At 38.3% G+C, this 144,179-nt stretch overlaps 7 protein-coding genes across 31 annotated transcripts in view; 5 read left to right on the plus strand and 2 right to left on the minus strand.

The window, feature by feature from the left end:
- The first annotated feature begins 596 nt into the window (after positions 1-596).
- On the plus strand, positions 597-11,235 carry si:dkey-13n15.2 (protein transport protein Sec24C). The gene is made up of 21 exons (XM_057326958.1): positions 597-874; positions 1,299-1,587; positions 1,698-1,771; positions 1,979-2,047; positions 2,191-2,302; positions 3,149-3,276; positions 3,370-3,505; positions 3,745-3,848; positions 4,041-4,153; positions 4,545-4,736; positions 4,826-4,919; positions 5,022-5,126; positions 5,475-5,642; positions 6,131-6,227; positions 6,440-6,588; positions 6,779-6,917; positions 7,592-7,713; positions 8,610-8,789; positions 9,069-9,266; positions 9,429-9,518; positions 9,719-11,235. The coding sequence occupies exons 2-21, from the start codon at positions 1,323-1,325 to the stop codon at positions 9,857-9,859; spliced, it is 2,676 nt and encodes an 891-aa protein (XP_057182941.1). The 5' UTR covers positions 597-874; positions 1,299-1,322; the 3' UTR covers positions 9,860-11,235.
- A 186-nt stretch (positions 11,236-11,421) lies between these two features.
- On the plus strand, positions 11,422-68,150 carry camk2b1 (calcium/calmodulin-dependent protein kinase (CaM kinase) II beta 1). Of its 25 annotated transcripts, none has more exons than XM_057327001.1 (23): positions 11,423-11,694; positions 20,447-20,541; positions 26,059-26,118; positions 26,286-26,340; positions 27,518-27,583; positions 30,458-30,530; positions 38,201-38,303; positions 38,480-38,563; positions 40,636-40,730; positions 41,472-41,594; positions 41,699-41,782; positions 41,865-41,907; positions 42,688-42,777; positions 47,841-47,878; positions 50,456-50,488; positions 59,616-59,664; positions 61,576-61,668; positions 62,370-62,510; positions 63,033-63,206; positions 64,064-64,139; positions 64,248-64,342; positions 64,833-65,067; positions 65,143-68,149. In XM_057327001.1, the coding sequence occupies exons 1-22, from the start codon at positions 11,633-11,635 to the stop codon at positions 65,063-65,065; spliced, it is 1,965 nt and encodes a 654-aa protein (XP_057182984.1). In that variant the 5' UTR covers positions 11,423-11,632; the 3' UTR covers positions 65,066-65,067; positions 65,143-68,149. The 25 variants fall into 25 exon arrangements, with proteins under 25 accessions (XP_057183017.1, XP_057182984.1, XP_057182964.1 ...); XM_057326981.1 differs by lacking the exon at positions 50,456-50,488 and adding an exon at positions 53,206-53,274 and having other exon boundaries at positions 65,143-68,148; XM_057326995.1 differs by lacking the exon at positions 30,458-30,530 and adding an exon at positions 34,046-34,118 and having other exon boundaries at positions 11,425-11,694; positions 65,143-68,146.
- A 167-nt stretch (positions 68,151-68,317) lies between these two features.
- On the minus strand, positions 68,318-70,304 carry si:dkey-174n20.1 (uncharacterized protein LOC796174 homolog). Its single transcript, XM_057327223.1, has 4 exons — positions 69,956-70,304; positions 69,403-69,645; positions 68,831-69,133; positions 68,318-68,741 (listed from the first exon to the last, which is right to left on the minus strand). Exons 1-4 carry the CDS (start codon positions 70,074-70,076, stop codon positions 68,482-68,484), a joined length of 927 nt encoding a protein of 308 aa, XP_057183206.1. The 5' UTR covers positions 70,077-70,304; the 3' UTR covers positions 68,318-68,481.
- Positions 70,305-70,424: 120 nt separating this feature from the next.
- On the plus strand, positions 70,425-86,321 carry si:ch211-225b11.4 (thyroid adenoma-associated protein homolog). Its single transcript, XM_057327239.1, has 31 exons — positions 70,425-70,629; positions 71,044-71,224; positions 71,319-71,405; positions 71,475-71,502; positions 71,614-71,762; positions 71,852-71,974; positions 72,096-72,216; positions 72,437-72,579; positions 72,681-72,765; positions 72,871-72,998; positions 73,260-73,457; positions 73,591-74,308; positions 74,536-74,688; positions 74,900-75,009; positions 75,085-75,245; positions 75,594-75,727; positions 76,160-76,318; positions 76,400-76,557; positions 76,640-76,765; positions 76,866-76,970; positions 77,317-77,517; positions 77,608-77,758; positions 77,834-78,071; positions 78,931-79,170; positions 79,385-79,583; positions 79,670-79,858; positions 80,786-81,033; positions 81,464-81,634; positions 82,916-83,182; positions 83,451-83,650; positions 83,836-86,321. Exons 1-31 carry the CDS (start codon positions 70,499-70,501, stop codon positions 84,111-84,113), a joined length of 5,580 nt encoding a protein of 1,859 aa, XP_057183222.1. The 5' UTR covers positions 70,425-70,498; the 3' UTR covers positions 84,114-86,321.
- A 3,223-nt stretch (positions 86,322-89,544) lies between these two features.
- Positions 89,545-96,504, plus strand: pik3ip1 (phosphoinositide-3-kinase interacting protein 1). Its single transcript, XM_057327234.1, has 6 exons — positions 89,545-89,794; positions 90,070-90,183; positions 90,598-90,714; positions 92,453-92,647; positions 92,761-92,839; positions 95,137-96,504. The coding sequence occupies exons 1-6, from the start codon at positions 89,725-89,727 to the stop codon at positions 95,354-95,356; spliced, it is 795 nt and encodes a 264-aa protein (XP_057183217.1). The 5' UTR covers positions 89,545-89,724; the 3' UTR covers positions 95,357-96,504.
- Positions 96,505-96,964: 460 nt separating this feature from the next.
- Positions 96,965-120,424, minus strand: limk2 (LIM domain kinase 2). Its single transcript, XM_057327130.1, has 16 exons — positions 120,193-120,424; positions 119,572-119,668; positions 112,150-112,285; positions 107,372-107,481; positions 106,589-106,780; positions 105,358-105,463; positions 103,974-104,188; positions 103,438-103,624; positions 103,217-103,303; positions 102,397-102,528; positions 101,872-101,928; positions 101,275-101,340; positions 100,261-100,435; positions 99,016-99,071; positions 98,609-98,766; positions 96,965-98,329 (listed from the first exon to the last, which is right to left on the minus strand). The coding sequence occupies exons 1-16, from the start codon at positions 120,206-120,208 to the stop codon at positions 98,164-98,166; spliced, it is 1,956 nt and encodes a 651-aa protein (XP_057183113.1). The 5' UTR covers positions 120,209-120,424; the 3' UTR covers positions 96,965-98,163.
- A 6,094-nt stretch (positions 120,425-126,518) lies between these two features.
- Positions 126,519-144,179, plus strand: part of si:ch211-225b11.1 (uncharacterized protein LOC561694 homolog) — a 20,961-nt gene continuing 3,300 nt past the window's right edge. The window contains exons 1-13 of the mRNA XM_057327141.1: positions 126,519-127,056; positions 128,143-128,277; positions 136,681-136,891; positions 137,059-137,191; positions 137,370-137,504; positions 137,842-137,945; positions 138,089-138,213; positions 140,975-141,087; positions 141,166-141,306; positions 142,174-142,273; positions 142,396-142,496; positions 143,066-143,236; positions 143,320-144,179. The exon at positions 143,320-144,179 is cut by the window's right edge and continues 3,300 nt beyond it. Of these exons, the coding sequence (XP_057183124.1) occupies positions 126,798-127,056; positions 128,143-128,277; positions 136,681-136,891; positions 137,059-137,191; positions 137,370-137,504; positions 137,842-137,945; positions 138,089-138,213; positions 140,975-141,087; positions 141,166-141,306; positions 142,174-142,273; positions 142,396-142,496; positions 143,066-143,236; positions 143,320-143,400 (1,809 nt within the window). The 5' untranslated portion in view covers positions 126,519-126,797 and the 3' untranslated portion in view covers positions 143,401-144,179. The remainder of the gene's footprint in view (positions 127,057-128,142; positions 128,278-136,680; positions 136,892-137,058; positions 137,192-137,369; positions 137,505-137,841; positions 137,946-138,088; positions 138,214-140,974; positions 141,088-141,165; positions 141,307-142,173; positions 142,274-142,395; positions 142,497-143,065; positions 143,237-143,319) is intronic.

A 144,179-nucleotide genomic window follows, 5' to 3' on the forward strand; every position in this document is an offset into this window, starting at 1 on the left:
AGAAGATATTTTGAAAAATGTTGTTAACTGGACACCATTCGCTTGCACTGGTTTTGTGTCTATACGGTAGAAGTGAATGGGGTCCAGTGCTGTTAAGTTACTAACTTTCTTCAGAATATCTTATTTTGTGTTCAGCGGAAGTAAGAAAGCCATAAAGGTTTGAAATGACAAATGATGACAGAATTTTCATTTTTGGGTGAACTATCACTTTAAATGCACTATAAGCAGCAGGTCAAATAAACAAACAAGCTATTTATTATGCACATGTGATGTAAAAAAGCTGTTATTTTGGTAAATAATTGTATAAATAACATGCAGTATGCAAAACAAATTAACTGTTTAATACAATAGACATTATTGTTCCCTTGGCATTTTCAATGAGTAGATGATTAATTCAAAAGTAAACCTATAGCCTACATATTATTATTCAAAAATATATACAATACATTATATAACTCAAAATAAGTTAAATTATGCTTTTCTGCATGCTTTTCCGTTATGTTGTGCATTGAGGGCAAACCCTTTTGACATGTGACGGACGAACGTGTTTTAATATACTGTGCTGCCACCTTGATGTCATTATTCGCCATTGCGCATCTGGTGTGTTTACATACGTAACGTGAGATATCCATTACGTAAACGAATACGGCGTGTTCTCAAAACGAAAGGCAGAAGTCCATTTAAAATATTGACATTTTTACGTTTTTTATGTTTCTCGAGATTTCTAAGCACTGAAGAACTGTAGACGAACTAACGGAGAACACAAGAGACAGGACAGGCTAAGCGCTTCCCGTATCAATAACACCAGCAATCTCTTTATTATTTAACAGGACGACAAATGCAGCTGACATCTCCCGACGTGACGTATCGTACGGTAAATTGCCATAATCTTACTTAAAAATAAATATCAAATTAATTAAAATCAGTAAATAAAGAAGCGCGTGTAGCATACAGTAGGCTATGTGTATAACGTTACCGGTGCGGGTGATCAGCTGATCAGTGTTTGATACTGTAGTTCATGAATAGCTCTTTAATAAAATGTATTATAAAACCTGGTTGTATTACCACATGTATTGGTTTTAATGAACACTATTATGGTCTTTTAGGGTCTGTGTTGGGTTTTATTTGTGGGGATGTTGTGTGGCGGATAGGAACCGACACCATTACTGGAATAGGGCCCACAACATACATAAAGAACTGTTATAGTTTTAATGGGAAGCAGGCAGCTGATTGTTCATAATGCCATTTGTGATGGAAATAATTTTATGTATTCCTCTACATGTTGTCTGTGATTTTAGAGGTAGGTTGAAGAAGCTGGTAAAATGGATGTTCCTGCAGTAAATACAAGCTTTACACATTCACAACCACAGTCATGGGCCGGACAGAACCACATTACCTCAGCCATGTCTCCAACCAGCTGGAAACCCAACGCAAACTGTCCTCCTACATATCACTACCCATATATGAACCCAAAACATCAGAGCAGCACAGAAGTGAGCTTGGCTCCGATGACCCACAAACCTGTGACCCGCTCAGGTGCTCAGCCTCAGTCGCTGTACTGGGACACCTCACAGCAAAGCTACCAGGGTAAGAATAGATTATTGTGTTGTGATGTATGTACAGAATAATGTCATTTAACCATCTTTTGGAGGACATTCAGAACATTTTAATTCTGTATTTTTAATCTCCTGTCACAGATGCGTGTAAGTCTGTTCCTGAGATTTCAAACATGAAGACTCAAGGGATGCCACTGGGAAGCTGCTCATTACCAGTAAGATCATTGCAGTAATCGTAACCTCCCACTTACTGTAAATGACTGTATAAGAGCTTACAGATATCACAGATTTATTATTTTGTCTTATGTGTTTTTATACATATTTTATATTGAATATAAACGTACCATAATTTTTACGTACATTATTAATTTGGACTTACACTGGGAACTATTTTACCTTAAGACTTTTTGTCTCTTTGTTAGACGAGTCCAACATCAAATTCCAAGTCAGAGTCTCGATACGGTCTGGATCCTCAGCTTCTACCCAGTGTGGTAAAGAAACCGTTCCTCTGCATTTTATGTAAACACAATGTTTATTTATGTTTCTAACAAGTCTGATAGTTCAGGCATCTTTCCTCTTTCCTGTAAGACTGTGTTGCTTTGTTTCAATGTCAGTTTCCTTTTTAAACATACAGGTGCAGGTGATCAAAGAGGACAGGGTCCAGTGGGAAGGGAAAGTGTTTGTTTCGAAGTCCAAATCCTCCGTTCCCCCTCTCTCCTCAACACGATGCACCCTGGAGGACAGAGGTGCCGTCACTGCTGCCAAATTTAGCCACATCATTTTTGACTTCGTCCCAAGTTCACATGAAATATTAAAGTGCTGCACCTGGTTTTGTTGTACTGAGAAATTATATTGACTTTAACTGACTCGCAGACAATGATCGAGACAGGCACACAAAGGTAATGAAATATTGACAAGCTGCTCCTGTCTGCCAAAACAGCCGTCATGATAAACACAAAGGTTGTTTTTCAGTCTCATAAATGCTGCAACACTTTAAAGGTGGTATGCTACTGTATAGAAAAATGGGACCAACACGAACTATGCTGTAAATTACACATCCCTGTTCCATTTTATTTTATAAATATTTTTATTTACAATCAATTATTTTATAAATGTAAACATTGCATACTTTTTTAATACTTTTTTTACTATTTTTATAGAATTAAATATGAGCTATAATGTAAAGTTATAGTGGTTGGACAAGATAAATGTGATGTGAGCTTTTTGGTTTATTTCATTTTTATTTTATGTAACATTATGTAGTACCTTTTGAGCTGGTTAGTGCATTTAGTCAGTATATAATTATTATTTGATTAGGATTACAGTTACCAAGAAAATATGATATGTTAATATTATAACTTTTATTATTTAATATTCTCATCTGTACAGTATATTAATATAATATATAGCTCTTGCTGTAAGTCTAAACATTTAATAGAAACAATTAAAAAATAATCTGCAAATTTTTCTCATATATTTGACTGCAAAATAGACATTTTATACTATATGTTTGCAATACGTTTGATATGATATACGTTTGATTTGATATCATACTATATACCCACTATATTGTAGTTTACTGTGCGTTGCAGGTAATGCCACACCTCATTTCATCCGCTGCACGACCTACAGCTTCCCTGTAGATGTTCAGTCAGCGCAGAAGAGCCACCTGCCACTGGGTGCGACAGTGCACCCGCTGGCCGTGCCTGAGAGAGGAGAGGTATTAAGAGAGGAGATGGTTTGACTGTGGCCTGGTTGAATCAGCCAAATGTTTCAAAATGTTTTAAACATGTCATGTGGATGTTTTGTGCAGCGCTCAGTGCCAGTGTGTGAAGCAGGGGATTGTGTTAAGGGCTGTGGGCACTGCGGCGCCTTCATGAGCCCCGCTCTGAGCTGGCAGGACTGTGGGCAAAGATTCTACTGTCCCTTCTGTGACAAACTCTCTGAAGGTCAGTTAGACTTTCTGAAGGTCAGTTAGACTTTCTTCATGTACATGTAGATATAAAAAGAATTGTTTTTTAAATCTGATCGATTTACTGATTATCCAGACTGTTATTTTGAACATCAAATTTATACAAAATCAGTTCAGTTTTGCTACTAAACAGTCACTCTGACTCAACCTTAAACCTTGTTTGGCATGAAGTGTTTTTGCTTAAACTAACTTAAAAATAATGTATCTGTCTCCTAGTGCCGTGGCAGTCCTATCAGCCCACCAATCAGGGCCGCCGTGTAGACTTGGAAAGAAAACCTGAGCTCAGTCTCGGCTCGTATGAAATTCTGGAGAAACGGATGGTAAGGATTGACATGACATTGGTTTAATTTTCATTTATGCTACATTACAATCTGTTACTGCACTTATGACATTGTTTTGTAACTTTTTTTACACTCTAGTGCAAGTTAGAATTGTCATTACATTGCTCTTGTTTATTTTTGAAAATATTAGTGTTTGTCTTAATTTGCAGTAATTTCTCTGTTTTTAACCAGTCTAATGCTGCTGTGTTGGTGCTGGCAATAGATGTTTCTGCCAGCGCGATGAGGACGGGGCATCTAGAACACATATGCCAGCAGATTTGTTCCCGATTACAGATTTTGCAAGGGTAAGGGACATACACCCATGTACATGCATATCTAAATGTATTCATATTAGGGCTGTCAAACGATTAATCACGATTAATAATATATATATGTGTACTGTGCAATATTTATTTTGTGTATGTATATGTTTTTGTGTTTATAAATACAAAATGAATATGCACAGTACACAGACATATATTATGTAAACACAACCTTTAATTCTGGGTGTAATTAATCGCGATTAATCGTTTGGGAGCCCTAATTAATATATTCTAAATATATTGAATACATAGTGTATGCCTACGTTTTATAAACCAGTCAATTTGTGATGGATGAAATTATGTACATGCTATATTACAAAAGAGAAATGGGCTGCAAATTGCTTTTCTTATATTGACTTGAACATTGATTTAGGACTGAAGGAGCCGACCAATCAGATCTTCGAGTTGGTTTGATGACCTATGACAGTCGGATCCACCTGTATAACCTGAGTCCAACTCTGTCCCGGCCCCACATGATGATCATCACTGACTGTGAGGAGATGGAACTTCCTGTGATGGAAGGTCTTCTGGTGCCACTGAAAGACTGCAGACACATAGTTGAAAGGTTTAGATTTTTTTGCTAGTGGTTCATCTTATTCAAAACATATTCATACATAAGTCAAAAGTTCAACAATAATTCTTCTTCTATGGCAGAGTTCTACAGGAAATTGCATTTTTTAAGCCTAAATCAGATGAAAGATGCGGCTCACAAGACCTCCCTGTTTCTGCTGCAGTGAAGATTTTTCAGGCAAGAGAGTCCTAAACCCTTCACACAAGCAATTGAAATGAAATTATTTTGCAGTTCATGTTGTTTATAAATCTCTTACTACAGAACGTTTTATTTCAATAGGCCTCAGAGTCTCCAGGAAAGTTGCTGATCTTTCATTCCTCGCCTTTGACTGAACGCACAGATGAGAAAAGCTCCTCTGTATTTTTCAGTTCTAGTAAATTAAAGGTGAGCTAAATAATATGGAACTAAACTGGATACTTCTCCTTTCCTAAACACTGCAAATAATCATTTTCATAATCATTTTTGTCTTATACTTCCTTAAAACAAGAGACATACATTTCCTTGAGAAGCAAAATTGTTTAAGACTTTTATAACATAATTGATCAATATTTTTACGATTCGCCTCACAACATTTTTACGCTTAAAACAAACAAAACAACTTTTGATATATCAAGTATCATAATCTTAATCTCTTGCTTTTATTAAAAAACAGGACGAATACATTAATTATGAAAATGAGTTTGCAGTGGAGTATCTGTTTAATTCCTCTGCAACCTTTTGTTTCTATACCAGTCCATCTTTCAAGGACCAGACTCTTCCACCTCATTGGCTAAAGAGTGTGTCAATCAAGGCTGCTGCGTCCACACCTTCGTGTTCTCTCACCAAGAAGTGGGCGGAGCATGGCCGGGGCACATCCCCTTTCTGACAGGGGGTGGCCTAATCTGCTATAATAGTCTGCAGGTAATAAATGTAGTGTGTACTTGCTTGACATCAACTGCACCCTCGTGACCTATTATATCAGAATAAACTAATCTCAAAACCTTGGAGCCCAATTAGACTAAAACTGCTACACAGATTTAAACTTTAAGAACAAGCCTATGGCTGCCTCGAGAATTAGCCTGGAATGTTATAATGGGTAGTGATAGCCTTGTTAAAGCGCTCCGCTGCTAATACAGAAGAGGTTGTTAGAGCCGAGTTGGGCCTTTCTATTAACTGCAAGAGTTACAAAGGTCACCTACCTGCTCTGTCACCTTAGTGCCACTTGAGAATGTGTCACCCCAAGAGGACAACAATTACTGCTTTTCATGAACTGTGTCTGCTAAATGATGAGAAACCAAGTAACCTTAGGATTTTTTTGCGTGTAAAATGATATACTGTATGTAAAATCAATGTGCAATAGTTTAAGAATTGTCATTTAATTTAATTATCATTTCATACATCTTTTACAGTCTGAGATGGAGCAGGAACGCTTCCAAGCTGATCTGAGCAGATGTGTGAACATGCAGATGGCCTTCAAAGCTCAGCTCAAGGTCTTTGTCAGTAAAGGTAATCAAAAGAACATCTTCAAGACGATCAAATACAGTGTTTCCATACATGGGTCATACATAAAACACTGTAATCTGCCTTGAATTCAGTCGTTTGTGTAGTTTGAATACATAGTTACAGTGATTCAACGTGAATAACTGTGATTGTATGAATGATGTTATTTATAAATTGCTGGTGGGTACATTAACAGCTCTATCACTGTGTCCCTGCAGAGATGCGCATATCTGGTTGCTATGGCGCCTTCATCGCCGGTCCTGACTCCAGCCGTGTTGCCATGGCAGCGCTTGATTGGCGCACAACTATGGCATTTGAGTTCACGCACAACAAATCTCTAGATGAAGCAAGGGGTGTCGCCATACAGGTTGGTTGGATGTCATTTGTTCGGATACATGGATACAGTATATAATCAAATCATTGTAATACAGTATATGATTCTCAAATATCACTAATAATTATGGGACATACTGTTAGTAATAGACATACAAAATATTTGATGAAAGAACAACTTTGTGTGTTTTTGTTCTGATTGATGAATCTCTGTGTTGTTGTAGTTTGTTCTGTCATACAGTACGTCCTCCGGCGAGAGCAGGAAGCGGATACACACTGTTACTCTGCCTTGTTCCCATCAGCTGCTCGACACCTTTAGAAGCAGCCAGGCTGAGAGTCTCCTCACATTCTACTGCAAGAAAAGTATGCAAAGAATGTTCACTCTGTAACATGCCCATTCTGCCACAGTTTAGATCTACAATGTTCTTAAAGGGACGGTTCACCCGAAACAAAAAAATTCTGTCATTATTTACTCACCCTCTTGTCATTTCAAAGCTGCATGACTTACTTTCTTCCACAGAACACAAAAGAAGATATTTTGAAGAATGTTGTAGACCGAACAATGGCGGTACCCATTGACTTGCAATGTTCCTGTCCATACAATAGAAGTGAATGAGGACCGCCATTGATGATGGGATTTTCATTTTTGAGTGGACTATCCCTTTAAAGTCAACATAAAATCATAACTGACCTTGTTTTTATTTCTAGAGCACATTACTTATTGTGAATTACTCATTCGTTTATGGTATTGCAAGAAATGTTTGTCTTTAAAAACACAATTCTGGTTCATTTTAGTCAATAGCCAAATTCCTATTTATGCACTGATTTAGCAAACTTACATTAGATTACATGTAAGTCTTGTTCCATTCTGGTATGTAACATCTACGATCCAATCAATTTCCAAAAAAATGTAGTCTCGTCCCACATGCTTGTTTCCTATTGACGATCCTGTCACATTAAAGCAAACAAATGTGTTGCTAATGGCAGTTCTCATCATGTTATTTATCTATTTTAACTTATCATCTTTTGCATGTCAGTGTATTCTTTAGCACTGGAGACTCCACTGCAGTCCTTGCGTGAGGAGCTACAAACAGAAGTTACTGAGATGTTAGCTTGCTTTAGGAGACACAACTGCACTACATCTGCGTCCCCAGGACAGGTCAGTTAAAGAAAGGATCTTTTTCTTAAAGGAACAGTACTCACCCTCAAATCTGTTTGCATTTCTTTGTTCTGATGAACACTGTGAAAGATGTTTGGGAAAATCCTTGTAACCAAACAGTTCTTGGCCACCATTGACTACCATAGTAGGAAAATGTCTTTGTGAATTTCCTTGTTCTGTTAAACACAAAAGAAGATATTTTGAAGAATGTTGAACAGTTCTGGGGCACTTTTGACTACCGTTGTCATTTTTCGTACTATGGTAGTCAGTGGTGGCCTGGAACTGTTTGGTAACAAGCATTCTTCCAAAAATCTTTCTCTGTGTCCATCAGAACAAAGACATCTATACAGATTTGCGGGTGAGTAAACGAAGACAGAATTTTTATTTTTGGGTGAACTGTCCATTTAAGTTTTTCTGTTTTCTTTTTAATGAAGGTCTAATTTAAACCAGTTCCAACGAATCTTGACGATTTCCCCCCATTAGTACATAAAATGTTTGGGGAAAAATCATCTGATTCTGTCAGCGCCTTATGACCAGTTATACTAATTTATAAAAGCAAGCTATTTTCAGTCCACTTCATTTTAAATGCCTTAAAATTGTGAACTTTTTCTAATCAAAGTCTTTAGGAAATGACTGACAGTCAAATGTCCTAGAACTCCAATTCGGTTAATTCTACTTGAATGAGTTTCAGCTAATGTTTCCATTAGCTATATTAGAAATGCTTAATGGCCATTCAAGCGCAGTTAACATTACCAACACAGCCGTTCTGTGCGAATCCTATTTCATTTGGATAATGGAGTGAGTGCGTGTTAAATGTGGATCCAAGTAATTTAGTTCTGTGTGAATATTGCTTTATTGTAATTCTCTCTCTCTTTCTCTCTCTTTCCCTCTCTCAGCTGGTGTTGCCTCAGTTTCTTAAAGCTCTACCTGTCTACATCAACAGTCTGCGCAAGAGTGAGGTGCTGCTGCCGGGGCTGCGCGGCTCTGTGCAGCAGCGTCTACAACTGCGTTGCCTCATTGTCTCCATGGACACAATGAACACCGCTTCTCAGTTCTACCCACATATTCAGCCTTTGGTGAGAGACAGACATCTAGAACATTCTGTTCATCCATATTAGTGACTAAAATGAGACATTTTTTGTCCGTAATATTTTGTCTTGTTGGCATTTTTAGTAAAGTACATCAGGAGTCAGAGAATAGGAGCTGAAATATCAGAATGGGCATTCTTATTTTTAAAGCTTAGCTTAAATAGTCTAGTGATAGAGCTTTGCATTGTAAAAGTTTGCATGTGATCTGTTATATGTCCTTTTTTTATTTCGAAGCAAACTTAATGCAACTTAATGTCTTCACCCTAGCCTGTCTCCGGTAGTAATACCAATATGCCATCGGTAGAAGAAACGGTGCGCTGCACCGCGTCCAGCCTAGATCAAGGGGGTCTGTATCTGATCTACTGCCCGCTGGCACTGCTTCTTTGGGTGGGCAGCCGTGTGCCCCCTCAAACCCTCTTGCAGCTTTTCAACACCAACTCCTTCTCCAGCCTCACATCTGGCAAGGTGAGACAGGGACACGTGGAGCTCGGCAGCATTTTTCAAACTGAATCTTAAAGTTCAAACCCCATTTCCCACCACACGATCTTCACATTCTTTTGATGCTCATCCACAGGGTGCGCTTGGATTATATGTCTCTGATCTCACTTTTGTCCTGTGCTTATGTAGATTAAGCTGCCTGTTCTCGAGAACTTCCTCTCCATCAGCACCAGAGATCTCATATGCTCACTGCAATCTCAGGCAGCTGTTACTCTGCAGGTGAATGTCTCACACGACTCACTTCCAGAATGTTTAATTGAAGAGCTGACAGGATGCTTAAATAGAATTTACAGAGTTTTGTCTTGCCTTGAACCATATTTGTATAGAACATGTGAAGCTTTTGAACAGTTGCATGTTTAAACATTATGTTGTGTAACATATTGTCAATTCTGTAATGTTTTTTGTTGCTCTATATACAGCTCAAAATGGTGAAGGAGGGTGACAGCTGTGAAGAGTCTCTCCAGCACCTCCTGGTGGAGGACAAGAGTCCTAACGGTGGAGCCTCATATGCTGACTTTCTTTTTCACCTTCATGTTAATTCATTCCGTCTTATTGTGTAATGGTCTCTTAACATACACACCTGGCTGCCAGATTTGACATTTCTGTGAAGCTCTTCATATTGGATTATTTCCCTTGTTGTCTACCTGTCGGTACACCTGTAGGTATAACATGTAAATCAATGAGAAACAGCAAGATTTCAGTCTCATATGAACTCTGCAAGAACTTCTCATGGAACATTTACTTCTTGAATACTTGAAGACTTTAGTTTTCAAAATGTAGTAGTTACAAATTCAACGTGACCAGGTTATTTTAAGATCTGTACTCATTTCAGATAAAATGAAAAGGAAAGAAACACAGAACACTTAAATCAGTGCTTTAATTTTTAAGGGATCCAAATGCTTGCAAATACCGTTTGTACTCCCATCAAAGACTTGATCAACGATTTCTTGTTTCCAGTGCGTGTGTGGTTTTGAATATGGATTCATATTTATGTTCGGTTCATGAATTGTGTCATTTAAATGAATCTACAAATTGGTCATTATGGGCAGTCGTGAGTTAAAGTGTGTTAATGTTTTAAGCAATAATCGTTTAATTTAATTTTGGTCTCAATATTTAATGTCTTATTTAAAGAGTGCTGATCGTTTTAAATGGGCCATTAGCGCGTAAATACATTTTCCAACTCTGTTATTTATTTAACGTTTCTTTTGTATCATAAAGATATTTACCTACAAATCATGGAAATGCCACAAATAAAATAACAATTAATCAGCAGTCTTGACTCACACCTATGTTTTCCACTGTATATGCGCATGTGCATTTGTGCACCTCCTCCATATAGAGAGCCAAACGCTTACTGTATAAGATCATTTCTAAAGAGTCATACCAAGACTCATTTGCGTAATTGGGGTTAATGATGTTGACATTGGGCTGAGTATAAAATATCAGAGTGGGCGTCTGTATTTGTTATCTAATGTCCGGAAAAGAAACAAGCACCCATTGAGCAGTATGCTATAATAAAAGGTCAACACATTATAACCATTAGCTGAGAATATTTCGTTTTAATGGATTTGAGCATTAAAAAACACTGAATCCAAATAGAAGGATTGCCAAAGATGATTGTTTATTGTTTCTCATGCATTACATTGGAAAATTAACCATGGTTTTATTAGAGTAAAATGAATAATCATGTTTTTTTTGTGGCAGTTTGTTGCTATTGGTATTATTGTATTTAAATTCAAATTACCACCTAAAAATGTTTTGTGTTAAAAATAAATACTTAATTTAACCTAAGAGAAGCATCCGGCACAATATCGTAAGCATATTCCATTCGTGCACGTGAATGTTTTATGAATGACGTGATTTAATCTCTGTGTCAGATATGCTTTGCCTATAAATGTATATTCTGTTGGTGTTTTATTTGTATATTTATATTGCTTCAGGCGAAACTATCACAATTACGTAATAGCTTATCGAAATACAAATAGCCCCCCTCACGGTTTGCCCCTATTTGGAGTTACAATAACACTAACCAGCTCACGCGCGCCAGTACTGCACGCTGGCGATGGGCGGCGCCCGCGAGTCAGCTGTCAGCGCGCTCTCGCAGTCTATTTTGAAGGCAGGCAATTGGAGCACAGCGCGGGGGTGAGGACGCCCGCCGTCAGCATACCCGCTTACCCTACACACCACCAACCTGTCATTTCAAGGCATATCGGGCTTTTTTCGAGCGCACGATCGAGGCAAATATCCCGGACGTTTGCCGCAGTTCGCTAGCTCGCCGAAACTAGCACGATTTTTAAATTCCTAAAGCGCGTCCGAGTCCGAGACGGGAAGACATGGCCACGACTACATGTACGCGCTTCACGGACGAATGTCAGCTGTACGAGGAGCTGGGCAAGTGAGTACATGGGAGGGACGTTACATTATAAATGCACGAAGATCGCATGCTTATTTTGTGAGTAAACTTGAGGTGTTGGTTGCATAGGCGGTGTTGCCCCGATAAACTGCTGTTACAGAGGGAGGAGATAAAGACACGCACACCCCAGTTAGCCACCATTAAAAGCCCCTATTTTGATATTAAAGCAAAACCCACTTTTCCGTAGATGCAACATTGATTAGCCAGTTCAACGCCCATCAGTGCGATGTTTTTTTTTATTTCCAAGTGCACCGTAAATGTGAATTGTGTGCAAATGTTGACGCATGTCATGTATCTGATATTGTTCTGTTTTGTGCATATGCATATATTATATATCCTGCTTTCATGTGCTCAAACAGCAGTGAATTTTCAAACGCTGCATTAAAGATGTAACTTAATGTAAGCTATGAACTGTTCAAATTGTGGCTTACTTAGAAATGGGCGTTTCTTTGCAGACATTGCTGAGTTGATAAATTGTTTGGTTTCCTGGGCTTGTTGACTTTGTTTCTGATTATTGAAAGATAAAAAGCATGCAATACGATCGACTACTTCATAGACAGTGTTGGGTGTAACTAAGTAATGAGTTACTGTAATTTAATTACTTTTCCCTTAAAAAAGTAAAGTAAGGGATTACTCTTATCTGTTCTGTAATTTAATTACAGTTACTTCTGATGTAACTGAATTAAATACTGTGTAATGTATACAATAGTGGAATTGACATTAAAATTCAAAATCTAACTTGCATTAATGTATCTTTCTCACATTTGTAATACAAGTCAGTTAATAATTGTACTTTATGTAGTTTTATATGATTTATTTGAATGAATTAAGGGTCGTTTTTTGTCTATCCTTGACTCACTTAACTAATCAAGGTTGATATAAGATATAGAAAGTAATAAGTATTTAAATACTTTTTGTAGAGAGTAATTTGTACAGTAATCTAATTACACTATTGAATATGTAATTAGTAACTAGTAATTAATTACTCTTTCAGAGTAAAGCTTAAGTTATACTCGTGCGTAGGACCTACGCCGTAACCTACGGCGTAGCCTACGCAGAGCCGCGTACCCTGTGCGTACCCTACGCCGTAGCCTGACGCGCACCTCTCCAAAAATGTAACAACGCGTCAACTAGGCATGTGCCCGTTTAACCGCGGTTACCACTAAATCCTACTGAAACCGAGTTGGCTGCGATAATGCAAAATATCGATTATTTTATTGATGCGTCGCTTGTCCGTGAAGCACGGCTCTGGGATCAGTAGGAAATGCTGCTCGATCTAAAAGCAGTGCGAGTTTAAGTCGCTTATAACGTGCATTTAAAAAAGCAACACCCGTCAAACATGATCATTATAAATATACTTTATTATCATGAAAATACCTGAGGAGGCTTGAGGATCAGTGATAAAAACATGTCCTTACGCATTTCCTAGAACTACTTGTGTTATGGTCTTCTTCTGCAGTGCGTATTTGGAGTTTCTGCAGGAGAGCGCCCTCTGGCTTTCGGATGCAGCAGCATTTTACCGTACTGCACTCACAAATTGTGCATAAATCACGTGATATATATTTTCGGTTAACCAGGCATATGTCTAGCGTCAACTCAACGCGGACCCTTCGCGGACCGCAAGCGCTGTGATTGGTCTGTTTGAACCCCTCCCTCAGGTCAAAAAAACTCCGCGATAGCATCAGGTTTACTCGAACGCATTTCCGAATGAATTATCTAAATAAATTATTTGTGCTTCTGTATTTAACATCTCAAGCTGCAACAAAAGTGACTGTTTACTTGCCACTATCACTGCTAATGCTTCTCAAACGAGCTCATTCTTCTTTGGCTCTTGTCTTCGTTACACAAGTAACACGCGCGTGGACACTGACGCCGAGTGGTCATTGCCTGTCGACGCGGACAACGACTCAGAAGTGTAAATGAAAGCCGACATGTAACCTACAGCATAGAGGCTACGGCGTAGGTCCTACGCACGACTATAACTTAAGCTTAACTTACCCAACACTGTTCATAGAGGAAATCGGTCAGTTGAGCTCTGGGATTTAATATAGAGGATATGTAAATTTCCTCTGGGAATCAGATGTAACAGGAACAGTGGTTGGAAAGCAAGGATGAGGAAATGAAGAGCAAGGATTCGGGTGACAAGACAAGAAGTATATGTAGTGATGCTTTTGGGCGTCTGAAGGCATAACAGGGCAGGAGGGTTTCGTGAGAGGCCTGATCATTCCTCAGGCCTGAAGTTCAGAGCACAAAATCTGCTGTTGAAGTGAAAGCACATCTTGTTAATTGGTGGATACATAGTTTGTAAGCACCTAGATGCTAATGTATGCTACTGAAAATCCTTCTAGAAATATGCAGATGTTGTTGCATGTGGTGTGAAAGCTGTTTGGGTCTCTGCCTTTTACCCAGTAGCTCCTGTCATCCCAGTAATGCAGGGAGAGGTGGATATAGAGGAGCTGGAGTCTTGTCACAAACACACACACATATGCAGTCCTTATAAATCACTTTAATGGGCACTAAGGGCTTTAACAGTCTGACAAAAACAGGCTTCATTGATGAGTACTTTAATGGTGATCATGGTCAGTTAAAGACGGCCTAGAGACAACCTTTAAAATGATTGGCACTGGTTCATGAATATTACTCTGGGCCGAGGCAGTATGTCTCAACTAAGATTCTGGGCTCACTCACTGTTATGTTCTCTTATAATCTTAAAGGTGAAGTGTGTAATTATTGAGGATCCTATCCTAATTATTAACGCTTAAATGTTAACGGTCCAGTGTGCAATTTTTTTGGAAGATCTATTGACAGAAATGCAATATAATATACATAATTCTGAGGTGTATAAAGACCTTACATAATGAAGCGTTATATTTTTATTAACTTAGAATGAGCTATTAGAGCTCGGGTCCCCTTGCATGGAATTCACCATGTTGTTTCTACAGTAGCCCTAAACAGGCAAACTGCTCTACAGAGTGCGTTTGGTAAATACATTGTCTCCTTCAGAAAAGAAGCGAAAACGCGACAACATCCTGCTAGGGTCTGCAACAAGCGATTATTTTGATAATCGGCGATTAGTCGAATAACCGTTCTAATAGTCGTTAGATTAATCGATCATTTAGCTGATTAATCAGTAGGTTTTGATCGATTATTCCATTTTTGCAATTCGTTAAAATATTGAGTTTGACCTATTTTAACTAATGAATGAAACAAGGACATTATTTCAGCTTTTGAAAATAGCTGAGTAGGGTTGGGAATTGAAATTCGATTCCAATTCTGGAATCGGATCCATAAGAAAGGAATCAGATCCTTAAAAAAAAAATTTGATTCCACTTAACGATTCCGGACCGCACGGTCACATAATTTTCACGTCATCTGTCAGGACCTGAGTTACCTGACCTGACATAGCCATCTGCGAGGACCTTCCGCTCGAATACTAAAAGTCAGTCCACACGATGGACTGTGGAAGGCGCTCTGAAGTGTGGCTGCATTTTGCGAAATCACAAAAAGACAAAGCTAAGTGTAATTATTGTGACAAACTATTGTTGCAAGACGGGTGTCACCAGCAATATGGCAAAGCATCTGCGTTTGGTTCATCGTATCGAATTACAAGAACACACCCTGTTTGATGCGTTGCGCATCCCGAGTGCCCACACTGCCGACTCCGAGTGTTCTTCATTAGCCACCGATGACACTGCGGGGACAACGGCGGAGCCATGCGCACACCAATGTTAAGTTTTTTTTTTGCGCTATAAAATCATCCTCCCTCAGGGATGTAATTTTTCCGTAAAAAAACAGATTTCCGTATTTTTTGACCTCGCTGGGATCACCCGCGTAAATTGCATAAATTTGATTTATTTTCAGTCGTTACGGGTTTGGGGATGTGCGCGTAGTCATCATACAGCCGACCAACAGGATCCTTTCTACGCTCTCTACGTCATGTGCACGCTTGTTATAAATGCAGAGCGCCGCTTCATTGACCACGTTTACATGGACAACAATAATCCGATATTAACACAATTAAGACAATACTCTGATTAAGAATGGACCATGTAAACAGAGCTTTTTGATTAGCTTAATCCGTCTAAACTCATAATCGTAGTAAACACAAATCGAATTAAGACGGGTGGAGTACTCCTATTTTAGTCGCATTATCGAAGTGCGGTATAGACATGTACACACCTTAATCGCACTATTACTGACACGTAGGAACTTTCGCGGCACTTTGCGACAGGTTACACACACGCACGGTAGTGGACAGCCGTTTCATTTAATGGCAAACAACATGGCTTCAAGCAAGAAAGCACTTTTTTGGTCCGAACGGGAAACAAGAAAGATACCAACAATTCTAGAAAATAAATGAAACACCAAAAACTGTATGTGGTACCATGGCGAAGACGAACTATGTAGTGTAACATGTAAAACGGGAACATGAAAGGTATAGTCTTAAAGCAACTCATGTAAACACCTTAACCGTAATATTAGTTTACTCAGAATAAGGCAAATAATTCGATTACTGACGTCCATGTAAATGTGGTCATTCAGAAAATAATTTGGGGAGTTATCTTTGTTTCCAGAGAGTCTGTGAAAAATAGATGCCAAACACGGTACTCAAAAAAGCGCGTGGTGTCATTTTTAATTAAGTGGGGACCTGAACAGCGTTTTGTAACATATACAGAAAATCCTGAGTCTGGAAGTTGAGACATATGCATTATAATATTATCTGAATACAGAGACTAAAATAGGCCATTCAAATGGCTGATCTAGTCACTGTCTATATATAAACGCCTTTAAGTCTCTACTGAATGCATACATTTAAATGAACTAAAACCGCAACATGCAGCATTTGCAAATACCTTTATTACATGCGGATTAATGCTGAGAAACACTGATGAATGACGTAGATGCGCCATCTAGTGGCTGTGTATAGAAGTCTCTTGAGGCCACAGTATTCTTTACTTTTTGTGTTCAATTATTGTTTAATGAATTATTGCTGATTACAGTAAAATTAAAAGTAGGCCTAATATAAACCCGTCAGGGGGTGCCATTTGTTAATGCCATCTTATTTGACATTAGCATAAGATATTTGCACAATGCATCAACCTATTTTACTAAATATTGTTTAGGTGACTGTTAAACTAATAAACATTTGATAAGTGAAAAAGATTTGAATCATGTAACATTTAATTAGTAACATTAAAGACTGATTGGTGTTGGGCGAGGGTGCGTGGAGTCTTCCTGTACCTGTTTATTTTATACTGCTATGGGAATCTGATAGTGTATTTCCGTTGTTAAATCATTCTACATATTTATTTAATACTGGTAGTACAATTTGATAGGGTATTGCGCTGTAAATTAATCGTACATGTTTATATTATGCTGGTAGGAAAATCTGACAGGGTATTTACACTGTAAACTTATTTTATGTGTTTATTTTAAGATGGCAGGACTATCTGACAGGGTATTTTGCATTGTATAATCATCCTACCTGTTTATTTTGTCGATGTAGTTTAGATTATATTAAGTTTTGCCCTGCGGTAGGAAAATCTGACAGGGTAGGACAATTCGACAGAACACCGGCACATGATGCTACACGTGAGACCCCCTTCTCCCTCGCTTCGAAAGGAAGGCTCACACAGGACACCTTTTTGTGTGTTCAGCTGTAAGTAATGGCACAAAATAAATATTTTTGATCTTGCTTGACTTTAATTGCATTTTCACCGCTTTGGAATCGCAACTAAGAATCGTTAAGAACCGGAATCGATAAGCAGAATCGAATTTGGAATCGGAATCGATAAATTTGAAACGATGCCCAACCCTATAGCTGAGTGAACTTCGAGCCAGCTGAATGGAGAAATTTCCTTCAGGTTTCTGTCTTCCATCAATAGTCATCAATAGTCAAACTGCTGCTACTGTGTTTTAAATAAGGCAGGGCATTGACATATTTCACAGTTTGATTTCAAATCTTTTTTTCCCAAAATTCAGTTTGATTCAGTATGAATTTATTTGGATATATAAAGTAGGTTCTTAGAGTACGTACATATTGATAAAAAATGTATAGCTTGAATTCACTGTAAGTTGCTTTGGATAGAAGTGTCTGCTAAATACATAAATGTAAATGTAAAAAAAGTTTTTTCTTAAGGAAAAACTCAACTAATGATGTAAAAACTATACAGGGAACCAAGTCAGTACATCACCATACCATTAAACGTTAGAATTATACAACTTATTTGTATACAACTGCATATACTGTAGATTTTAAAATAACGATATTCTAATAATAACTAACGATTCTAAAGACTAATCAATTACATTATTTATTTAAGAGAAATATAGGCTAACCCAGCTGGAAAAAAACAATAGAAACCCAATAGAACCCATCAAAGAAATTCTAATGGTTTCCATTGAAATACTATTATAAACTTTTTTCATTAAAACTTACAAAACTCATTTTTGTAGTTTGTTTTGGGCATTATTACCACCAATATTACCACCAATAACGTGAATTCATCACGTACCAATAGACATTAGACCATTATATTATAGTTTCCATTAAAACCAATTCAATTACCATAATCCATGAAATTTTCGATGGTATTTTGGGCAGGGTTCTATTGTTTATTCAGCCGGGATACTGTTTATTGCTAAAAGCTAAAGCTTATGAATACACGTGCACTGTGAGGGGGACCGACCAATCACAACAGGCTGAGAAGCGGAAGCTCGCTGATATGGTGTGGGTGGGACATTTTCAGACACACGCTCTAAGCGGGGAACCAATCACGACAGACTGGATCAGCTTTACCAAACATAGCGTTTCGGAAGGAGGGACTTTATAGAAACCGGAAAAAGACGATCGTTTTGTGAGAAGAGGAAAAGCGGTGAACTTGAAATATGTGAAATATAAAGCGTTTTTTGAAACTAGAAACATGAGCATCCGTTGTTAAACACCCAAAAAACAAAATCAAAGCTTCGATTGGCCGCTTTAAAATTAAAAATACTAAAATTATGCTAATTTTGGCTTCAGAACAACCCACGTAAAATAAACAAAGTATGGTGGCATACTGTAATTCAACAGCTTCACATGTCCATGTTTCCGTTACTGTGCAAATGTTTCACATTTTTCAGATATTCTTTTAAGCATGAGCACCATATTGGTTTACTTTCTCACCTGCCAGATTTGTCTTCCTTTCTTTTTGCATAAATTGCATTTTGGGAGCCTATTAAAGGGATACTTTTCTAGCAAATCAAACTTTCCTTATGTTTTACTCACCCTCAAGGCATCCTAACTGAATATGGTTTTGTTCTTGAAGAATAATGCAGTCGGCGTTATAATACCACGTATCATCTTACTGCCAAGCGGTATGATGGGAGTGAATGGGTGTTGACTTTTTGAAGCTCCAAAAAGTGCATCCATCGATCAATGAACTGCTCGACACGGCTCCGTGGTCTTGACAAAGGTCTTCTGAAGCGAATCGATACGTTTGTTTAAGAGAAATATACAGATTGACAGCGCTATTAACGCTGATGTCTAGCTTCCGTCATCTCTCGAATGCGCGTGAACCAGAGGCTTGTTTTTCCGGCAAATGACAGTGACGAAAGCTCCCGCCAGAGTAGACAATATCCTATTGGAACAAAATGAAAAATGCAGCGTTCGTCACCGGAACTTACCACATGCCTGCGTCATCAACCGGAAAAACAAGCCTCTGGTTCACGCGCATTCGCGAGATGACGGAAGCCTTTAACAAGACAAACCTACTGCATTATATTTTCAATTATATAATTCACAAACCCAGTCGAGCATATTATTAATAGAGGCTGCCAGAATTAGCTCTTGGTTTAGTGACTGCAGCCTCCACAGTTGAACAACACTCTAGCAGAAGAGTCTGACAGCATGACCTAAGGATGTTTGAGAGGAATAAAAATCTGCTGTGTTTAAAGACCACTTGAAATTAGAGTTTTTTGTTTTGTTTTTGTGGCTTTTAGTCAATGCTTGTTTGTTTTTAGGCCTTCTAGATGCTAGTGTAGGTGCTACTGATTTCACACTGGCAGTTTAGTTCGTGGCTCGGTGCACATAAAAACTGGTCATGCCTTTTAGCCCATGACGACATTATAAACGTTGTTTGCCAGCATGACACAGTTAAGCGCCCCCTTAAAAGTTCAAATTCATTTTTAGCAGATAAATACAGACCAGAAATATTGATGACTCGCAGTGCACTCACTAATTGTGTCCAACAAAATGTGCTGTAGAACGAATATGTCCCGCCCCCCAACACCATAGGAAAAGCACCAGCACTGAGAAAAAAAAGGATCATTCCTACTCACCCTCATGTCATTTCAAACCTGTAAGAGATCTACAGAACAAGAACGTTGGCCCCCATTGGCTTCCATTGTATGGACACAAAACCACTGAGACATTTCTCAAAATATCTTCTTTTGTTTTCCACAGAAGAAAGTCATATATAAGTTTTGTTTTACATGAGGGTGTATGCATGCTTAACAGAATTTTCATGTTTTGGTAAACTATTTCTTCAATGGGGACTTTTATCTGTGGGTCCCATCATGGGCGTTTGGTTCTTTTTTATTCCCTTAGGAAACAAACAGCCATTATCTGAAGCACTTTACTGGATGTTTTGACTTAAATTTAGAATCTTCACTGTCAATGTAGCACAATAAAACTTGTTGATGTTAAGACTGCTGTCAGGACATTTTCCAGACACGTGTTTTGTCTTTTTACCAGGGGGGCGTTTTCAGTGGTGAGACGGTGTGTGAAACTGAGCACGGGTCAAGAATACGCAGCCAAAATAATCAACACCAAAAAGCTTTCCGCGAGAGGTGAGTTTGTTTCTCCGTCCTTTTTGTACTTTTGTGACGACTACTGCTAAGATGCCAACATTGAACATTGTACTGACCCTTACCAAAAAGTCTTGGGGTGCAGGTGGTTTCAGATTATAACGTATTGGATTGCGGTACTGTACATTCAGTGTTGCTGAATCAAGATTGCTTTCATATAGTGTGGCATTTATGTGGTTCTTCAAAAATAAAATTGTAATTTTTATTAGAGAAATATTTTAACAGCTCGAACATATATTATCAGAACATTTCAAACAGCGTTTAAAAATGTTGTCAAATATGTTTATAGCTATATATAAATCAGTCCGCATCCATGGTAACTCATTGCCAAAGGCAAATCCAAACAGCATAGCTAATTCACAGAGACTACCACTACAACGACAGAAAAGATCTTCCTTTTTTACAGAATCCTGCTGTTGAAGGGTGTAAATCTTTTTACGCCCGTCTGTCCACCCTCCTGAAACCTGAAGCCATCAGTTGCTCTGCCAATATGTCACCCTCATGTCCCTCATTGGCTGTGTGGTCATTGTGGTGAGAATGTGTAATGTGGAGTATAAGCATTTGACATGTATTTGATTCCACACGCTCTGAAAACCATTTTAAAATAGGCTCTGCTTGCAGACATGGACGCATTGCTTACAGTGTGTGCGTTGGTTTCAGTGTAATTTTGATATGTACTCAGAGGAAATTAAATTAAGGTTGGGAATGTAGATTCAGATGTTTGGTTGTAATGGGAAGATGGTTTGGCTAAAAATATTTTGATGGTTAATGTTGATGGTAAATCTCACAAAATCTGTCAGTAACAACATGTCTACATTTTATTTCATGACAAAGGATCACTGCAATACAATATTTTTTAATTAAAATTGATATTTAAAAAATACTAAATGGATAGAAGTATATACAGTACATTACAAAATTTATATTTCGTCTTAGAGTTAAAAACACATTTTTTTTCCTGCCAATGTCAATACCTTTGGCTCTAAAAATAGTTAATGCAATAGAAAAATTGAAGTTAATATTAAGTATTAAAAAATATTATTTCTTTTTTTCGTGACTTTCCATTTAAAGTCCTATTTTTATATTAAAAAAACATCGTCTCAAAACATTGTTTACAGTGTTCGACTGAATACGACGCTGTGGCGGGTCATGATGTAGAAAACAGAATTCTGTCTTTTAGAATGAGCGTTAGTCTGAGGAGAGAGAGACAGTATGATCTATCAAGGGGTTTGAAGTAGGGTGGGCATGAGACAGGGAATGTGACCTAGATATATGGAGAAAGGTAGAAGGAATTGTCATGAACGACTGCGAGTGAAAGAAAGACAGATAAAGAGAGGTCTGACAGTGAAGGCACCTTTGGCACTTGGCAGCTGTGAGAGAGAAAACATGCACGGTTACATGCCTAAAACACAAGACTCTCATCTGACCCAGAGAGGTCATGACCCCAGCAAACAAACAAATAAATATAAAAATAAGTTAATAAAGGCTGACGATATATAGATTTTTATGTTGGCGAAGTAAAATTAAGCAACATTAGAAATGTTGCGGTGATATTTATGTACTTTTTGCTTTGATATTAAGTTGGATTCTGAGAGCGTTGAGACAGGAAATGCTGATGAAAATATACAAAATAACGATTTGGTGAATTTGTCTCATTTTTGAGAATTAGTTTCCTTACAGTGAATCGATTTAGAATTATGATTCAATGATTCATTGTCGATTTAATGTAGCTTTTTTATACAGTATTTAAGCTGTTCTAGTCCTTATATTAAAAACTTTAAAACTACTTGTGCAATAATGGCTGGTTGTGTGAAATGCTGAGACTTGAAAATAGATAAATATTGAATTTCCATAAAAGGTTGCCCAGCCCTGGCTCATAGTAAACAGCATGGCGCTCATACCAACCAAAATGAAACATTATATTCGTATAACTTTTTATTTAATTAAATTCATGCCATTTTACTTGCTAGCAATATGTGGTTTTTAACCTAAAAACTTAAGAAAAAATTCTTATAAAGTTACTGTGGTAAATACATTAGCTACTGTAGAATAGAGCTTCATAGCTGAATTAATGATGGCTGGTGCTCTAGTGTTGCGACAGCTCCAGGAGTATGTGTATAACTCCGAAAATGCCCAGCAGCTGAGTTTAAGGTCAACACGCATCACGTCAGTGACTGACAAAGGGGCGGGATTCCAAACCCAGCCAATAGCCCGATCTCTGTGATGGGGGCTAGGACGGGTAAGCGTCAAGCCATTAAATCTTAAAATATGGCCAGGCTGAGAATAGCAACAATAAAATATTGAACTTAAGAAAATATGAAAAAACTGAGTCCCAACACAAACAGATTGGCTCTCTATAAGTAATCTCACTGCGTCTTTGTGTTCTGTTTAGGAGAAATGTTGGTTCAAATAAGTGATTTTATTTGGGTTTGTCACTAGTTCAGCGTCTTAGTTGGTTACTAAACCAACTAATGAATACTGTAGTTTTGGAATCTAGCCTTATAAATCAGAGAGCTGGGATGAATGGCATCCGTTCATTTGCAAAAGAATGTTCTGCAGTTGTTCAGCAGTCACAAACAGCTGTGGTACGGTTCACCAGTCCAGCACTGGATTTGTTGGTATTTGATAGATGGTGACAAATCATTGTGGTATTAGTGGAGTAGAGTTACAACAGGCTTTCTGACCACAAACATGAAACCTTGTTTTCGATCAAAAGACGTTATTCAGAATGTTTCAGTGGGTGAAGGGGAAATATTTAGCCAAATAATAAAGTAATTTTAAAACTACAGTATACTTAATAAAAACGACATTTTTAAAGGCCAGTCTCATATTAATCTTGAGTACCTATAGAGTAGTATTGCATATCTTCGAAGAGTATTTAGTTTGATCACATTTATAAAAGATATATACATCTGTACGATTATTTCCGAAAACAGATGACATCCTGGGGGTGTGCGGTGGGAGGAACTAAATCACAAGCACACAATACATCATCGCATTATCCCTGCATAACTGTTTTGATTCACTATAAGTTCATGTTGTTTACATTATGCACGTATACGGCAATTGCCAACAAAACACAGACATATGGCTTAGTTTCACTTACCGCGTTTCAAACGATCTGCAAATCCAGCGTTATATCCACCGTTTATATAACATCCATCACTGAAATGCTGTGAACAATCAAAACACACCTCCACTTTTCTCACTATCACAAGAGTAAAACCCACAGTGCAGCCAATCTTGATGCAGCGCAGCCAATCTTGATGGTAAGCGGGTCTTCCTATTGCTCATCGATTGACAGTTTAAACAGTCTACTTCATGTTATGCATTTAAATCCGTACTCCAGTGCAGTTGGCAATGAAAATATGCTAGCACCTGAACCACAAACAAAAAATACTCCAAACATCTTTCTAAATGAACTTAATACAGAAACTAAACAAAATAAAATTGGCCATTAAAAACAAAACGGAACTATTTTAATGTGAGGCTCGCCGCTTCCGGCTCGCGCTGTTGTGTAGTTTATTAAAAGTTGCGTGAAGTCGGTTGGATGAACGGTTCTTGACATAATAAAAATGCATACAGACAGACAGACACAGAGGTTCTTGCCTTTATTAGAGAGAAGAATATGTTCAGCCCCCTGATTACTACCGAAGCTTCGAAGCTCCAAAAATGGTATTCGGACCAGCCCTAGTTCATTCATATCATTATTGAAAGCAGATTTTTAATTGCATGACTTTACCAATTCTGAAACAGCTTGAGGTATTTTGTGCTGCTATCATGAAATTTAAACTCTCAAACTCCTTAATAAACGAGCATGAATCATAAGTAAAACACACACGCTTTGTATTGATCTGATCCAGATGACTGCACACACACACTGGCAGGGTTTAATGGGATTTAGCGCTGTCGCTGTTGATTTTGTTAAGCAGGGAGCATTTATTCCACTCGTCCAGTAACTCATTATCATCGTCATTATTATCGTAATCATTATCGTAATCGACGATGTGTTTTTGGTCTGGATGGATCCTCTTCAGTTATCAGTTATCAGTAATGCATAAGTAAGAGGTTGAATTGACAAAGAACTCCATGTTTGTATAGGGAAAAAGTGAAGGTATACAACTTAAAGCCACAATATGGAATATTTGGACCGCTAGATGGCGCACTTTCAAAACAACAACAAAAGGCGAAGCTAAATGACGTTATGTAGGAAAGTGGAATTATGGGACATGTCGTTTTCACCATCCAGAGGCGTATGGAGATCGCCTATCATGTTCACGGACGAGGTAATGAATGAATTGTATTTTATGTCATCGTAATGGATTAGCTTGCAAGAAACGTGGAATGTAATGCTACGTTAGCCCGCGACTGATATTGGACTTTGTCAATTGATTTGGTAGCGTAATGCTACACAGTTTTATGTGTTTAAAACAGTCATACAGTCGTCGTAAAAAGTAAATTGGAATGAACCCACAGCATTTACAAGTAACGTTATTGGCTGCATATTTTTGTGAGACATATACTGTATTTCATAGGGTAACTGCATGCAAGCTCTTTCCATTTAGGAAACGCCACGCCAATATTAATCCTTGTTTTATTTCTTCGTTTGTCCATAAGCCTGCTTGCCTCATTTGGCGTACGTTTACGCTTTTTTGGGTTTCCTTTACTCGCCAAAGCGTAATCGTGATCCATAATAACAGAACAACAGCTGCTGCGTCCCAGATGCTGTATAACCACTTCCGCATTTGCGTGTTGCTGTAGTTTCTACAACCGGAAACTGAGGGTAGTGCGGAGAACTGGATATTAAGTCACTGATATGCGACAAATACAAGGGAGACAAGGGACGGGCCATTAGTTTAAATAGGAATTTCTCTGGATTTGCACATTCTTGGGAACATTTGTGATAGTGTAAGTACACAACTGCATGAAATATATCACACTGTGCAAGTGACTTTTGGATATTTCATAACAAAATTCTACCACATTGTGGCTTTAAAGGAAAATTGGCCCAATAAATCAAAATCCTGTCATTTACTCCAAACCTGTATTACTTATTCTGTGGAACACAAAATATGAGATTGTGGATAGAGTGAACATTTATTGAGATCAAGGGATGTTGACTATGGCTAAACTATTCCTCTATGTAGCCACCATAATTTCTGAGCCGTGCTGACCTTCTTATGAAGACTGAATGAGATCTGGGACGTTGATCTAGCGCAAGCGTACAAGTTTTGCTTGTTCCTTTTGTGCCAAATACTCCACACTTGACACAATTCTGGCATAATTAAAATAAACAATAGTTTATATGTATGTGATAATGTCATGGAAATAAGTCTCTAACTACTGTACATCAGAGCTATGATAGATGTGATCTCTGAAAATGTACACACACCTGCTCTTTTACACTCGAATCCAGTGTTTATAGAAGTACTTGAATCCGAAAGTCACATTAAAACACTGTGTGTTAATATCATTGCTGTATGCATTTGTATGCCTCAGATCATCAGAAGTTGGAACGAGAAGCTCGAATCTGTCGTCTGCTAAAACACCCCAACATCGGTGAGTTTTTATTTTTTTACTTCCCAGAATTCTAATAGCTAAAATGTAAGCAAGGAGTGTATTTTTAATGTATAGACTCAAGCCGGTATGTTTGTAATTGTTTCCGTACATATGTGTTATGTTGTTCCTGTGGACACAAATCCCTGTTTCTCTTTTTTTTGTTTTAGTTCGTCTGCATGACAGTATATCAGAGGAGGGCTTTCACTACCTGCTGTTTGATTTGTAAGTGTAAATGTACTTCCTACCAGAACGGTGCTTAGTTTCCCATTTTAAAACTAGCCTTGACATAAGGAACAGCGCAGCTTTAAGCAGTGATTTATGATTCATTGCTCATGTGTCCCAATGGAGCTTTTTATCAGAATATCGGTTTTCTGTCTTTTTAACACAGTGAAGTTTGATGTGCTGTTTAGAAAACAAGTTCAGATACAAGCTGGAACGTTCTGTTTAGAGGTCTGCGCGGGACTGTTTTTTTTCGCTAAATTTTATTCCGCCCGCTCCCGCTGAAAATTCACTCTGTGTTCACCCGCTATCTGCTAAGAATGATTTTCGTCCCGACCCGACGGATTCCGCTAAATTTAGATCACGGTTCCAGATCTCACATTTAAGAACATTTAAATTTCTCCATAACAAATAAAAAATATGCTATACAAAAACATGCCAGTTATTTTTTTCGTCTTGTCAATATACAAAATTGTTCTTACAATTTAATGCAAGAACAATACAGTAGACAAAATGTCAAAGAGAAAAATACATTAAGTACATTAAATACGCCTTCTTTCACTCAAACTAAAAGCAAAATATGAATAAACAAAACCCTTTGGCTTATAGCTAGCTCATGCAAAATAACATCCATGCAAGAAATGTCCTGATGACCATCTCCCCTCCCCAAAACACGAACGCTCTCTCTCTCTTCTCTAAGGTGCACTCGGGGACCTGCCCGCTCTGTCTGGGGTCTGACGCGTGCAAATTAAACTTATAACGGAGTAAGAACTGGTCCACGCGTGCAGCACATGCATAACACAGTCCCCACACCAGGCTCTACATGTGGTCAGTTAGAAGGATGTTGGAGTGGGCACCCGTCCAAAGACCCGCTCCCGTCCATAGAACCAACCGCAAGAATCCGTATCGGGTCCCAATGCAGACCTCTAGTTCTGTTGTCCAATCCGCACCCAAGGCTGAATGATCAATTGTATATGTTTATTTCACCCAAAAACATTTGAAAACGGTAAAGCCATCTTTGAAAATCGTAAAAACCTTCCCTTCAGTTTTACATCCCTTCTGAATTTTCACGTCGAGTTCTCGTCTCCATGGCAACTGAGCTCCAGGAAGAGCCGTGCGCTGTAGAACAGGAATCCTGTTTGAATTAGCAAATAGCCAAGCTGAACTTCCTGCATTTCAGGGTGACCGGCGGTGAGCTGTTCGAAGACATTGTTGCCAGAGAATACTACAGCGAGGCAGATGCCAGGTAACAACCGGTGCTTTTTGTTACGCTTCCCCCTTCTGTTTCTGTTTTCTTTTTTCTTTTGTGCCTTTCTCTTTATGTCCTGCCCTTTCTTTTCCTTTCTCATTTGCCTTAGCCTGTTGCGCCCGTCACATGTTGCCCATACACGCTCAGTGTTGGCGTGTTTTGCATTTGGAGATGCTTGTCAGAACAGCATCTTCCACGGTGCAACACGTGTCTCGCTCATTATCAGACACTCTAGATATTGAAATGCCACCTTTTAGCCCAAAGGACACCTGACAGAACTGTACATTAGCAGTGGCTTGAGGAAATAAACTGTATTCTGTTGTGTGCACTGAATTGAGTGCCCCAGAAGAGTTTGTGTTTTGTCTTTTGTCTGTCTGTTTCTAGATCTTGTTTCCTGATCTGTCTCTGTTCTTTCATCACACTCAGCGCTCTCACATACGCCAACACCTGCGCACACAAACGCAAATAAACTAGATGCTAAATTACTGAGGATGCAATGGCACAACACAACAACAGTACATTGCACAGTGTGAGTGCCTGTTTGTGTGATTGTTACCAGGGTTTACAGTATGCAGTTGAAGGTGTTAGTCCTGAGTATTATCACCTCCGCGGTCCAACCCGTATGTGCAATGCCTCGCGGTGACTTCCCTGTGTACATACTGTGGGTGTGTAACATGGAGTCAATCGAGATTCTTTTGTGGGTTTTTTGACCCCAGGCTTGTGCTCTGGGTGTTGTTAGTCGGGAGAGGTGTGGCTTGTGCTTCAAGTGTCCGGCCTTATAACTATATGGGTGTAAGTTCAAACCTTGAATCAGGAAAGATTTGGTTACTTCATGAGATATGTAAGGTTTTTAATCATAAAATCATGCCGGCATTGCTCCTCACGATTCCTCTTGCTCTACATTCAGAACATCTGAACGTTGAGTCAAAATGGGACATATTGTAGCCTGTTGTCTTGAAGCGGTTAACACCTATTAAACCTGAGAGTTACTGAACTCACAGTCCTGATCTATCACCACCTTGCCAGTTGAGCAATGTGCCCTTGTGCCCACGACCCAGTTGTTACGACATTACACTGTAGCTGAGTGTCTGCTAAAGGCCAGTTTACACTCTTGCGGTGTATTCGCATGATGCTTATACACCATAATTACTGCAATTCCAAGTCAGCATGTTGCACAAGGGCTTTTATTATAGCTGTATATCAGCACAAGGTGCCGTTACTTCCCTAAAAACCACCTGTGCTACGTCATTATTGCAAATACGGGCTTTTAAAGTTGTATTTGAATACGTTAATGCAATATCACAGGTTCAAGGTACAGTTTAGTGGTTACACGTGCAGTAGTTATGTGTCTTAATAATGATAAAAGTAATTTATCATACGTCAAGATTATACAGTAGGTAAATGTTAATAGATTTGTATATAGGACGTCTCAATGATTTAAGCTGTACAGATATCTTCGCAAGTCAGTTTTCCAATGCTTTTTGGCTTAATCTTGCCCATTTAGCCAGTCGAGTGTTAGTGCACTGCCTTGTGTCTCCAAAATATACTGGCATTAGTGTCAATTAGATGTTGACAAAAAAAAAACAAGGTTTTTTATGCTTGCTCATGTAAAACTTGCCACCGTGATGCTGCAGTGTTATGGGTGGTTGCCATGGTGTTGCTATGTAGTTGCCAAGGTGTTCTGAGTGGATGATGTCACGCATACATCTGGGAGACGTCTGTTCGATGTCTGCATTTACATCTGCAAGACGTATTTTTTTATTGTTTGCTCATCTGCAATACGTCTCTGAGATCTCTCCTGTCAGATGTCATATAGACATCTAGAAGATGTCTGTTAGATGTTTTTGATTTAGAATAAACCTGCCTTTTCTAAGACGTTTATTAGATGTTTTTACACAGCAGATGTTTTCCAGATCTCCAGATCTTATAGACATACCTGTGCTATCTGGGTAGCATGTTGATTAACTAGCCAAAGTTATTTTTTTCTTTAATAAAGCTGCAATCTGTAACCTTTGCCTCTATATTTCCATATCTGTTTGAACCTTAACTTTACGTGGGTTGATGTCAAATGATGTCAAACAATATAAACAAATAAATCATTATTACCATTTTACCAACCATAAAAGTTACAGGTTGCAGCTTTAAGTTGTATTGTTGGATATTTTTGGGGAGATCAGCCGTTGATTATTTGTGAATGTGACAGAAATGATATGTTGCTTGTCTTTTGTAGAAATACTGTAGATGCAGGGAAATGTCTCTGGTTCCTTTCCTAGCGCTGATCTCCTGCAGACCTGCTTCCAATCACCTGCTGTCTGTCCCTCCTCCACAGGCTTCTCTCTCTCTCTCTCTCTCTCTCTCTCTCTCTCTCTCTCTCTCTCTGATGGTTTGACGCTAATGTTAATGAAAACCGGTTGGAGCTTCAGTGATGTAGATGAGTGAAAGCCCCTTTTAAGTTGTAAACAGTTTTGTTTGAGTATTTATGGATATGTTTTAACTTGTATACACACACACACACACACACACACACACACATACATGCACGCATTTACTTACTACATCAGTAATCTCCACACCCACCTCTCTCTCTCTCTCTCGCTCTCTCTCGTTGTGTCTCGTGTCTAAATGTTTCTGTCTCTCCACTTTCATCATTCACTTTCCACTCTTCTTTTAATCCCTCTCTCTCCTCCCTCCCTCCCTCCCTCCCTCCCTCACAAACGTCACTCTTCCATCTCTTGTGTATCACTTCAACTGCCCCTTTTGTTTTCTTTCATCTCCATCTCTTTCAACGCACTGCCATCACTCCATCAATCATGTGACGTCACTCTACCCATCCTCACCCCCCTTTTCTTTTCTTCCGTTTTGTCTTCACAGTCACTGTATCCATCAGATTCTAGACAGTGTCCATCATATTCACCAACACGATATAGTGCACAGGGACCTGAAGGTCAGTATGTAGCACACACACTGCTCGTATGTCGCCTGTCTGTTTGCCTCTGCTTGCTCCTGTCTGTAGCTTTAGCCTGTCTGTCTGTTTTTCTGTGTATGGCACCATGGGCTTCCCTTAATCCATTGACTACTTTCCCAGACTTCCCAAATCCTTTCTCCCTGTGCCTGAGCTTTAGCTTGATGCTCCTCAGTACAAATGGTTACAAGTCTCAAGGTCTCATGACTGTTTTTGCTTTTAACCTTGATATTATTTTTTAGATAATTGTTTATTTAAAATATAGTTTTTTTAGTTTTTATTCTGGTTATATTAAAATAGCCGGATATTTATATAAATAAGCAAGTAGAGTAGCGGGTTTTGAAAATATGGTTGAGTAACGATAGACTGTTTACTCTGTCCCATGTTTTAGTGTTTCTTAAAGGAATTGTTCACCCAAAAATGAAAATTCTGTCACAAATTACTCAACGTCAAGTTGTTCCAAACCTGTATACATTTCTGTCGAACACAAAGAAGGATATTTGGAAGAAGCAATTGAGAGTTCTGGGGCACCATTGACTACCATTAAAATGGTTGTCAAAGGTGCACCGGAACTGTTTGTTTTCCTAAATTCTTCAAAATATTTTCTCTACACTAATTCTTTCTACTATGGTAATTACTATGGCAATTCTTTCTACTATGGTAGAAATGTATACAGGTATGGAACAACTTGAGGGTTAGTAATTCATGACAGATTTTTTATTTTTGGGTGAACTATCCTTTTAAGATTGATAAAACAAAATGTTTCAAAATCGTTTTTTAAGCTATAATTGGCATGCACTGGTTATAATGTTTGTAGAACTCAAAAAATGACACAGATTTTTTTCAGATTTCCCATCAGCTGTTGCAGAGAAAGTAAATGAATTACTTTTATAGTAATGTTTTAGTAATATTTAATATTTTACAGTAAATAAGAAATGCAGATACTATAATGTCGTCATGCAGATCAGGCATTCACTTTTTTAAAATTACGGTGAGAATAAAATGTTAATATGTATATATTTAGCTTATTTCAAAGCACATTGTATAACTACAAATGCGACAGATTGCTGTAATTATAGTCATTTGTTTCTGAGAAGAACACTTCTGGCCCTCACAGCATTACCGCCTTACAAAAACTGTTTCTTAGTCTACCATCAGCCCCTGGGCTTAAGGAAAAACTTTCAGAAACAATATGAAATGACAGTATATAACTACGTGTGATTCTCTAAGCGTAACACGCTCTCAAGGATGTGCTCCGAGCTACACAATAAGTTGAATAGATGGCTAGTGACAGCTGCACGCCAGCGGGTAAATGATAACAAGGAAATAGGTTCAAATTAATTTCACAGACCTCTGGGAAGCATTGACCTTTGCTGTTATCTTGTGGTAAACTTCCTCACAAGTCTGTACATAAGAGATTTATAGCAACATTTCATCGATTTTTATTGCCCGTGTCCCAATAATATGTCACAGTTCAGTTTTAGTGCTCTTGTTAGTACTGGACAAACAGCATATGGGGCAACTTTTCTCCCTAAAATGGAGGTCGTCAGCTTGAATGTTTTTTTACAGTATTTGTAACTTTATGGTTTGCAGAAAGTAAGCTATTAAATAGCTTTTTTCACTTGCAATGTGTGGAAACTAAAACAAATACTGCAATATTTAGTGCAGTCAGTGCAAATCATGATGCTAAGATTACATAAGGCAGCACAGTGAGTTGAGAAAATCAGTTTGATCGTCAAGTTTTACGTTTTAAACATCCAGCCTCACATTGCACACATTATTATACACACACATTTTACTGTACTTTAATGATTTTACATCTGGATTATTGTATTTTATATCCCCTAAACCACTGTAGCTTGTTTGTGAATTTATTAATTAACAAATTTAACAAATTTGCCATTTGGCAAACATAAATATCGTATCATAGATTTACATACATACTCGCATGTGCATATGCATACTGTACACAGACACACACGTACACATTTGCAGACCAGCTATGATCAGCAGCTGACAGTGGGGGAGGTGTAAAGACAGCATACACACACATTCAAACACACACTCTTTCACAAATCCTCAAAACCTACTTGTTTATGAATTTATATCATATTCATTCTTTCAGTACACATAGTCCAAACATGCAGATTCACTCTCAAATGTGGGTTTATTCAACATTGTTTGTTACACATGCTCGGGCGCGGTGTCACACATCGTGCTCTTTTAATGGGAGACATTTCGAAAGCAAATGCGGCACTTTAATTTACAGCCCTGAACTTTACTGCCATACCAGAACTTTACACACATGCCAGCAAACTCATTCTCTACACGTGGATAATAATAATCACGGCTATAACTTTATTTTTGCAGTGCTCTCCATATCTGTAGTGCTGCTCGGAGTTCTTTATTAAAAAACTTGTACTGTTAATACACTTGGATTTCCACAGATCTTCAGTAAGAATACTCTAAATTTGACTGTTATATCAACTAAATACTATATCGGTTTACTATGTCAGTTGTTATTAGTAACTTTAATGAAATAGTTTCGTGTTTTATGTGCTGCATTTTTTTTTTACAATACAATTTAAAGATTCATGTTTTCACAGTGACATCACATGCAGGAAACTCACACAACGCTCTCTCGGTTTAGCCAATGAAGCCCCTCTGTCGCTCTTAGCCCTCCATGTGCTGTGTGAATATAACACGCATAACATTTCCAATCTTAGCCTTTTTTTCCCAATGTTGAAAGATTTAACTCTTTGGGGCCTCTTAAACGATTCTAAAATAATGAATTAATAGTTTCACAACCCCCTGACTTTTGTGTATTATCACTTGAGTGTCGGATCTGGTTCCAGGCTGTCAAATACCACAACCTTTGTTCTTGAGGTTTTGCCTCGCGGTAGAGCTGTACCCGTGCATGACAACATGCGGTGGTCTCATGACAGCTGGCTAACATGCGTGTACACGCGTTTTACTGCTGTGTTTAGCACCCACACAATCACATTGCATCCCTTTATTAATATTTCAACCAAAGACAAACCACTGTGTGCTCTGTAAACATTTACTCTGAATCGTAACGCACATCTTTGTTATTTACATTTTATAATGCATTGTCTATTCAATACTTGTGGTTATTTTTAGTGGACGAACCTACTGTACGTTGACAGGACCATCTAAAACTCCAAATTAGTCACAATGCGTTGCTCCCGTTATCTCTCAGTTGGTGAAAATAGAAATTTGTTATTCTTGCTCCTAATTTACGTAAACCCTTAACCTGACGGGACATTTAGCAGTCTGTGTATTGTTGCTGTTGTTGTTTTTTAATCTAGTGTATATTTTTTTAAGCTAATATTCAGATGCAAGGCTTAAGACTAGAAAGATGCCCCGCCCCTTTCCTTTTTAATTATTTTCCTGCCCCAAATACCCCAACCCCTGGCCTGTGCACGGGACTGTAGCATTGCTCAGACTAACTTGCGCCCCCTGCTGTTTGCATGCAGTCACTGCATCCAGCAGATCCTGGAGGCGGTGCTTCATTGCCATCAAATGGGTGTGGTGCACCGAGACCTGAAGGTAAGTGACAGGTGTCATGTCCTCACTATTCCTCAAGTGTGTGCTCATAAAAGTCAGTACCTACAAATCTGTGTTTATCACTGTGTGGATGTAACAGTGACTGCGGTAATTGCGGTAACAGATCGTTGTTGGTGCCACAATTGGCTTGCTGTAGAAATGCATTGGAGGTCAGTCCCATTTCGCACAGTGATAGCGCACAGTGTATGTGTGTGTTGCGGTGTGTGGCCGTCACTAGTGGTTAAATCACTTTCATGAATGTTCAGGTAAGATTGAACTGAAGAGAAATGTAAAATGTTGATTAGGAAACACTTCTAAATTTGTCTGCAAGTATTTCTTTGCTGTCTGTCAGAACAGTGGATGTCAGTGACTAATTGTAATATAGCAGTAAAAATACAGCTTGTTGTCACGGTTGCACAATATGTCTTTATTTAGTACAAACATTTATGTGTGTGTTAAAGTAATTTTTGATAATAAATCATTAAAGCACATTCTTTGCTTTATTTTAAGTTCCACATCAATCTCTTTTAAAGTCAATCTGTAAAGTCAGTTTAGACATCAGGTACCAAGTCCCAGACCAAGCGTCATGTCCAGGTTTGAGCACACTGCACTGCTCCTATCTGACCTTTGACTTTCTCTATCACACAGTGTGCTTCTGGGAAATGTCGTAAACATAAACAACTCAACTAGTGACTTGCCGTGTATTGCAGCTGAAGCCAAATTTTAGCTTGGATTGCTTAGAGATTTTTGATGAGCTAAATTATTCTTTTTAGTTAGTGTCTTAGTTGTGTTACTGTGTTCAGTTTGCTATCGCAATAGTAAGTGTCAAAAAAACTCCCATGCCTTCTGTACAAACACGTAATCGGTGCTTTGCCTTTTGTTGTGTGAAAAGGGTGATGCTTAAAAACTGCTTCAAAGTGCACGCTGCATGTTTACGTGTTTGGAGAGTGTGATCTCCTGTTAGTTGTTTGTGAATGCATGTATATGTGGTTTGATGATGACCTGAATAAATGCACATTTACTGTATGTACTGTACATGATTTTGTCACTATGCTTTAGAAAATATGTTTGTGAAAAGGCTGTGAATTTAATTGTGTGGGTGGTAGAAACGTGTCTATTTAAAGGAGTAGTTCACTTCAAAATAAGCCCCCATTGACTTTCCATAGTAGGAATAAAAATGACTATGGAAAGTCAATGGGAGCTTATTTTGAAGTGAACAACTCCTTTAAAGGGACAGTTCACCCAAAAATGAAAATTCTGTCATCATTTACTCACCCTCGAGTTGTTCCAAATCTGTATAAATGTCTTGGTTCTGATGAACACGGAGAACGATATTTGGAAGAATGCTTGTAATAAAACAGTTCTTGGCCACCATTGACTACCATAGTAGAAAAAAATTACAATGGTAGTCAAAAACTATTTGCTTTATACATTCTTCAAAATGTTTTCTTTTGTGTTCAACAGTAGAAAGAAATTGCTTTATAAATGTCTTTGTCCTATGGTAGTCAATGGTGGCCATGAACTGTTTGAAATTTTCATTTTTGGATGAATTGTCCCTTTAACATGAAATGTTTAGATCAAAATGTTTAAGGTTAAGTATATATCAGATGTCCTGAAACAAGTCAAGGTTTTGACCATTAAAAAAAAAAGTCCTCTTATATCTAAATCCCTCACACAGTATGTAACCTATGAATTATTTTGAGATCTTAAATGCAGTACACTTATTTTAGTAATTATGCAGCAATGAACCTTTCAAAAGTATTTTGAAAGTATTTTGACTTGTTCTCTCAATGTATTTGTGTAGAATGAAATCAGTGTTGGAAAGGAATCAAATGTGCTTTTTGCGATCATGTTGGTATTGTACTCTGGCAGCACCAATGTTCTGGTTTCACACTGTGAGTGTCTGCCCACACCACAGTGCCCATCTGAATGGATGCCTGTGGCACACGCTCCTCCACAGCAGGATTCTGAGTGGGCATGACAGGAATGCCACTGCAGAAAGAGGAGGAGATCGTACACGCGCTCACAGACACAAATACCCTTTTCAAGCACAAGATCAGAATCATAGTCATAGACACACATGCTACTACAGCAAATATGTGTAAAATAATGAAAACGCTACGTAAAAAATACGTTTTTGGTCGCAGTTGTTTTTTCCCTCTTTAAAGGGGTCATATGACACGGCTAAAACGAATATTATCGTTTGTTTTAGATGTAATGCAATGTGTATACACGATTTAAGGTTCAAAAACGCTGTATTTTCCACATACCGTGCACGTTTGTATCTCCTCTTTGCCCCGCCTCTCTGAAACGTGTGGATTTTGAACAAAGCTCATCACTCTGAAAAGCGAGGTGTGCTATGATTGGCCAGTTAACCAGTGCGTAGTGATTGGTGGAATACTGCAAGCGTGTGACAGAAATGTAACGCCCCTTACCATATTTGGATCATCAGGTTCCAGAGCAATTGTACTGACAGGTACGCCCACCCCACTTGCGTATACATTTGGGCGGTCTTAGTCAAATCAGTCCACGAACTGACGTAGATTTGTGGGGGTGTGGTTACACGAGGCGTTTCAGGAAGGTCTGGGTAAGCATTCGCTTTTTTAGATTAAATGCATCTTTTTTCGACACTTTAAGTTTTGCAAGTTTACGTGTCTTATACATGCATGGGCAACTTATAACACAGAAAAACACGTATTCGCGCCATATGACCCCTTTAAAGAGATGAAATAGTCATATACAGGTTTTTAATAAATGATGGTGCATAAATGATGATTTTCAGGGTGAACTATCCCTTAAAGAACCAACTGGTTGACTGTCATGACTCAAATATATGCATACGTCCCCTAATATTTAGCTGTTGCAGAATTTGTAGAGGTGCTGATGCTAGGAAAGTCAGTTTTAGTAGATTTTACAGCAGAAGCTAGTTTAGCAGATCTTCTCTCAGCTTTCCTGTAGCTCAGTGGTTACAGCTTGGCATTAACAACTCCAAGGTCATGGGTTCGATCTCAGGGATTGCACATAATTAGAAACAAATGTATAGTATAATGCAATGTAAGTCGCTTTGGATAAAAGCCTCTGCCAAATGCGTAAATGTAAATGTACCAGAATCTCTCAGAAGGAGCTGCTTTTCAAAATACCTCCCACTGTTGAGCTTTAGGGATGGGATTAGCTCCTGGTGATCCAGCCCTCGACAGCACACAAGTTTAAGCTCTCTTTGAAAGAGTTAGTAAGACAGTGCTTATGAGGTTAGAGATAATATATTTTTAATAAAATGCGTTATGAAACTAGTAAAACTTTGGGTTCTTAATAGTGTAAGAGACTGTTTAAGGCTCATAACAATACTGTGAAAAGTGAATTACAGCCTTAAAAAACGCAAGAAACTACTGTATAATTGCAGTAATATCTACACAGTGAAAAAGAGGGAGATATGGCAGCGGATGGTAGATGCACCAAGCACTGCAATGCAGGAAAAGCTGCATCCAATGTCACTATCTGCTGCAGCGTTTATAGTGGATACGTGTGACAGCATCGTCGGTTTGTTACCCTGATCTTACAGATCACATTCAGTATCATTTTGATTTAGAAAAGAACTGTGTGTGTGCGTTCAGCGGAAGTATTGAAAGGCAGTGGGACTAGAGGGGATATCACATTATTAGCATCCATCAGTGACAGAGAATAATGAGGCTGGATAATCTGGGTCACTCCAGAAGAAAACGCACATCTTTTTACCAGTGCTGACAAATGCTGCCTTCATATCTTTTCTCATTTTAGTCTTTATTTAGAAACATTGTGAACGCTGCAGCTGCATTCTTTTTTAAGCTAATAATTCATAATATGGAAGTACAGTATGCTGTACAAACAAGTGTATATCTACAGTATATTTTTTTAGATACAGAAGTTATTTGGAAACTGTACCTTTTTATTTTTTTATGTCAAATGGTGAGTGTATATATTTTAGGTAGGGATGGCTGCTGGTTGTAAATGCGATAGATGTCTCAAAAGCACTATGTATTGTGTCTGCATGTGTAATGTGCAGCACCTCTACTCTGAGTGTGTTTGAATTGTCTTTATTCTCCCCTCAGCCTGAGAATCTTCTCCTGGCCAGTAAGTGCAAGAACGCTGCTGTGAAGCTGGCCGACTTTGGTCTGGCCATTGAGGTGCAGGGAGACCAGCAGGCATGGTTTGGTATGCAATCGTTGCTATAGCAACATACACCTTTAACTTCCTGTGCACACATGCAGACTAACACATTCCGTCACAAACACCTTTACCTGTCTATACATCTACGCAAGCCATTTTTGTCACTGTTTTGCTTTGTGGTCAGAATACCCAGAAGTTTGTGTTTGTGTTTGTTTTCACAGGATTCGCAGGGACACCTGGTTACCTGTCCCCTGAGGTGCTGAGGAAGGAGGCATATGGCAAACCGGTGGACATCTGGGCCTGCGGTAATCAAACTCGAACACTGACATGCACATGCCTCTTCTGTAGAGACAAAGCGATGCTGTGAGGGTACTGTCGAGTTTTTTTGGCTGGTGAAAAGCTGTGCTGTAAAACTCAGCGAGCTGCCTGTCTACCTGTAAATAGGCATAGACATATGGCAAAATCAAGTATTTTTTATGAGGCTTGGCCATTTCTGTTTGTTTGCCAATTTCTGGTTATTCAACAAAGACGAGCGGATCAAATTTGGCATTTATGCAATGCAGTACCCGGCAGTATTGCAACAAGTTTGAAAAATAATTAATAAATGGTTATTTAAAAATAATAATAATAAATAAATGTAGGGTGTTTCATGATGCTTTTTATTTGAAGCAATGTGTATAAAAAGTCATTTTTGCTTAATATTTATTTCTTTACAAAACATAAATGTTATTTAAAAATGTGAAAATTGTTGACTTGACCACATAACAAAGAAACCATCAAATAAGATATCAGCGCCTTGTTTAATACTATACACTCACCTAAAGGATTATTAGGAACACCATACTAATACGGTGTTTGACCCCCTTTCGCCTTCAGAACTGCCTTAATTCTACGTGGCATTGATTCAACAAGGTGCTGAAAGCATTCTTTAGAAATGTTGGCCCATATTGATAGGATAGCATCTTGCAGTTGATGGAGATTTGTGGGATGCACATCCAGGGCACGAAGCTCCCGTTCCACCACATCCCAAAGATGTTCTATCGGGTTGAGATCTGGTGACTGTGGGGGCCATTCTAGTACAGTGAACTCATTGTCATGTTCAAGAAACCAATTTGAAATGATTCGAGCTTTGTGACATGGTGCATTATCCTGCTGGAAGTAGCCATTAGAGGATGGGTACATGGTGGTCATAAAGGGATGGACATGGTCAGAAACAATGCTCAGGTAGGCCGTGGCATTTAAACGATGCCCAATTGGCACTAAGGGGCCTAAAGTGTGCCAAGAAAACATCCCCCACACCATTACACCACCACCACCAGCCTGCACAGTGGTAACAAGGCATGATGGATCCATGTTCTCATTCTGTTTACGCCAAATTCTGACTCTACCATTTGAATGTCTCAACAGAAATCGAGACTCATCAGACCAGGCAACATTTTTCCAGTCTTCAACTGTCCAATTTTGGTGAGCTCGTGCAAATTGTAGCCTCTTTTTCCTATTTGTAGTGGAGATGAGTGGTACCCGGTGGGGTCTTCTGCTGTTGTAGCCCATCTGCCTCAAGGTTGTGCGTGTTGTGGCTTCACAAATGCTTTGCTGCATACCTCGGTTGTAACGAGTGGTTATTTCAGTCAAAGTTGCTCTTCTATCAGCTTGAATCAGTCGGCCCATTCTCCTCTGACCTCTAGCATCAACAAGGCATTTTCGCCCACAGGACTGCCGCATACTGGATGTTTTTCCCTTTTCACACCATTCTTTGTAAACCCTAGAAATGGTTGTGCGTGAAAATCCCAGTAACTGAGCAGATTGTGAAATACTCAGACCGGCCCGTCTGGCACCAACAACCATGCCACGCTCAAAATTGCTTAAATCACCTTTCTTTCCCATTCTGACATTCAGTTTGGAGTTCAGGAGATTGTCTTGACCAGGACCACACCCCTAAATGCATTGAAGCAACTGCCATGTGATTGGTTGATTAGATAATTGCATTAATGAGAAATTGAACAGGTGTTCCTAATAATCCTTTAGGTGAGTGTATAACAAGCATCTCGGGGTGAGACTTCAAAAAGCTGGTTGGTAAAATGCCAAGAGTACATTTTCACAAATTTTCGCAAAAGGGTGGCTAAAATATAAAATATATTTGTGTTGTTTCCTTTGTGCTATTTTATAAACATACTACTACCTATACAACTAAATACATAAACCCAAGGATACTTGCTCAAATTTGATTGTTTTGTCAAGTTGAACTTCTGAGGTAAAGTATTCTTATTCATCATCATTTTGCTGTCTATGAAACAGCTGCTGTTTTGGCAGCATGCCTGGGTTTCTTAGGTAGGGATAAGACTTGGAACAGATCTCATTTTCCCATGTCTTCATTAAGGTGTCATTCTGTACATTCTGTTGGTTGGATATCCGCCGTTCTGGGACGAGGATCAGCACAAACTCTACCAGCAAATCAAAGCTGGAGCTTACGATGTGAGTTTTCGTGTTTATCCTGGCATCCATCTTTCTTTCCTTCAGTGTCCCAGTTTCCCACAGTTCTGATAAACTCTTGCTCTAAATGTACTGCAAGTATGCACTTTAAGTACATGCTTACAGTTGTGCACTGTGAGAAGAGTTTGTACTGCCCTCTTTCATTGTTTTATTTTCTCATCTGTTTTAGTACTTCTCTGACTTTTAACGGCTTTTGAGATTGGCTCACGAGGCATTACATTCTTACTCCACACAGCTTGCGCAATTCAAGTTGTCTTATAAATATTTCAAGAATGCAGGAGAATTTTTAAGAGCTGTTTCCTTGGAGAGAAACTAAAGCAGTGTGTGGAGTTCAAGAAATGTTTAATCATGTGCATGACATTTTTTAGGAGTTTTGTGTTGTTGATCAAGTCGTAATTTTTTTACTAAAGGTTATTTTTAAAAGGTTATTATTTGAATAAAAAGTAAGCAATTTATTTACACAGAATCTGCATTGCAATTTTACTGCCTTCTATAGTTTGTAAAAAAAAATGTTTTCGCTATTTTGTGTTTTTTTTTTTGCTGGTTTCTGTTTGACATTAAAAAATCTAATGGCTTGATGCATTGCTACTTTTATTGACAGAGCAACATCATTTTCTTGCAGCTTATGAATAAATCTAAATAACTGTAAATACAAAACCCCCAAAAGGAAGTTATTTTCCCCCAGCTTGGCTTTCATATCTTTGTTTTTGTTTCCTCCGGTAGTTTCCATCTCCCGAATGGGACACAGTTACTCCTGAAGCCAAAAACCTCATCAATCAAATGCTCACCATAAACCCAGCCAAGAGAATCACCGCACAGGAAGCTCTTAAGCACCCATGGGTCTGCGTACGTATTCTCCGGCTTTATGAAACGCTCGCTCAAAAACAAGAGCTAACGCCGAATCCCAGGTTTAGACACAGTAAACATCGTTTCCCCATTTGATTCCATAGCAACGCTCTACTGTGGCCTCCATGATGCACAGACAAGAGACCGTGGAATGCCTGAAGAAGTTTAACGCTAGGAGGAAACTCAAGGTGAGTTTGACCAACACAGGTGCACTAGTTTTACAACACGCATACACTGAGTGTTCATCCGGGGTTTTTTGTTTTCTCACAGGGGGCCATCCTCACCACCATGCTTGTGTCACGAAACTTCTCTGGTAAGTTAGTCAGACATGGTGAACATCAATATTAACTTTTGAAATGTTTTGATTGACAGCCAAATTGTGTTTTGTGATCTGGTCTATTCCGTGTATGTTGTGATGGGTTTCCTCAATGAGTCCTTTGTGTATCTTTGAATCCCCACTCTGTCTTGATGTGTTTTTTTTTTGTCTTTTGTCTTCCAAATAAACACTTCTGTCACTCAGTAAAAGTTGACATGACTTTTATATTAACACGTAAAACAGTATTTGTGCAACTATGAGCCGACAACCTTTTCAGTTCTTTTACACAGCTCTGACCTCGCAGATTTCATGCGTAATACCAACCGTACATCTCTTTCATCCACGTCCCAACTTTTTTCCTAAATGGAAATTCAAGTCCTTCAGGTTGCACTTTCCGATCTCATCTGTGATGTCAGGGCTCTGCTTATAATCACATTACTTTGTGTCAAAACACGAGACGTTTCTACATGTAGGTTTGAATGTTTGGAGTGAGGATTCTCTCTGGGTCCATAACAATCTTATCTATGTTTCATGTTGGTTGTAATCAAAAATATAGCTCTCATCTACGTAAGAAACATGCTCTTCTGAGCCACTTGTCTCTCAAAGAAATAAAAAAAACTTTACTTACTTACTTACTTTTGCTGGAGACTAATGAATGATTCTCTGTCACTCTGCCCCTTTTCCTCTTCCCCATCTCTCTTTTGTTCCTTCCTCTGATTCTGTTTTGGTTTTGTGTGGATGGGTACGTATGCATCTGCGTGCGTGCGTGTGTGTCAGTGGGTAGCAGGCAGACCACATCTCCCGCCTCGGTCACTGCGGCTGCGGTAGCCGCGGCTGCAGGCACCACAGCAGGGCTGGTGGAACAAGGTAGTGCCGCCCTGCAGGGCACAAATCTTCTGCCTCCTTCTGTCTGTACTCCTCAACATGTTTTCCCCTTCGTTTCTTCTCTCCCTTCTTGTACTTAACATACTTTTTCATTTTGTTTCAGTTTATCCTGTTTCTCTACCATACCTTCCCTTCCCCTTCCTCTCATTTTTTTGTCTTTTTTCTCATTCCTGATTATTTTTCTTTTTACGTTCCCTGTTCTGTTCTCCCTTCCTCTTTGATTTTTCACCCCAATCATTCTTTCTATCCTCTCTGTCACTTTCCAGTCCATGACTGTCTCTGCATGGGGCTACAGCATGATGACTCACCCCTTACCTTTACCTGTCTTTCCTTATCTGTCTGCTCTCTCTATCCTGTCCTCCACACTTCAGTGTCAGTATCCGTCTCATTTTGCTTTCAGTTCACGTCAGCCGTCACATGGAGCATCTCATTGCACTCTTAAAAAATACTGGGTTGATTGTTACCACATGATACATTAAAACAACCAAGCATATCGTAGATGTCCTCCAAAAACCTCCAATGTCCAAATTCACAGTTTTTCAGGGACTGGAAAAACTCCCTCTGTGGTAATTTTATCCCTTAAAACTTGACCATTAAAATTACATATTTTTTATATCTTACCAAATATATTTGACTGCCCTAAAATAGCTTGAATGTAACTCTACACCTCAGCTTCATTAAGTATACGCAAAGACATGAATATTCAAATGAGCCCCGCCTCCACTCAGTCGCACCCGGCAGTTCCAGACGCTGTTAAAACTGAAAGTGCAACTGAGAGCTGACACAGCAGTGCAGTGATCATTTTAGCCCGAATCTATGCGCAATCGTTGCATATTTATGCCTCAAACTGCTGATCCACAGGGGTCAAATGATGTGATTGGTTACAGGTTTATGACATCATTAACCGGAGCAGGTTCAAACCGCATTTTTTATTGTCTTTGGTTTAGTGCAGCTCTATGGAGAAAATACTCAGCAATGGTTTAAAACTATAAATGTGCATGGTTTGTCTTAAAACATATTAAAAACACCACATAAACAACATTAAAAACTTGATTTTAACCACTTTAGCTTTTTTAAATGAGTACTTTTTAAAATGATGACACTTTAGCACTTTTTTATTGGTTCGATATTTGCAAACACCAAGTGACAAACATAAAGGGTGACAAATAATAATGATTTATGGAAAAGAAGTCATGAAATATGGAGATACGAGGTTTCAGAAGGACGCCAGCGATATGTTCATTTATAACCTAGCGTTTCGTTTTTCCCCAAGTGTGGGTTAAAAACAACCCTGCGTTTTTAGAGCGTGATCCTCCAGGTGTCCATCATCCTCACTGTCGTCACAATTTCATTCATCTTTTATTAATTTCACAGAGTTTCTACACCGAGGCATGTGCATAATGAATGTGATTTCCCTTCCGACTCTCTTTTTGCAGCCTCTGCGCTTCTCTCCATCATTTTTCCCTCTCATATGCTCCATAAATCACTTTTTTCTGGTTTATTCTTATCTCCTCATCACTTTTCTTAGCCATTTTTATCTGACACCCATAAGCCATCTTGAGTTTCGGTCTCTGCATCTCTCCTCCTTTCCATTGCTCTGCCTTTAATATATGGTCTGTGAAGTTGAAGTTCACCCCTGTTTTAGGGGTGGAACAGTCTGCCTGCTGTTGTGCTGAATGCTGCATGGGAGATTGGACTAATGCATGTTCACTAACATTGGGGTATGATGGGCTACACGAATCTGGTGCACTTGTGCATGGTCAAAGCTTTTTGGAAACTGTACTTACTGTATCAAAAGTTTATTTTTATTGTTTCAAAGAATAGGTTTATTTGTTATATACACATGCACAAAAATACAAAGTAATAAAAAATTAAAGTAAGATTTTGTATCGAAGTATTTATACGAAAAAATATTCAGTACACGTTTGTGGGAAACATATGGTAGCAGTATCTCATTCTGTTCCATACTGTGCCACAAGTATACAGTAATATTTAATTTGGTTTCCACTGCTGCGTTGTAGACTTCCCTGATGTAGGCAATTAATCACAATAAAAGCTAGGCTCACATGCCTGTAATTAAACGTTTGATCAACAGCGTTTAGATTTCTAAACCTTTTCTTGCCCCTTAGGTTATTATTCATTTTATTTACTGCATCTCCTCCAGAACAGATATCTAATATACGGTACATCATTTCTGCTTTAGAAAAAAGCGCTTGCTGTCCTAATTTGCCTGCTTATGATTCGCTGTAAAAATATACATTATGGGAAAGTATAAACATTTTAGTGCACAGCAAATGACCATGCGTGTATTTGAACGTACTGTAGGGTTGCGGGGCACAAACTAAGTGTTAATTGTAGCATGAATATAACAGAAAAACAGCTGTTCTGCAGGAGAACCCGTTGACATTGTTTCACCTCTCGAAAAGGCAGGAAATGATTTAAGATAAAATGTTTGTTTATTTTTTGTTTAACGGTAGTAATGTACAGTAAAAGGGTCGAGCTGCTACATTGAGCGTGTGCCGTGGCTCAATGTGAAGGCCGTGCTTCATTTCTGATGCTGCCTCCATACCTATGCCTAGTCTCTGTTGTCCCCCAACTACCTCCAGCCTGAGCAACCAGACCGCTGCGCTATAGGCAGTTACACTACATACTGCACTGAAATCTGGATCAGTCGGAATCCTGACATAAACAGAGTATAATCTTATACACATAAGATTATATAATGTATCTACTGTATTATAATCTATGACATGGTGCATGTAAGTTAGTATTTCAGTAGAGTGATATGGCTCATTTTTGTGGCACAGGATGCATTTAAATTGTCAATTTTATCATGACGTGATCGATTTGGTGCTGCATGTTTTTTTTTATAAAGCACAGGAGGGGTCGATTTTAGAGTAGTCAAACTGCTTATATAAAACAGCCTGGCACAAACCTTGTATTCGCCTGCTATTTTTGCTAAGTCCTGTTTGTGCTGACTTAGCCCTGCCGAGTAGATAGAAACCCACTGAAAAATGATGACTAGTCTCAAAATAAGTCAACGCACTTTTTTGTTTATTTTTGGGCTCTATATAGAGCTCCATAGATGTGTTTAGCTTTACTGTTCATAGAGGCAACAATAGCACTCTGGTATTTTGACTTCTTCTCCATTGCTCTATTTTTCTCTCCGTTCTCTCTCTTCCTCTTGCTCTCTGTGTTAATGGCAAGGTAAGGAGCTCGACTCACTCTAGAGTATTAGATGTTACTTTACTCCTGCTCTTTCTACAGGGACGCATGCTCATTTCTCATCACTGATCCCTTTGGGAAACCAGATGGATGGGTTGGTGGCCCAGATACAGCTCTAGGAGGATCTGTATCCAAAACCCACCTTCTATGACCCTGTTCTTCCATTTGTGACACTCATCTGCTGAAATACAGCACATGTTCCACTTAGGCTTGAAAATTCTCTATTCGTCTCTACAGTATTTTTATGAATGTCACCTGAAGTCATAAACTAAACATTTTGGCTGGTGATTCAGCTGGATTCATTTTTAGTACAGCCCAGAGTTGTAGTCTATTCCAGAGAATATTTAAGATGTTTAAGCCCAGGAATAAAGCTCAAGACGTCTTTTGTGCTTCATTAACTGTCTAACTAAGTCATCCTTTGAGGCTCTATGAGGAACTAAAAATAAAGAATGTAAATGAAGGACTTTTACGGTGCATGCAGTATGGATTGAGGGATGGTTATGCGTTTGTTTGCATATGTATTTTTAATACACAATAAGCAATAGTTGACTTGGATTCTGTCAGATTTGTGCACATTGATGGGTCTTTTATGCTGTATTATTGAAGGGATAGTTCACCAAAAAAATGAAAATTCTGTCATCATTTACTCACCCTCATGTCGTTTCAAACCTCTATGACGTTCTTTCTTCCGCAGAACACAAAAGAAGATATTTTGAAAAATGTTGTGAACTGGCACCCATTCACCTGCATTGGTTTTGTGTCCATACAATAGAAGAGAATGGGTGCCAGCGCTGTTCGGTTACCAACTTTCTTCAAAATTTGTATAGGTTTGAAATGACAAGAGTAAATGATGACAGAATTTTCTTTTTTGGGTGAACTATCCCAGTGATGCAACAAAACACCTTATTTTGTGTAGTTTTTGAGAAGTTCCTTCATCAACTACACTCAACTGTTTGGCTGAATCTAAAGATAAGTTCATTTTAAATAATATGCAATCTGTGAAATGTATGATGCTCAGACCGTATACTGTACAGTAGGTCTGCAGCACCAATTGTTCTTTGCCAGGACACTATTAAATATATGTAGCCTGGTAAAATGTCTTGCCACGTACAGTCTTGTGAGATTCACAAAATGCTTTGTGTGTAGTTGATGGGTAACGCTTTCTGATAGCTTTCATAACTTTTATGATGTCTTTAAGTACTGTCAGATAATAGTACTAGATAACCGGTCATTATCTTGTATCCTGAAGGGGTTTCTTTAGCAATAAAGGCCAGTTGACTGTACATTGTCTCGCTTATTACAAGGCCACTCGGCAAATAAATAAATACTGTACATGAAATAAGGATTTGAGATCTCTTTATCTCATGCAGAGACAGATCGCAAGCATGTATTTTGAGGAAAATGGGTTTCTTGGTTAGACGATCTGTTTTACAACATATTTAGAAATGAAAGATTCCAGAGAGCCGTGTAATAGCAAAAACTATTGCATTATATAATGCTGATCAGACCTTTAGATAATGGACAGTAAAGATAATAAATTCATTTAACTTTGATTACATGATCTAATGATCTGTTAAGCATTAAATAATGCTTGTTAAAAAATCTTAAACGTTATGATAATGTATTGAGATACATGTTGAGATCTGACTTTGTAAATCATTTATCACGTTTGTCTCTAAAGTTACTATAATCTGTTCAAGCAATCTGCTTTGCTATTTGAAACACAACCCTGTGCCCAACAGGGTTTTTAACATTTGTTGATATTTTAATGTGTTTGATCATGTTTCGCTGATTCATCTTTTATTTTCTTCCCATTGTAGCAGCCAAGAGCTTGTTGAACAAAAAGGCAGACGTTAAGGTAAGAGATCCGTTGAACTTCTGACCTTTGTGACCTAGACCTGACCATGTACCGTCTCAATAACATCTCTCTTTTCACGTCTTATTCGCTCTGTCTTTCCCTCCTGCTGTTTCGCTGCGTAAGCTATCAGTGTTAGTTGGAGTTAAGAGTATTTCCACTAGCTATTGCATGCGTTTCTATCTGTCACTTCATTTTCTGTTTTGTGTGTGTGTTTGTGTGTACAGGTAAAATGAAAGATGTCTTCGAGAAACATCATCCTATTATAGGGATGTTACATATAATCGATAACAGAGCAAATTAACCTCTTCTACACTGTACAACTTTGCTGTAGTTTTGCAGCAGGTTTGGCAGTAACTTACTGTAGATTTAATTACTACTTAATATACTTTCCAATTAGTACTGTTTTCAATTACTTTAATCAAAATTAAAACACTTTGACTTTTGAGATTCAAAATAAGCAAGAAGAGACTGGCATTAGCACAGCAACACTGCAAAAAATGACATTCTTCTTAAGCATTTTTCTCTTGTTTTCTGTAAAAATATAGAAAACTTCTTGTTTAAAAGAAAAGTGACCCAAGATATTTAGTCTTGTTTTATGAAATTGTACATTAAATCTACAGTAAGTTACTGGCAAACCTGCGAAATTACAGCAAAGTTTTACAGTGTACACATTGTTGTAACTATGACTCAAAAGCATTACTAATAATTAATGTTACTAATGTAATTTGTGTACAATGTTTTAAATGGTTATTTGTAGCTGAAACCATTTTCAGATTCGCTGAAATATGTAATAGGATGTGAACAGAATTTGATACAATTCTGTGAATGATTAAGTGTTTGAATTCTGACAGAATATTTTAAATAAATAGGAAATTTTGCTTGTAATTTCTAAAAGCCAAGCAGGATTTTCTGCAGGAATTCACAAATTTCTACACTCCTCCAACCATTAAATTTGATCACTTATTCTTCATAATATTTGCCTTTTGAATTAGCATTTACAGTTACAGAAAAGTATTTTGTTGATTTTGCACCTACAAATAAGATTACCTTAGTACCAGCTACTCCTTTTGCTAAAAGTCTAAACGGTATTTTTTTCCCCGCAAGCAGTGCCAATGAGTATTTAACTGAATTTGCTGGACATTTTTGGTGATACAAGGTGTTACTGTACACCATATCGAGCTCTATCGTGTCACAGAGACAGCGATACCCCTGAAAGAGGAGATGAAATGAGGTTTTATTTCCGTCAGCGCCTGTGGGTGTGTGAGAGATGTTAAGGAGAATGATATAACCACCACGGGCGTAATGCCATTGCGGAATCTATGGAATCTTCCACAAGACCTATAGTAATTTGATTCATAAAAACCAAAGTTCAGAAATGAACTTTTTCTGCGCTTCTCACTTACAATCTCATTTAGAGCGTTCACAGACACACGTTCCCTGCTACCTGTTTCCACTTTACCACCTCAGAGACACACACCTGCTAAATCAGTGTGTATTTATGTACGTGCAAGTGTGTTTGAGCAGAGAAATAGCTCAGCGGGGAATGTGACTCTGGTTCCAAGAATAGCCGTGAGTCTGAAACCCTCGAAACTCTTGAGACGAAAATAGCAGCACAGCGCTCCTCTCATCGCCTAGCAACAGGCTCCCCCACGTCCTCTCCAGCCATTTTAAAAGATTTGTCTTCTTCTGCCCTTTTACAATTTCTCCTCCTTTTACCTTTTTGCTTCATCTCAAAAGATCATGATAAGCTGCTCTTTTTTTAGGTGTTGTCACTATTTTTCGAATGAACTGAAGCTGACTTTCTTACTTTCTGCCTGAATGTTTGCGTTGTCACTGGTTATGTAATTCTGCTTTAGAATCAGAGGCGTTTTTATTCAGCGGTCGCGATGATTGGAGGCTACGCGGCTGCGTTTTCAAGCAAAGCGCTTCTGAGAACATTGTGTGCTTAATATAACCAGTTCTTGGCTGCCCTTTGTTAGGACAAAAAAATTCACTGATCCGCACAGTCAGTGCTTGCTTTTCTCTCTTAGCATCCCTGCTTGTCCTTACACATCATTCCTACTTTGTAACTGGTTCGGGACCATGTTTTTGAAAGGATAGTAACAGTCTTGCATTCACTGATTATTTACTTTACCTTTCCTTTTGCTATTAGCATGTGTCTCTGTTCCTTCTTCCACACTTTCCTCATCCCAATTGCTCCTCCACTTGAACTCACTACCCTTCCTTGTTCCTTTTTCTTGGGTTTTCCCAAATTTCCTTTTTATAGGAGAACCTTCAAGTCTACATTGTCCTGCTAGCAACGTACTGCTAGCAAGTCTTGCACTGAACCCAAGCCTTCTTATTCCCCCACAAATTATCCTTTAAATCCTTTACTTCACATACAGTCTTTGACTTTAACTATAAATGCATCAGCAAAATCCAGCGATGTAAATTTTGACCCTCCACTCTGAAAAAACAGTTATCAAACAAGCCAGACAATTTCTTTTTTTGTATATATACTTGTATACGGTTTCACTACTTCCCAAATTCCCCTCCATTTCGCGCTCTCATTTTCTCTCCCTCTCATTTTCTCTCTAGAAGCGGAAGTCGAGCTCTACCATTCAGTACATGGTGAGAATCTTGTTCCATTTACAGCCTTATTTCTTACATCTTTTTACACTTGTACCTTGTAATTGCCTCCACTTTCCCTCATACTCTTCCTTCAAATCCTGCGTTTCTTTAGATCATTGTGTGAATATCTGTGACCAATGTCCACGGACACCACACATCTTCTGGGTTTCATTCTGCATGTTCATTCTGCAGAATAGACATGCAGTTATCTTCTCTTGTTTGAACTATCCAATTTGTTCTATTCCAACTGCACCAAACCCTTCAAACTGCTTGCATCCTCACTTTGCATTTGCTTGCAAGGCCCAGTACATCATTTTTACAGGTGGTACCCATGTCCGTGGGCCTTGATAGGTCTTCTTCATCATATGGCCCAGGACAATGCTCCTAGTTGTATACCACTGGTAATGGGCCTGTTTACTTGGATAAAACTGGATGTCCATGGAGATCAAAAACCAACTGTTATGATTTTTGAGAATGTTCAGCAATGGCTAATGAATTTCTCTAAAGTGCTCTATCAATTACAAATACTGTTGGGGTGTGTGTATGTGTCCATAGTGCCAAAGTCAAAGTGTGTGTGCGTGTGTTTTTTGTCTATTTATTTGGTGATTATTTCTTGTTTATGAGTATCTAGAAGTTGTTATTGTGTTAGGAATTGATCCAAACCTCCCTCATGCAGTTACAATCTATACTAACAACCAGAGTTATAATAGTTTTGTGTTCAGTTTTGTTGTAGTTTTATTCATATTTTGAATTTTTGGTCATTCATTTTTTAATTTATTTTTGTTTTTCATTATTTTCATGATAATTTTAGTTAAATTTGTATCTATTTTGTTTTGTGCTTTGCTCGTTTTGTTACTTATTTGTTTATTGTTTATATCGCTATGTACATTTAATTTATTTTTAGTTTCGATTTTATTTTTTTCGGTCAATCATTTTAGTGCGTCCAGCTTATTTTAGTTTACTGCTGAGGCAACATTTCAAATTTTTTATATCTTAGTTTTTTCAAATAATATTAAGGCCGATATTTGTGACCCTGGATGACAAAACCAGTCATGAGTAGCACAGGTATATTTGTAGCAATAGCCAACAATACATTGTATGGGTCAAAATTATTTATTTTTTTATTCCAAAAATCATTAGGATATTAAGTAAAGATCATGATCCATGAAGATATGTTGTAAATTTCCTACCCTAAATATATAAAAACTTATTTTTCTGAGTGATTGCAGCACATTCGCGAACAAAAATGGCCGGAAACACGCCTACAAACTTGGCTTGCTGCTGCCCGTTCTTTGAGAATTACCCACTCAAGTTTGGTATCTATGTAAAGCTTAGAATTTCTGCTTTCGGGTGCATCTATTCTCCTCACCATCATTACAGCGATAAGCCAAAAGAGAGCGTTAAAACAAACCTGTTTCTTCTTAGCAATGGCCTGCTACAGCGCCTCTGATGGACAACTTTAAATGGGTAAGAAGCCCTGGTAGTAGCAAATATTCAAACGAGAGCTTTGAAGGCCGAAGTGGAGAAGGGTTCCATGTGAACAGAAGTTGAACATAGGTCAGTCGGTCGTAAGGGATGGGCTAACGCCGTTTGGAAGCCCCGGCCCATCGAGAGGGAGTCGGGTTCAGATCCCCGAACCCGGAGTGGCTGAGACAGGTGCCACGATTCGTCCAGTGCGGTAACGCAAACTAACTCGGAGAAGCCATGGGGGCGCAGGAAGAGTTCTCTCTTCTTCGTGAAGGGCAGGGCGCCTTGGAATGGGTTCCTGCGGCGTCCGGTGAGCTCTCGTCGGCCCTTGAAAATCTGGCGGGGGAAGGTGTAAATCTCGCACTGGGCCGTACCCATATCCACAGCAGGTCTCCAATGTGAAAGCCTCTGGTGTGTTGGAACAATGGCATGTAAGGAAAGTCGGCAAGTCAGATCCGTAACTTCGGAATAAGGATTGGCTCTAAGGGCCGCGTCAGTCGGGGCAAGGCGCGTAGGGGGAAAAGGGTGGCGGGCGGCTTAGAACTGGTGCGGACCAGGGAAATCCGACTGTTTAAGGAAAACAAAGCATCACGAGGGCCCGCAGCTGGTGTTGACGCGATGTGATTTCTGCCCAGTGCTTTGAATGTCAAAGTGAAGAAGGTGATTTTTTTCTATATTTTTATTTTTTTGCACCCTCAGATTCCGGATTTTCAAATAGTTGTATTTTCCCCAAATATTGTCCTATCCTAACAAACCTTACATCAATGGAAAGCTTATAAATGCATGTATAATCTCAATGTATAATCTCAATTTCAAAAAATTGACCCTTATGACTGGTTTTTTGGTCCAGGGCCACATTTTATTTGATCTCAAATGTTTCACTATTTTTAGTTTTAGTAAACCAATAACCTTGTCAACAGCTCTTACATGAGGCAACCGAGAAAGAGGACAGTCCATTACCGCCAGGGACCCAGAGTACAAATAAGCATCTAGAACCCATTTGCCTCTACAAGTCTAATTGGCTTAAAGCATTTTATTGACTTCACTCAGTGACCCTGTCCCCTTTCCTGTTGCAGAACAATGTTTCCGGAAAAAAACATTGTTTGATGTACAGTAAATGCGCAGCGGGCACATCATTTACCTCTTAAAACAGATGGTCACTCTTGTTGTGCGCATGCATGTCGGTCTCTCCCTTCTATTCCTTCTTAACCAAACCCTTAACTGAATGTGTGTTATGTTTCCCTGCACAGCCCCAGACAAACAGCACCAAAAACAGCATAGTCACCAGCCCCAAAGGAAACCTTCCCTCTCCTGCACTGGTATTTACCTCTCTAAATCCTTTACTCCTCAGTCACTTCCTCCGTTTTACCTTCTGTCTATCACTGTACCTGCATCCATGTTAAGCTTTGAATTCTCTTTGTGTTCTTGTGTGTGCTGTGTGTTAAAGCCAGTATTGCTAAACTGCAAATGAATCTTATTACTTTATTTTGTTACTTGCTAAGTGACAGTGAGAACAGCCGCTCATAAATTAGATTAGAAAATCAATTTTAAATCATGTGCAGTGTGCAAAGACTAAAGAAACAAAAAAGTCTGCTTTCAGTGTCCTGGTCACAATGTTACAGAGATTTCAATATTTGTGTACTGTTTATTCATATGTGCTTAGTTATTTTGGTATATCACTACACGCTCTCGTCATAAATTGCATTCATGTTGCATTTCAAGGTCTGATTTCATTGGTGGATCAGTTATTTAATGAATGAAAGTTAAACATGTTTTGAACAACATGAGGCTAAGTGAAGGCTGACAGAATTTTCCGTTTAAGGTGAGCTGTCACTTTTAGAAAGGAGGTTACCGCTGGAAACATGACATGCGTTCCAGCGTATACAGCTAATTCAACACGTGGTCAAATGTGTGTGCAGTTTGTATCCTGCTGTCTGTGTGGGGCTATAAGTGTAGAGTGTTTTATGGTGCAGATATAGTTACCCACCTCTGAAGTGAAGTGAGGAGGTGTTTATGATCAGTAAAGACTCTAGCCTTAGTGCTTTGTTTCATAGCTTCCCCTTCAGTTGTACTATTAACTGTGTAGGACTCGGCCATGATAGAGATAGGGCTGAATGTAGTGAATGTTATTTTAGACGATGTTTAATATAAGAACTAAAATAGCAGGAATCTAGTTTAAAATAGTGGAGCGATTTGCCACGCCGTTTAAAAATATTTACCTACAACAAGTTTTCATGTATTAAATATATACATCACACACATATACAGCTGCGGATAAAAATTAAAAGATCATTCCGAATTTTCATTTAATCAGCATTTCTAGATGTATTGTGGTCTTTCCAGGACAGAGTCTGTTGAATTTAAACAAAATCAAACCTCAGGATTGACGTAAAGTCATCCAAGAACAATGACTACGTTTATATGAGCACCAATAATGCGAATATTTCCAATAATGAGAGTAAGGACTTAATCGCAGTAACATGTTTACATGACATGAGAACACCTCTTTGCTCCCGTTTACATGGAAGTTTTATTAGTCTGATTATTTGCTATAATACAGAGAACAAACGGTGCTCTCTGGTACAGTGGGTGTGTGTTACGGCTATCGTTTTAATATATTCGCGTCAAATGCAAAACACCGTTATGTGGACGTATTTTATGGTTATTCGGCATCGTGTTGAATATAGAAATATGATGGAAAATGTCTCCGCAACGGTGGTGTACGCTCATCGCGTTCACGCTGTTTCTGTATGAAGGAGCAGAGACTGCAGATAACAAGCTGTGTTGACTGTTAAACTTCAGACTGTCATGTTTGCCATGAATTTGCGCTTCAGGCGCATGACAGAAGCGCATGCGCACCTTGATCAGAGCTTCATAAATGCGATTAAGGTGTTTACATTAGGGCTGTAGCTATCGATTATTTTAGTAATCGAGTATTCTACCAATTATTCCATCGATTAATTGAGAATTCGGATAATAATTACATTTTCTTTATTAAATACAATACTAAATATACAAGAGAAAATAATACAGGTCTCTTAAAATGAACAACTAATTTGTTTCCTTTTTGAAAAATTTACATTTTTATTGCCTAAATTGCATACATTAATAACTGTGAAAACTAAACACATTTAGTACATTCCATTGCCATATTACATTCAAAATGCAATATAATAAAACAATTTAAATAAGAAACATAAATAGAAAGAATAATTTCAAAGGTACACAACTAACTTTTAGTTTACCTAAATTAGTTTTAATTTTCAAAGTTCCGTTTTTTTTTTGTTTACTATTAAATAGTAATATATTTGTCCACATAAAACTACTGTTAACCACTTTTATTTTGGCAGGTCGTCGGAAGACACTTATTTTTTAGTGTGTGTTTGATAGCTTCACATAGCTTCAATCAGTAAAATGTTCTTAAATAAACTCTCAGAGCAACTCTGGAGATAAAGTTCATGTGTTCATGTCCTCATACAGCGCAGACACAGACAAATCCATGAGAACCACGTGTGTAGCACGTTAAATTGTGCAGTTCATTCACTCAGACACACAGAACAGCCAGATGGCATGTTTAAATAACAGGATTATTTAGTCATATGGACTCATGGACTCAATGCAGCCGGAAAACAAGTTTCACTCGCAAAATAGACTAAAACGAAGTAGCGGTGCGCCATTGATTAACGTCACACAGAAACAAGCACAACAACAAACGCACTTAACTTCACAAAAAAATTTTTTTTTAGAATTACCCCTAGTTTACATGGCTTCATACAGTATTGCGATTAAAACCGGCGTATATGTTACTTCGATTATGCTTACTGCGATTATGAGCTTAATCACATTGTTTAAATAGAATGATTGCGTTTACATGAGGTAAAGTGTATTTGGCAGTATTGCCAAAATCCTATTATAATCGCATTATGAGGGTGCATGTAAATGTAGTCATTGTAAAAAGACTTATAGCATGAAAATACACATGAAAACTGTTTAGTATAACCTTGATTAACCTTGATAATAACCTTGATTTTTTATCGCATAAAAAAGGTTTTAAAAAATGTAACTTTTCCTAAATGTATGAACAAATATTACTGTTGTATTGCTTAAAGGTGAATATGAACTTGTTTTCTTTGCAGCATTTGAGGTCAAATACAAATGCAGAGCATCTTTTCTGTGTTTTTTACCTGGCTCTCCAGTTTAATTTTCTACAAATAAATGCAAATAGAAACAATATTTTCTATTTGAAATTTGGTATAAATATTTCACAGAATAAAGCAAAAATTATCATTCAGAAAAACTGAAAACATTTTGAATGGTCTTTTAATCTTTCCCGCGGCTTTATATTAAATATATACAACACACAGACACACACGCACATATCGGGCCCTATTTTCACGATCTAAGCGCATGGTTTAAAGCACACGGCATAGGTGCACTCAGGGCATGTCCGAATCCACTTTTGCTAATTTAACGACAGAAAATGGTCGTTTAGACGCATGGTCTGAACAGGTTGTCCCGATTCCGATTAATGAGTAATGGGTGTTTTTAGGCGTAACGTGCAGTAAACCAGTCTCATCTCTCATTCCCTTTAAGAGCCAGTTGCGCTCGCGCTATGGCAGATTCGCTACTTACACGGCGGAATTTGCAAGAGCAAAGACCGGACGCTTCTCTAGAGAGGAAACGCATTTGCTCGTGCTTGAGGTTAAAGCGCGTGGGCAGATCATCTGCATGACAAGCCGGATTTTTATCTTTATGTACACAATAATAATCTTTTACATTGTAATCCATTCATTTTTTATATTTGGCATGTTTGCGCACAATAGGGCCCATCATGTTTATATGAAGTTTATTTATTTTTTCGAAAATATGTGACAAAATAGCATATTTGAGTGGTGAATCAGTTCATTGGAGAAACAGTTTGGAACTGATTCACAGATATGAATTGATCTTATAAACTTTAACAGCTTTTTTGCTTGTAAAAATTAAATCAAACGCAATTTAAATGTGTATGTATTATTTGTTATCAACTATGACCACATACAGTAATATATACAGAACATTGGTTCTTATTTTACATCTGCTTCATCCCTCAATTCGCGCATCATCTGTTACCTCATACACAAACACACATCACAAATCCATTACAAAGTAGTGTTAGTGTGTTAGCACTCGCAACACATCCGTATGTCGACCCTTCGTGTTCATCATCACAACCTTAGCTTGTAACTGCTGCCTGTTGCACCGGGCAACAGTTGTCATGGCAATGAATACCTCATAATGATGGGAAATGCAGGCTGCTGATTGGACAGTGAGAGAATGTTACTTCCTGCAAGAGAAACTGGGCATTACAGATTTATGCTGTCTGATGTGCGTCTAGCCAGCAGGTTTCCAGGGATGACGCATACACGGAGGAGACAGAACAAAATAAACACATAATTGCAATGCGATACTGACCGCAACAGTTGAAAATCGCAGTGACGTACAGTGAAATAGCGAAACGTAGTTTTTGTTGTCGAGTGAGAGATGTTATATCCTTTAGATTATAAAGTAATTGTAATTGTTTAAGATTGAAGGGCGAAGCTGTCTGCTGTTGAACCACTGGTAATTTTTGTTTTGCTTGTTCTTTTTTACTGGGCTGGCATCATAAACACCCATCCACCCACACACGTTCTCTCTCTCTCATGTTCTTTTCTCTCATGTTTTTCCACCCCCTCCTCCCCTGTCGCTCTGTAGGAGGCACAGACCACTGTCATCCATAATGTAGTGGATGGGATTAAGGTACCCCCTCCAACCCCCTCTTTCCCACCATTCGTCCTGTTTGATCTGCATCCCCACAACGCATTTGTGCTAACGTGACACACTGACATCATCTGAGTGTACGTGATGGCTGCATGAATGACCCTTCTAAAGTTTCTTGCATTGTTTTTAATATTACACTAATAACAGGTGTTGCCTTCTAACAAAACATGCAAATGAGCATACTTGATTTAAAGGAGACCTGTTTAATAGTAATTTCATTAATGATCTAGATGATGGGAAATGATACTTGACACATCAGATGTTTGCAGCATGAGGCTGCAGAGCAACAGTTGGAAATGTGTGTCATGATAAGAATATTAAACCTGCTGGATCAGATCTCTGTGTTCATGAAGACTGAGACGCAGAGACCTCTTGTGGTGGGAATTGAAGGTGCAGCTATTAAAGCAAACTGCTTTAGCTTTAAAGGTGAAGTGTGTACTATTAAGTATTTACTCCTGTCTTTTAAAAAGGGTTTTATTTACTTACAAAAAGTACAAACACAAATGCTGCTTTGAGTTGGAACTCCTTATTGTGAGTGTTTTTGGGGTCAAATATTATTTAGATTTTTATATTGTCATAATATATTAATATATAATGTTTCTATTATGTTTTATTAATTAGAGATACACCGATATATCGTCCAATTATCGGTAACGGCCGATAAAAGGTATTTTTGACACTAACAGCCGATAGTTAAAAACAGCCGATGATCAGGGCCGATATATGCTGTCAATCAAAAGAGGACAGGAAAATGCAATGAATTTGTGCTCTGCATATAGAAAATGTTAAGAAACATCACCAGTTTGATGTTTACTATTAATAGTCATTATATGAAATAATAACATTCAGAAAGTTAAGAAATATTAATTTAATCTTCTAAATGCAGTTATCACTCTGAATAATTGCTGTCGGTATCTGTGAAGAAATTTATAATTGGAGCATCTTTAATTATAATATTTATATTATTATAATGTTTTTGCTATTTTGTTTGTCAGCTACTGGCACAGGATGACATGAGGATACATAAATTGTGCTTGTTATTTATACACACAGAAATATGCTGAGGTTGTACTTAAATGAGGTCATCTTATTATGGAAAGGATGAACGAAATTAAACTCAAATGTACCAGAAATGTAGAGACAAGAGGGCGTAGAAAGGAATAAGGCCAGTATCCAATGACGTCACTTGTCCCACTAGGAAGAGTTTGAGTTTCTCAGATGAGATCTGCACCAAGATCTTCTGCCGTTGGTTCTGTTCTTTTCGATCCGACCATTTCTCCACATTTGACAGTTTCTTAGTACAGGTATAATAAGGTCTATAGGTCGGTGATGGAATAAGAGAACAAAAGCCTTTTCAGGAGCATCTTATAATATTGTCCCACATACAGATGGCCTATTTACAGCTGGAGCTGATGTCCTTGCTGACCGTTACGGTTACGTTGTGACAGGTGCACTCTCCTGTTTCCCAGGTGACCATGGTCTCCTCCCCCTCAGTAGGTAGCATTCAGAAGGTAGTATTTAAGTAGAAGAAGGTAGTATTCTTCCTCAGAGCTGTAGCATTAAGCAATAAGATACAAGCAGGCATGCTATATATTGTAAATATACAGTACAGTACTTATAAAAGTGTGCTCATGTGTTCAATATGGTGTTTGAGCGTGACAAATATAACAAGTGTGATTTAATTGTCTTGCCGACGCTGCCATCCATCAGGGAACGGTTAATTGTGTGTGTGATCTCCAGTGCTCTGCTGTTGAGATGATAATTTATGTTGTGTGTCCGCGTGTGAGGACTTTGGCACTAGTTGGTGTTCTTTCAACGAAATGTTAATGCATTGCCTAACTGTGATCTGTGATTATCTCAGGAGTCGTCGGATAGCAGTAATGCCACAGTGGAGGACGAGGAAATGAAGGGTAAGAATCAATGATCCGTGTTCAGCTTTCATACACACAACAAAATACAGCAACTCTGCAAAATGGATTACAGCCAGTGGTTCTCAACTAGTGGGTGGCGGCCCAAAAATAAGTGCGTTTAGAATAGGTCATAAAGAGTTGAATGTTAAAAATGTTAAAACATTTTTCAATGTACAATGCAACGGCATTTAGGATAACAGCTTTTTCTGCATTTAGTAACCAAATGTTTTCCTGTTCAGTATTGATTATCATTATAGTAATATTTTCTTCTGTAGGCCTATGCAGTTTATGAATAAAGATTTGATATGAATAAAGATTGAAAATTTGTTAACTTTAGCACAGTAAGCAAGTTTATTGTAAACACGTCCGATGTACCAGTTGAGAACCACCAATCATAACTGTAGTGAAGTCACGCCAAACTCTTAAAGGGACAGTTCACCCCAAAATAAAAATTCTGTCATCATTTACTCACCCTCAAGTTGTTCCAAACCTGTATTAATTTGTTACGATGAACACAGAGAAAAGATATTTGGAAGAATGCTTGTTACCAAACAGTTCTTGGCCACCATTGACTACCATAGTAGGAAGAATTGCGATGGTGGTCAAAAGTGCCCCAGAACTGTTTGCTTTCCTACATTCTTCAAAATATCTTCTTTTGTGTTCAACAGAACAAATTTATAAAGCAAATTTTCCTACTATGGTAGTCAATGGTGGCCAAGAACTGTTTGGTTACAAGCATTTTTACAAAACCTTTCTCTGTGTTCATCAGAACAAAGAAATTTAGACAGATGTAGAACAAGTGGAGGGTGAGTAAAGGAAGAACTGTCCCTCTAAGCTGAAGAATTTAATACAAGGTTTTGGGTTGACCCTTTTCTTTACACTTCTGGGCTCAGAAATGGTTCTGTGTTGGTCCTGTTCTGCTTTCTGTGTCTGTGTGAGTGTCTCTTGCCCAGAACGAAGCAAGGGCATCTTGTGCTATATTTAACCCTAGTGGGAAACAGAGACCCTGGCTATTTGAGAGCATGTGTGCGTGTCTGTTTGACTTTGTGTGTGTGTTGGAGGAGGAACTTGCTGCCAAATTTCTCGGCAGACTGTGTGCATGACAGGAGCGTGATGTCGTCTTGTCGCGATCACACAAAAGAGTCGGTGAGAAGTGTGTGTGTGTTACTTTTAGGTGGAAATATATGGCTGCTTGTGAAATTGTTGCGATGAAATATTGTGACGCAGATGCAAGTGCAAGTTATAACAGCCACTGTGGTGTGTTGAGAAGCACTTTTGTTTGAAGAACAGTTGGTGGAATAGATCGCTTTGTGACAACTGTGTAAATGTGTATTTTGGAGTAAGTTCAGTTTACTGTTTAAACTGTTTTTGAGGCAACATAGTTATTGTCAATATACATCTACATTACATTTATTTATTTGGCAGACGCTTTTATCCAAAGCGACTTATAAGTAGGAGAGCATATAAACATTTTGTCAACACGCTAAACAGTACCGTTAGTTGACAGTATACTTTCTATGGAGTTCATGGTGCTTCTTTTGTCTAATTTTTCATTTTAGTTTTTTCACATTTTGATTGACTTTGTTGATTCACGTTAGTGTATCATGTTTTATCATATTCATTGTTCTGTTTCATTGTCGGTTGTTATTTTTTGTCCTGTATTTGTTTTACATCATTCATTTATAGTCATTGTAGTTTTTCCAAGCCCTGATAATAATAGCAGTGAATGGACAGATGTAACCTTACTTATTATAAATGTAAATAAAAACAAGATCCAAACCTTCACATGATGATTATGACGCATCTGGCTCCCGCAGGAATCTTTAGAATAGTGACTGAATTTTTTTTTGATTGACATCAGTTTGACTTTTGCTTTCTCTCATGATTGTCTATTTTGGGGGCATGTCACAGGAAAGGTTGTAGATAACAGTTCAGTTCAGTCAAACGCCAGCTCCCAGCCTGACCCCGCCCACACACCTCTAGGCCCCTCCCCTGCTGTGTTCAGTAAGTGCGATTATTATGCCATCATTTGCCTTGTGTATGCATATGTTCAATAAAGATTAGCGTAATCATTTTAAGTCTTAATTACTAAATTCGGCCAATAAATTACTAAATGATTGCTATTAATGAAGATGCACGTACGTGAATCCCAGAATTACACATAACTCACTGACTCTTCCAAACTAAACATTGCAACATATGGATCATCTTCCAAAGTAACACAAGAATCGTTAAGGAATAATCTAACTTAAAGGGATAATTCACCCAAAAATGAAACTTCTGTCATTATTTACACACCTTCCTGTCATTTCACACTGTATGATATTTTGAAGAATGTCTGCAAACGAAAATCGTTGGTCCCCATTGACTTGGTTTTGTGTCCATACAATAGAAGTCAATGGGGACCAACGGTTTTTGGTTACTAAGATTCATCAAAATATCTTTTGTGTTTTGCAGAAGAAAGTAAGTCATACAGGTTTAAGATGTCAGAGGGTAAGTAAATGATGAATTTGGTTCATTTTTGTGTCTGGGTGAACTATCCCTTTAAGTTTATTACATGGTTCCCACCCCTAGCAGTTTTCAATATCTTTTCCATTTAAGCATCCTCAGTTGTTTAGTCACAGGACCGGTATCACTGTTACCTGTTCTTTTCTAAGCCTAATTTCTCTCTGTTATTTCTGTCCTGCTTGATTCTGGGCCCACAGCTGCCACTAAGTTCACTGATCTGCTGGGTGCGGTTCGGCGGGGCCCGGGGCCGGCATCTGATATTGAGGGGGGAAACACAACCACTCCCGCTGCTGTTTCTGCCCCCTCCGCTCCCCAAACCCCTAACATTCCCACACAGAGTAAGTCCACTAAGGACCAGATAAAGCGCAAGACAATTCAGGCACTTCAATTCAACATAAAACTATATAAAAACAACCAATTTTGCTTCTGTAGTCTTGACAAGATATTCAGTGAGAAAAAGGTCGGATTGGACCTGATTTTATCTATTGGAAATTGATAGTGTGCACTTTAAGATTGGAAATGCAAACAAATACCTAACAAAATCAAAATGGTAGTTTTGTGGGGCTTCAAATTCATTTCTTTCTTCTGCAGAACACAAATGAAGATATTTTAAAGAACGATGATAACCAAACAACATTGCACCCCATTGACTTCCATTGTATGGACACAAAACCGTTTCTCAAAATATCTTCTTTTGTGTTCCACAGAAGACAGAGTCATATACAGTTTTTAAACCACATGAGGGTGAATAAATAGCAGATTTTTTATTTAGCCACCTGTTTCTCCACGTTGATCACCTTTTTTTCCTTTCAACTGTCTCTCTCGTCTGTCTCTCTTGTATTTTCATCATCAAACTCCAGTGTCACGTTTGACAGATCTAGTTGGCAGTGTGCGCAGAAGTTCAGCCCCCCAGACTGACAGTGAGCCACCGGCCCCCAGCAGACCCCTTCCAGCCCCTGCCCCTGTATCTGCTCCATCCCACCCCTCCCCTGTCCCTTCCCAGTCCTCCTCAACCCCCCTACCATCAACACATTGTGAGTATAGCGTGTGATGTCAGCGTCTCTGCTAACATGAGCAGCACACCAGCATGAGGAGTTTGGTTGGAAGTGATGTTTAGACAGGCATCAGATTAAAATGTATACAGCGTACAGGGCTCAACAACGAGGACGGACCTAAACCATTTTTAGCTAGCTTGCAAAACTCATCGATCAGTGTAATGTTATTGTTACATCCTGTGTTTGTTGTTCATGCGTGTGCATTGCAAATTTAAACATTTGTTTTTTTCGTTTGTCATACCTGTATATAGGTTGTCAGTGAATTTAAATTGGTGACATACTAACAAGTTAACAGATTTTCTTGAAATTGTGAGAAATCTTTTGAAATGAGAGTCAGAAAGTGTCAATTTAATCACCACATGTTATCAAATTTTGAGTTTGATAGCATATGAAAAGTCCTTTTTGTTGAGCCTTGAGTGTGGGTTTTTAAAGAAGTGGTTACTTATAAAAACCTGATGTCTTTGAATTGTGGTGCCTTTAAAAATTTGGTTGTATTTTAACCTTCTGTTATTTGAGATGCGGCATTCAGAGTCGTGTGAATAAAATCTGGAAATGAAATGGTGTGTCTAATGTAGGTGGCTGAAATCTGTCTGAGTGGATGTTCGGACAACCTGTTTTTAATTCCCATGCTCTCGCCCTGTTTGATGCTGCAGCTTTTGTGAATTGATGCAGAACGACACAAAGATTAAACAGGAATATTAATTTACAGAAAGGATCTTCTCCCCCTGCATTGGTGTGCTTTAAAAGACAAGTTTACTTACCATGAATGGACTTCCTGTATGAGAGGGTTTCAAAAAGTTGTCTTGTGTTAACACAGGCCTTTCTCCTTTTCTCAGCGCGCAAACAGGAGATAATCAAAATCACCGAACAGCTTATTGAGGGCATCAACAATGGGGACTTTGAAGCCTATGCGTAAGTTTGTGTGGGTGAGCGAGAGAGGAATGTATTTTCTATTTTACCCACTAGACAGTTAAAACAACACAACATGATACTAAAACAAGTGGATTTAAATCTTTTTAGGAAAATCTGTGATCCTGGGCTTACCTGTTTTGAGCCAGAGGCCTTGGGAAATTTGGTGGAAGGGATGGACTTTCACAGATTCTACTTTGAGAACTGTAAGTTGAGTCGAAATTTTGTTGGTTAGATATTTCTCTTAAATGTCCAGTTTGTGAAATTTAGCGGCATCTAGCGGTGAGGTTGCAAATTGCAACCAATGGCTCACTTCACTCCTCCCTTTCGAAGCACTATGGTGGCTGACACATGGCAAAGATGTTGTCAAGTTTTTGCTTCTTTCCCGAAGGAGATAACACATTTACGAAATGCACTCTGTAAAGCAGTTTTCTGTAGAAACAACATGGCGAATTCCATGCAAGGGGACCCGCGGTGTATGTAGATAGAAATAGCTCATTCTAAGGTAATAAAAACATATCGCTTCATTATGTAAGGCGTTTATACACCTCTGAAGACATAGTTATGTATATTATATTGCATTTCTGTCTATAGATCCTCCTAAATATCATACATTGCACCTTTAACGTGAATGAATAAACAAGACTGTGTTACCCTGTTGCTTCTAAAGTTTGACTGTTTCACTCTCTGGCACAGTGCTGTCCAAGAACAGTAAGCCCATCCACACCACCATCCTCAATCCTCACGTGCACCTGATTGGGGAAGACGCCGCCTGCATCGCCTACATCCGCCTCACGCAGTACGTGGATGGGCAGGGCCGGCCACGCAGCACCCAATCAGAAGAGACGAGAGTGTGGCATCGCCGGGACTCCAAATGGCAGAATGTCCATTTCCACTGTTCGGGAGCTCCAGCCGCTCCTTTACAGTGAAGGTACTTTTCTATTATTTATTTTATCATTCATTAAGGTTAGCAAGTACACACACGGCTAACAATATCTTTTCACAGGTTGTAGCCACATCTGACAAGAGTGCCCAGCCAGAAATGGAGAGTGCAAGAGAGGGAGAGAGAGGGGGAAAGTTGGAGAGAGGGATGAAGAAAAGCAAACCCATTGATGGGTGGCTGCGAGTCTACAGTCCCTGCCCCTCCCACACTGGGCCCAGCCCCCGCACCTGTCAATCACCTCACCTACCAATCACATTTGCGTCGCCACCCCATCAACTTTACCCCTCACTCTCAGTCCCCCTGTACGTTTTCTCCTTTGCCGAGGCTCCCCCCATTGTGCACATGTGCTGTGTGGAGTTAGACAGTCTTTGATTATTAAGGATGTTTAAAGCCTCAGCAAATCGTCTGTGAAACGCTTTCCGTCGCACCTTCCCAGTGTGAATAACGACCTTCGTTACATTGATTCGCCGTCCTCACTTACCGTGTGTAGATTTTCGATATTATTGTTATGATTATGATTATGATTGTTATTACTGTTGTTATTAGTATTAATACAAAAGCAATTGTACGTGTCACTTATACCACTCATATTCTGGATGCCAATGATTTTTAATTTACGTAAGACGTTTATTTCTGGACATTTTTGGAGAGCATGAATTTTTCAGTATATCCACAGTGGCTGTTTCTATGACGATACGGAGAGATATCGGCCGCCGTTTATGTACAGGCTTTTCGATGTGATTCATAATTGAAAGCTCAAGCTCACATACAACAAATGTGTCCGTCCATGTGTGTTCAATCGTCGGTGGACATGCATTGTCTGTGTGTGTGAATGTTCGGGGCAGAGCCTACCCGAGCCTGATCTAGAACTTTTGGGGTCTTCCTTTTTTATTTACGACTCTATTTCTCTTTCTGATTTGTGACACAGATCGCAACTTTAGTACTAGTTAGTATTGCGATTTAAAAATTCTCGTATGTTTTTTCGTTGGTTAGGAAAGCTCATGCGCAGATCGTCTTAAGATCGACGGTTTAAAGCCATACCTCAGTTGATTATGCCAATGCCATTGTATCTGATTAATGTTTTCCAGGACTCTGACGTCTGTGTACGGAGAGATGCTAATATCCAATGAGATCATTAGTTGAGAAGTTTAATCTCAAACGGCGCTTCTACATTTCTGATTTGTAGTCATGGTGTAGGTTTAGAATTACTGGAGGTCGTTAACGTTGTAGGGATGTGATCATTTGGTAAAGACTGTACCTCTGGATTTACTAAACCAAATTTTGGTGGTTTTAGCTGACAAAGTTGCATATGGTCTTGAGTTGTTTTGCTTTTATAAACGACATTTATATTTCTGTCGTGACATACGGTGTTGAATATTATCGATATTACTCGAGTAATATCTAGTTCTATCTTTGAGAGTTTATATAGGCTATATTTTTGTTTGTTGTCAGTGTGTGAGACGCTTTAAAGGAGGGCGTGATTTTACATGAAGAAAATGTGTTACCCTCGATCATTTTTCAAGTGTGTTTACACTTCGGATGGGCAAAGTGCAAGGTGTTTAAAACTCTTTAGTAGAATGATGTGAAGAAGCTCTTATTCGAAAGGGGCAGCAATAGTTTTATATTTTAGATGATGGCAAGAAATAGCTAAACGAAACGAAAGCGATCTTCTATACGTCACACCTCATGCAACTTTGTGCTGATTTATGTCTACTTTTGAAGAGAGAACATCATTCTGATGTCACGTGACTATTGCATCAACCTTGGCAGGAATGACCCAGGAGACCCATGTACTGTTTGTGTCCTCAGGTCGTATTTATTTATTTGAATACTTTAACGCAACTTCTTACGTGCTTCTTAATTTCATTTGCGTTTCGTTTGCACACTTGGTCTCATTTTTTAACACTCGTTCGTTTTAAGCCACGTCATATCGACGATGACTACTGATTTTTTATTACTAGTATTTGAAAAAAAAAACAGTCTAAAGCGCCTTTAAAGTATTTATCTCAAACCAAGTGACCCCTCGTGGCACGTTGACACGCTTGTCTGCTTGTATGACACCTGTGTTTCGTTCTTGGATGTTTTGTCTGAGACGAAGTGATGCAAGCATTCACGTTTGTTTATGAAAGTGATCAAAGTTCCACACCTGTCTGCTCACTAAAATAGACAAAACAAACAATAAAGACAGCATGTAAAAAGTGTACTGTTCTCTGTGTTTAGCAATGGAAAATAAACATGTTACGAGTGAAAGTGCACATACCTATTAAAACAAGACAGTATTGAAAGTGCAGTTTACTTGCATTTCAGCTGGAATATCTTTGCATGACAGTCACTTGAACACTAGGTTTGGTGTTATTTCTCTTTTTGATTTTCTATTGAATGCTGGTTTTCCTAAACCTTTCTCTTATCTATTTTACCAGCTTTGTTAAGTGCACATAATATTTTTGTTCCAAGATGACGCTGACAATGGCAGTGAAAATGTGGATGATATTATGGAAATGGTGATATTTCTACGGCATGCTTTTGTATTAAGCTCATTGTTGTCGACGCAGGGTGACTGATATTTATATTAACAACTATAAGATTTCTCATTAGTATGAGACTGCTTGACTTCAGAGAAGCACTTGCAATATTAGAGGAACATGCATGGGATAGTTAACTTCAAGATCAAATTTATTCGTCTGCTGTCGGCAGTGATGTCTTACTGCTGTCTGTGCTCTGCAAACAACACCTGCATGGAAATTTTCCTACTGTTATCGGGGGTTTTATGACAAACCTGAAGCGTCCAGGCTCTCCCGAACTAAGCGGTAAAATCCACCTGCACTTACAGCACCGGACTGTTTTCATTTCACTCGTATCACTGCTCAAATGGAAACAGTACTGAATAGTTTCTCTGAGGTTGAGTCTTCTCACAGTAGCCCTCTGTTAGATTTGTTTTTCTGTATAAGATAACATTCTCTTTGATTTTTGATGATTCTTACTCTTGTTATTGCTCTATTCTCAAACATGCTATGTGTATTCCCAGACTTAAACAGATGTGTTCAGAAGTTATAAATAAATGAGATTTAAATACTGAAGAATCTTTTGCATTTTCTTTTTTCCAAATTAAAAACATTCGGATTAATAAGGTTCCTATGATCATGACCATTTTTATGGTGAATATGTACTTTTACTATTCCATATTTCTTGTTAAGAATTTGCTAGTTTGCTCATTCATAATTGTTAATGAAAATAAAAATTGTAACCAATGCAACATTGCATGTTTAATACAGTCAAGTAAACTGGTTTCCAATAAATGACACTGTAAAAAGCAATATGAAAAATAACATAAATATCACATTCTTCATGGTCCATAACATAAGAGGTATCAATGTCACAATCAAACATTCAGTAAAAAAAACGTCAGGCCAGTTTAACTAATCTCTCACTGGCCTCCCAAAGTTTTTTTGCAACTCCAGCATCTCTAGCAAATCCTCTCAGAGTGGCCGGCCGACAGTCTGTGAAGTATCCCCCATTGTGTGGAAGAACCTCATCCGATACTGTGCAATACACGACCGTCTGTGCGCCGGCCTCACAGGAAACAAAAAACATGAACATCACCACCTGCATCAGGATCCGGAACAGAACTGAGAAATGGCAGGTCCAATTACTCTGAACGTAACCTGAATGACACAGGAGAAAACAAACATTAAAAATTGTTTTGCGCGAGCATTTACATTTTTTTCAAGAAATAAAAAAATGTATATCTCACCAGGGTGGACAGAATATGCCGTCACTCCTTTCCCCTCCATCATGCGAGCCAGCTCCTGTGTGAAGTAAATATTGGCCAGCTTGCTGCGACAGTAGGTAAAAAACGGGAACAGGTTGTAGTTAAGATCCTGGAAGTCCAGCTTCTGGTACTTGTAGTTTGAGCAGGTGAGCGTTATCACCCTGCTGGGGGAGCTCTCTTTCAGCAGCGGGAGGAGGAGGTTGGTTAGTAAGAAATGGCCCAGGTGATTCACACCAAAACACATGGAGAAATTGTCATCAGTCCAGTCCAGGACGCTAGGTATGCCTGAGAATAAAAACAGTGTTGAGTCAAGGACTTAAGCTTTTTAGCTCTGACAAATAGCCATGACATGGTACCAAATATCTTTTTTCTTTTTACTTCAAATCATGCAGCTTATTGAAAAGAAGCGTGTTCTTACTTTTCTAAGCAATCAAACTTACTAAAAAGGGAACCAAGCCATTTCTAGAGGCCAAACTGTTATAGAGACTTGCAGGGAAGCCTTTATCATTTTAAACAGTGTTTGGCCAGCGCTTTGACACCCTGATATCAATCACCTGCATTATTGATCAGAATATCAAGGCGCTTCTCCTGCTGTAAGAAGCTTTTACTGAAGTATCGTATGGATTTCATATTGGCCAGGTCCACTTCCATATAACGAACATTTAAGTTGTGGCTCCTGGATTTGATCTCTTGAACAGCCTTCCTCGCTTTTTCTTCATCTCTGCAGGCGATGATGACCCGGGCACCTCGCAAAGCCAGTGCTACAGCTGTTTCCTTCCCTATACCAGAGTTCCCACCTGAAACACAAATTAAGATTTTATTTAATATAGAGGAAATTTAGATGAAGAGATTTTGATTCACACTACTCAAACAAACCCCTGCTGAAAACAAAACAAATTGTAATGGTTTAATCCCATTATGAACCATGAGCTATAGGATATTAATAGCAATGAAAAACAGTACAGAATAACGATTTATATTTAATGTGATGCAAGGAACTGTGGCAGACATGGACGCTCAATGACACACAATGGTTATGAATGAATGAATGACCCTAAAGATGTTACTATGTAGCCAGCCAAATCAATGAACCCAAGACTCACTCACCAGTGATAAGAACCGTTCTTCCATCTAGTCGCGTCACATCCATGCAGTACATCCTTCGTTTCATCCATTTTAACACCAAAAAGCACACAAGTGCCGATAATATGAAGTATAACATAAACATGATCTGCTAGCTTAGCCAGTTAACGCAAAACTAACCTTCTTACTGCCAATACAGCATTCAATAAAACTGTTCCCATAAAATACGGAATTTATCCATTCGGAACAATTGTGCTATTAAAAGTCAGGGGTCGTACATTTAAAATAAACGTTAAGTGACACCAAAGCTTGTTATTAGCAGATAGCTGAACCTGGTACTGTGGTCAATAAGCTTGTTCGACTTAATGCGGCGCACGAGCAGAACGACCAAAGTACCGCGATAGCGAGATTTTCATAACATCCGGGCCACTAGGGGGCGCAGGAGCTGTCGATTTACGTTTATTACACACCGTATTGCTGCTGTAGAATAAAAACCAGAAATGAGCTCTCACGTGTATTTGTGTACAGCAGTTTGAGTAAAAAAATAAGCCTGCTGTTAATGCAACTATGACAGTTATAAACTTTAAAGATGGGAAGGTTGATGCGATTCTAAATTATTTCACCTTGGATGATAATGTATCCTCTGATGTGAAAGACACGCTGAACAGTTTCTTGCTGAAACTCACAGAAAATGTCAGGTAAGGAGGTGTGTGAATGGGGATAAGTTAACATTAATGACATTTAATTACCAGTGATTACTGATAAACGCTGTTGTATTTGTGTGTAGATCAATAAATTGTCACTACTGTAGATTAACCATGATTTTACAGTAACCACAGTTTAACAATGGCATTTATAATAAAACCATAGTAAACACAAATTTACCATTGTCTCGTTGTAACCGTAGTTTAACCATGATTTTTGTATTAAAACTAAACACAAATGGTAAATCAAAAACATCGTTAATATACTTGTACTTTATTAAAATAATGGTTTATTTTCCTAAGGGTAGACTTAGGCAGATATATTTAGGCTGATATATATATATATATATCATTGGAATGCACAATAAAAAAAACATGATTTTTGAAATGTTTGCTGAATGATGACAGGTGTACAGGGAAACGGAGCAGGGAGCGGTCACTGGAGGAGGCATTACAGATCGTGCTGAAGATCCCAAAAGAAGAACTTCTTTCCTTACCGACTGCTGCTCTTCATCAACTTGTTCAGCTGCTGTTGGCTTTGCAGATTGAGGCAGTCACAACTTCATCCGTGTGCCACAAATTAGACCAGGTCCTTTTTAACCATTGGCTTCATGTTGACAAATAAATTGTAGGTTGTTTTTATTTCCCTTAAAGACATGTGTTTTTAACTTTTTTTATCATAGATGGTGCAAGTCTTGGTCGAAATAAACCGGTCTGTTGTCTTTGAGGAGGTTCAACAATGTCTTCACAACTTATTGCACCAAGAACAGGTACGGGCGTCTCCAGTATGTCCTTTGATTTGGCTAAGTTTTGGTTTTGACTGATGATTTGTTTTGCAGGTGTTATCACTGCAAGACCTTCAGATAGGTGAGTGTTTACTGCTTCACATTTGTACAAAAATGTGCTGCTGTTATTTATTTTAAATTTGTTTTAGGAATACGTGTTGTATTATAATTTGTGCTCTGTTTCACATATCAGCTTGTATGTTCATGGAGGACAGCAGTGTTGGACGAGAGGTCTTGAAGGAAGAATGCAAGACCCTTCTTAGTCAAGTTGCTAAAATGATTCCTGTTGTTATGTCAGATGAGGCGGCCCAGAATGGGCTGCTGTGTTACCAGACTGTCAAGGTAAAAAATCTAGTTTTGAAGTTTAACGGCATTACACAGTTGTCATGTATTGTTTTGAATGCTCATTTCACCTGTTGCTCTTCTCTCAGCTGTGTTTGCAGGTATTCCAGCTACTCCCTGGCCAGGTGGCACCACTGGTCTGCAGTAAAGATGGTGTAAATACGAGTGTGAGAGATATTTTGGAATTCCTGATGAATGTCATCTTAGGAGAGGTTGGTGCTTGTGGCCACATCTATATTTTTTGAAAAACTAGATGTTGGATGGGCTGTAATGTTTCATGTCTTGTGCAGTATGTAATTATCAGCTGATTGTGTCTTTCAATCATTTCGCCAGATTTCCAGCAGAGACATACGGTTGTTGTCGGGCACTGCGGTTGCTATGGTGATTACCGCAGTGACGGATGCTCAGTGTGCTCAATCAGCTGCCTGGTGTCTACTGCAGATCACCAACAGAGGTAAACTACAGTATTTTTATAGTGTTTAGCCGTACAAGGTTTTGCAAATGGATATAAGAAATCGAAATAGCAATGCTGATAAGGATAAAAACTGTGTAATGTAGAGTGTCAGCAATATTTGGTAAATATTTTGGTAAACTTATATTGTAACATTTAAGTAAATACTGTTTTTCTTTGTCAGTTGTATTTTTCTTATAAGATGTAAATTTGTGATTTCCAGAACCATGGAGATTGACAGTAGGTGAGCTACAGGTGGTTTGTCGCCCCAGAGACCAGGACGGGGTGGACAGGCTTGCCATATCCAGGGGACTTTTAACTTGCTGCAGAAAGAATGTTCTTGTCAGTCGCCATGGCAACCAAGGAGTATGTGAACACACAGATAGATTGCTTTTATCAATTATAGGCCTGAGTGCAATATAAAATTGATCGATTCCATATTGCCCTGCCTCTTCTGTTCCACTCAGACATGTTTTCTTTTGGATGGCTTATTTCCTCTCATCTATGCGCTGTGTGAAGAAAAGCTTGACTGCCATTACTATGTTTTTCAAGGTACAAGCTCTCTGTCGTCATGCATGATGCTACAGATCACATATTTGAGCTTTTTTTTTTGTGGTGACAGATTCATTGCCGCTTGTATTTATACATGTCCTGCAGTATTTACCATATGGCTGAAAAGGGTTAAAGAGTGTCTCAGAGAAATTTGGGACGTTACTGGTGCTCCTTTGAATTCCGACCTTCAACAGCAACTTACACAAATCATCTGGAGCAATGCAGAGAGTCCGGTAAGCCTTGTATGTTAGACAGAAAAATTATTATGTTCTTTAATTTAATTTATTATTTCATATATAAAGTTTATTTTGGCAACCCTTAGTAGTGCAGTAGTATAAAGATATTAACTAAAAGCCACAAAATTCCAAGTTTGGTTTTAAGGGTCACAAGCAAGCAAACGTAATTAATTTGATAATCAATCATTAACCATTTAACCATTTTTTTTAACCAATAAAGATCTAAGGGTAGATTTTTTCCGTTCATTTTGTCAATAGTTGGATGGCCTTGCAGAATTGGCACACAGTGCTTTCTGTCTCTTTATGGAGATCTATGAAAAGGATTGTCAACATTTTGGGAATACTGAGAAAAGATTTTATGAAGAGTTACTGCACAGGATAGCAGAACTGCCCTGGCAGTCAAAAGCGAAGTATTCACCACTAAGTGCAATTCTGCCATACACGGGCACAGACAAGGTAAGAGGACATCTGAGGTCATCAGATACTCTTGTCCCATTATGTATTTGGATTATAATAATACCATTTTGCTCAAATGTACATAAATTGAAAAATAAATGGTATCATAAAATGTCATTTAACCTCCTAACAGGTTTTGAAACTGTATCCTGCCCTTCCCTCTCACATCCTAAAATGCCTCTCTACCAACCACCTCTCTCCATGTGCCTCTGAAGTCTACAAATGCCTCCTCCAGGAACAAAAACGCGAGCTTGTTATTAATGCGTCCCAGAAAGCCCCGCCCACCGATCAAGACCTAGCCAACCAGTGGGCTCACCGATGGCAACCAAAAGTTCTGGAGGCTTTGACTTCGGAAGTGACTCTGCTTCAAAATAATGCCTCTTGCCACCTTCTGCCTTCAACGTTACGCACCTATCCGGGTGCTTTCAACACTCTTCTGTTAGCTCTGGATCCCACAGTTCCCGGTCACCTTTACACATGGGCTTGTATCATGAGCGCCCAACGATCCATTAGTGGACATTCTCTCTGGGGTATGAACAGTACAGATGCCCTGAAGACCCTCCGTCTTGCACTCTCCTCTCTGGATGACAGCGTCCGCCTGGCAGCCCTGAATCTTCTGTGCTGCAGCCCAAAGACTAAAGAAGCCCCATCACAAGTGGAGTACTCTGCTCTGAGAGACTTTATACCGCTGAATCTCAACAGCGAATCATCGCCGTTCCGCCAGCATCTTCAAGCAGCGCTGAGGAAATTCCTGGTGAGAATAAGAGAGAGCTGTATGGCAAGCATCAAAGGTCATAAACGTAAAACGGGACTTTGTAAGGAAGAGGAGGCGGAGCTTAAGCAAGGAATCGGTAAGGAATGTAGCAACTTACTTTGATGTGCTTTGATTTTCTATTTGACATATTATCAAGTCTTTCTGTGTCAGACCACTATAGAAAAGAAAGAAATTGCACAGAGAAAGAGTTATGATGTGCAATTGTTAAAAAGACGTGTCTAAGCAGCATCACTCATAGTGGTTTTAGAACACAGCCATGCAACTGAAGAAAAAAAAGGCTTATTTGATGTTCATATTTTTTAGATTTTGTTGGCTGGTTAGCTCAGCTGGCATTGGTCTTTTTGACTCCTGACAGCAGCTATCAGAGGAAAAAGACGGTTTTGCTCCTGTTGTCCGCTGTGCTGGACACGTGTTCTGACACCTGGAGTCCGGATAGAAAAAAGGGACAACCACCTGGTAAAACAATTTATTTGCATGTTTTCTGGCTGCTTTGTCAAATGCACAGTGTTTTTTAGGCATTTTTCACCCCACTTTATCTGTAAGTTCCTCCATAGTTACCACAGTTGGCTTGACATTTACTCTGTGGAGAAAAAAGTTGAGGTTATAAAAGACGAGGGGCATTATATCATCAAAGCAATGATGTGACATTAGATAAATATTCTTTCAGCTACTATGTCTACTCTGATCAACTGGGCAAAAGAAAGAGGAAAGTGGAATTTCTTCTCCAAGTCAAACATGCTGGTCTTGATTGGCTGTTTAGAGGATTCAACCAATGAGGTCAGTCTTTAAGAACATTTTGATGTTTGAACCAATTTCTCGCTTTTGGATTATGAATTGTGTTTGTCCCATCAGATCCGTGAGCTGTCTGCAGAGCTGCTGCTTCGTTTTTTCCCCCCCTCTCTACCTGATGACATCACTGCTGTGCTGTTCAGCCGGGCAGAGCGACTCCTCCAGAGCCCGCGGGTCCAAGAGGCCCAGATGGGTGCACTGATGTTCAAACTACTGCTGCAGAAGTAAGCAACATCAGAATAGTTTGTTAATAAGATCACATGACCCATTTCATATAAGTGTTTTCAGCAGCCCAGATGGAATCTGTTGCCTTGTTTCTTTTTATTTTCTACACTTATTTTGGAGCGAAATCTTATCAAATTCTGCAGGTAAAGAATCATCTTGTGAATACTGCTTATTAAATCAATTACAAAATAATTACACAGGGAGGTGAATTTGTGAATGACAGGTTTTGATTCTTCAAAATAGGGCCAGATTTCAGTATGCATCCATCCAATGCAAGATGCAGTTTCGTTCTCTGACTGTTGTTCTGAATATTGCTAAAATTGCGTGTGTGTCTGTCTGGACTGCAGGGCGGATGGGGTTTCTGAACAGGGAGAGAAGCAGTCCATCAGGCTGATCCCATTTCTTTTGAATAAACTGGAGCATCATTTCTTCACCGCCAAGAGTGACATGCTGCAAGCTGCTCGCACAACACCCATTCATGGTAGGAGCGAAATTTAGACAGTCTAACTGTTATCTGATTACCATTAAGCAAAATTTAATTTAGTAATCAGACATTTAAGGTTTTACTGATATTTGTTGCTAAGAACAGATTCTAAAACAAAACCAAAGCTTTCCAAAGTATATGGAAAAATTTAAATAGTCCAATGTTCACCCAAAAATGAAAATTCTTTCATCATTTACTCAACTTTATTTATTTAATCGACTTTATATCGCCTGCAGAAGACAAAAAATATATTTTGAAGAACGTTGGTAACAAAACAACATTGCCCCCCCTCAAAATATTTTCCATATGTTCCACAGAGGATAGAGTCATGTACAGGTTTTAAAATGAATAGAGAATATATACGATGACAGATTTTTTATTTTGGGGTGAACTATCCATTTAAATGTGTATTTTACTGTTGTTCCTCAGGCATTGTAAATGCTCTCCAGAGGGGTTTGATGGAAGTACCAGGAGTCCTGGGGGAGTCACTTAACCACAGTGTTGCAGTTGACGTTGTGTGTTTGCTAGAGAAGATCACTCTACTGCTACTGGGTGTCCTGTATGGAGACCAGGACACTGAGGAGAAAGGTATGCTAAAACTGCAGGTATGATGAAGTAAATTGTGCCTGAACACATTTAGTCATAATAAGACCCTTTTCTTTATCACAGAGGTGCCTCCATCGTTCTGTGACATGGGAAATGCAATCAGTTCTCTGATTGGCCAGCATGGCGTTGAGGGGGCGAGACTTGATGAAGACACAGATGAGAACGTGTTGCTGTCTGAGGAACACAGTCTGGTGCTGACCTGCTGCTGGGTCTCTTTAAAGGTACAGCTATTGGATGATTTGTCTAAGCTGCTTCACATCACTGATGATGATCTAATGCTACGTCTGTCTTCTCTTTGAACAGGAAATAGGGATTTTTCTGGGGTTCCTGGTGGAAAGAATCCAGTCATTGCCGTGGCGGCTGACTGTTGAAGAACTTAAAAGGGCTTCTAAACTGTTTAAAGACATCATCTTGAAATGTAGACACTGGGTAAGCACACAGAACTGGTATTGTTCTTTCTAAGCTGTTGTACAGACTAGATTGACCCTTTATAAGTCTGCTTGTCTCTTTTTCTCTCGTCTTTCATAAGGGGGCAGTAGAGGGCTGCTGTATCGGCTTCACTAAATTCTGCAGGACTCTCCTGAGCAGCTCTAATCCTGAAGTTAGAGAGATCCCAGCCCTTATATTACAGCAGGTGGGATGTTATAGACTCTTTATTAACCCCCCATATAAATCAGAGTTTCCCATTTGGAAAATTACAATTTCTAAGTCGGGTTATAATAGAAACGGTGATATAGAAAATAGAATAGATATAGATAATAGAAATAGGGTGTTAGTGAGATTCTAAAAGAAATGTCGAAAACATATTGATTTCAGATTTATATACAAATCTAAAATAAAGTTTTCTTATGATCTTTGATTTGGAGTAAGCCGTTGGTTGCAATTCGCAACCTCACCACTAGATGCCGCTTATTTCATACACTGGACCTTTAAGTTGTTAACATTAAAACAAGGTTTGCCCTCTCCTCCTCTCTTTCCAGGGTCTGTTTGTTCTCCAATTGCCCCGTAGTACATCAGTGACCCGGCGGGCTGCCGGACTGCCCATGCTTATTTTAGGCATCTTGGCTGCTGAGGACTCCAGCAAATCTCGCCCCCTATTGGCCCACACTATTAATACACTATTGGACATAGCCAGAGAACCACTGCCCCAGGACTGGGACCAAACTCTCGACTTACCGCAGGTGCAGTAAATCTACCCATTAACCACATCCAACAATATTGCTGGATCGCTCATGTTTCGCTCTAAGCCTCTCTCATCTTTTCTCTTTCAGGTGTGTGCTGGTCACATCCTACAGGCACTGGTCAAAGGTTCAAGCCTGAGCGTGGCTGTTCTGCAACACACCCCTGCGGTGACCATTCTGTCCCTTACCCTCCTAAGCTCACCATGCTGGGCCATGAGAAACGCAGCCCTGCAGCTTTACAGTATGATTTTCGTTCACTCACCCATACAAGTCTCACAATTTCCTTGTGCAAATCTTGACCTTTGACCTCTCACAGGTTCTCTCTGCACCAGAATGTTGGGTCAGCAGCCGGCCGGTGAAGAAGGGTCCACACATTCCGGCATGTCTTCCCCTTCCTTTTTTAATCTTTACACAGCCCTACAGCCCTTCCTCCAGGAGGCGCTAGAGAGCGCAGCAAAAGACCTGCTGGACTCTAAAGTTCTCCTGCACCCTTCCCTCTACCCTGTGCTCACTCTGCTTGCCAAACTACAGCCGGGTGCAGAGGAACAGACACGGTACGATGGCATGAATGCACATTGATTTGGATTTGCCAAATACATAGATGTAAATTTCACACACCCTCACTTAAAACCCTGCCCTTCAAAAATATGACAGCATATTTGAACATGCAGTATGATTGACAGGAAGAGAGCATCTCTCCAGGCATTTTTATTTGCTGTTGATCGAGTCTAGTGCTGTCATGGAGACTGTCTTGTCATTTCACACAACACCTTTTTTAATTGACACCTGTCAGCTAGTAGTAACATTTCTTTTCTGACACTCTGTGTTTATACGTTAGATTCAGGAAGTCTGCGCAATGATTTACATCATGTATTTTAGATGTATTTCAATATAGTTTTCGTACAATCCATGCAAACTGCAAAAATAGTTATATGTAACAATTTATTTTTCTTAAAAATAAATGGAATACAGTGAGTTAATAAAGATGTAAATGTAGTATTTTAATGGTTTGATAATGGTTCAAACACACGAAATTTGAAATCTCATTCTATCTTGTTATATTTTTACAGATTTTGTTGTTTTTGGAGGGTGTTTACTAGAAATAAAAACACACCCTCCATCCCAGTCAGAATATAATATGTCATCTATTGCCCAGAATCTTGTAAATACACTTATGGCTGGAATACACTACAAGACTTTTAAAATCGGAACAGATTAAACTAGACATCATACACTTGCAGACTTTTTGAGTGTTTCAGATGGAAACACACTAACTGATCAAATCTGCAGACTGGCACAGACTTTCTGCAACAAGTCCAGACTGAAAATCTGGGCAAAATCTGAGCAAAAGTCTTGTAGTGTATTTTAGCCTTTAGTTGTCTTATTCATTTGGTCTCTTTGGGTTTTTCTCAGTGCTCTGTCAGAATTCCTGCCTCCGTTATTCCTGCTAGCTGCCAGCCCAGTCTATGGCGTGCGAGTGATGTCATCCAGGGCTCTTGTTGCCATGATACCCCCATCCCAATGTCTGGCGACTGTCCTGGAGTTGGTGGAAAAGCTCCCTGAAACACCGGACGTTTCCTGCTGTCACAACAGACTACATGGACAACTCCTACAGATAAAAACCATTCTGACAAGAGCACTGAAAACCAACATGTAAGAGTCATTAAGAGGAGAAGTATATCTATGAAGGAAAAGTCACCATAAACTTAATATTGACACTTTTGTAACGGAGCAAAATGATAACAATGCCAAGGAAAGCATGTATTATTAAAAAAAAACAGCAAATGCATGAATCTAAATGTTTCGCTTAAACTTAATATTGATATCATAGGCAAATGATTATTGAATGATAATTGTAATCAAACAGACAGTCATCTCTCAGTGAGGTTGTGGAAAGGTTCGAGTCCAGACTGTGGTTGGCATCGTCAAGTCAACGGTGCCTGCTGGTGCGTCTGGCATATGTGGATGTCGTGGAGCTGTTGAGAGGCCATTGCTCTGGTGCTTTCCTGACCCACCTGTCATCTGTACTGCTACAGGAGATTCACAGGACTCCAAACATACTAGAGGTGTGGGTTCATGTGCTTTAGATCATGTTGTCCGTTAATCTGGAGTGTTGCTTGAGTGTATATGCTGACATATCTGTTGTTTGTAGGTTGGCTTTGCTTCATTTCAACAAAGTGCAGTGAACTTCCTATGTGAGGATCCTGAGTGGGCGTGTCAGGTGTGGCAGAATCTGTCCACTGGCAGTACAGTTGTGAGGCTCTCATTGGTCAAGAGGGCAGCAGAGGGGTGTGGCTGGAGAGGGACTGTTTTACAACAGGTTATGCTGAGAGCGCTGCAGGTGAGATTGTACAAAATCATTAGTCAAAATGCACTCGCTGTTATACCAAGATACAATTAAAACACATAATTTTGAAGTTGTGGAGAAAAATCACTTTATGATAAAAGAATCATAAGAACTCCTCCACTAGCTAAAGCTGAATTTTTATCTTATGCTGGAAAAATCTTTGAGCCTATCTGAGGTCTTATTATCTAACCACAACCACATACAAATGCAGGAAATGAAAGCACTAGAGATCTGTTTAATGTGTTTTTCCATATCCAACTGTAGATTAAATAAATGGGGTGTGTCAGTCATTGTGTTCAGTAATCTTTAAGAACAGGTTGGGTTTGGTCTTGACATTTCCGCCCAGCTCTTATTGTGTTTGCAGGTCAGTTCTGCACCAAACCGGTCCCTTTAATGCAATTCAGTCACTCATTGGCATCTTGGCAAGCTTCCCGGGCAGCTACTTTCCATCTAGGCTGCGAGCATACAAGTGCAGCTCCCTTTTGTTTGCAAGGCTCCAAAAGTCTAGGCTAAATGTGCCGGTGCCAGCTCGAAGAGGACGGTCCCTCCCGTTGAGCCTGGTCCAATGTTTTGTCTAGATTTGAACAGGTAGTTGGTGGGACACCACATTTTGCTATGCAAAGCTTTGGACCAGTATGCACTATAAAAGCAGTATGCAAATTAAATTGAAATAAATATAAATCTGAGATACATTAATAAGGCATTTGGCTTTTTCACCAGAAAGCCTCCAAGACCAAACTCACCTGTACAGCTCCTTAACAAAAAATAACAGATAAATCATGCTATAATGTCATAAATAGCTCCATAAATAATAAGACAATTCAATACATTTTATTTTAGTTTTGATGTCTGTAAAGTGTGCTTTCAGATTTATTATACAACCAGAGCAAGAGTTCTCCAGTAACAATACATCACCTGCAGGTCAACCTGAAGGAGGCGCTGTTGCACCAGAATGTTGAGTACAGAGGAGCATTCTTGACAGCATTAGTGGAGGTTATAAACCTAGAAGAAGACAGTCTTGGCCCGTCTCATCCCTCTTCGCCAGGATTTGATGAGGCGTGTCTGCAGGGCTGTGTGGAGGATCTGTTTGATGATCTGGAGATGAGTCGAGGAGGTCCTGGGTTCATCTCAACGGCTCTTTGTGCAGTTAGTCTGCTCCTCTACCAGAGGTGAACTTTTATATAAATATATTTTTTCCCCTACATACAAAATCCAAAATACATCAAAGGAATTTATTTTTTGGAACCTGATCTTAAAGTCTTCATGAAAGGGGTATGTTGATGCTGTTTCGGGAAGGGAGGAGCAAGCACCACAGTTCTCCACAAAGTTACATTCAAGTCTGGCTCCATTTTGATTTTGAAAGCCCATGTTTTTTTATCTTATTTAGTCCAGATTTATAAAACTGTTGCCACAATTTGTTTCTTTTTTTGAATATTATGTTCATCTCTAAAGGTTAAATGGACATAATATTGTTGCTTGTCTGTGCCTCACACTATGCAAGTAAATGTGAATGCCTTTTTTTGTATTTCAGTACTTAATGTACCAATGTTTCTGGATGGATTTGTGAGTGCTCTCATACTCCCTCTCTCTCTTTCTCAGCATAGACTTGTGTTTGCTTGAGCGCTGGTGTAAATTATTAGAAAAGCACAGATGCCCTGAAGCTCCTGAGGCCCTCAGATCAGCCTGTGCTCGGTCTCTATGTCTATGCGCCGTCTCCGTGGTGACCAGAAGCCTGACGGGAAGCCCTTTATTTAAAGAGATCAGTATCAGGTACTGTATAATACAAATTATATGAGAGCCATACCATTTCATAATCAAATCACAGTTTGTTTGTTTTTGCATGCAGTATATTGGAAAAGTTTATGAAATAAATGATGGCACAATAATAGAAGAAAAAAAATTGCACAGGAACGCAGTAATGTTTGTGCTGTTTTCAAAGTCCTTTTGTTTTTGGATGGACAGAACATGATTTTTAAAATATATATGAAGAGTTTGGTTCCAAAATGAGAACTCCGTTTTTATTTTTTTTCCAAAATCATGTTTTTTATTATGGTATCATGTTTTTATTGTGTTAGTTAGCTGTATTTTGTTGTTATTATGGCTTAAATCAAAACAAACCCACTGCAGTTTGATTGATATTGATTGGAATGCACAATAAAAAAACATGATTTTTGAAAAATAAAAAAACGGAGTTATCTCATTTTGGAACCAAACTCTTCATATATACTTGCATCAACAAATGTCATTTTTAGGCTTTAAAAACGTGTTCTGACATGTTTAAAAGCTTCAAAAGATCTTAAGTAACTGTTACCGTAACAGTCTAAAAATGTCAATACTATAGCGTGTTTTGCTAAAAAAGAGAAACCATGATGCCTAAGCGTGTTTATATTTATACTACATGCTTAGACATTAAAGTCCCTGTGAACTGGAAGTTGCGATTGTTTTTACTTCCGTATGTTGCTGCATTTTCGAGTGAAATGGAATTTTGAATGAGAAAAATAGTGGCCGTGGATGTCGTCTTTCTCTGCAATTTGATCAGATGTATAAAAAGCCGTTGCATTTTGAAATGGAACTGGCAGCAGACTGACAGTTGAAGGGGAGGAGTAAACGGATGCTCCGCCCAAGCCATCTAACATACGTCATCTAAGATGGATAGTCATTACAGGAAGTAAGTGCATTTTCAGATTTTATCTAAAGATTATAAGGGCACACGAATTTTGAAAAGAGAATGACCCACATTGATAAACTGTTTAGAATAAACGCTGCAATATTTCAGGAAAAAGTAGGCATTGTAATTTTTTATTTCACTGGGACTTTAATGAAGAATATTTTTATAGAAAATTGTACCCGTAACATTTTATTAAATGTGGAAAACTACCTGTAAAGGTAATGATAAAGAATATTTTTTGGGTACACAGTACGATAAGAGAATATTAAACTTTTAACTAGAGAAATATAAAGCCGTGTGCATCAGACCTTGCCTGTCATTGAATAGAACGTGGGCTAAAACATAGGCTTGTGTTTGTATGTTTATGTTTGCATATTGTGTAGGTTGATCAGCACAGGCGTCTATTTGCTTCAAGATGAGAGTCCAGAGGTGAGAGCAAAGGCAGCCATGTTTGCCTCCCTGCTCTTCTCTTCACGCCAGCGTGATGCTCCACAAAGATGTTTCTACATGCAGGTGAACCAGGCTCTGCTCTCCCTTCTGAACCTGCTCTTGGAGGAATTCTGGGATACCAGGGGTGCTTTGGATGCATTGGTGTGCCACCTACCTGACTGTGATCTGAATGTCATACTACAGGAGGTTAAAGAGACAGTGTAGGTTAATACACAAACACATGATGATTCCATAGGTCCATTTATTCCTTTATCTTTCTAGTAACATATTGAAATATATATATATGTGTGTGTTATTTATATATGTTATTTAAGTACATGTTTATGATTTAACAAAGTTAATGCTTGCATGTACTGTCTGTCATTATTTCTACATTATATGTGCATTTTATAGTATGTGTATTTTTATTTAGTGTCAGGGATGTAGTTTAGTTTCTTTGTTTGTTAAATGATGATGTCTGGTGGTCAGGTGCCGCCTGTATGAGCGAGATGAAGCCAACGTGTTTGCAGAGCCATCTGTGATGTCAGAGTGCCTGCTCCCCTATCTGTTACGTTTGGCTAAACGTTACCCAGAATCCTCCACTCTTGCAGAGGACCTCGAGATCTGGGCTCGAAACAATGTGTCCACTGTCAGAGAGAATCTCCCGATTTGTTTGAAATTTCAATTAGGTATGTACCATGTAACCTAATACCTTTATTTATTGATCATTTTTCTTTGTTTAAAACATTTAATAGCCATCAGTCTGCTTTTTAATACGCCACAACAACTGCATAAAGTCATTATAGTTAGAATTATAAAGACTGCGTAATCATCTTTATAAAAATAAATAAAAATGTTGCCATGTTTCTCGTAGGTGATGTACTGAATCCTGATTGGCTGAGTTTGCTGACAGAGCCCCGTTTCCGTGCCGCTCTTTCCGGCCTGTTCACCAGGGCAATTGTTCTGCTACAGCTGCTCAAGGAGTGTGATAACATACGACCTTTGCTTGACCCTATGAGCTTATCTACAGACCTTCAGAACATTTATGGACGGTTTATACACAATGGAGTCTTATTTTCTCAAGCCTTCATTGATGCACTAAATTTAACTCAACTGTCTTTAAAAGAGCGAGGCTTCTTTAAGAACAGTTAACAGAAAATCTTTGTTGATCTGAAGAAGATGCTTTAATGGAGCGGAAACTGTTAGAAAACTGAATTGAAAACCGTTACGCAAAACTGAAGAAATGCAGAAGAATCCTTGCTTTTCTTCGAGTCAATATAAATTGTCCAATCCAGATAATTCTCTTAGACAGCAGCTTTTAAAATGCAGTACGTGTAAATCTGAAGGGGTATAAGATTTTCATTGTTTGTGAATGGATGGTGATTTCTGAAATACAGCAGACGGAGACAAACCAGACGGACGGCTGCAGCACAGACACTCAGTGAACATGTTTGCATATGTGCAAGCATGTTCATGTGCGTATGTTTGTTGGTGTTAGGCTGCGCCCACTAAGTCCCCTGGGCGTGAGACTGGAACATTTATTTTTAGTCAAAATAATCCATGCAGAACATTTCACGTCTTTTTGTAGGCCTGTCTGTTTTAAACCAAGTGACCTCAAGTGCAATTGAAGCTTGTGTGTTTAATAAACACTATTTCAACCGTTTTTAGATCCAAAACGACATTTGGCAATCTGTCCTCTGCTTTTTTGATCGAGTTGTTTTGGTTAACGTGCTCTAAATGCTTGTTGCTTTTTTATAGAGCCCAAACCATTGGCCCAGTGTTTCCATATTTAACAGAACCTTTCACATAATCCTTCACATTTTCTTTGGCTTTTTCTTTCTTATTCCTTCACTCCTCTCTTCTTATCCGTCTCCTCATCTTTTTGCACAAGCCACTTCTCATGTTTCCGCTGTTGCAGTGGTAAATGCATCAAACAGTGATGTAATGGCTTTTGCGGCAACTGTAGAATCAGCCTGATGTAACAGCAGGGGAATACTTTTGGTTTTATGCTACATTAGAGGTTTCTCTCCCAAGTCAAGTGTCCATTTTCTGTCCTCAGCGTTAGGCTAGTGATGATTCATGGCTTGGATGTGTGCTCATGTGTTGCCGTGCAACACCCCCGTGTATCACAGGACACACGGTTAAGACACAGCTGCGTATCCCAGTTGCCATAAGCACAGCAGATGGTCTCAGTTCACAGCAAACACGAAAAATCACTCACGCTTATATAACATTATTTTGTGTACTGTAGGTCTTTTTAAATGTTAAAATGTTGTAAATGAAACTATGCAACAAAATTTATCCATTTATTCATGAAAATTGTTATACAGAAAGTTGTTTCAGTGAAAAATTGGGAGAAAATGGGCTTCCGTAGTTGTTTTATTATTTATAAAGCAGTATTTTTATATTTAAGCATTTTCAAAACTTTCAACAGGTTTAAAAATGCTATTTCTGATTCTGAATGCGTGTTTTATAGGAGACATCTGTATGGAAGCGATTTTGTGCTGAATGGAGCAACCTGCTTGTCCTGTTTTTTTCTACTCGTATGTTGTCAAATCCATATTTTACTTCTTGTTTACCTCAAGGGGAGAACTAGTGTCGACAGAAGAATTGTCTAATTAGTCTGCTGATGTTTTAAAGACCTGTTTTTCTTCATAACTATTGTCTCATGTAATAAAGGACATCTCTTTATCATATTGATTTAGATAAGATTATTTATGAATATAGTTTATCAAAATAGTTGTAGGAATAGCCTACATACAGTATCACTATGTTATCATTTTTACCCTCATGTTATTTAAAATTTGTATGGCTTGCTTTCTTGTGGAGCACAAAAGATGTAAGGCAGAATATTAGTCACTTATCGGTTTAGTGCCACTTACTTTCATAATAGGGATTCACAAGCAGCACTTACATTATTATCTACATGTTCAAAAACTTTCTAAATGTAAATGTTGACAGAATTTGTATTCGAGTTTAAGTGATTTCTTAAGAAAAGAAGTCAAACTGGTCATTCAACTTTTTTGTTGAACATAACTGGGTGTGAAACCTGCAACAACATAATAGATGACATGCACACGGATAGTTCACCCAAATATAAACATTCTGTCATCATTTACTCACCCTCGAGTTGTTCCAAACCTGTATAAATGTTTTTCTGATGAACGCAGTGACACATATTTGGAAGAATGCTTGTAACCAAACAGTTCTTGCCCACAATTGACCACCATATAGGAAAAAGTACAATGGTTGTCAAAAGTGCCCCAGAACTGTTTGCTTTGTGACATTCTTCAAAATATCTTTTGCAGTTTTGCAGCAAGTTTGCCAGTAACGTGCTGTAGATTTAATTTACAATTTTGTTTTAAACAAAACCTTACCTAGTTCTTATATTTTCTTTCATAAAACAAGACTAAATATCTTAGGTCACTTTTCTTGTTATGTAATTGTATCATAGTTTGAGAAGTTGTTAATATTTTTACTAGAAAACAAGAAAAAAAATGCTTAGGAAGAATGTCATTTTTTTGCTGTGTTGCTGTAATGAGACCAGTCTCTTCTTGCTCATTTTGAATCTCAAAAGTCAAAGGGTTTTAATTTTGGTTAAAGTAAAGTTAAGAAAACAGTACTAATAGGAACGTAATTAAATCTACAGTGAGTTACTGGCAAAACTACAGAAGAGTTTTACAGTGATCGTTTGTGTTCAACAGGACAAAGAAATTTTCCTACAGTATGGTAGTCAATGGTGGCCAAGAACATTTTGGTTACAAGCATTCTTCCAACTATTTTTCTCTGTGTTCATCAAAACAAAGTAATTTTTACAGATTTGGAACAACTTGAAGGTACATGAAAACAGAATTTTCATTTTTCAACCTGAGGCGCAGGTATTTGCTGATTTTAACTAGCGTTACTGAACTGCATATAATAAATCCAGTGATGATGTTCTCTGTCTAATTTTATTTTTTATGTCTGTCTGTATTGGTCCTGCATTATATTGATAAAATAAACTAACGTTACAGTTAAGGCAGTACAGTTAAGGATCACCCAATCCTTCCTTCGCATCGCACTTTGTTTCAGAAAATTACAAAAAAATGTCTTCTGTTGTCTGTTCTCGCTAGTGCTTCTGACATTATATAAAAAATATATATAATGTAAAATATATTATATCAGACGTTTTACTCGTGGGTGCATTGGATCATTGCCACACATTATGTATGGGTGTTTGCTTTGTGTTGCTGTGATAGGTGAGTGAATAATTGTTTATGTATACAGTATATTAAAATAAAAGGAAGTCCATGATTATTCAGGAACATTAGAATCTTATGTGCAGTATTGAAAGTGACCCATTAAAAGATTGGAGAAGGACAATAAAGCTGTTTATGGTAAGCATTTTATAATCAGTTTTGGGCAAGTTACTCTGAAAAAGTCATTCATTACTAGTTACTAATTACATATTCAATAGTGTAATTAGATTACTACAAATTACTCTACAAAAAGTTTTTAATTACTTATTACTAATTACTTTTTATTTCCTATATCAACGTTGATTAGTTAAGTTATTCAAGGATAGACATGAAACGGCTCTTTTTATTCATTCAAATAAATAATATAAAACTACATAAAGTAGTATTATTAACTGACCAAAGTATTACAAATGTGAGAATTATACATCAAAGCACGGGTTTTAAAGTTAGACTTTGAATTGTTAATGTCAATTCCACTATTGCACACACATATATTACACAAAGTATTTAGTTTAATTACATCAGAAATAAATGTAATGAAATTACCGAAAAAATAAGCGCAATCCCTTACTTTACTTTTTTAAAAGTAATTAAATTACAGTAACTAATTACTTAGTAACTAGTTACACCCAACACTGTTTATGATAAGGTCTAATTTATTAACATCAGTTAGAGCGCAATGTAATACTTATTCTTAACCTTGGTTAATTTTAAAGTTACACATTTATTACGTTTTCACAATTTAAGTTTCAACATTTTACATTTGGTATTATGAATGAACAAAGAATCTTATTTTAATTACAATAACAAAGAAACCTTTACCCTGCAGTGACGTAGTTTCCGACTCTTGTGAAAGAGGCCTATTGCTTGCTTCCGTCCTTCTAGATGCTATAAAAACCTTGACATCATGTCCAGGGTTTTATAAACTTCACATCTAGTGAATGTGTGCCCTAAATCAAATCCATGATCTTGGCATTGCCCTAACAACTGATCTTTAGGAATGCTATGCTGTGTCAAACTTCTGCTGGGTTCTATTTATAATAGTTGTGTTCAGCATGTGTTTATTTAAGAAGAGGAATGCATTTAAAACAAAGAGATGGTGTACATGGAGTTGTCCCGAATGTACCAGTTGAGCAACTAGACCATTGTGTGGAGCTAAAATTATAAACAAAACTAGAGAGGCTGTGTGTGTGTCAGCTGTTTCAGTAGCTGAATAGTCACCAATCAACTGTGTTTTTCTCCTTCCTCGGGGCCCCTCTGTCTCATTGTTCTTTGATGTCCTAATAAAGTTTGCTCTGTCGCATTTGTTTAACAAGGATGGATGATGTGGACAAGCAAAGAATTGCAAGGTGATGATGAATTTGTGTGCAGCTCTTGCCTCTATTTCCTTCTTCACAAACTTACCTTGCATGGAAGCTTATTCAGTCATAGTTTTCCTTAAGTTTGCATAGTATAAATAAAAAGTCTGCGATTTTATGCATGGTTAATGAATCACGCTAAGGAAATGTTTCTAATAAAACTTATGTGAAATTAAATCAAATATTAAATGAAATGTTGAGACATGTTTCCAGGCCCTAACAAAGATTTCCTGTTTTCAATTAATATCTCTGAGACCAGACATGCCACTGTTTAAGTATTATGTATCCTAAAGAGGATACATAATACATGTTTGAGCATATTTGAGAGGAAATATTTGAGCTGTGCACAAAAATTATTTTGGGTAGTTAACAAATAAATGTGTTAATGTGTCCTATGGTGGGACAGCAAAAATGTAGAAAATAATAACAATGAAGATAAATTGTATAAATATTATTGCAATAAAATAATATATTTTTAACAGTTTGTTTTCTGTTTTTTTCTGTTACACCATAGGACACACGTACAGTGTCAACTACCCTTATATTTACATATGACGTGATTAAATATAAACAGGCCTATAATCAAATAATATGTATTTAATTGTTTGTAATATGATTCTAATGCAACACAGCTCTACAGCATTGCACAAAAATTGTCTTAAATTAAATTAAATATGAAATTGTATTCGTCACGTACAATGATTATATCAAATTTATAATATGTTTAATGTAATACAAACGTAACCGCATTATAAATACGTAACGTTAATAAAAGAAATTGATACGAGCGTTCGACTTCACGCAGTTCTGCGCTAACGATCGGACTATGACATCAAGTACCGCGAGATCCACGGCTTTCGAAGAGCTCTCGCGGTCCTCTGATGTCATTCGCGGATTGGTTTGCGCAGTGGCGCGTGAAGTCGATCCGCGCTGCTTTTTTTAGGACCCGGAGGACGCGGAGAGTCGCACTGCAAAGGGGAGTTTCTGCCATCAAACCACACAGCGGCTGTTTACCAACTCACAGGCAGAGTCGAAACGCGAAAACAAGAGCTCGTCTGGAGGGCAGTGTGGCTGGATTCATCACAGGCTCTTTCATAAAAACAGACATTTCGGTTCTTCATGAATAATTGCTCATCTTAACTCTCCAACATCGACAAATTAAACAAAATGTTCCGACTGGTTCACGTTTTGTTTTTGTTTGGCTCTGTGTCGATGGGCTGTGCATTTGTTGTTAAAGGTAAGATCACATTTCATTGTATTGCAATAACTTTCCACGAATCCAATAATATTAAAGCTTGATTTAAAAAAACAGTATGGTTGAGTCTTACTGTATATTTTCCACCCAGTTTGCATTTTTTCAATCAGTGTTTTCATTACTCTGTATTTTAAGCAATATCGATGTATATTGCTTTTTGATGGGGTTTTTTTGTGTGTTAGAAAAGTAAATATTATGTTTGCTGTAATATGAAATACATGAAACAGTTTGTCACGTGAAGTTCATTACTTTATCAGAATGCATAACATCCGATGGAAAAGACTACAGAGGAAGACAACAGTATTCATTCACAGGGAAGATCTGCCTTAACTGGAACAAGATCAATCTCACGTTTAAAGACTTAGATACAGGTAACATGATGCAACTTTATCATTTCATTATATACCCCAAATCATTTTTTGAGGGTTTGATTTAAAATTAAGGAAATAAAACTTTTGATATGTATAGTATTTACAGATTGTGTAAGTGCATTAGAGAGTGCAGTATGTAAGTGTCAGTCTTACAGATTATCGATTTTATAAATCAATATTATATATGATGTGGGCATTCAGCCCAGATATAAGAAGCCCTAACTCAAAAAAGCTGAGCAATCACAATTCCATAACCCAGATGAAGGCAACTCAGACACTCACAAGCAAAGTCATATTATAAAAATATGATTATAAACCCATGGCCGGGTTGGAAAATGTCACACTGACCATGAATATTCATAACAAAAAATGTTTTAATCGTTTAAAATATCTGAAATTTTTATTTGGCTGTAGGTGTCGGTGACCACAATTTCTGCCGCAACCCAGATGGCTCAGAGAAGCCCTGGTGCTATGTGTCGGAGTTTAATGGAGTAGGCCAAAAAGAAGCATGTGACGTCACAATATGCCAAGGTAGCCATTTTCACTTTGCTTCAAACTATTTTTTTGTATATTTATTACTTGTACAGTTTTAATTATGTCATATAACCCCACTGACTACAAAACGTTTCATGCTTTTTTCCCCATGATATTAGGCAATGTTTTTATTCGGAAATGTTATTAATGGACATTTTTAAAAAGATTCCTTTTCTAGGCAAATATTTAAACGTAAGAACTAATACATGTTATTTCATTTAAATGATTATATAATGTTCTTATTTCATATTGGTATGTTTTGTCTAATTTACTGTATAATACCCTCAGATGGCCTTGTAAATAGACTTTGTTGCTGATATGACATTAAAGACAAAATCAGTCAATAAAGAAATAATGTAATATGAAACACAGTTATAATTAAAATAATGAAAATATTCATATAAACATTATAAATTACAGCCTAAATTCTTATTGTGGAAGTTTATGTCCAGATTTTACCAACCACCCAATCTAGAGAAAGATTTTAGATATTTCTAGCTCAGCACCAAATGGAAAAAATCATGAAAAATATTTCGTTTTGAAACAGGATAGCAGGATATTATAACAGGAATCCAACACGTGTGATTTTGATTTAAGGAAATGTTCTGTTGAATTCATGCCTTTCTCGGGCATTTCACAAGTGGTTCTCACTGACGTGCTACTGTGTATCCACACAGTTACACTTCTAGTCGTACATTTTCTTCCTAGAACGGAGTTTAAATAATATTTACGTCATTCAGAGATGTGCTATCTTTTTGTAGGAAAGTAGAATGTGTTTTAAAAAACATCCTCTAGGGAGTGGCGTTTACTTTGCTGTGCGCTTACTCAAAACACTGGTGTTGTACATAACTTTTCTGAATTAAAAAAACTGAGCAATTTAAATCCATATTGAGATCACTCGGCCAGTCGGTCAGCTTTAACACACTGATGTTGTTTCCTTTACCCTTTAACTTCACAAGCGGCCAAGGCCAGATAAAGTTAAACATAACACAAGTCTAGACTCATCAGCCTTGAGACTTCAGTCGGGACAAAGGAACAAACATGGAAACTTGTCTTGCAGCTCTTCGGTAGGCCACGCCCTCTGGGATTCTAATTGGTCTAAAAGAACGTGCGCACCACAGTGACAGCTGCTGATTGGTTGCTGAGCTGTTTCCTCGTGTACTTTAACTCCGCTCGAGTGTGTAAACAACTTTTCAGAGTTGAGAGGGGTGAAGAAAAGGGCCGTAGCTTGAGAAGCAAATGTCAATGGTTTCCACTGTGAATTATTCCTGTGTGACTAAAGCAAATGATGCGCACCCGATGTCCTATTTAAAAAATAGAAAGTGATAATCTGGTATAATTAACACCGCTTTCTGCCTATATTTAATTGTATTGTTTCATACTGAATCATTTCAAAAAGACATACAGTATTTATAGCTTTGGCAACTTCTTATGAGAAATAAAATACAATAATAAAGTAACAGAGTTTGTTTAATGTTGTTTATCAGGTCAGACAGCTCATTCAAGGCGTGACGTTTAATCCAAGATGCAGCTTCAAGAGCAGACAGAATATGATATAAGAAAGGCCTAACAAAACTATCAATTGTTTCATAAACCCAATTTCACACATCCTGTATATACGACAGTAGAGGACAGACCACACTAGAACTGTTTTGAAATATTGTGTGATGTCAGTAGACTTGCTAGCGATCTCATATGAGACTATACATAAATATATACACCTGTCACCCTACAGGGCAAAACTCCACAGAAGCCACGGCTACAGAGGAGTCTGTTCCCACTCCAGCCCCTAGTCAAAGGATGGAGGAGACCTTTGAACCCGCAAACCCCTTTCCCTCGCCGGTGGAGGGTGCGGCAGTGCAGCCAGTCAAGGGAGTCCAACAACAAGTCAGAACAGGACCAAAGACCAAAAAAGACCTTGGGACTATTGGTAAATTCTAGGACTGTGATTAATAAACCCAAGCATTTACAGTATATAGTATGCATAACAACTGAGAAATTCATGCTTGTATTTTGTATTTCTTATCGTTTGTGTCATGCTAGGTTATGTCCTCGCTGTTCTCATGATGGCCATCATCATTCTTCTCGGAGGTGGGATCACAGTGGGGTACTTCTACAAACGGTCAGTACAACAAACCGTAAAAAGCTTTACGTTTCTACATAGGCAGCACCCTAATTGTTATGGTACCTTCTAAGTGACCTACTTTATTTCTTTAGCTAGAAGTTGAAGATTTTGTTTGAGTTAAGGTTCGCAGATAGTTGGTGTTCTATACACGAGTTATTTTTGCGGTTTATCTAGTTGAGAAGTGCAATCTGTGGAACGATATAAAGGATTGTGTTTACTAGTTGCTTTTAAGGAAACAGAATGTCAGCTCGGTGATGACAAGGCTGGGCATTAGATAACAACACTTTACTGGCATGAGAGAGAGAGCGATGGTGGGTGTGGGTTGTTATTGGAGGATTCTTGTCTGTCTATACAGTATATAGGAGGTGTTTTTTGACATACAAGTGGGTGCTGATATAAACCAAAAACCAGCATGAGCCACATTCCTTGAAAATGCAGATGTACTGTATTAGCAAACTGCCGAATTTGAAACATATTCAAGTTTTACTCGAAAATCAAATTTAAGACATTATTTCTGAAAATAATACATTCATTTTTGCATTAGGTTAAGTACGCTTAATCTAAGACTTACTTACAGTAATGATATTACATCAATAAGAATTAAAGGGGAAAATGTGTTTAACTGTCATAATCCAAAATGATTCATCAAACAAAATAACTTTTATCATTTTGGGCTGTAATATGACTCAGACAAGTTCTTTACTGGTCCTCCTATCTCAAAAGGACTCTAGCAGGGCACCTGATAACCTCGGGCCGTGTGTCAGCTGATTGTGTCATCGGTTTCCTTGCGATTAATGGGCTCAGTATTAATAAGCAGGGCAGCATGATGGGTTGAGAGGAGGCTTTATCTATAATACCAAGACAATGTCACGTGCAGGAAACATGTTGGGATCTCAAATGACTATAAACGACCATAAACTATTAAACATGGGCTATGCTCAGTCCTAATAAGGCAGAGCTTGCCGCAGATCGAGCAGGGAAGAGCAGAATATGTTTTGAATAACTGAGAGTAGGAGTCTGAATGAAAGAGAGATGCACGAGGAGATCAGAGATCAGAGGTGGACATCAGAGAAAAGACAAGAGTGCAGTCCAGTATCCTTAACATTTTTCATCTCGACTACTTCTTGCAACCATTAAAGTACAGTGATCCTTAGCGTCTGCCTTGCTTGGCAGTGGATGATGAATCAGAGTTGGCCCTCTCTCTGTACAGTAGCACATTAATGCCTCGCCGCTAAAAATAGGAGATACCAGAGCCAAATAACTCTGTCTTCAGCACCTCACTGTTAAATAATACAGTCTAGCTGAAGAGCTGCAGACGCTACAGAATAAGTCATTAATTTGGGGTATTATGCAAGTAAGAATGGTTCTTTGAATCTGTACAGACTGTAAGGATGACTTAGGGAAGCTTTTTTGCTATTGGATGTCAAGAAGTTACTTGGAGTCGTATTGTGGGATGTTAACTCTTCCCACCATTGACGAGTTTGACCAGCTTTCCACTTTTTCACTGTTATACAGGAGGGGATGAATTTGATTTATTGTATGCTTATATAAAAGAAAATATTCTCGGGTCATTAAAGTTTTGTAAATATAATCAAAAATTCTGGCAGGAAAAAAATTTAAGAGGAGAAAGGTTTAAGATTTCTACATCACTAATTAAAGTAACGTTATGTACTGTAGTGGCCAAATGTGATGTCTGTAAAGGGCATGTTCGTATAATATTTTATTTTAGTGGTTAAATTAAATCAATCATGGATAAAACACTATTAAGATATTTATTGGACAAAATAATTTGACAAAAAGGCAAACTACAGTGTATCAAGGAATATGGGTTTTATTAATATACAAAAAATGCGTAAAACAAGAAAAACGTGAAGGATATAAAGCATTCATTGACTACATTTTTATCCGTTATTAATATTTGTTAATTATTCTTATTTTGTAGCCATTCTCCAAAGCCTTGACTCAGTACACTTTGTACTTGTGTTGTATTTTTTTGCAAAGTCTCCTAAAATTGTTCCCAAAGCTGTGCTTCAGTTTACGCTTCATGTAAACACAAGTTTTCAGTGCATCTTTTATGTAAATAAAAAGCAAAAATGTTAATTGCCCCAATACATTTTATGCTGATAGTTTTCAATTTGAACAATCTGAAAACTTCAGAAATTCATTACAGCAACATAAATGAAACACTACCAAGGTTTAGGTTCTACATTATATGTTTCTTTGTGATAGGATTATGGATTACATAAAACATGATTTGAATTACGTGAACCATGAATTTGTTGTTTGTCTTGCAGGGGTCTTGATCTTAAGAAACATCACGACCAGCGCGTTTACGAGCGAGAGATGCATCGCATCACTCTCCCTCTCTCCGCCTTCGCCAACCCCACATGCGAGCTGGTGGATGAGAACACCATCGTCATCACGGCTGAATCCAACAACCAGACCCCCATGCAGGAGCTCGCGGAGGGGAGAGACCCACTTATGGGTCCAGCAGCAGGGACCCCCGGAGCATGAGAGAGGAAGTGAATGATCGCCTGGACAGGCTTTGTTAAGACACTTCTATGCAGGACTGCAGAATCTCAGAGGATCAAACCTCATGTCCACTTTCTGTTTCTAAGCTCTATTTCTTTGCCCTGCCTTTACAGCCTGGTTTCTTAGTAGGTAGGGCATATTCCTCTCGAGGGAGCCGTGGAATGATTTTATCCCTGGATAGTGTCCTCATTTCCTCAATGGAACTGTTGGGGAAAGTAGGATGCTTGGATGAATTGGACAGAGCGTGAAAAGGTGGTTTTGTGTAAATGTGCATGTCAGGGACATGAGAATAAAACAGAGAATAAAATGCAAGTTTTAAGTGCATTAAAGTTTTCATCTTTATCACAGAGCATGAATACTGAATATGACAGGGCAAAGGTCCTGTTCACTACTATGTATCAGATCATCTGCCGATATGCTTTTTAAAAGAGGAGACAATCCATTCTTTCCCTCCTTTTGTCAATGCAATTGAGATGGACAGAATAGTGTTACTGAACATGAAATTATGTACTGATGCTGTAGAACCGCTCTTACTATATGTCGAGCTGTGCATTGATAAGCAGTCGTTGTTGTTTCCTTTAAAAGCACTTTCTCAGAGTTGCATATGCTAGGAGAAGATTTTTGGCTTTTGAGAGTAGGTCGAAACTTACATTTCCAGCTATATTGTCTCGGTCAATCACATTTTAATGTATCATCGCTTCTGTGGTTCGTATGAAGTGTGTTGAGAAGTGAATGAGATCTCAGTTGACCAATCAGAAGAGGTCTGTCATGGGGCCTTTGGGTAAATGTTGTATGTTCCTCTGTCCTATTAAGACCTCTGTGTATGGTCTGGAATAATGTTCTCCAGGACGGAGTGCAAGAGGTGTTGAGAAAAGAGATATTTTAACACCCAATTAAAAGTTTTTTTTCCCCATTTTGGGTGGAATGTAGTTTATGCATTTAATGTCAAGGAACAGTTTGAAAATCGTTGTATATTTAGATTTTTAGTTTCTTATATGCATTTTTTTCCGTTGATTACATTGGACTGTACTATTGTTACTGCTCATGTTTCCAAAACTTGCATTATGTTTGGCAGATTTAACTGCTGTGAAATAAAACCTGTTGTTTGAAAATTGTTGTTGCCCTTGACAAGTAGCATTTTACATGGACATGCACAGATTTCTTAAGAACTGCTTCACTGTACACTAGAGAATGAATGAACAGTCAAAGACAGACATAAATACATAGGCCTATGTTTGAAAACTAGTTCACTGCATAGTGCATACGGACCATTATAGACGGATTACTGCATACTGTTTTAGTATGTGAAGCATTGTATTGTATACTACAATAGAACAAATATTTCTAATAGAACTATGCATACCTAATACATTACCTAATTTAGGAGCATGTTAAAACCAGAAAATATTATCAGTTTTATCTCTTTTAATTCTTGTGCAAATAAATAAACCGAGCAAAGCTGTTATTTGCCCATCATATTATATTATATAAATAGAACATACTTATTAACGCCAACACTGAACGCTAACACAACAGCGCCTCCTTATGGCAACTTTAAAAGGTTAAATTGAGGAAAACTACACACTGCTTTTAAAACTAGTTTATTCACAAAAACACAACAATAGTGTAAGAAATTCTGCAGGGTATATGTAGTGGTTATAAATTGTCAATATGTCAGTACCTTTGACAGCTAAATCTAGACAAAAAAAAACGTACACATTCACATTCAACCAACGCCTACAAAAAACACATTATCCCAAAATCAGCTAACTTCAGATTTATACAAACAAGAACAATATATGCAGTTTTAATTTAAACATTTGTGATCAAAGTGAGGATTAAGTTACATCTTTACAAGCATCCTCACATCACTCGTTCAACTGCGACTGCAGATGTTTTATTGCGACCTGCTTCGGGCCTAAAGCACATGGAAACGGCCAGTCAAAATCCAGCATCACGATCTCACTCGTCATTTCGCTTGGTTTAGATTCAGTTGAAAATAATAACCCTTGCTGTGCCACGTCAGGCGAGTCAAAGAATGATCAACTCGTTTTTATAACAGTTGCTGTACCAAGTGTTAGCTACAATAACGCATTTCAGATAAACCACTGTACAAAACCAAATAAGAAATCAAAAACTTGCTTTTTTCATAACCGTTACTTCACTCTCTGGCTTTGGATTATACAGTTACAGAGGTCGTGACCTCAAGTGCTGATGTACAGAATTGAGGAAAGCACATAAGCACAACAACCCCCAGAGGGCAGACTAAAGTCTCTGGTCTTTTCAATAACTTAAATCATGAGAACCTTCTAAATTAATTTTATAAACTTGCAAAATCAAAATACTTCACGAATGCAATTACTGCTACACTACAAATCTGCAACGATCACTTATTTCATTCAATAAGGGTTTTGATATACCCCATTTAAACTTTATTTCATGAAACTTACTGCAAAACTGTTCTTTTTGCGTAACGTGAGCAAACTCAGCTCGTGTTAGGCACTCAGGACCAAATGGTTAAACTAAACAAACCAAATAAGACTGTTACGAAAGAGAAGCAAAAAGCGTAATTTGCTCAAAATAAAGCGCAGGGTTACTGAAATGTACCTGTTCCCTCAACAGAATCCCGCAACTTCGCAGTTAAAAATGCCCTCAGATATCTGAATGCCGTGATAAATATTTTCAAGACATGCTGAGCGCATGTTCCCTGTATGCAAGTCCATTTCATATGCTTCAGTTCCGTAAACTCAACAAAAAGATCCAGCCCTATGTGTCTTTGCCTCCGTTGCTCAGGTCTTGTTGCCGTCCTGGCTCTCAGAAGCAGCAATGCCACTTGGTCCGTAAGTCCTTAAGAGGTTTTGTTGAAGTTCATCCAGTTCAGCAGGTAGATGAATCCCCAACTCTTGATTCAGAGTTAAGGCCTCAAAACAGTCCTCCAACTTTTGAAAAGCAGGCCTGAAAAATAAAACAGGAAAAGGAAGGGGGTAAGAGGGGCCTTTCCTCTCATTATGGGGTCATTTCAGTTACCATTGTTTATAGTGCAGCTGCATTTGTAGGGATACATTCGTACAGATATGGATAGCTGACACAACAATGTCTTGCGGTGTAAATGCTACACTTAATCTAAACCTATTTACAGCACTTTTTTAAAAAGTTTTGCAATACCTTGGAACATTGATTTATACAACAATGGAATTAAAAGATGTGGACTAAAAGACACTGAACATCACTTACCGGTTGTCAGGGGTGAGGTCACAGCAAGCCACAGCCAATGGGAAGAAAGCAGGAGGACAGTCCTCAGGAAGGAATTTCTCCATGAATTTTGGCACACTGAGGCCGAAATCCATCGTTCTTGGAAGACATTCAGGATCTGCGTAAACCTGGCCAATAATCTATACGCCAAAAAGAACCACAGACAAAGTTTTTAAAAAGTTGGGATGAAACATGACGAAACATTCTAAAGTGACACTTACATAACAAAAAGAACAGAAATAAAACAGCACCGTTTTGACTCGAACCAGCTGAGCACAATGTTTTCGTTCAGCGTTCAGACACTCGAATGCCATTTCTTGCAAAAATGACATGCCGTCACCATAAGGGTTATAAAACCGGTGAGAGTAACCAAAACAAAAGTGTCTTACCTCACAGAGAACAATGCCAAAGGAGAAAATGTCCACCTTCTCATCATAGCGTTTACCTTTTCACACACATAAAAAAAAAGATTTCAGGAAAAACAAGTCTGCAGCACGCAGCAGATGATGGCAATAAACTGGAACACAAAAACAACGAACGCCAATAAAGGCTTTTGACACTAATTACACATCATATCAAGTGTATGTCAGCAGATTCCAGTCTTAATTTGTTCACTTGTCAATTAGCCGATGCCTACTGCAAGTCACTTTGTATAAAAGAAACTGCAGGTCCCCCTGTACGGTGTTGGGTATTATTGGGGGTTATTAAAGGGATAGTTCACCCAAAAATGAAAATTCTGTCATCATTTATTCACCCTCAGATTGTTCCAAACCTGTATAAATGTCTCTGTTCTGCTGAACACGAAGGAAGATATTTGGAAGAATGTCAGTAACCAAACAGATCTCATCCCCCATTACTGCCATAGTAGGGAAAATAAATACTATGGGGTCAATGGGGTTGGGTGGGGGGTACAGGTTTGGAACAATCTGAGGGTTAGTAAATGATGACAGAATTTTCCTTTTTGGGTGAACTGTCCCTTTAAGTAACAAATTACATTAAGTTAGCAAGTGATTACTCTCCAATTAAAAGTAATTCTTTAAACGTTCTGGCTAAAAGATTATAGAAATTAAAATGTGAAAGTAGGTTGTCTGGTTAGGTTGTCCATCTCACTGAACATTCATTACTTCACTTTGTAAATCATAATTCAAGGTTAGAACTTACTAAAAAGAATAATGTGTAAAACATTGTTTCAAAAGTGCTTTAAAAGAGGATTTTAACCCATAGAAAGATACAATGTTAACTATGAGTGTCACAATATATCGGTAATAATAATAACCGTTGTATTAAAAACCACAATAAACTGTGTTGGTTCTACACAAATCGTAATATTGTACATTTTTAGCACCAAATTTTGCCCCAAGAATGGTTAAAAGCTCCATACAGACGTAACACAAAATAAACAAAATTAAAGATGAATTTCACTAATGGCAAGATTATATACATTTAAAAGAAAAACACTGTGATAAATACCATGATAATATTGTTATTGTTGATTTGGTCACAATAACCTTGTAATACAAATATGATATTGTGACAGCTGTAATGTGAACCAAAATCTGTTACAAATATCTTTCAGATATTTAGCAACAGTTCTTTTACAGCTTTAAATCAAATGTGTAATTCTCTTTCCTCACCATTGAGCATCTCTGGCGCCATCCAATAAGGATTCCCCACCACTGTGTAGCGTTTCTTGCGGTCCAAACGTCTAAACAGCCTCTTCTTATTGGTTGGTTTGTCAGGGGTCGGTTTGACCTTATCTTCCACGATTAGACGAGACAGACCAAAATCTGCCACCACGACTGTTTTGTCCTGCAGGGGTCAGACAAGCAGAGGGAAGACATCTAAACATCTTTATGCTTAGAATGTAAAAACATTTGGCTACAAGAAACCTTTATTTATACATAATGCATGAATGTTAACAAAAATCAAATCTCAAGCCTGGTGTATTATCAATCTAAAAAGCAAATTCACAACATAAATTGTTTGATCTCTATCAAGCGAGTCTCAAGATACTCAACTTCACAAATAAATAAAAAGAATGTCTGATATGAATAATTTTTTTTAAATGTCTTGTTATAATTGATCGAGGTTGAGAACATTTCTGAGACCAGGGCTGGGTTTCCCGAAACCTTCGTATCACTACGTTGTTCTTAAGAATATATCGCTACCACTCTTAAGGTATAACTTAAGAATGATGTAGCGTTAAGAAGGTTTCGGGAAACCCAGCCCTGTACAGAGCATTTCCTGACCGTATCTATCATCAGGGTGACGAAACCGCCAGCAAAACAAACCTTACGTGTAAACAGACCCCTCTCCACTCTTGGAGGTCCCTCTCCTCTCCTACTCCTTCTTACGTAACTTGTACTAGGTCCTGGCCTATTTGAGCTTTTTGTTTGTGCTGACACAAGCCTGTCAGTTATTCTTGATTATAAAAACCAGTCAAATACACTGAGACTTTGAACTCATTGAGCTTCTATTTAGACATTCTGCAAACCCGTTCATCCAACCTACAGAACATTCAAGCTATATGATTCCACACTATGCACATTCCTTGGGATTCAAACCCATGACTTTGGCCTTGTTAGCGCTATGCTCTAGCAGTTATATGTGGCATGGGAGAAGACGACAGAGAAAAACTCTTTCCGTACCAGTTTGATCAGGCAGTTGTGAGAGTTGAGATCTCGGTGGATGATGCTCATTGAATGCAGATATGCCTGAAAGGGAAAGAAAATAACATGACTTGATGAAATGAAATGAAGCTGCCTCTCTTTATTGAATTACTCACTACCATAGGAAGGACTGTGTATATTTTTGGAGATCAGGGTAATGTTGGTCGGTCCAACAATCAGAACATAATTTAAATTTAGTATAGATGGTTTCATTGGACATACGCGCCTGGCCTGAATTTAACATGCGGTCTGTGTTTGGTTATAATATGAATATAAATTAAATCTAAAATAAATTGTTATATGAATTTATAATAATATTTTATTGCATATTAATTATTTTATATTAAATCGAAACTCCAACAGTTATTGATTCTCTGCGGAGGTCTACCGGAAGTTAAGTTTGGACCACATAACATTTGTTTATATTGTTGCCGATGAAACCGTCTCAGCAGTATTAATATACAGCTGGACCAATGAGATGTCAAAGTGGGCGGAGCTAATCAGTTGAAATGAACAATGTCAACAAAATAATGTATAATAAATCAAGATCAATATAGCAATGCTATATCCACTTACCATTCCAGACGCAATGCTCTTTGCGAAACTAACTCGCTGTTCCCATGGGAATGGGTCCTGTGAGGAGAGAGAGAGTGTGAGAGATGAATTGCTGACCTACATTATGGTGTGACTGCATGCAATGCTGTCCGTAAATAACAGAGGAAATTGTTACATAATAGCACCAATTACAGACGAAAATTACTCACACCCATTCTACAGAAATCATTACAGCGCAACAGAGAAACGCAAAGAAAGAACGAGATCTCATCTGTAACCCTTTTGTTTTAAAGCAAACCCGGTCGGTGATCTGGAAAATATTCCCACTGGAACCCCTCACCTGGAGACACTTCATACCGCCTTAGCAAAGCACACAACACTCATTTAACTTTTTGTGCATGTGTGCTTTCTAGTCCCTATTCCCTGATCTTCTCCTCGCAAAGTTCATGTCAGGTGAGCCGGCACACAAACATCAACACACGCAGATGATGTACGGCCTCTCCCGCAGGCAGGGGAAAGAAATGGGAATAATGAGCCAGTAAGCACCGTGTCTCTAATAAAATCCTTCAGCGTTCCGCCCTCGATGAACTCTGTTATCAGATTGAGTCGCTTGTCTTTGTACAGGACCCCGATGAACCTTAGAACGTGTGGATGATCGAGACTTCTCATCACTTTTACCTGACAGAGAGAAAGAGACAGAAACACAAATTTGATATTTGAAACACAAATAAGACATTCGCACTTAATGGAAATTGGATGGATCTAAGCCTCCTGTCCATCAGAGTCATCAGAGTTAATATATATTTTTAGCTTTGTTGTAGTTTTATTAATATTTCGAATATGCTTTTATTTTTATTAATTTTAGTTCAATTTTTCACTTTATTATTTAGTTATTTAATTTTTAATATCGTGACGTAGATTTATTTGATTTCTTTTTCAACTTAAGTTTCATTTCAGTTTTTATTTATGTCCATGAAAAATTTACTTAAAGAAATTAGTTCACCCAAAAATGAAAGTTGTCATTTTTCCTACTATGTTAGTCAACGGCGACCAAGAACTGTATGGTTAAAGGCATTGTTCTAAACATCTTTCCCCTGTGTTTATCGAAACAAATAAATGTATGCCGTTTTGGAACAACTCGAGGGTGAGTAAATGATGACAGAATTTTTATTTTTGGGTCAACTGTCGCTTTAACTTCAGTTTTTGCTAAGCCAACATTTCTAATATTCATTTAGCTTAAGTGCTGTTTAATTCACACCCTGATACTGACCCTGACAGCACAGAAACAAAAGGATGGAAAGATAAGAGTGAAGAGATAATCGAAGGAATGAAAAACAACTTTCAAACGAAAAGAAAATCACAATACCTCCTTCAGGAATGTTTTCTGCGTCTCTTCATCACAGCGGATAAGCTCTTTCATGACCATCACCTCCCCTGTGGCTTTATGGGTCACCTATAAAACAACACACAGGTTCAAAATCAAGAACAGTTCCATGAATTGATTTTTTTTGTTTGTGTCAATAATTGACCATCTGCATTCACATTTTTAATAGTAGGTGACAGAATAACAGAAAAGCATGAGCAAACCTTGATGGCCTGTCCAAAGAAGCCTTTTCCGAGGATTTCTCCATGAATGAGGTCGCAAGGACGGAAAATACGATGCGAGCAGCTGGAAGGAGAGCGGAGGGATTCGGAGCGCCCAATATCCCGGGTCAGAACCAGGGGTTCTTTCGGAGACGCAGAGTCCGGAGACTTACAGATGCTGTTGCTACGTCTACAACACAGAAGCACATGTCCAGTTAAAATAATTGTATTACCAAGAATTTATCAAAAAATATATATTGCTGCTGTCCTTCTAAAACCATGTATCTCCATATTTTGTGTTTTTTATTTTGGCCATAATCATTATTACTAGTCACCCTTTGTGTTTATCAGTGCGTTTTGCAAATATCTAACCATTAAAAAGTATTAAAAAGTGCTTGTCAATTTACCAACACAGTATTTAATCATTTAAAAAGTACAGTATTTTTTCAATTTCCTGAAAAAAAAACAAATTTGGACATCCAAGGTTGCGGAAGGACAGCGGCGATATTAAAAATGATTTAACTGGATGATATAAATACCTGAGGGACCTTCTCTTTAACGTCCCATTGTCCACAGAGTCGCTCCGCTCAATCTCAGCGTTCGCTGGGGAGGACAGACGCATACGGGAGGCGGCCGGGACACCCAGCTGGTTGCGGGAAGAGCCCAGACGGAGTCGGTCCAGCCGCTGTCTGACTGGATCATATTCGATCAACAGCTGCAGCGTCTGAGTGGTCCGATGGATGAGGTCCTCCACCTGCAACGACCAATCAGAATTCAGAAAATCACAATGAAAGCTGTTTTTGATAAATGTCAGGAACAAGAAAAGGCTGTAGGATGACTTTTATTTAAAACAAAGAACGTGAGCAGTAGAATTGCACAGAAGGGCTGGTTATACAGATAACATTTATTTAAGTCCCTGGGGTCAAAGCTGGAACCTTTAAACAAACAAAAGGTCTTTCCAACACTGCTTTCCCTAGAAACAGAGGAGTATGTTTGACTTTTTTATTTTTAAGACAAATTCGGATATTCGGAAGTAAAAACACAAAACTGATTTTAGCAACTGTAGCACAGGCTGGTTATTACAGATTGTGACATTTACAGTTAGAGACAGATTGTGACATTACTAACATCAGACCAGAAACCTCAGAGTAAATAATTTAAGTGACAAATCCACACTGACAGTGCAGTGAAGCAGCGGAATTCAGATTTAGAGTAAAGGCTTGTTCACACCAAGAACGATACAATAACTATAAAGATTTAGCTATCAAAATATAACTTGGTAATGAAACTGACAGCCAATCGAAATCCATCCAACTTTAAAGATGTGAAAGTGCAACATATAGGCTTACAAAAAACGCTTTTGTACGTTGGTGTAGATGCTAATATAGTTATCGTTCTTGGTTTGAACGTGTCTTGAACAAAATAAAATTAGAACAAATGCACAATGAGAATGCCGAGCATTTACACTATAGTGACATGCCACGAACACTCCCATCACAGGTATGAATTTAACTGTTAATCCTACCTGCCTGAACATTTTCACACTTAAAGCTTATTTGCAACAAAAACAGATTACCACCTTGTTTCTGAGACATCAACAAACACGTCTTGCGCAAACAAGAACGCTATAAATTTGTTCCAGTAATAATCAAAGGTAAACGGCATTTAAAAACAGATTAAAGCTATGGAACAAACACTGTTACTAGGAAATAATGTAAATGTCAGTACATGTCACTATTAAAATTTAAGTCATTACCATGACATGAAAGGAGTGTCAGCAATTATGTCCGGGTATGTTATGAATGTTTAAATTTCAGATGCTTGTCTTGCCGTCCTTCTTTACCGTCACATTGCTTGAATGCATTAACATCTGGACAATCTCACCCTACCTCAATGCAAACACTGTGGTCAAATGAAAATTACCTCCTCCTCCATCAGCGCTGACACCGGTAGCCCGTTGATCTCCAGGATCCGATCTCCGACGTGGATGGCGTTCCGAACCTCTGGACTAATATGCATCCCTCTAACCCTGTAAGAATAAGATGTTTTGGGAGATGAAGCCAGGCTGGGAAAATTCTGTCGCAGGCACGAAACAAAAAGTGTCAGTTTGTGCCCTCAATCCAACACCGGCCATCGTATAACCACAGTTATGCAACACATTCCATTTACAACATGTCTGGCATGAGGTGTGGCAGCGCTGTGGTGAATCTCTGAGGTGATAAACAAGCTTCCTCAGCACGGCCATAATACACGGAATGAGCCTTGGTTTATTTATCAACCTTGAGTCTGAAGTATATAGTATGCGAAAATCAGCATTCAAAATGAGTATTGCGTCTACAACCTCGGCATGCAAAAAGCATGCGAGAAACATCTGGATGGTCTACTGCATCTAGTGAGATTTCTAAGTATGCATCACACTGACACTTTTCTATCCCATGACGCCAAAAAAAGAAAAAAGCAAGAATACTTGAAAACTGCAAGAAATGTATTCCTTGTGGTTAAATTGTACTTGTTTAACAACACCTGAGTAAACTATTTTGGTAGCACTTTATTTTACAGTCTTGTTTCCCATGCACATACTGTGTACTTATTACAGTAAACATAATAACTAGGTACTAACCCTGAACCTACCCCTAAACCTAAACTTATAGTTACCTTATACTACCCAGTACTTTCTTAGGTAAGTACAATGCAAGTACACTATAGGTACACGTACTGTAAAATAAAGTGCAACCCGTATTTTTATGGTTTGAGTTATTACGTCAAAGATGAACAAACATACGGGTCATGTGACAATAAAAACATGGTGGATTTAGTATGTAGTATACTGTCTGCAACCACACATACTATACAGAACATACTGTTTTAACAGCAGGGCTAGAAATGGGGGGGACATGGGGGGGTCGGATTCCAGGGAGTGAATATCTATGGGGGACGGAGTATTTCCATGTAGAGGATTTACATCTTTTATCCGTGAAATGGCCTCCAAACGCTATGCACATTTCATACAGTAGGTACTGTCACAGTACGCAATTTCAGACAAAGGGATAAAGCTATGTCTGAAAAGAACTCTTCATCACAATCTCAACCACGAGTGAGTGAAAAACATCCATAGTTGTTGTCTTGTTCAGGTGTTTATTTGTAGTTGACTTACTCTTTAACCTGGACGCTGACCGTGGCACTGGTGCAGTCTCGAGTGACTCTGACCGAGAAGCCGCGTTTTCCATTGGTGGCGGACGGCATCGACACCAGGGTCACTGTGTGAGGGAGGAGGTCCGTCGGAGAGTCGGCCAAACCGCGTTTCTCCAACATGGGTGTAAGAACCACCTGCTTGTAGCATTTACCACTGCGAGTGAGAGAGAGAGGTTGACAATGATGACTTGACGTTTAGGACAAGACCCGACAAGAGAAAAATGCTTCAGACGTGTTATGAAACGCTCAAGTGTGTCGGCATCTCCCTGTGCTGAAAACAACAGATGAGGATAAACAAAGTGGCAAATGATAAATCCTGAATAGACACAAAAAGACTATTATACAGCCTTTTGGATGCAGAACTTGAATATCATCATCATAACATTAAAAATATAATTGAATATAACCATATATCATTTTTATATAGCTCATTAAATTCCTCATTAGTAAAGTTTGGAACTAATATGTGTAAAATTTCCTTTCCAGCACAGTTCGCTGCTAATACACTTGAAGATTTTTCAATTTACTTCGATTCAATCCAAGTTTATTTCTAGCGCTTTTTCCAATGTTGCATTGTTTCAAAGCAGCTTTACATGAAAAAAACACACAAAAGAGGAAAATTAAGGGTAAGCTTTTTCACCAGTACTTTTTTTTAAATGAATGTACATTGAGTTTTTTCACTGTACAACAACGTTTTCTCATTGTTTACTATAGTAAAAAATAAATAAGAAAAGAAAATTCTCACCAGTAAAGTTTGGTGCGTTCTACTAAGGCATAAGTGTCCCGATCCTCAATCACCACCCTGCAGCTCAAACACACAAAGCACTCGGGGTGATATTTATAATCTCCGGCCACCTGAAACACATGAAATCCCAGTGTTGATCAGCACATCTCCACACTTTCACTTCGCTGGTCATCTCAACAGCAAACTCAGGCCCATAACGGCAAGTCAGACGAGCTCTTCCTATAACACTCCCACACTCTCAGTGTCTACTGAGGTGGATCATGCCTCTCTCTGCTTCATCTGCTTTGTATTGGTGTGGAACTTGGTTCTGTGTGCGTTCCTCGGTAGTGACGCAAGAGTGCGTGCCGGCTTTCTTTCTAACACCTGCTAGTGTCTGGGCCCGTCTGTTATCAGAAGTGATATAATGCGACTCAACTCCGCCCTGTATCCGTGATCCCATGCCCTAAGACAACACATCATTTGGGTCAAGCTTTCTCTCTGGAACTCTCTGACTCCCCCCTATACAAAATGGCTTTTGTTTTAAGAAATGTTTTGCGGTTGTTTTGTTGCTTGCCCCCGAGTAATGATAAATCAAAAACACACAACCATACACATAACAATGAAGTCTGAGGTTTTCCAGCAAATACACTAGGACCATTAATCCATTTTCTAGCAAACAATTCCACAGCAACACCTTTTTTGTGAAACAAACAACCAAACACAATTTGGTTTTAGATTAAACAATTACTTGCATCATGTCTCTTCCATTAAAAAGCTCTCTCTCACAAAGGTTTACCTAGCTATTTAAATAAGCATACAATATAGACTTTTATTGTTTGATATGAAGCAGATAAAGGTTTGGGACTAACCTACACCTGAATCAGATCCCTACTATTAAGAAAACCTAAATTTGGGGGAAAAAATGACCAAAACCAGTGTTATGAGTCTTTTATTCTTATATCTTTTATTCTCATTTTGAATAGAAAATGATTCAAACATTATCCAACAGCTTTTCATGCTAGCTGAACAGTGAAAGTATGAGATCATGCTGAGGTTTCCTTTAACGTGAAGCACAAAAGACAGATTAGCGGATATGCTCAGTGAGCTGTAAATCAGTAATCATAGGGTTTGACTAAACGGATTCTTGGGCAATTCTTTAGCCGGGTAATCTCCGCCTTCAAATGCAGACTAAACTACTCGACCGTCTGAGTTTCGAACATGCAGACAAGCAATTACAGAATTTAAAGTCTGCTTGATTTTTGTCTTATTTTAGCTGATGAGCAAACGCGTGTCAATATTACAAACTCATTTTTTCAATCTATAGTACACATAAATCAGTCTATGTTTGCTCAAGGGCCGTGAGTTTGGTGAGCTTGAACCTCGGCTGAACCTGTGAGTAAGGATGATGTTTCATATCTTTGTGCTTGCACGACTCTTACCCGCCTGTGTGTTACAGGACAAAGTGAGTGTGTATGTGAGAAAGTGTGTTTCCCAGCAGGGCTTTGCAGAAGAGCCCCTCCTCTGCAGACTATTTATGATGGTTTGTTTTTAAAAACTGTGTTTTCTTTGATGTATTGCATATTGTTTTTGCTAGTTTTGCTGATTTGTGCATTATACCGATAACATTATCTGACTGGTTAACAAAGATGTTGCAACACTGATTTTGTCTTCAAACATATGGATTGAAACTTACAAACAAATGACCCAATGCTGTTGTTTTCCCACAATTATGTTTTTAGCCGTGAAGACAAATCAAGCTGCATTTAAAAAGCATAATATTTTTTTCGTGTACATCTTTTTAGAATATTGTTAAAGGGATAGTCCACCCAAAAATACAAATTCTGACATAATTTACCCTCAAGAAGTTCCAAAAATGTATAAATTTCTTTGTTGAAAGAACTGGGATTTCTGAAAAGGTAGTCAAAGCTGCCCCAGAACAGTTTGCTTCCCAAAATTCTTCAAAATATATTCTTTTGGTTTAACAGAACAGAAAAAAACAATTATTTTTTCCTACTATGGGAGTGAATAATGTCCCAGAAATCTCAGTTGCTAGCATTTATCCAAATATCTTTCTTTGTGTTAAACAGAACAAAGACATTTATACAGGTCTGGAACAACTTTGACAGAATTTTCATTTTTGGGTGGACTATCCCTTTAAATATTATTAACAATAATATTACATTAAATAAACATACTGAGGGCAGTCCTATAAATAAAAATAGTCATATAAAATGTATTTTTTCATCAACAATTTTCATTAGATTGAACTCAAACGCAACCACATTCAAACAAGCACTTAAGCCTTGAGGATGTGATTTCCTCTGCCAGTCTTTCAGAGATTTTGACACCCCGCTGCTTGTGCCTCTGGGCCCACGACTGGCAACGCACCCTGACCAGAAATACTTGGCATCCCTCGATCCGAACAGAAAAGCCCTATTATGCGTTTTGCTTGCTGGCAAATTCTCGAGTCTCACTCCCCCTCTTTCTTCCAAGTTCATTTTAAGTCCCTTCATTAACCCAATTAAAAAAGCCCTGTTTTTTCGTGAGGAGTGATTTGTTGACAGAATCTCAGTTTTATGTTAATATGGCTTCTGTTAGCGTTATGATGACAAAGCTCTTCATTGAAAGGCCATGCAAAGGCATTCCAGACGCATGATGAAACAACACACAACACTGAGGGTTAGTCCAGCCTCCAGATCCTGGTTTCACTGCCCTCGCAGGAGTGAGATCATTTATAGCAGTCAGCAATGAAGGCGATCAGACGGTTATGATTCAAGCTTACTTGAGGATAACAACTACTTACACATCCTATAAGATTATAAAGGAGTCCATCCACATCTAAACTTATAAGGTGAAACAGATATAAGAACAGGGGTTAAAGCCGGTGCAATGTGCGATATTAAGGAGCATCTATGCAAAACAACAGACAGAAATCCATTATAATATACATAGCGTTATATTTTTATTACCTTAGAATGAGCTATTTCTATCTACATACACCACAGGTCCCCTTGCATGGAATTAACCATGTTGTTTCTACTGTTGCCCTACACGGACAAACTGCTCTACAGAGCACGTTTGGTAAATACGTTATCTCATTCAGTAAAGAAGAGAAAACTTGATGACATCTTAGTCCTGTGTCAGCCACCGTAGCGGTTCGAAAGGGAGGGTGTAGTGTGTCGTTGGTTGCAGTTTGCAACCTCACCACTAGATGCCGCTAAATTTCATCCACTGAACCTTTAATTGTGCTTGCCAAATGATTACACCCTGCAACCTTATCGTTGCCAGCTTAGATCATTCATCACAAGGCTAACACATTATTCATAACAACAACAATGGTGCTTTCAAAACATCGCTCAGTTTGTTTAAACGGTTACCTTCTGCTTTAACCAATGGTGCGAGTTTATTGCTGCACGAGTATGGATATTAACAATAGGAGCCCTATGCGTGGCGTGTATATTTTTCTTTGCATTGGGGTCTCATCCAGCACTGACTCTCCAGATGCTGTGAATCTCCTATAGTTGTTTCAGCAGGTGACTTTTACTCCAAGAGCGCAAAACTACAATCAAACTTTGTATTCGAGAGCCTAGAATCTGGAACTCCCGAATTCAATACTATATCACGTAAGAACCGACACAGAGTTTCTGTCATTTGTAAAACAGCAATAGGGGTATTCAGATGTCATTCACTACTCATGTTATACATTTAAGAGTGAAAAAACAACATTGTCCTCAATTCCATTCTTTACCTTATCAGTGACCTCCTCAGGACCATAAAAACATCAGGATTTATTGATTTTCTCTTTATTCAACCGCTTGTTGAAGCCATGTAAATATTTACCGAATGAGACAATGGCATGTTATCTAAACTCCTACGGATTAGTCCTTGCCTTGAAAAACCTTCTTGCATGGTTACAAGACCTTTTGACTGTCTACCTGATCAATTCCTTTCCTCTCACAGTGGAATGCTATGAAAGCCAGACAAACACACACTGCCACGCAACAATGAATCCAGATAATCTTTTAGGCTATGTGCACATGAATCCGGAAACTTTTGAAAATGTTTTTGTCTCAAAAAGCTCTCCATCCACATTTTTTTTTACAATTTATTGTATTTTAACGTATCAGTCAGTTTATGTATTTAACAACGCTATCAAAGTGAATGGCAGGCACAACAATGCCAGTAAACACACGCCACCATCTTCATTGTTTTGGGTTGAATGGATCACATGACTAAGTAAATCAAATCATTGTTTGAGAATATCTTGGTTTTCCAGGTTAACGCAACAACGTGAAAAAAGAGCTTTTGAAAAGATTTTTTCACTGGGAAAACAGAGATCTTAGCATGGACGGAAGGCCAAAAGATGGAAAAGATGTTCACCCAAAAATAAAAATGATTCATAAGAAGATATTTTGAAGAACGTTGGTAACTGAACAGCACCGGCACCCATTCACTACTATAGTATGGCGCAAAACCAATGCATGTGAATGGGTGCCGGTAACGACATTCTTCAAAATATCTTCTTTTGTGCTCTGCGGAAGAAAGTCATACAGGTTTGAAATGACATGAGGGGAGTAATAAAGACAGAATTTTCATTTTTGGATGAACTATTCCTTTAATGTGGACATTAAAGAAGCTTGTCGCTCAATTGGTAGCATTGTGTTAGCAGCACATGGGTTCGATTCCCAGACAAAAAGAAAAAGTATAGAATGATGCACTGTTAGTCACTTTCAATAAAAACATCTGTCAAATGCATAAATGTAAATGCAAAAAAGACAAGACAACACAGATTTTTTTACCATAGCAGGTCCGGTCATAAGCAGCGAGCAGCCATGGCACAACTCCCCGAACTTCTCGCAGTAGTGCTTATGACAGTACAGTCTCCCTTCTTTCTCAAAGTACCAGTTTGTCAGGAGATCAAAGCACACAGAACACCTGGGGGAGTAAAAATGGAAAAGCCAGTAAGTGAAACATTCTGTTTGCAGAGATTACCTTGAGCAACTGGCCTGAGATCAGCTCTTTGAGACAGGGGAGGTACCTGAATGACTGAAATGTTTAGTGAGTGAAGATTGTTTTGTTGGCCCATAAACAGCACCAGAACATGTGACCGCTTGAGGTATTTGACATGTTTACCACTTCCTTAAAATTCCAAATGTACAGTTTAAACATGCACAAAAGGTTCAGACAAATTGAGGTGATTTGGCAAGAGAAAGTAAAAATAAAGTTTTTGAACATTTGAAGTAGATGAAATGAAACACCTGTGTTTAACTTCGAAAGATCTGTGGCTGATTTTCAAAGTGAAGCTTCTTAGCCAAGTGTTTGAAGTATAACAAATGAATAACAGGCTTATTTTAATGTCAGGACACTTTTCTTTTTTCAAATATAAGGAACATCTAAAGCGTGTATATATATACCTCAAAGTCCAACCAAGAAACACACAAACACGACAGTATAGGAATTTGGGACAAGAGCCAAAACTAGTCATGAAACTCTTGTTCACATTCTCTCCTGTTGGCCACCCTACCTACAATTGAAACCTGATGTGGGGATGCATGCTATGCCACTTTAAACTATTATCTATTTTCCAAGGGAAAGAAACAGGCTTAATTAAATTGACTTAATTAAAGACTTGGAAGTGCACGGAGCGATTGCACCTCAAGGCTTTCTGAGACAATAAAGGATCATTTGTCTGATGACAAGAAAGATGCTTGAAAAGCAAAAAGTTCCTCTTAACATGCCACAGCTTGTTTTTGGACCTACATCATATGTGAAACACCTAAGAGATGCATAACTTTAGAGGAAAAAGTACAGCCGTAAAGGCAGACGCCGTTACCATGCTCAGGGTATATAAAAAAAACATGGAGCTAAATGTAATACTTTTTAAGACCTTTTTTAAGACTCTTTCCATACATTTTAAGACCTCATCACTGCTTCAAGTTTTAATCGTACTTTGGCGACACATTAACTCACATTTATTATATACGGAGTGATTGTCAGAGAGCACAACTAAACAGTCTTAGTTTGTGATAGCTCCTTATTAATGCAACACAATTCAGAAGGATTGGAACGAAGCCCCAGAGAATTAATTGAGTGACTAACCCAATGCAAGGTTTATTAGAAAGAGAAACGAGGCTATATGCTATTCGCCTTCCGACACACATAGCAGTACGCCTCACGGTTATTCCCAGAAATAGCCCTCAGCCATGGTTCCAACTCTTTACCCTCCAACTATCTGCATGAAAACTTGCACTCCGGGTGTAAATGGACCTCCCACTATTCACCCACGCAATGATTAAATTCAGGCTAACTTTAGCATATGACCTCTTTGGACAAATATGAAAAGATGATACAAAATTGAAAGGTCCGGTTGAACGGGTAGTTTCTGCCAATCTCATATTAATCTTGAGTACCTACCTAGAGTAGTATTGCATATCTTAGAAGAGTATTTAGTTTGGTCACACTTATAAAATATATAAACATACGACATCCTGGGGGTGAGCGGGAGGAGGAACTAAATCACGAGCACACAATGCATCATCATACTATCCCTGCATAACTGTTTTGATTCACTTTAAGTTTGTGTTGTTTAAATTATGCACGTACAAACTGATTTCCAACAAAACACAGACATATGACTTAGTTTCGCTTACCACGTGCGGTTCATGTCCGGCAACATTTTAGCGCTGGAACCGCTTCATCTATCAGTTTCAAATGATCTGCTAATCCAGCGTTATATCCACCATATAACATCCATCACTGAAATGCTGTGAACAAACAAACACACCTCAACTTCTATCCCTATCGCAAGAGTAACGAGCTGCAGACCCACAGCGCAGCCAATTTTGATGGTAGACGGGCCTTCCTATCGCTCGTCGGTTGACGCGTGGGCGTGCTATTTCTTTCGCCTTGCCGTGGGCGTGCTTTTCCAGGAGAATTGCCCAAGAAAGGACTAAGAAAGGTTGTTACATAACAGGTTTTCATGTTTGAAAAAAACTTTCCGAAACCTATACGAACCTTGGGGGAGTGTGTCAAGCACAGAAATACTACGTTTTTTGACAAGCTGACCATGTTAAGCATGAGAAGCCAGCACGTTTAACATTGTAAAGAAGTCAGAATGCATGAAACAGCATTAAATCCCCCCTTTAATACCTTTAAAAATGGCATTTAAGACTTTTTAATACTTTTTAAGGGCCTTTCTTAATTTATTTATCAACTTTTAATACTTTTTAAGAGCCTGCCGACACCCTGCGTGCTACATGCCAAGTATTTCCTCAAGGTAGGTATAGACAAAGTCTAGCTAATATAGTGAATAGCCCCGGAAAAAAATAATTTTAATACATTTTTATTTAATCAGGATTTCTAGATGTATTGAACAGCAACAGACATGACAAGACATAAAAGGTTTCACAAAAAATAAAAATAATCAAACTTTCCTCAAATTTAGTGCTTAAAAGTGAATATGACCAGAGCATCTTTTCTGTTATTTTGGCCTGTTTCTCCAGTTTTCATTTTCGGCAAATAAATGCAAATAGAAACATTGTTTTATTTGGAAATTTGGGAGAAATATTGTTAGTAGTTCACAGAATAAAACAAAAATGACCATTTTACCTACACATACCTAGAAATAGTAAATTCAGAAAAACTGAAAATGAAATGGCCTCTTAATTTTTTCCGCAGTTGTATGTGTCGTTGTAATAATGTGCTCACTAAGGCAGAAATTACTATAACTGCATGTTACTCAAATATATTGTTATGGATTTGAACAAACTCAAAGCTTGTTGAGGAGAGCTGTGCTATTACTTCTATGTAATCGTATTTATGATTTTAATCTGCCTGAAAATAAGACTTGACATAGAATTTCATTAAAGAAGGAAACCATATCAAGACAAGAACATCATGGAGACTTAGGATCCATGCATGCACTGCAACACTTCAAAAACACACTGGCATCATAAAGTTGATTTCTGCACATTCACAATTAAGTGAGAGCAGAAGACAAACTAGATTTTATTGATTTTTCAAAGAAACATTTAGATTTATTTTGCGGTAAAGGTGTCACTCTCATAATCATTTAGTTGCATAATTTGCCACTGCGCTGTATAGTTTCGCATATTTTTGCATTTGTATAAATTCAGCAATCACAGCACTGCTCCTGGGTGTAACTGGAGCAAAATAGAAATCTTTGCATACTGTTTTACCAGTCACAAAAACCTCCAAGCTGAAATGATTCTGTTCCAACATTGGCATTAAACTGAAGCAAACTAGCTCGATTTTCCACTGTGAGCGGAGCAACAATAGGGACAGCATGTTCAAATTCTAGGACCTAATGCTTCAAACGCCATTAAGGCAAGTTAACACCAAGAGGTAAAAAATGTAAACATCTCTGCAACTTGCTGCCTCTGGGGCAAAACAACAGGATTACACTCTTAAAGAATATCAGTCACGTGATTGGAAAATAGTTACTTTTTTGAAACATTATACCTAAAGGAGGTAGACAGCCACCAGGTCTGAACCAAAGCAAAGTCCAAGCATCCAGGCAGGAAATCATCTCCAGGCCTTGCTCCAGGACTACAATGATCCTCACTTCCACAATGAGGAAAACATGAATGCTCTCCAATGCTGAAGGGATTAACAATTGATCCTTTAAACGCTCTATAAAAAATGATTCGGTTGGGGCACTGCACAAGCAGCTAGCCCGCAGAATGGAAATTTCTGTATGCTTCACAACCAACCAAGTGTTCAGATTTCGAGTAGTGCTACAAATTTTGAGTCTGAATCAGGGTCTGCACACGGAAGGCCAAAACCAATTCTTGATAACCTACTAACAAAACCAAGTGCCCAGGAAAACATCTGGCACGCTGTGTTCTCTGAAGGCCGCTCTTTCTAGCACACCATGTGCCAGAAAAAGGGAAAGAGAGGGGAAGAATTTGAAACGACTGAATAAATATTCACCCAATAGTTTGAACGCAGGGAAGATGTGAAGCAACAACACACAGCTGAGGCGTTCTGATAAAGATCACATTAGTGCGAGAAGACCACCAAACCTTGTAGATCGCAGATAGAATAACTGGATTTTGGCCATTTGCCTGGTGGGTGCCTTTGTTTGGAGGAATGTTGACAAGCTCTGTTTCTACAGGCAGACACAATAAGCCCAAGCAGAGTGGCCAGAACTTGTCATCCAACCCTGGGATACCATTCGTGCGCCTCCGGGATAAAACCTGTTTAAGAGAGTTGGGCAACCTGTGGTTGTTTAGACGGTGACATCATGGTAATGCTTCCAGATGAAAAGGTTCATGAATCACGCTATAGCAAACACATGAACTAACATCTGTGAGGACATTACAAAGGCCGAGCAGGTGTGCACACATGAGATAAACTTTCACCTGTAATCCAGATGCCACCGTTACGCTTTGGTTACTAATTTCAAAACAAGACAACTCAAATGATACAGAGCACTTTGCAAAGAGATTTTATTATGAATATATATTTATTTTATGGCCATTTATATCCCTCTTTTGGAGATCTTTATGTTGTTTTTAAGTGATAATTGCTGGTGGTTATTATATTGTCATGTAATTGTTTTCGATGGAAACAGGAAGGCGTGAACAAATCTAAAGTGGTTGTCCAGGGACATTTAAATAATTAACAACAGAACCTAGAACCGTCCTTTCAAATCACCAAATACAGTATCTCAAGAATGCTCCTCCGTTCATTCGGCTCGCCGTTTACACCCAGAGGAAAAACAACAGGCTTCAGGTGTAATAAAAGAAATGATTCAAGCTCTGATTTGCACACTCCAAGACAAACACAACAGATAAAGAAGAGAACAAACACTCCTTTACTTCCTTAATTCCACAGGAGCGTTCACGTTAACAGAGAAACATTACACTGACTGTGACTGACATTTAGGTACACCAACACTGTCTGAGATTTATTCTACTTACTAAGAACTAAAGATAAACAAGAAAGAAGATAAACAGAACGGATAGAGAAAGAGAAGAGAGATCAGCGAGAGGAAATGGTTTTGGAGGAGCCAGCAGATGTCTTACAGGCCCAACCAAACAGTCTTCTTCCACTCAACATTTTTCATTAAAAAAACCTCTATTTATGAAGCTCAAACCTCTCTTTGCAAAGACAGCAAAAAGCAATCATTTTTAAAGTGTTCACACAAAAATATGAGGTTCACCCCTCATGTAGTTCAAAACCTGTATGACTTCATGGAACACAAGTCTGAAAAATGTCTCAGTGGTTTTGTGTCCATACAAAGAAAGTCAAAGGGGTTAAGTGTTGTTTGGTTACCAACGTTCCTCAAAATATCAAAATATATGTCATACAGGTTTGAAATGACGTGAGCCGACTGCCAAGGGTGAATAATGAGCAGACTTTTCATATTTAGGTGAACTGTTCCTTTAATTGGGAAGCTAAAAGCCCAAGACAACAATAAAGCTGTGCTGCTATTAAGAACTGGCATTTATTATAACCATCCAACATTAAATCACATTGTAATTACCAGTAAACGCAAGGAAATTAAGAACCAGGATGCATTCAGACATTCCAGCACCTCCCGTAATTATAGTTAGAACAGTCATTAGGGCATAAAAATCCACTCTCTCTGTCCATTTACTAAAGGGGCATTAGTTGGATACTTAACAACCTTAACTGTACAAAGGGGGGGAAAATGTCTGAAAGGGGCTATGAGCTGATGTCTGGGAATGTGGGAGCAAACCATAGAGGAGATCCTACCTGAACTCCAACAAAAGGCTTACAGGAAAACAGGGAATGCCTGCCATAACACCACAAGGATTCCACAGAGGAACGAGCCAGAGAAAGCTCTGAACACACGTGCTCAAATGTACATTTTTTCATGGGAAACTCACATTTCAGATCATATCTAACCTGGCAAGTATCCTGAAGGGGTCAAAAGGACCCAGACTCAATTTCTGTAGTATATAATGTAATATGATGTGAAAGTGCCCTGAACTGATTTCTGCCCTCATTAGGGTCATTGTCTGAGAATCACCAGAAATTCCATTCGGTCCTGGTTTTCCACTGCAGGACTGATTGGATCATGATGACAATACCTTTGCGGGAACTTGGGGTCGACCTCCACAACCTCATTCCTAAAAATGTTCTGTCTTTTGTTAAATCAGTTAATAAATCTAGAGGTTTGACGTTAAAGGCGGGGTGTCCGATTTCCCTTAGCCGTTGTTGATGTTCAAAATCAGCAAAACAAACACACCCCTACCCCCATCTTTCGCTTTCGTCAGCGCTCGGCTAATGTCCGCCCGTTGGCTACAAGGTTGTTTTGGTACTCGGCCCGACTCAGTTGTCTAAAGCGTAATTCGGAAATCGGTTACCCCGCCTTTAAGCTCTCAGAGCAGACTTCTACTGCAATCAATTAAAACGTAAAAGTATAAAAACACTTCTTCAATATTTGAGTTCATTTGAGGTCAATTCATCTTAACCAAATGTCCTTTATGCAACAATGGCACCCAGTTTATAGTAAATAATCTTTTTTTGCAGACTTTAACAGTATGGACAACATGGACGGGTAGATATTTAATGTAGTGATGCATCTGACTGATGAGCCATGTTACTGTAGCTAAGGATTACCAACAAAACAACTGAATATTTTGATGCCTAATCTTAAAAATGGCCTTTACACCGTTTAGTTAAACACTGATCAGCAGTAAGACAGCAAGTCAAAGTTTGAGAGAGAGAGAGAGAAAGATAGAGAGCTCCTTTGTGCACGCAAAACAGCAAACCTCTTCTAGTAACGAATTACCATTTCACAGAAGACACATTATTTCCTATGCAAACACAAATAAAACACACAATCCCCATATCTGAAGGTTTTTTAATTCAACAGCCCATAACACCTGCCTGCACGAGTATAAACTTACCTTAAGTGTGCAGGCATGCAATGTAGCATGGCTTTATTTTAATAAAACAATATGCTTGCATTCTTTTGGAAAGAAAACAAAAATCAGCCCTGCCTGTCAACCGAGCAAGCTTAACCTTTAGTTACCATTTAATACTAAATTCTTATTGTGCATTCAGTGCTTCTACGTGAACTTAATTAGAAACCAAAACAACTGATGTTATAGTTCTCACAAATGCCATTCTTGGAACTTTTTTCTGTTAATATTACAGCGAAAACTCCTCGTCTAAAATAAAAACATGCAAATCCAGAAAGTGAATAGTTTTCTGTAAACACCTACTGGAAACATGAGTTGTGCCAGGCGTCTTGGAGAACCTTCACATGAAACGCATCCTGAATGCTTCCACCACAGCCAGTGCACTCGCGCTCTGTCACATCTGTCAATCAAACATCAGACATTAAGAGCAATCCTTTAACTTCAAATTCGTATTTTCAATTCGACAAGGGAAATTCTGTGTTTTCAACTAAGTTATTTGTTTGATCGATTAACGTTAGCTTTATCTTTGTTTCGTTCGTTCTGCATTATGCCTTTTTAAAGGAAGCTCAAGGTTGTAGCTGGAGCCATTGTGGTTGTTTATTTAATTGATGTTGGGGGGAAAAGCACATAAAACAAAGTTCTAAAACGTTCGATTCAATAAAACTGTTTAATATCCCAATAGTGTGTAATAAATATGTACAATTTAACAGCGCAGGCTCCTGTTTACAACTAACTCGACATTATTGTAATGCGCCAAAAGCAAGAGCAAATCACTGCACGTCAGTTTGTCTTCTGATACAAAAGCATTTAACTGTTAAGTAACAAAAACTTGTTGAATCTTTAAACGGAGCCATCCTTAGATAAAGAAACAGTGTTCAATAAGCACAAACAAACATTTGCGCATACAAACACAATCCTCCTTACCTTCATTTTCGTCCATGTCCTCCCTGATCTGATGATTACAATTTGTTAAAGCTCACATGCTGTTTCAGTAATGTGTACAATCCATACGTTCCGCGTCAGCGATCCTACATATGTGATCCATGTCTGGGACTCGAAGAAAAATCCAAGCTGAATGTGAGGAATTTCGAGAAAAACAAAATTCCACAAAGCGTTAAGACTTTCGCTCTCTCGCTCTCGTCCGGACAGATGACGTCATGGTGTAGAAATGTACGGAGACCGGAAGGGATCAAACAGCATCATTACCTGAAACAGAGGCGTTGGCAGTCCGCGCTACTTCAAGTGATGTCGCAACACCATCTATCGTTGAAGGACAGAAATGTAGCGAAGCTTGCTTATACATTTACTTTTTTTCACCCATAGTCATGTGTAAAGAACTGTTTACAAAAACAAACCTTCTCTTCTTTTTTGCAGTGTACTTCTCTTAAGTTATGGAGGACGTGGGTCGTGTGTAAAGTAATAAAGCATTTCATTGTTTAATAACTAATTCTAAAATAAAAATAGGCATTAATACATTTGTTTACAACTTCGTTTATTTATCCAAAAATAAATAGGTGAAATGACAAAGTCATTCATTATTTAATGTTTTAATGGGCAATAAAAACCGTGATTATAAAAAGAATTAATAGATGAAATATTAATCCATCAATAAATACTTCAAATTTAAAAGGGAATTTAAAAAAACAACATAAAACAGTCAATAAGTACATCATTTTAAAGTGCATTAATGAATCCCCAAATAAATAGTGGAATTTCAAAATGTGTTTGAAAATGCAATTTAAAAAGAGGAATAAATAATTGGATTTACAAACTCAACTAATAATGTATAATAATAATAACAATAAATAATGAATGAATTTATCATTTCACCTATTTATATTTGAAAAAATAAATTAAGTTGTAAACAAATGTATTAATGCCTATTTTTACTGTAGAATTAGTTATTAAACAATTAAATGCTTTATTACTTTCCACACAACTCTTCCATGCCTCCATATTAAGTAGCATACTATCCCTACTTACAAAACGTACCTTTGTGTACTTATCCCTTTTAAGGCAAAATGTGGAATGCTTCCTCAATGGTAAGTGGCTACATGGAGAAAGCAAAATTTATAACTCGTGTAGAAGGACTAGTCCTATTCAAATGCTTGAACCACAGCAAATGTTTTACAACTATGCAAATTCACAAATTCTGATTTGTTTATTATCTCTGATTTCCTAAATCCATTCAACCACAAATGCCACACAAAAGTGGGTCAATTGTTTTGTACAACACACTTTACTTTCGGTTAGGTCAGAAAACATTACTTTGAAACCTTTTTTCAGGGAGAGATAACATTAGATAGCACACACGTCTGCAACTGATTCAAGATTCAAAGAAGCTTTATTGGCATGATAAAAACAAATTTTACATTGCTAAAGCAATAAAAAATAAGTCAAGCTCAAGTCAAACTTTATTTTTAAAGCACTTTTTAGAAAGAACAAGTGTTTGCCAAAGTGCTGTACAAGCATCAGCAATACAATATAAGAATATCAAAAAGTTCGTAAGATAAGATAAGAGTAAAATAGATTAAAATGAAATAAAAATAGCAGCTCACACACAGAGTTAAACGCCAAACCATTAAAATAGTTTTTTAAACTGGATTTGAAAATAGTGAGTGTTTGGGCCTTTCTAACATGTACAGACAGATTATTCCAAAATTTAGGCCCCGCCACTGCAAACGCACCTCTATTCTTTAATCTTACATGGGGGACAATTAACAATGAAAGTTCGTCAGACCTAAGTCCCCTTGATGGAGTGTATGGCTATATTAATTTTGACAGATATGACGGTGCCAGACCATTTCATGATTTAAAAACTAAAATAAGAATCTTAAAAATAAATTGTGAACCTAACAGGAAGCCAATGAAGAGAGGCCAAAATGGGATTAACATGTTCCCACTTTCGTGTTCCTGTTAGCAAATGAGCTGCAGCATTCTGAACCATCTGCAGTCTGTGAGGGAGGCCTGGCTAATGCCACATACAGTCCATTGCAGTAGTCAAGACCGGACGAAATGAAAATGTTTATAATCCTTTCAAAATCTTTTAGAAAGTGGCCTCAGCTGGAAAAAACTAGATTTAATTACTAGATTTATCTGTTAGTCCATTTAAAAATCATTATCCATTAAAACACCCAAGTTTTGTACTGAAGGCTTCACAAATTTTAAAACACCCAAGTCCAGGTCAGGAGCCCCACAGGCGCCCCCTGGTTTAAGCAGTATAACTTCCGTCTTGTCCTCGTTAAATTTGAGAAAATTTCCAGGCTTTAATTTCCTCAAGGCAACACAACACAGTGCCCTTTATGCCGACACAATGCTCCAACCGAGAGATCAAAATATCATGATCTACGGTGTCAAATGCAGCCATGAGATCTAGGAGCATCAGTATAGCATAGTTGCCTGAATCGGTGGCAACTATACAGTAAATCATTAAAAACTTTCACTAGAGCTGTCTCCGTGCTGTGAAGGGATTTAAAACCAGACTGAAATACCTCATGAAAACCATGTAAATTTAAAAATGAGTACAGTTGTATATAGGCAACTTTCTCAAGTATCTTAGAGAGAAACGGGAGTTTTGAGATGGGCCTAAAATTTACAAGGACCGATGAATCCAAATTAGGTTTTTAATCACTGGTTCCACAATTGCATGTTTAAATGACTGAGGTATCACTCCCGTAGCAAGACTGCTATTTAAGATAGATTTCTTTTTTTATATAATAATATAATGGAATAATATCCAGGCTACAAAAAGATGGTTTCATCTTACCAACAATCTCTCACAAAGATTCAATACAAGCTCAAACTGATCAAAGACAGCAGGACACACAGTAGTGACAGATGGATCAGTAGAGAAGAGAAGTGAGATATTTGCTCTAACATCCTCGATATTGTTCATAAAAAAATCAAAAGTTTTCACACATCTCGGCTGAGGACTGAAGGCAAGTAGGGGAGTATTCAAGACAGCATTAATAGTGCTGAACAGAACACAAGGCTTGTGGGATCATATTTGAAAGATTGGACTTCTCAGATAACAGTTTTTTTATATTTATGCAATGTCTTTTAAAATGTTCAGAGAAATTTGCAGCCTATCTTTCTTCCACTGGCGTTCAGCCCTCCTGCATTCAGTTCTGACACCCAGGGCCGGATTAACATAAGGGCTAGGTGGGGCTGAAGCCCCAGGGCCCGCAGAAGGAGGGGGCCCTTGATTGGAAATGGGAGCTGTCCTTACATCATTGATTGACAATTCATATAGGCGGTTGATTATAAAATAACATGAAACTATTGGAAAATGTTCCTGACTGATATAATTCACCGTCCAATCAAAATCATTTCACAGTTTACGCCATTACGTCAGGAAACGCCTCTTTGCGTTATACTTTCGCATGTCGAGAATATGAAGTATTCGGCTTGGCTCACTGGTGTTCAAAAAAGTGACAGTGGTGCCCAAAAAGGAGAAATAAAGTTGAAAGGGGAAAACGTGAGGCTAATCTTACAGCTAAAACTCCAAAACTAACTTCTAGCTGTGGGACGTGACAAAATGCAACGGGACAGCTCTTAAAGGGGCCGCATTCTTAAATCTGCTGCTGTGACTCCTGTCACTAATGTTAAAGTCCCCGTGAACCTGAAGTTGCGACGTTTTTACTTCCGTATTTTGACGCATTTCCAAGTGAAAGGGATTTTTATGGTCTTTCTATGCAATTTGATTGGATGTATAAAAACAGCCGTTGCATTTTGAAAGGGAACTGGCAGCTGACTGACAGTTGAAGGGGAGGAGTTAACAGATGCTCCGTCCAAGTCGTCTAACGTACGTCATTTAAGATGGATAGTCATTACAGGAAGGAAGTGCATTTTCAAATTTTAGCTAAAGATTTTCAGGGCACACAAATTTTAAAAATAGAATGGCCCACATTGATAAACTATTTACAATAAACGCTGCAATATTTCATGAAAAATAGGCATTGTAATTTTTTATTTCACTGGGATTTTAATGAAAGAACAAAATAAAAAATGAATCCAATGTGTTTTGCTAATAGTCCCCATCAATGCTGTTAAAGGCATCTGAAAACAAAGCAGTAGTTACAGGGATAATTGACCGGCAATGACGTGTTGGAACATTTGGTTTCGGATTACAAATAAAACAAAAATCCAATAAAACAGGCATGTGGTCAGAAAACGCTGCAGTACATACTTCAATGTTAGAGACAGTAGACAAACAGTTGTGGCTTAATGGTTACAGAGTCGGACTCGTGACCAGAAGGTTGCCAGTTCGATTCCCAGGGCTGGCGGGAAACGACTGGGTGCCCTTGAGCAAGGCACCTTACCCCTACTTGCTCCCCGGGTGCTGCAGTGATAGCTGACTACTGCTCCGGGTTTACATGTGTTCATGACTTGCTGTGCGTTTGTTCACTACTCTCTGGATGGGTTAAAAGCAGAGGTCACATTTCGGGTATGGGTCACCATATCTGACTAATCTTTCACTTCTGCAGTAAAATTTCTGAAAAAAACACTTGACTCACCAACGCCCAGCCACGTCTCAGTCATGCACAGAATATCAAAATTATTGGAAACAAAAAAGTAATTTATAATAAATGATTTGTTGGCTAGCGATCTAGCGTTGGCGAGAGCCATCCTAGTAGGAGATGGGTCACTCAAAGTATAAAAAAGTATATAAATATCAATATAAACAGAAAAAGAGCAAAGTATTGATGAAAGTTCTCAGTGAGGGTGACAGGATCCTGTCATATAGTGTCAGTTTGTGTGTTAGTGTGTCAGTGTTTTGTTCTTTTGTCGTGGCAGGACTTGACATATCTTGGAGCTAGGTTTGCACTTATTGAGATTTCTCCCAGTATGTATGGAATCTTGTCCTTTTGTTGAAACTGGTTAAAATCTTTGTGGAAGTTTGTAAACTGGGGGAAGAATGTTTCTCTGATGTGTGTATAGCTTGGACATGAGATTAAAAAGTGCAGCTCTGTTTCCACTTGATTCTGTGTGCAGTGTGGACACAGTCGCTCCAAGGTGTATCTATTCTAATTTATAAATTCTACTCAGTTTTTTTACCGGTTTTTATATAAACATCCAGAAGAGGGCGCTCATGCATAATCTGTAACTTGACAGAGGGAGAAAAGTGCCACATTTAGCTATTTCATTTAGTTCACACGCTTTCATGCTAACGTCGCCCATCATTTGTCTAACATCGCCGCCCTTTTACCTTCCCATTTCTGAAAACTCACTATGAGCCGACAGTTACAGTCATATGTATTTCATTCATTAAGGAAGATGTATTTAAAGCAAAAAAAAGTAAAATTAGATAACTACATTTACATTATTTACACCAGTTTGCAGCATATCATTGCAGCAGAGAGAGTCGCTATAGCACGCAGTGGCCATCCCAATGTAGGCTACTTATAACAAAATGTATAGGAGAATTTAAAAAATGTGTCTAACAAGGGAGAGGCTATTCTACTGTTTGATCCTGTTTCCAATTACCTCTGTTTTCAGAGGCATGTCAGAATGACATTGCTCGAATACACGAGGGAAACAGGTTAAAGGATGGTTAACCTGTCAGAAGTCCTGTATGACAATGTCCTCAAAAAGCCTGTCATAACCACAGAAGAAGGTTAAGGGATATTCAAGCATATTGTTTCTAATACATTTTTAATGGGCAAAATAAATAAATAAACAATGCTGTTGTGGGTGGTTTTAGTTCTCTAAAAACGCGCCCTTTCCTCCATATCATTTGCCTAACGTCACCGCCCTTTTTCTGCACACTCACCATGAGCCGACAGTTACAGTCATATGTATTTCATTCATTAAGGAAGATGTAAAAAATGTAAAATTTAGATAACTACATTTAAGGCAGTTGAACCAAAATATTTTTATTACTGACACAATAACCATCAATCTTATTCAGGTTATAACGGAAATCCACATCTCATTATCAGAATTAAGCAATAGTATCATAGTAAAACCACGTAAAAAATAATACAGATTATATAAAGCAAACAAACCAGCAAACGTAAATGCTTGTAGGCTGACTTTGAATTCGCACGTGACCATTATACGTTTTAGTCAACAGAATAATCACAAAGAACAAGACGTATCACACAGTCATAATTAACAGTAGCTGCCACGAGAAACAAATAAATATAAAAATACATACATTTCAGTGCTAGCATGTTTTACATAGAGAGAGCGCGACGCGCATTCAAGTGGTGCTGCTGACGTCACTCGAGGAGGAGGAGCCCAGCGTTGTCACCGCTAGAGTCTGATCGCTGCTATGTAAACGCAGAACGCAACACTGCGTTACAAGGGTGATTGGTCTAAAAATTGTGTAACTCGACTATATGAGCGGCTAGATCAGCTACTTTATTTGTGTTGCATGTAACCGGAACATGTATTGACAATGCGGCATTTCGTTGTTTTATAAGGGTGTAAGTAGACACTACAGCATTACCAAACTCTCTACAGACTAGTGAGAAGAAGCACGGCACATTGCAACCAGTCTTTATTTCCGCTGTAACGTATTTGTGATGATGGGAGTTGGGGCCGAGAACAGATCACCCAGCACATTTGCATTGCACCTCGAAGAGGCAAAAGAGGAGACAGAGCTTGCCAAGATGACTCTGGTTAATGCTGAAGCCATGAAGCAGGCAGGTGTTGATCTTCAGACGGAGGAACCGCGGGAAACGTGGAGTCGGCGTCTGGAGTTTGTGCTCGCCACTGTGGGTTATGCGGTGGGTCTGGGAAACGTGTGGCGCTTTCCATACCTGTGCTACAGGAGCGGAGGAGGTGAGTGAGTGAGTGGTGGTGATGATGATGAGACTGCTGCTCTCCCTCATAAAACATTGACTTATGTTTGCTTATTGCTATACGTTAAAGTGTTTCGAAAACTCAACTTGTAACTTATAGCAGTGCGTTAGCTGCGTGAAGGTCATGAGTTCGTAAAAACAGCAAATGTATAGGTTGAATGCAATGTGAGTCGCTTTGGATAAGTGTGTGTGACATGTAGCAAATGTGCAAGCCAAGGGTAAACATAGTTGTCTGTTCAAAAGCTATATGATTTGTATCGGTCGAGCATATTCTCAATATTCTTTATTGTATTTAATTAATTATTGAATGGCTTACGAAACACCCACATGAACAGTCCTCTCAGGAGCAAAGACTTTATCTTTAAACAGCTGCCACGTGCTAAGCATGTGTATGGTTACAGTATCTCACGTGATTTAATGCACATACAACATTAGCAAGAGGTTGTCCCTTGATCTTATTGTTAATCATTGACATCTTTGACACACAAGTGTGTCAGAACATACGGGTCGTTGCGTCCCAATACTCATTGACCCTACCATTTCCTGTTGTATTGGCAAATTCCAGCTCCATACAGACTTAGAGAGTTTAGCAAAGTACAATTCCTGAAAATATGTGTTTATTTTTAATTACAGTACAATTTACACAAAGTTCACAGCAGATAATCTTGCTTTATATTTGTACAGCACCGTATCGTTTTCATGGTTTATTTAGTACATGCTCATATTGATCAGATGTATGTAGATCCATACCTGTGTAGAGTGAGTAGAGATTATATACATTTGCATTAATGTGGGTTGCATGACAAATTCTTCTAAGGTTGCAGAATGACTCTGCAAAAAGGCCAGATTGAAATATCGAAATAACTGAATAATTTGACAATTTATGAAAATATATGGAATACATTTGTGACTGCTGAGAAACAAAATCATAACAAAATTATATCCAAACCCGATATCCGGTAAAAACAATGTGTAATTGCTAAATGTCAGTCTGTCTCAGGAATATCAAAATGATGATTGTGTTGTTCATATAGTAAAGAAAAACTTTTTATGTTCTATATGTCAGGTGCTTTCTTGATTCCCTACTTGATCATGTTGTTTCTCTGTGGCATCCCACTGTTGTTTATGGAGTTCACCGTTGGACAGTACACTCGCCTGGGGCCTGTCCATGCTCTGGCGAAAATATGTCCCCTCTTCAAAGGTGAGTGGTCCATGGGCCCTTATTCCTCTCGCCTCTCCTGTTCTGTGATTCCATCCAAACACAGTCCAGCAAAAGTTTTATATTCATAAGAATTTGCATTATTTTTTATTTCATGTGGGACCTTTCTCTCACATCACTAAAATTATTTTTGGTGTACATGTTTGAGTCTGCAGAGTAATGACATTATCCCTTTGTGTTTTATTAGTTGTTATGTTTGTTGTGCTTTCTTCATGGTGGTTTTCTTACTCAGCATGCTGATAATACTGTATGGTATTATGCTTAGCACATTACATACATGCACAGGGTTTTTCCTGGCTCAAAGTGAGGCGGAGGTGGTGCCATCCTGGTCTTGTACACACACACACACACACACACACACACACACACACACACACACACACACACACACACACACACACACACACACACACACACACACACACTCACACACACACACACACACACACACACACACACACGTAGGCCTACCGTACCTTTAAGTGGCTTAACCAAAGTGACTTTGAGTTTGACATATTAAAAGTTCTAATAAAATTTGATAAAAATGACAATTATTATATAAAACATTACTTTTATTCAACCAAACAGAAATGTTTTTTTAAATCAAATAAAGCTTTTTTATCATTTCAACTAACTTTTCAGCCCACAATAGCCAACTGAACTAACCAGTCTTTCTAAATGAGAAAAGCTAATTCACATCTTGCATTCTCTGTGGTTCACTTTAAATGATTCAAGGATCTCTTATATTCGCTAGTGACTGAAAAGTTCAATAGTTTAAATGAATCGGTTCAAATGAGTCATTCGTGTGCGAGTCGTTCTGAACGCAATGTGCATTCATACTGGCAAACTCGCGGTGTACAGTATACGCTGATTCAACGATCCAACTGCACAGCTAAAGACATTACAATGATGTGCGTCATGTTAATTTAATACATTTTAAGAAATTAAACGTACTTTCATGCAAAACAAACAGCCGTGAAACACAGGCTGGCTCTTGTTCTGCAACTCTTTTTAGCACCTCAGTGTGCTGATAACAAAACAGCGCCTCCATTGTGGTGTAATGTCGCAACTGCAGTTACAAATGAGTCTGATAAATGCATGCAGCATTTCTTGTGAAGACTCGCAACATAATTTTGGCGAGAGCCTGAGGCGGCACGACATTTGATGGAGGCGGCCGCCTCCAATTTCTCTATGCAGGAAAAACCCTGCATGCAGGAATTGAAAAGTGTTCTTAAAAAAATCTAATTGTTTTACAAAAAGTACTTTTGTAATTCACTGATTACATTTGTGTGTAGTACTTATATAATTGGTATCACATGTTTGTGTAGTATTTTGCTGGACTGTGTCCTGCAAAGATTGAGGTCAAGCAACTTGTCCCTTTGCATTTGCATTACAGTTACTAGCATGGATTCTGAGGGCAAAACTCAGTTTCACCATTGTTTTTCCTTTTTAAATGTGTGGTCACAACACCGCTTGATTCCTGATGATCTGGTGATGGCTGGTCCCCTGTGATCACCAATCTTTGTTCTGTGACCAAATTAATCATTTCATCTGAAAGTCAATTCTAATTTTCAGTATCACAATGATACTGTGGAAAAAAAACAGTTCTGAATTCAACATAAGTTTTGTGACAAATCGATATATAGCAAAATATGGCAAAACGTTACTAGCTTTTTTTACAATAGCTAAGATCATGCAATAGAGATCATGTTAGATGCGTACCATTTAACACGTGGGAAATGCACGGTGCCCTAAAATGCAGCTTTCAACCGAGCAACTCGAAAGCAGGGAATTCAGCCATCATCATTCATCAGATTCATAGGGTTCCTTTCCTTTTTGATTGAACATACTTTCTTTCACCTGCTAACTAAAGACTTTTCTCCATAGTTTTTATCTCCTCAAAGACAGAGATAGTCTACCCGGTCAAATCTTTTGGGTCCGTCCCTTGATATAGAGCTCATTTCAGCCGATAATGGCTCCTTGCTAACAGAGGGACTGAAGCAGGTAGTTCTTTCTGTATATCCTTTCAACTGAAATGTTTTCTTATTCATATTTGTGATGTTTCTGATCCCCAACAACAGTAAGTTATGGGTATTCAATGGCTTTGCTTGGCAACTAAATCTTTATTCCTGTTTTAATGGTTGTCTAATGGGGCTTTTTAATTAATGGTATCTTGCTCAATAAAATGATTATCTTACAAAATTCAATCGGGTTTTGTGGGTGTTCTTCAAACACAACTGCCACCATGGTTTTATGACTCTAGGGTAATATGCTTCTAATAGGTTAGTCTGTATTAAACTTTAAAGTCGATAGTGTTATCAGGGTATAACGACTTACCAGGTAAAAATCACCTACCTTAAGTGTGAATACACTTAAATTATAAATAAATAAATTAAAGGGGTCATTTGGCACGAACACGTGTTTTTCTGTGTCTTTGGTGTGTTATAAGTTGCCCATGCATGTGTTAGACACGTAAAATTGCAAAAATTAAAGTGTAGGAACAAAAGATGCATTCTATCTAAAAGAAAATGCTCACCCAGACCTGCCTGAAACACCTCGTGTAACCACACCCCCACAAATCTAAGTCAGTTCAGGGTATGATTTGACTAAGACCGCCCAAATGTATACGCAATTAAGGTGGGCGTACCTGCCAGTACAATTGCTATTGAACCTGATGTTCCAAATATGGTAAGAGGCATTACATTTCCTTCACACGCTTGCGGTATTCGACCAATCACTACGCACTGGTTAACTGGCCAATCATAGCACACCTCGCTTTTCAGAGCGATGAGCTTTGTTAAAAATCTGCGTGTTTCAGAGAGGCGGGGCAAAGAGAAGATACAAACATGTTCGGTATGTGAAAAATACAGCGTTTTTGAACCTTAAATCGTGTATACACATTGCATTACATCTAAAACAAACCATAATATTCGTTTTAGCCGTGTCATATGATCCCTTTAAAATTGTCATCATTTATTCACCCTCATGTTGTTCCAAACCTGTGTGAATTCCGTTGTTCTGCCAAAGATAATACTGTATATATTAACAAGATGCGGCACTGCCATTACAGTGAATGGGGAGAAATGCCATGTTCTAGCGAAGAAAGTCCCGCCTTCAAGTAAAAAGATCCAATCGTCAATCAATAAAGACTGACGATTCTCTGGGGCAGGCCTCTTGTGAGGCGCTTGCCAGCCTGAGCGCATGCGCTGTAGCTGAAGCGACCTCAAAAAAGAAGATTTTTAGCACAATTTAAGCTTAGTAAACCAAAGTTATGGTAAAGTCTTTATCAGGTTTAAGCATTGATTGGAGTTGCTATTTATTTGTGATTTTTGCCGGCGATTTTAGAAATATCTGCCTTCCACCATTCAAGGAGATAGTACTGTTGACTTGCTATGACATAAATAGCTGCCCATTGCAAGCATGGCTACAGAATGGCATGACTTCCGTAAACGGACTTTGAAAGATATTTGGAAGAATGTTTTTAACCAAACCGTTCTGGGGCTTCCAAAGTACAGAAAAAAACACTGGTTTCAGTAGTGCCCCCAGAACTGTTTAGTTTTCCACATTCATTAAAATATCTTGTTTTGTGTTCAACAGAACCAAGAATTTTATACAGTTTTCGAACAACTTGAGGGTGAGTAAATGATGACAGAATTTTCATTTTAGGGTGAACTATCACTTTAAATGGAATAAGATTTGTGTACTCACAATAATCCTGCATTACAAAAAGCTGGTATGTTTGTCTTGAATACCTGCTTCTGTGAAACAGGTTTTATCATTTGTTGTGGAAATATATTTTCTAGGTAATGGAACTGAAATTTTGTGAGTGATTATCTTTTCATCCAGATGCTTCTTTGTCTCGAAGGTTTCATTGCTGTTCAGGCGTCATGGCAAATCTTTAGCGAAGTTTACAGTTGCACAACTTATCTACTTTGACATACAGGGAGGACTTAAAATATTATGCCAAGCTATTCTCCATACAAATATTGCAATAATAGTGTTAGGCCTTATTTAATCTAAAAACTGGCTCCTAACATCTAAAAGCAATATTTTCCCAGTAATAGATTCTAGTAACATGTTCTATGCTTTCTTCTTAATTTGAATCAGACACAAACCTTTTAAGAACTTCAACATTGCATTTGCAATAAATTCAGAGCTTCTTTACTTTACATGTACCACATTGGAGAATTAAACAGACATGATACAAAAGGTTCACCAAATATTACATATAATGGATTTGACTGTAGTCATGCAAGAACAGTAATCGCTAAGAACCAATAATCCCACAATGCCTATGGGCTTCAGTGTTGCTGAAGCGGAGGGCTCATTTAAGCTCCAGTTCAGGAAACCAAAATCCTTTGGGGGAATTATTAAATTGTGCCAACAACAACATTCATGTTTTAAGCCGAGCTTTCATTATTCAATGAACATTCCATTAGATGGTGGGAAAGGGGCACGATATAATAAGAAGAGCCATGCAGAGTGATGATAGCTAATCCAAGGAGTTAAAGGAAAAATTAATCTCAAAATTGTGTTGTTTTTTACTCGCCCACATGACGTTCAACATGTTGTAAAACCTCCCGAGAGATTTCCAGGCCTCCTCATAGACATGGTTATAGTTGTTGTTAAGGTCCAGAAAAGTACTAAAGACGTAGGTATCTTGTCAGTCTATGGTGCGCGTTCACGAGAGCACTTCGACGCATGCACATTCGGTGGGGGCAGACGCCGGCGTTCTGACTGACAACCCGGAAGCGCAACTCTGTGTTTACAAGCAGACGCACGCTGTATATAAGATGATCTTCGCAAAATGTCTGATGATTTCGATATTGAGGAAGACTTGCACTTTTTTGCCCAACCGTACAAACCGAATGCGCATGCGTCGAAGTGCTCTCGTGAATGCGCACCATAGACTGACAAGCCAGAGGAGAGTATATCGATTAAATCGTGTGTTTAGCAAATGTATTATGAACAAGAACTCATGGAAAAACAACTGTTTCAAAATAATCTTTTTGCCTAGATATTGACAATTTCAACCTGTTTTTAAACAGCAAATGTTTCTTATTATTTCCAGATGTATTCTAAATGAAAAATTCACTCCAGGATTAAACTAGATTGAACTTTAAATCTTGATTATAGCGTAAAGATTGAATCAAGATTGTTGAAAGCAATTCTGTTTTAAAGTTTTGGTTATATCAGAATGTCAGTGGCAGCGTATCAAGTTTAATCTCCTGTAGGGATGGGCGATATGGCCCTAAAACTCTATCACAATAATTCTTGGTATTTCTTGCGATAACGATAAAAATGACGATATATTCATAACACCATCGACCGCTGTTTTTTGCGTCAAGTGATAGTAGCTGCATGTAGTCTAGACTCTCAGAAAAACAAATATTATCAAAAAGTAAAACTTACCCCAAATCAAACAGCTCCTAAAATATACCTACAGTATTTTTGTAAATATAAAATATAATAGTGAGATTCGACTTCAAAAGGTTGTAGTAAAGAAAAGTTAAATGAACTAAAGCTCAATAAACACATCATGTCATACCTAAAACTGTATATATTCTATTGTTGGGTGGAAACGATCGATCGCATCACGCTGTCAATCACTCTCTCTTGAACTGTGTGAACCTTCTCTTCTCACAGCAACATACACTGAATCTGTCTATGACTCGCGCTACAGAAAGAGAACAGAAAAATGCGGATAAAAGAAATCTAATTAAATAATCCATGCTTTTATACGCTTATAAACGTATTTAAAATAACGTAATACAAACTCGCAATTGTACTGTATGTAAACAGGCAGCAGTGCTGTGCGCGCTGTGTCGCTATGAAAGCACATGTGGGCGCGAGCTGTGCACGGGACGCTCCGTTCATCCTGTATATAACAGGCAATAAATCATATTAAACAATTTGCGCACGCGCGCATAACATCTAACGAATGTTTAAATAAATACTTTTAGCCAAACTAAATGTTGTGGTGTAACGCATTATGACTATCAACGAATACTTAACAAACAAATTAAATAAAACGAAAGTGAAACTAAACATTAACTCGGATGCATCTACAGTGCCAAACTAAACGAGATTTAGAGCTCGTCTTTCAGTGCAAACTCTTTCTCAGCTTCACTTCCGCTCTCCGCTATACCCGTTTTCGCTTCACATATGAGCTGTGAATGGGTCTCACAAAGAAATACGTCATCAACTAGAATTTATCGTTTATATCGCGGGAAGACTAATTCCTATCGTGTGGGGAATTTCTACCGGTATATCGCAAACGATATAATATCGCCCATCCCTACTCTCCTGGGTGTCTTGTTTCCCTGTTTTCTGAGAAATGCAATTGATACAGGTTTAAGCTGTTGCATAAACTACATATAAAGTTAAAAAAGCAATTTAATTCTTGAGATTCAGGCTACTCGGGCTGCTACTTGGCTGCTACCCATTGGCACATTTAATACCAAACAATATTTCATAGCTCAGTTTATGTGGTTAACCAGTTTCACTCTGGTCAACTGGTTACTGGTTAACAACATTGCTGTTCTTTTTTTACCACCCAGGCCACTATGAAACCAGCATAAACCAACGTAGACCAGCATGGAAATTTGGACTGTTCTAAGCTGGTCTTTTAGCAGGGTAAACCGAGAATGAGAATTTAGCTCTTTGTTCTTGTGCAAGCCTGAGAGATTTGTAAAGTCCTTCTTGTGCATATTTGAGGTTTGCTGTGTTATGTGACCGAGCTTTAGGATGCCATTTTACAGACGTACCTGATTCACCAATGCAAACCAAAGAAAACAGTTTTTGCCATTGAAATCTCCTGGAGCCTCATACATTGGATCTCTTGAGCACCGAGAAGCCCTGCTATGTTGGCTAACCACCAATAAAATATTAAATAAAAAGATCACAGTAGAATCCTGAGAACCGGAGGGAAGGTTTTTCCCAGTCGTGTTTGTTTAGACATGTCTCTTGTCAACAAGAGACTCAATATTACTTTGACCAGCTTGATAAGAAACATCTGTCTCAAAGAGTTTCTGTGCTTCTTCTTTAATGACTTAACCTTGACATAACCTTGAAATGTCCTTTTGAAAGGTTTTTTATATAACTACAAACAAACAAGCTGTGGCATTTTTAAGCCTGTTTGTATTATACCTCAAATCTCATTTGTAGCTTAAAATAAACTGATCCCACCATAACCAGACAGGTGCTTAAACAGGGCCACAATGTAAATCAAATTATTTGCTATTAAAGGGGTCATATGGCGCGAACGCATGTTTTTCTGTGTCTTTTGTGTGTAATAAGTTGCCCATGCATGTATTAGACATGTAAAATTGCAAAAAGTGTCGGAACAAAAGATGCATTCTATCTAAAAGCGAATGCTCACCCAGACCTGCCTGAAACGCCTCGTGTAACCACACCCCCACAAATCTAAGTCAGTTCGTGGTATGATTTGACTAAGACCGCCCAAATGTATACGTAAGTAAGGATGGCGTACATGTCAGTACAATTGCTTTGGAACCTGATGTTTCCAATATGGCAAGAAAAGTTACATTTCCGTCACACGCTTGCGGTATTCGACCAATCACTACGCACTGGTTAACTGGCCAATCATAGCACACCTCGCTTTTCAGAGCGATGAGCTTTGTTAAAAATCTGCGTGTTTCAGAGAGGCGGGGCAAAGAGGAGATACAAACATGCACGGTATTTGGAAAATACAGCGTTTTTGAACCTTAAATCGTGTATACACATTGCATTACATCTAAAACAAACCATAATATTTGTTTTAGCCGTGTCATATAACTCCTTTAAAAGTAAAAGTACACATATCTTGTATTATAAAACATTCTTTACTATTAATCTTAATATTATTTTAGATTTTAACGGTAATATATATGGTATTTCATAATTGTACTTCCAAAACTATGATTTTTCAAGTAAATGTACATGTACTGTATTGTTTGTTGTATTGTGAATACAGTTGTTATTATAGATTTAGAAGGTAATATCATTTGTATGGCAATTATAATTTTACTTCCAAAAGTAGATTTTTACAGGATTATTACAGTACATGTACTGTATTGTGCATAAAAAAAATTTGACTGTTAACTGTATAGATTTATTATTTTAAATAATAATTAATTAATTAATTCCAAAAACCATTATGCTAACAGTATTATTGCAGTGAAATTATATGTATATATGTATAACTTATAAATAACCAATTCACAGGTTTTTACTGTTTTTACAGTTTTACACAGAACAAATTTTTTGTTGCTATCCCGATATGTGTCTGTCCAGCAGAAGTCATGCTGGACATGGAAGTTGACTTGAAAGAAGTTGCATCACCTAGTGTCTCACTTTCCTGTGTCCCCTCCTGTCTGTCCTCAGGTGTGGGACTCGCGACAGTGGTCATTTCATATGTGCTCTGCACCTACTACAACGTGCTCATGACGTGGGCCCTTTACTACCTGGTCCACTCTTTCAGCCCCTCGCTGCCATGGCAATCCTGCAACAACACGTGGAACACAGCTGGCAACTGTTCCACTGGTTTTCCTGGTAATGCCACACATCTGCAATCTGCGAGTCAACAGTTCTTTGAGTGAGTAACAGACCGTTGTTTTACTCTTGTTAATGTCATCTTCGCTGAGACAGAGGGACTTTTCCCATGAAGGTATTTGCATAATTGGAAAGGTCTGCTGTCTAATCACTGTTGTTCTGTATTTTTCTGGTTTATGTTGGTTATGTCTTGTATACATATTTTTTTAGCCGTAAGGTGCTCGACATGACACAAGGCATTGAGAATTCTGGAGGGATTCGCTGGGAACTCTTCGGCCTTCTAATTCTGGCCTGGGCCATTGTTTATCTCTGCATCTTTAAAGGGGTCAAGTCCACTGGAAAGGTCAGAGTTTAGAGGTCACACTAAAATAAATAGAAACTGTCTGGATTTGGTGGAGCCACTATGGAAAACAGTAATTGGAATTACACTATAAAATAATCGTTGTTTGGTATTTTGTCTATAAAATAAACAATTGTTAGTTAATTAGTTATTTAAAACACACTGTCAATTCTATCAACAGGTTGTGTACTTCACTGCTACATTCCCGTATTTCATACTCTTTGCATTGTTGGTCAATAATGTCCAGCTGCCTGGAGCAAAAGATGGCATTCTCTTCTTCCTCATGCCTAACTGGAGTAAACTCCTGGAAGTGCAGGTGAGGTGATATTGTCAACTATGTTTAGACTGTTTATACTAGTTGGACAAATTATACAGTGCCCGGTGCAATTTAAAAACAACATTGTTGTGAGATTTGTGGCTGTTTACCACAATGCAATTGTCACTTGTAGTTGGCGTGTAATTGGCACTTACATGTTTAAAACTAGATAAACATTTGAAACGTTTCCACCATAACACTAACTACTCTTTGATTCATGTAAAAACAGGCACCTTCTATATTTCACCGTATGAGTAATGTGATGATGAAGGGGAAAATAATTGCATGGTGTGCTTTTACACAAATTGTGTGTGTGTTTGTTTGTCTTATTTGTTAGGTGTGGGTCAATGCCGCTGCTCAGATCTTTAACTCCATTGGAATCTCCTTTGGTTCCATGATATCAATGGCCAGTTACAACAAGTACAACAATAACATTCTTAAGTAAGGCATATATAAATAAACCATATATATATAAATTAGCTTCTATGTACAAAAAAATTGAGATTAACATTTGGGCACCACTTTACTCTAAGCAATTTAACATCTGCAAAAATAACCTTTCAATAACAACTTGTTTTTTATAGGGACACATTTGTCGTCTCTCTGGCTAATTCAGCTACCAGTATCCTGGCTGGTTTTGTCATTTTCTCTGCCATTGGCTATATGGCCCATATTCACAACCTACCTGTGGATGACATCGCCACAGATGGTAAGTTTGTTTAGTTAATTTGGCCTCTGTATTATCGGCTTCTTCAGCTGTGGACCCTGTTCTTCCATGACCTTGACAAGCCAAAAGAACATTAAATCTCTTGGACTGGCAAGGACTGACAATTTATCTGCTTTTATCTAGCTACAGCCAAAAATCACAACTCTGAATCACACAGGGTTTTATTATACGTAAGTGTGCTTTGAGTAGTTAAACTCCATTGCGTTATTGCATGGAAATGATGCTATGGGGAAAACGTTCACACTGTTCGCACCGAAATAATTAAACACTAGCATTTGTGCAGCGTGATTAAGCGCTGAGGGAGTCAGTGTCAACACCTTACAAATAAATGAAATGAGAATGTAGTGAACGCATTCCAGTCCTACATGTTGCGATTAGCAGGATACTGAATGAAAACGTGTTATTCTTGCCCGTGGACAGGAGATCAGTATTAGAGGAGGAGAAGAATGTTTGAAATTATGATTGAAAAAGAGAAGAAAGGAGACATTGATGGAAGAAAAGAACGAGGCAGAAACGTGGTGAGATGAGCAAAGGAGAAGAATGTGATAAAGTAATGATTAAAGAATGTCTTTCAAGGATTTTTCCAGGATAACAAAAACTCTAAAAACTATCCTCAAATACTACATGACATATTTTGAGATTTAAAAATGTCAATGACATAACAGTATCAAGGCAAGTGGCGTTCGATTTTAAAGGGGTCTTATGATACGGCTAAAACGGAATATTATCGGTTGTTTTAGATGTAATGCAATGTGTATACACGATTTAAGGTAAAAAAAAAAAAGCTGTATTTTCCACATACCGTGCATTTTTGTATTTCCTCTTTGCCCCGCCTCTCTGAAACATGATGTTCCAAAGCAATTATGCTGACAGGAACGCCCATCTTACTTGCCTATACATTTGGTCTTCGTCAAATCATTCCACGAACTGAAGTATTTGTGGGGGTGTGGTTACACGAGGTGTTTCAGGCAGGTCTGGGTGAGCATTCGCTTTTAGATAGAATGCATCTTTTGTTCCGACAATTTAATTTTTGCAATTTTACGTGTCCAATACATGCATGGGCAACTTATAACACACCAAAGACACAGAAAAACACGTATTCGCGCCATATGACCCCTTGTAGGGATAGTAAACCCAAAAAGGAAAATTCTGTCATCATTTCTTCTGCAGAACACAAAAGAAGATATTTTGAAGAATGTTGGTAAACCCAAGTACCCGTTGACTTGCATTGGTTTTGTGTCCATACAATAGAAGTGATAGAAGTCTCTTTGGATTAAAAAAAATGAATGAAGTGAATTAAGAAAATGAATAAATGTAGAATTTTTTTTTCGGGTGAACTATCCCTTTAAATCGAATGCCACTTGCCTTGATACTACAGAACAAAAGCAAAAGCTGTGTGAAAAAAACAACATTTCACAGTACGATGTTGCAGGACTCGTTGGGTTAACAGCAAGCGCTTAAATGGTTAAGAACATACAATTTTGAGAATTTGGTGGCCAATGCCAAATTTATATTTTGTTATCTATGCAATGACACTTATGCCCGGTTTCACAGACTAGGTTTAAGGCTAAGCCCAGACTAAAATTAATGTTTAAGCAGTCTTAACTGATAACTCACCTTAAAACATCTTAAAGTATATCAGCGCCATTGTTTTGTCTCAAGATGCACACCAGTAATGTTTTTTTTACTAGGGCATTTTTATAAAAGTAGTTTAAATATCCTAATTTCACTAAGGGTTAGTCCGGGCTTGAACTAAACACTGTACAAGTGTCATTGCATTGATGATAAAATTGTCATTTCATAGCTTTTTTCCATATTATTTTGCTTTGATGTGCCAAAACCTTAAAATAAAATAAACATCTATTAGACATTTACCTTTAGAAATGAATGCATTACAACTGTAAGGGTGGTTCCGCTATAGTGGTTCAGGCTATAGGGATGCCGAAATGACTAAAGAAACGTTAACAGCAACATGGTATTAAACTGTGTATATCTTGTCATTTTCTAACCTTCTACAACTAATACAATGACAGAAATAAGCGCAGTAATTATAGCTATATATGTGGGAGAGCGTTGCTATAACATGACTATATTGTTTTGCAATATGGAGCGTTTAAATATTAACATTAAACCAACACTAGTCTGCAGATTTGTAAATGAAAGTATTTAATAACAGACTTAAATTGATGTTACATGTGAAATGGTTACAAAGTAAATGTATAAAATTGTAAATGATACAACTAACAGTTTCCAAATGTATGTGATATTACCTGAGAGATTGGATAGAAAAGAGAGAAAGTTTAGAAGAGGAAGACCATGTGACTAAACTAACACGATACATTCAAATTGACCAATCAGGGCCATCCTTAAACCCCCCACTGTACTGGACCCACAATAAACAAACATCTTCGGCAATAGTGGTTGATCACTATCTCAGCACACCTATGATCTTTAGAAGGGCAAATGGTGCCTTTTGGGAAGAAAGAGGGGGTTGTGACACAGCAATAAATTCCTGTTATGTTTTCCAGCACTACTCCACGGTAACCAGGATTTGTTTTCCACTTTGCTAACCAGCGAGTTTATTTGGTAAATGCATCATTCTCTGCCGAATGAATGATCCTTGTCCCTTTGGTGGCACAAATTCTTGGGTTGTGTTGATCTTTGTTTGCATAAGTATTATTATCTGTCTCATTGGTAAAATACTTGTAGTGTTTTATATGTGTGTGTTTGTGTGTTTCTGCAGGACCTGGTCTTGTGTTTGTGGTCTATCCTGAGATCTTGTCCACCATGCCTTTCTTTCAGATATGGGCTCCTCTGTTTTTCATCATGTTACTCTGTCTTGGACTGGACAGTCAGGTAGAGAAGGCCTCTGAACGCACACACATACATTTGTGTTTGTTGAGGGTATAAACGTACATGTGTGTATCTGCGCAGTTTGCCATGGCTGAAGTGGCTGTAACGTTTATCATGGACGGTTTTGGTAAGAAGGTTTTGCGAGTTTTGAAGAAGAAAGAGCTGGTTGTTTTGGCGGTGTGCAGTGTTGGCTTTCTGCTGGGGATCCCTCACATTACCAGGGTAAACATGCATTAGTTTCACATTATAAACAAATATTGTGATTACATTTAAATAATTGACCCTGATAGATTGTACTATCTTGTGATTGATCCAAAATGATACCGTAGTGTTGTTGCATTTTTTTCATACGCCAAAACTGATCGATCTAACTATCCTGCAGACTTGGATGTCAGAGGGGAAGAACAGCGGGCAGGAGACAAAGTGATGTTATAATAAAATGAGCAAAGTTTATTGTAGAGAGAAAATCATAAAATGAAATGGAAAATTACTGCTTCACAACATTGTCTCGTGACGTTATTATGAACCTTGAGAACGAGACCACTGCAAACTCGTATCTACTTGTGAAGACAATACAAATGCAGCATCCCACAGAATGTAGAATATAGCGTTAAGAAAAGTAATATAGAATATAATAACTAGATTATTAAATTAATATAATCTATAACTAATTAAGTAAATATATAGCAAAAAAAGAATACTATAAAGAATAGAAAGTAAATACAACACAAAATGTATGTCTGTACTCTCAAGTCAGAATTTCATCATATTTAGGAAATACAGATCCTACGATCTATCACCCAAAAATAAAAATTCTGTCATTTATTCACCCTCATGTTGTTTAAAACCTCTATATGAGTCTTTCTTCTGTGGAACACAAAAGATGATATTTTGAGAAATGTCTTAGTGGTTTTGTGTCCATACAATGGAAGTCAATGGGGGCCAATGTTGTTTGGTTACCAATGTTTTTCAAAATATCCTATGTTGTGAAGAAAGAAAGTCATGCAGGTTTGAAATTACAATAGTTATTTTATATAACCATTTCTAAAACTTCAACACTAATGCAATAATGTGTGTGTATGTGTGCAGGGTGGCATATTCGTGTTTCAGCTGATGGATCACTACACAGCTGTGGTGTCTCTAATGTTTCTGGCCTTCTTCGAGGTCCTCGCCGTCACTGTCATATTTGGTAAAAGCAGTTTGATAACAGTTGTACAGAACTGCTGCTGCTATTGAGATATGTCCTTTATCTTATCTCTTTCTTGCTCTCTTCCACCTTTATCTCTGTCTCTCCCACACACACCCGTGCAGGAGTGAGAAACCTCAGCGTGATGGTGGAGAACATGCTGGGAAAGAAACCGAACCTGTACTTCCGTGTCTGTTGGCAGTTCTTGTCGCCCATGCTCGTTCTGGTGAGAAACGGAAAAATTGTGTATCTGACGAAATTTGTTGTTTAAATAAGCGACTCAATGAGTATAAACAAAACACACAGTCTGTATCATTAAGCGATTACTGAATTACTGTCTGGGAAGTCTGTGGTCAGTAATGCACCTTTCAGAAAACCACAAGCAGACCACCATGTCTATGTTTATTTGTTGACATCAGTTTGCCCAACAATTATCACTATGTCAACCATTACAATGAGTCAAAGTATTCTGTACACACTCACTCTCATGGTTTAAGGATGCTGTTTTTAGTACATTCAAAGAACGTAATCTATTTCCAAAACAGGTCTTCCTGTACGTTTTTTCCAAATTACCAGTGAAGTGCGATGAGCCTTTTTTGCATTATATTGCGAATACAGTGAGTAAAATGCATTATAGTGAAATGTCCTCTTCTAGAATCTTCTTTTTTCCCTTTAAATTCAATTAAAGAACTGGTTCAAAAAGCGTGAATGTATCTGGTGGCGCTGTTTTGACACTTAACAGTAAACAGCATGTTTTTATAGAAAGTAATGTAGTTTCTTCACTCTCTCTTGCAGGGTATTCTGATTTCCAGTATTATTCAGTATACTCCAGCTCGATACGGTAAGTTTTACACATACCCGCTCTGGGCAGAGGTGGTTGGATGGTTCATCTCTCTAGTCTCCATCATATGGATTCCTCTAGGGGCTGTGCATGAGCTCTGGAACACTGAAGGATCTCTACTCCAGGTGCATATAATACATGACCTCTCTATATGAATGTGTTGTTTCTCAATGTCAGAAATAACCCAGTTCTTCTTTCTCTGCCGCAGAGGTTAAAGTCGTCCATAACTCCAACTGTAGAACTGGAGAGACCAGCTGCTGAGTCTATCGCATTCCTTACAGCCACGTAAAGGCCTGTGTGTGTGTGTGTGATGTGTTTACTTATTTGAGATACAGAGTAGCTGCGTGTAAACTATAAAAATATCTTCTTTTTTTTTAAAGATATTTATAATTCACTTATTGTATTTCAGAATAATGTTGAAATATTAAAATGTTTCCAGAGTTACAATATGGCAATTGTAATATTAAGGAAACATTTTACTAGGGCTGCAACTAACGATTATTTTGATAATCGATTAGTTAGACGATTATTTTTTACTTTAAAACTGCGCACCTCGCGCTGCACGGAGAGACGCATGCACGAAGAGACATATCTGCGAACCTCGTGCTGCACGAAGAGACGCGTGCACAGAGAGACATGTCTGACTTTAAAACTGCAATGCTCATGCTGCACTGAGAGACCAGTCTTAAATTGTAATTTTAAAAGTGAAGACTGTCATTACACGATCCGGGATGCCTGCACGATCCGTTCTGCGCATGCGCGTAACTACGTAGTAGAAAACGTCACGGTTTCCCTACACTATTGGTATCACGCATGCGATGAAATACTTGACGGCCAGGCGGCACAACTGGCGGCATATTTTTGTAGGCTACATTGTGTTTTTCATTTAACAGTTCTCGGCGGGTCTATTTTGATGTTTTTAAATGTAGCTTACGCTATGCATTACGATGTGTTTACGTGGTTGCCAATCCAAAATAATAAAGGAGTTGTTACATGAGCATACACGATTTTGGTTACATGTGGAATAAAGTCTGAGTCTTTCTGTCACTGCAAACCTTCAGTTTCCTC

This window comes from Triplophysa rosa, linkage group LG2, assembly GCF_024868665.1.
Source record: "Triplophysa rosa linkage group LG2, Trosa_1v2, whole genome shotgun sequence".
Lineage (NCBI taxonomy): Eukaryota > Metazoa > Chordata > Actinopteri > Cypriniformes > Nemacheilidae > Triplophysa > Triplophysa rosa.

What these genes read in the sequence shown, in the direction of transcription:
- camk2b1 (XM_057326981.1), top strand. Translation starts at nt 11,633, where the DNA reads ATGGCCACGACTACATGTACGCGCTTCACGGACGAATGTCAGCTGTAC. An exon ending in TGTGTCACGAAACTTCTCTG is followed by an intron (nt 41,908 to 42,687) that starts GTAAGTTAGTCA and finishes CGTGTGTGTCAG; the next exon opens with TGGGTAGCAGGCAGACCACA. An exon ending in ACAAAAAGGCAGACGTTAAG is followed by an intron (nt 47,879 to 53,205) that starts GTAAGAGATCCG and finishes TTCCCTGCACAG; the next exon opens with CCCCAGACAAACAGCACCAA.
- pik3ip1 (XM_057327234.1), top strand. Translation starts at nt 89,725, where the DNA reads ATGTTCCGACTGGTTCACGTTTTGTTTTTGTTTGGCTCTGTGTCGATG. An exon ending in CTGTGCATTTGTTGTTAAAG is followed by an intron (nt 89,795 to 90,069) that starts GTAAGATCACAT and finishes TTACTTTATCAG; the next exon opens with AATGCATAACATCCGATGGA. An exon ending in TGACGTCACAATATGCCAAG is followed by an intron (nt 90,715 to 92,452) that starts GTAGCCATTTTC and finishes GTCACCCTACAG; the next exon opens with GGCAAAACTCCACAGAAGCC.
- si:dkey-13n15.2 (XM_057326958.1), top strand. Translation starts at nt 1,323, where the DNA reads ATGGATGTTCCTGCAGTAAATACAAGCTTTACACATTCACAACCACAG. An exon ending in CAAGGTCTTTGTCAGTAAAG is followed by an intron (nt 6,228 to 6,439) that starts GTAATCAAAAGA and finishes GTGTCCCTGCAG; the next exon opens with AGATGCGCATATCTGGTTGC. An exon ending in CATCTGCGTCCCCAGGACAG is followed by an intron (nt 7,714 to 8,609) that starts GTCAGTTAAAGA and finishes TCCCTCTCTCAG; the next exon opens with CTGGTGTTGCCTCAGTTTCT.
- si:dkey-174n20.1 (XM_057327223.1), bottom strand. Translation starts at nt 70,076, where the DNA reads ATGTTTATGTTATACTTCATATTATCGGCACTTGTGTGCTTTTTGGTG. An exon ending in AAGAACGGTTCTTATCACTG is followed by an intron (nt 69,646 to 69,955) that starts GTGAGTGAGTCT and finishes TTTGTGTTTCAG; the next exon opens with GTGGGAACTCTGGTATAGGG. An exon ending in GGCATATTCTGTCCACCCTG is followed by an intron (nt 68,742 to 68,830) that starts GTGAGATATACA and finishes TGTGTCATTCAG; the next exon opens with GTTACGTTCAGAGTAATTGG.
- limk2 (XM_057327130.1), bottom strand. An exon ending in GTCAGCGTCCAGGTTAAAGA is followed by an intron (nt 105,464 to 106,588) that starts GTAAGTCAACTA and finishes TTATTCTTACAG; the next exon opens with GGTTAGAGGGATGCATATTA. An exon ending in AGGATTTTATTAGAGACACG is followed by an intron (nt 101,929 to 102,396) that starts GTGCTTACTGGC and finishes CTCTCCTCACAG; the next exon opens with GACCCATTCCCATGGGAACA.
- si:ch211-225b11.4 (XM_057327239.1), top strand. Translation starts at nt 70,499, where the DNA reads ATGACAGTTATAAACTTTAAAGATGGGAAGGTTGATGCGATTCTAAAT. An exon ending in TGAATGTCATCTTAGGAGAG is followed by an intron (nt 71,975 to 72,095) that starts GTTGGTGCTTGT and finishes TCATTTCGCCAG; the next exon opens with ATTTCCAGCAGAGACATACG. An exon ending in GTCGCCATGGCAACCAAGGA is followed by an intron (nt 72,580 to 72,680) that starts GTATGTGAACAC and finishes TGTTCCACTCAG; the next exon opens with ACATGTTTTCTTTTGGATGG.